The 140,922-nt window shown below is 42.5% G+C and overlaps 2 protein-coding genes and 1 pseudogene across 7 annotated transcripts; all 3 read right to left on the bottom strand.

The window, feature by feature from the left end:
- Positions 1–21,562: 21,562 nt before the first annotated feature.
- Positions 21,563–27,205, bottom strand: LOC147896878 (beta-glucosidase 12-like). Of its 4 annotated transcripts, XM_087381128.1 has the most exons (15): positions 26,442–27,205; positions 26,168–26,327; positions 25,827–25,889; positions 25,547–25,613; positions 25,318–25,376; positions 25,106–25,181; positions 24,791–24,862; positions 24,567–24,654; positions 23,718–23,970; positions 23,182–23,297; positions 22,635–22,855; positions 22,520–22,551; positions 22,280–22,382; positions 22,059–22,167; positions 21,563–21,893 (listed from the first exon to the last, which is right to left on the bottom strand). In XM_087381128.1, the coding sequence occupies exons 5-15, from the start codon at positions 25,318–25,320 to the stop codon at positions 21,725–21,727; spliced, it is 1,242 nt and encodes a 413-aa protein (XP_087237254.1). In that variant the 5' UTR covers positions 25,321–25,376; positions 25,547–25,613; positions 25,827–25,889; positions 26,168–26,327; positions 26,442–27,205; the 3' UTR covers positions 21,563–21,724. The 4 variants fall into 4 exon arrangements, with proteins under 4 accessions (XP_087237254.1, XP_087237251.1, XP_087237252.1 ...); XM_087381125.1 differs by lacking the exon at positions 26,168–26,327; XM_087381126.1 differs by lacking the exon at positions 26,442–27,205 and having other exon boundaries at positions 26,168–26,429.
- A 19,705-nt stretch (positions 27,206–46,910) lies between these two features.
- On the bottom strand, positions 46,911–81,064 carry LOC147896877 (uncharacterized). Of its 3 annotated transcripts, none has more exons than XR_015541783.1 (6): positions 79,355–81,064; positions 79,189–79,265; positions 78,953–79,064; positions 78,721–78,846; positions 47,474–47,877; positions 46,911–47,298 (listed from the first exon to the last, which is right to left on the bottom strand). XR_015541783.1 is itself a non-coding variant. In XM_087381744.1 (5 exons), the coding sequence occupies exons 1-5, from the start codon at positions 80,750–80,752 to the stop codon at positions 47,527–47,529; spliced, it is 2,064 nt and encodes a 687-aa protein (XP_087237870.1). In that variant the 5' UTR covers positions 80,753–81,064; the 3' UTR covers positions 46,911–47,526. The 3 variants fall into 3 exon arrangements, 1 of the variants encoding a protein (XP_087237870.1); XR_015541784.1 differs by having other exon boundaries at positions 46,911–47,209; XM_087381744.1 differs by having other exon boundaries at positions 46,911–47,877.
- A 53,715-nt stretch (positions 81,065–134,779) lies between these two features.
- LOC147896876 (putative TPR repeat-containing protein At2g32450 pseudogene) lies at positions 134,780–138,060 on the bottom strand (annotated as a pseudogene).
- Positions 138,061–140,922: the final 2,862 nt, after the last annotated feature.

Genomic DNA, 140,922 nt, shown 5'->3' with positions numbered 1-140,922 from the left:
CGTTTGTCCCTTTGACGTAGTCTCCATGTAGAGGGAAACTATGACATAGCTCCCATTGTTTCATAATTGCAATGTCCTCGCTATGACATAGCTCCCATTGTTCCATAATTGCAACGTCCTCACACTTGTCATAATCTCCCATGATGTATGCATGGCAAAAATAGGAAAGCTATCATGATTTGAGAGAAAGGTGGTTGCTTGAAAAGCTCCATATGCTATGCAAATTTCATGTCCCATCAATGGTTCACATTTAAATCTATTCCTCTTTTGTGCTTCATCCACTTTTTCCTCGTGGAACACTCCATGCACTAAATAATTGTTGAGGCTTTGCTTACTATATGTCAACTTTTTGCCCCTAAGGAGAGGTTAGATGCAAGCCATGTTACTTTATCATGGGCATTCTACAACCTATCTTGATGGCATGCTAATTGATGTTGATATAGAGATTGCTTCATAATGGACCCACATCCATCATGTTGCCCCATGCCATGGATGGAATTCCACATCATGTTTAGACTGGTTAGGGATTTAGATCTTGCAACACAATAGAATCTAAGGGAAGCACCATCTGACCACATCCAATATCATTTCATTGTTTCTTGTACTTTGGTTAACCAATCCCAGTGAGCATGCTGGACAAACAAGGTGTCATGTTCCTTGTCATCCACAATATAGAAATGGTATGTGCACTACACTTCGATTAGTATCGGTCATAGAATCAAGTAGATGGTTGTAAGTGATATGCACCATCTATGACCACATCCAATATCCAAGGGCTAATTTAAATTGAGAGGAAGCACCATCTGACCACATCCAATATCATTTCATTGCTTCTTGTACTTTGGTTAACCAATACCAGTGAGCATGCTTGATAAACAAGGTGTCATGTTCCTTGTCATCCACAATATAGAAATGGTATGTGCACTGCACTTCGATTAGTATCAGTCATAGAATCAAGCAGATGGTTGCAAGTGATATGTACCAAATTTGTGCTCTGTTGTCATACTATTGTGCACTTTGTATTTCATCTTGTTATTGAAAAGAGTAATTTTTAGCAAAGTCAATCATAGAGATAAATGTGTCCTTAGGGAATTGGCAAGGCGTCCTATGCTGCTTGTCTCACTAGCGTGCAATGAATTTGTGAAGCACATATTTTGGGAAGAATTTCCGTGGCCTTCAACCTTCTCCTCATAGCTTATTTTGTAGCCTCTATCTAGTTCTCTTGCAACCCATGACAATTTGCATTGCACCATGTGGTTGTTGGGTGTGGGGAGCAATAGAATGCTCGGGGGGGTCACTTTTCATAAACTCGAGATAGCACGTGCAAGCAAACATGTTTTAAAAATACCCCTATTCTTTTATTTTTACATTTTTTCATTTAATTTATTAACCCCTTCTTGCATGTATACATTTTTCAATCTTAAAATTTCAACACCCCTCTGTAAATCTAGGCTGCTATTTTATAAATGACCTCATGTATGTAAACGGCATGTAGGTCCTCCTATTAAAAAAATACCCCTCTGTGCACTAACGTGCTATGCTACATGTGAATGAGTGACCCCCTCAGGATGGAATGCAAGGGGAAAACAAGAGAGCAAACAATAGCTAAGGGTACTCAAAACGTTGCAAATGGACCCAAAGTCAACTAGTTGACCAAAGTCAATTTGTTGACTAAAGTTAACTAGTTGACCATGACTTGGACCAAATGTCCTAACGGGCCAAAAAGGCCATACCACGCCTAAGTGCTAACAAAGCCCCCTCCACGGTATGGCTGAAGTATCTTGGATACATCTCAGATATACTTGGAATTCGTCTTAAATGGATGTAGCAACCTATGATAGTCCAGGGAGATCAATATCACATAATAGGGTGCCAAGTGTAAGGTAGGTTGAAAAGCCTCAAACATGGGTTGTGGTAAGACCTTCATGAAAATGGCATATTGTAAATCAAGATGGGTATGACATAAGACAATAAGATAGTCCATAGCCTATTGATAAAGAGTGGCATCAAACGGGGCACTCCCATTTTTGGAGAAGAAAACAAAAGCTAGGTTTGGCTTACAATCCTTGAATTGGAAGTGCTATAAGGGTTGTCCAATGTGTTTGGATTGACTCATCATTATGCCCCCTTAATATAAGATGCTCAAATAGTAGTGTAACATGCCCATATCTAACATTACAAATGATTTTCTGCAAAGCTACCTTAAAATATGCAATTTTCTACGTGTCAGGCCCCATGATAAGCATGCCATCCACATAAAGAATTAAACTCACAAATTTTGATTCACTCTTTTGGACATAAAGAGTGGCCTCTATAGGGATGTTGTGAAACCCAAGGCATAGTAAAAAATAATGTATCTTAGCATGCCATACCTATTGGGAATTGTGTGATCAAGGGCTTGTCCTATGATCATGTGTGTGTGTGTGTAGCACACTAAATGCTATGATGTGTCTAGACCATGACATAAGTGATGATGTAATGCAAAGGCCCCCACATGGGAGGTGCCTTTCATTTAGGAGTCCCTATGATGTAGGGAATGATTTCCTTTAATGTAGGAGAACTGCCTATGATCTAAGTCACCCTCTCTCCCATTCTATAAAAGAGAGGACTTCCTCTCAAATCAATGGAACATTTTGCTCTTTGGTTCCCACACTCTCTTCCATGATGTACTCGTTCTCTCTCACTCCCCAACATGTGGTATCAGAGCCTTTCTACCCTGCTTGAGCCCCTAGCCCATTCTAGCTTCAAAATGCCACCTCATCATCTTCGTTTCCACCCTCCACCTTCTTCTTAATTTCTGCCCTCTTTCTCCATCAAAATTTTCTTAGCTCTATTCTCCGCCCTCACGCGATCATTTCCAGATCCCTCTTAACTAAAGTTTCCTTCCCTTGGGGTGCACCTCTGGCTCCAAGCTTTCCTCGACATTTTGCCTACATCACCCATGCTGACACTTCCTTCTAGCCATGGGTGAGCAATGCCACAAGATACCTTGTGTTGCAGTTTGAGCCCAAATTCTTGCTAGAGCAGATGCCATAAGTGATTATTGGAAATCACGGATTCAACAATGGCATCAGCTTCTATAATAGCCTGTTTTTCAAATATTTCAAGGTGATACTTCCCACTGTCAAGTGTCCTAGTGAGTACAATATAGTTATCATGCTGGTTATCTCACACATTGCAATGATGGTCGTCCAAAAGAACTCTAAATCCATGTATGGAGATGACTGAAATAGAAATCGAACTTTTTTATACTTGGAAAATACAAAACTTTCACAAGTCTCACTATATCACTTGATAGTGATGTGACTTGTGTTGAGCATTCATCTCAACATTATGTCTTGAAATTGTGCATAGCACTAGCACAAAGAGTGCTAAAAGGCATAAAGGTTGGAAACCCTAACCCTAACCCTAACCCTAAAGAGGTATGTTTATATTCATTCTTTTCAACTAATATAGTGTAGAGTTAGTCATTTGTTGTGTACTCTCTCTGCTCATCTCCTCTCTTCTGCTCTCCCTATTCTGGTGAACCTGATCCCCCATGCTTGGTCTCCCTCATGACATGTTGCAAGGCTATTTACCATATCATTAACCTCATGTCTAGTCAACAAGTTGACATATGTGATCCTTATCAGCCACATCATCAAACATGTATCATGTGCCACAACAACAATGGCCACCTCACCTGCCATGTCAGTAGTCCAATGTCACATTACCATGTCATCCTACCAGCTCATATGCTATGTCATCAAGGCCACATCATCCTTGCCACATCATCTACCATGACACATGGCATACTTTCACATGCACACTTTAACTCTGCATGTGCCGGTCACTTGACACATCATCACTGTGACACATCACCTTTTTTGCCCCTCCACCTTGGTCAAGTCATATCTCTTGATTCAGGAAGAATTGGAGTGCTCCAAAAAGGTAAATTGATCGGTCTTTTGAGCTCTACGTGCTCATCACCTCACACATAGGTTTTAACACTTGCATCATATAGTTTTTGGCCTCTATATCAAATCCATTTCTACTGCACATTAAAGCCTCTTCATCGATGCATTTGACGAAAACATTTCTTGCTTTTTTATTGCTATAACGGTTGGTGTAGCATAGATGAGCATAGATTAGTCTACCATAGTAAGGACGATTTTAATTTCTCAATCAAAGCCATGCCCAAGATTCACAACTAGTTCCTACTCTGAGTTAGTCGCTATGCTTGTATGTGGTTTCACAACATAACATGTGTAGATTTTAGAGGTATTGGTAGATCATTTTAGTGGGTAGATTGTACCTTGCACTTCACATCAATTGTAAAGCCTTATCAGTTATTTTTTGGCATTTTGGCACATTATTTGAGCCTCATAAAGCCTTCTTGGCTATTCACAACATCTATTGCCACACAAGCCTCACAACAAATGGGAGTATATTATAGTTCTATATTCACCAATAGTTTAGATTATAGTTGATACAGATAGTGTTGTACACAGGCACTTTGAGTACTAATTTGCTGTTACAGATTTGTATTTCTAATATTTCTTGCTATGGAAATTATTTTATTTTAGTCAAGTGTGACTATGGCAAAGTATTCCATAGGAGCGCACTGGATGCGGCGGGGGTCCTAGTGGATGCTTTGTTGGGTTTAGTTGGGGATGCCTAACCACCTGTGTTTTGCCAGGCTAGAGGGTTAGTATTGTGTGTGATTCCATGTTCATACTAATATCGCTAGTGTTACTAGTGTTATTGCAATTGGTCACAAGGTGTGTATTTTGACGTCTATATGTCAATCGTACAATTGTGTTGGGATTAGTTAGTGCGATGATTCATCAATTAACTGTAACACCTAACAAAATTGGCAACTTGAGTACAGATGATGAGTTGGATAACGAGGAATGGAGATGAAGGGGTGTATTAAGCCTTGTGATATTTTAAGCTCATGGAGCTATGTTGAGAAATCCCTCTAATTGTGGACAAGGGATGCTTTTGGATGTATGATTTTTGGCTCTTTGCTTTTTGGAATATGCAATTATAAATACTCTAGATGGGAAGCAAGAGCCACCATCTAGGGGGGGCAAATTGGACCCGATGCAGTGTCGCTCTCTCTCTCTCTCTTCTCTCCCCCACTTGTTTCCTTATTCTTGGTTTCTATGGTTTTAGTAAATCATGAATTTGTGATCATGTCTAATTCTAATTTTCGTTACATTTGCATCATGTCTACCACTACAACTTCAATTTGGAGGCATCCTACCAAGTTAGGCAACTCCAATTGTGGTACATGGAAGTATTGAACAGACACCATATGTACTTTAAGATAAATGGGAGTATCTAGATGGGTTTACACCTAGACCATCTGGCAACCCCACAGTGCATGGGTCCACACCTAGATAATCTAACTATGCCACAGTAGAAGGTTCTACACTTGCATTACCACTTGAACCCGTAATAGATCTAGCCATTGCCCGAGCACCGACCGACTGGCACAAGAAAGACAAGTATGCTTATCATTTGATCAAATAGAATGTTCAAGTTGTGGTGTTTGGACAACTTAACACATGCAAGACATCAAAAGAAGCATGGGATATGTTCGCAATTCTTTATGAGTCCAAAAACACTTCCAGCAATTTGACACTCAAAAACAAAATCAATCAGAGTTTTTCGAATAGCAATGAATCTGATCATGCTTATGTACATAAGATTAAGAATTACAACAATCAATTGTAGCAGTAGGAAATATTATGAAGCTCGTAGAGATGGTTCAAGTCATCCTAGGAGAGAATATGAGAATCTAGTCTAGAGTATTGCCATTCAAAGGCAAGCTCCAACACTATAAGAGATACAATCAATGCTACTTGGGGAGAAACTCAAGACTCAAGCCATTCAAGCAAGGAAATCTCAATCTAATGAGCAAGCATTCATAACTCTGAAGGCCTGCCCACCAACACTTTGGGATAGTTCCCTCAATCTCTGCCATCCTTGGTCCCATGCCTCAAAGATGTGAGAGGGTCTCTAATCATACCTCCACGTCAGCTGGGAGTCTCGCCGTCTTGAAAGATCGAGCTAGGCCGCTGTCCCACTGTGCCCAACCAATGTGTAACCTCTGTCCCAGCATGCAACCATCCTGCTGATCTCAGACCTCTAGGTGCCAGATCAGAGGCTGTCATGCAAACTCCTCCAAAAACTGAGGACTAGCTCAGATAAGATTCCTTGCCAATCACTGCTGCCAAACTCTGAAGAGACTCCACATCAAGGGAGAGCCCTTCCCCATAAGGGGGGCCTTTGAAAACAGCCATCTGTGTGACTGGTTTCCACTGACCACCCGTGTGGGGGGTGTTTCGAAGAAAACCGCACCGCAGAAGAAGCTTCCAGGGCTTTGTACCTGGAGTGAGGCCCCTCACTACCAACTTGCCCAACAAAGCTCTACTCTGCATCATCGGATCCATGATGCCCAACCTGGGGTAGGATCACTATCTCCCAAGCTACCTTGGCTCGGGTGTTACATGTGCCATTCGATCCTGCTGAGTGGAAATTGTGCACCAAGCACCTCAGTTGTCCCATGCATCCCCTATGAAAACACCAACACGAGGCTATGTACTAGGCAGTAGCAAGGAGGACCTAGTTAGCCACCAAGGCCCTTCCTGCAAGAGAGAGTTTAGTCAAGCTCCAATACAAAAGCTTGTGCCGAACACTCTCTAGGACCGGGGAGATCTACTGCTCTGCTGAAATATCAATGCCAACCTGGCAGCCAAGGTATCTCGCTGTCTACCCCCTCAAAATCCACCGAAAGCCTAGCGCTGAGCCCCAATCCTGGATCTCGTGTACCTCCTCTGTTGCTGATATGAGAAAGTTGACTGATTTGGTCTAGTTGATCCTGGAGCCTAAGGCTAGACAATACACTGCTAAGGCCTCCCCAACTGCATCCAAGCTCTGAGCTGAGCCCTCTACAAAAAGGATGCATCATTTGCAAACTCTGAGTCCAAAAGCTCCTCCTCTTGCCAAATTGGGAGCCTCATCCCTGTGAGTCCCACCTATTGAGACCTCAGAAAATACCCTAGGGCCTCGGCCACAAAGAGGAATAAGAAAGGGGCAAGGGGGCATCCCTGCCAATCCGAGTGGGAAAGTGAAAAGGCCTCCCCTGTGTAGCCACCAATAAGTATCTGGCTCAAACTACCTGCATAAAGGGCTGAGACACCCCTGATCCAGTGATTCAAAAATGCAAGCCTCTGCATGGTGCCCTCCAAGAAAGACCACTCCACTTTAGCAGCAATAGAGGAAATTTCCATGAAAGAGGAAATCGTCATGGTGGACATCAAAGTCATAGGCATTCTACAATGAATGCAACACAATGTATCTTTTGAGTAGGGACATGCAGAAGACTGACATAATGTATCTTGGAATTGATTGTGCTTCCAAGGGGGAATGCAATTATCAAGTTGACTATGCAAATCAAGATCCTTGGTACATTGATAGTGGTGCATCATTGCATATGACAAAGCATCAAGAATGGTTTACAAAGATGAAACCATTCCAAGGACCCAAGAAAGTTATCTATAGTGTAGATAACACACCAAATCTACTTTAGGGGAAAGGCATAGTCCCTATGAAGAATTTTAATGGTATGAAAGTATTTGTGAAGATGCACTTTAGGTTCCAATGCTTAGTAGTAACCTTTTTTTGGTCACAAAAATGATAGAACATAACTATAGAGGCACCTTTGATGGAGATGAATGCACAATTAGAGACAAATCTAGAGGATATTAGCTAGTAGGGAAAGTAGTCAAAGAAGGACTGCTTGTTCAAGATGCTAGCTTCAGTACCAGACTTGCATGCCATGTCAACTCAACATCAATTAATACCACATTTTGCAATGTGACACAAGGGCAATTTCAAAAGTTTAATGCAATTGAGAAATCAGAACATGGCACTTGGCATTCCTAGACTTTAGTTTCTTGGGAAAGTTTGCAATGCATGTTGTTTTAGAAAACAAAAAAGAGCCAACTTTGAGCGAAGCACCTCTCAAGCAAGGGGTATTCTTGATTTAATGACTTTCATTAATGACTATAGCAGATATTGATGGGTCTATGTTCTTAAAGAGAAATTTGAAGTCTTTTCTAGATTTCAAGAATTCAAAGCCATGGTAGAAAACTAGACAAGCCAAGAGATCAAAATCATCAGATCAAAGAGAGGAGGTGAACATATGTCTTTAGCATTCATGAAATTTTGCAAAAGTAATGGTATTCATAGACAGTCACATGTGCAGATACTCCTCAACAAAATGCAATAGTTGAAAGAAAGAATGGGGATTAGTGTAGAGCAATGCTTACACTGAGAAACATTTTTTTGAATTAGTATTCGACAAAGGCAATTCACACTACCAATTACTTGCTCCATCGGCTTCTGACCAAACCAATTCACACTACAAATTACTTGCTCAATCAGCTTCCGACCAAACCAATTCAAGGTATGACACCTTATGCCCATATACATGACAATCATCACAAAAAGTTGGATGTTAAGTCACGTAAAGACATCATGGTTGGCTACAGTGAAGAGAGCAAAGCATACAAGCTATATGATCCCATCAATCAAAAGGTCATAATCTCCAAAGATGTTGATGAAGAATCAGAATGGAGAATATATCAAATACACAGGGGATGGTCACACCAATTACTTAGTCACCTACAGAGATGGTTGATGAAGAAGAGTAAGAATTGCCAAAGGATCCTTGAGAAGAGCAACAACCCAAATGCTCTACAAGAGAAAGCAGACCATAGCCCGCCCACCAGGTTGATGTATGCTCAAAAAGGAAAAGAAATTCAAGTGGAGACCACCAATTATGTTCTCATGACTAGCATCATGGCTACAAAAGGGCTCTTGTACTTTGAGGTTGTAGTTGATAAGCCAAAATGGCAAAATGCTATGGATGAAGAGTGTACAAAAGCAATGCTTGGCATTTATGCAACCTTCTGCTAGGAAAGAAGGCAATTGCAAACAAATGGGTTTACAAAGTAAATTTTAATCCAAATGGTTGCATTGGAAAATACAAAGCCAACTAGTTGCAAATGGTTTTGCAGAGTAACATGGTCAAGATTATAATGAGACTTATGCTCCGGTAGAAAAGATGGATTTCATAAGATTTTTTATATCAGTATCCATACTTAATAAATGAAATGTATACTAGCTAGATGTAAAAAATGCTTTTCTCAATGATGGTCACGTAAACGAGGAGGTCTAAATGTAGCAACCAACAAGGTAGGTTGAGCAACGAAAAGAGAATCAAGTTTTCCATCTCAAGAATAGTCCCTATGGATTGACGAAAGCACCCTGAAGTTGGTACAACAAAATCGACAAGTATTTTGCTAATCTGGGATACATCAAGTCTAATGTAAATCATGTTGGTAAACTGAAAGGAAAGGAAAGAGTGGACACAAACTCAGAATACTTGCATTACTTGCTTGTAGAATGAAGAAGAGTGAGGTCCTTAAGTAGGCACCTCATACATGCTCACTGACATCACTGATGACTTCAGAGCTCCACAATCATCTCCTCAATTTGCTCCTAGATTCTCTCAATCATCCTATGTGGCTCTCCACCACCTAACTATGCTTGTGGGCACCTAACTGTGCCTCTAGCACTCACACATAGAAACATAAGGTGTGCCTGAGGCATACACCTTGAGATATCCCAACAAACCCCCCCTCAAGGGAATGCCTCAGGCTATCTCAAGGATACATCTAGTCTCATAGTTTCTCATGCCATCTCATGGTGGTCAAGGATTAATCTATGGCTAGGTTCTCATGCTAGCAAGGGTTCCCTTGGGTGTAAGGTAAACAAAAAGGGATACAAAAAGACCTTCCAATGGTTATCTCCCCTGCATGTACATGCACACAATGTCTGTAGGGGGTACCATGGAGCAAAACATACACATGGCCTACATCATAAGGTGACCAGAGGTGTTTATAAAACACACAAAAACACAATAGTTTATTTCATTCATTTTGGAGGACTATCTAGGCTGAGTACCTTGACATAAAAAGAGAGATCTGGAGCATACATAGAGATGTTTTAAAATGCATATTCTTCAAAGGATGCTTCATCTTGTGGAGGCTCATCAACTGAAAGTAGATTTGCATTTTCTGTCTTTGCTTTGGCTCTGCAAAACTTCTCATTATGGTTGTTCTTGCCACAGTGCTTGCATGGATTAATTTTGAAGCAGTCCTTTGAAAGGTGATTTGTCTTTCCACAGTGATTGCAAGGGGTATACTTGCCCTTCTGGACTTTTACAGCATAAACAGTGTCATTGCCTTTCCTGAGCTCCATATGCCTTTCTTCTTCTTGGAGAGCAGAGATAATACCTTCAAGATTAGGATTAGGAAGATTTTTCAAAGTGCTAACTATGTGATCATAATCTTCAGGCATACTCTTAAGTAACACTGCCATAGCATCATCTGGAGTAATAGGAGAGTTGATAGAAGCAAGCTGAGTCATAAGACTCCGCATATAGTTGACATGAGCTGCCAAAGTAGTACGACTAGCCATCTTCAATTCAAAGAAAGAGATTTTAAGTGATAGTTTAGAGATGTGAGAGCTAGCACCAAAAATCATGTCAAGCTTCTGCCAAGCTTTTGAAGGAGACTCCAAGTCAGAAATATGGTGAATATAATCATCTCCTAAAGCAAGAGCAATGATACCGTATGCTTTTTCTTCTCTAGCTGGATCCCTTGTCGGTCATGTCGGAGTTGAGGATTCTCCAGCATTGGAGGCCGTAGAAGAAGCGGTAGGAGTAGGTTTGACAAGTCCCCATAAGTTCTCCCTCATCAATGCAAATTTCACCTTCATCTACCATGTGTGGAAGCCCTTTCCATTGAACTTCTCTAGATTCAATAGGGTAGCCATGAGAGGGTCTAATCCAGATATTGGGCAGTGTCTATCTCTCTTACAAGGCAAAGAATAACTAAAAGACTTCCAAAATATGAGCACTTGATGTAGCAAAGACTAGTGACCAATATTTAATCAATGATGCTTCTTCTTACATGCTTCATAGAAGTGGCTAAAATGAATACTTTCCAATCAAAACCAGGTCTAGCAATTCAAAACAAAACTGAAGCCACACTTGTACTGAAGTTATTGACAGATTCAAAAAACCAAAAATGCTAGAGTAGCATTTTATGTAGCATCATCTTCAAAAACTTGTCCAAAACTGTCAAAACCAAAAGGCTAAACTTGGAGGGCTTGTAGCTCACTCTTCAAAGCAAGGAAAAGAGGGCTTTCTAAAGCAAAAGAAAGCTCATATACCAGAGAGGGTCCAGCACAGAGGTTGGATGAAATGGTGCACACTTTTGCCCGGGGGAGTTGCTACAGGCTGAACCTGAGTTTTGATGATTTCTCCCTCGTTACTGAACCAAATGAGCTGAAAAATGGCTCAAAATCTTTGTCTTGAGGTCGCCCATCTACTCCTAAGAGGGCTCAGGCAATGGCGGAGCAGGCAGGGAGTATTGAGCAATAGAAGAAATGGCGAAAAATGCGCTGTTTGGGGAATGGCAGCCACCACAGATGTTTTTTCTTCAATTGCTTACAGGTGGAAGTTTGCCCATACTAGAGGAGTTTCCAACTCAGAGGGTTTGGGCAATGGTCGTTTGTAGGTGGAGAACCAAGCTCTCAAAGATTTTGGGAAGAAAGAGGAAAATGGAGAAGAAGAAGATGAAGAAGAAGAAGATGATGTGGCAGAAATGGGCTCAAGGGGGATCAAAGGGCTCTGATACCATGTTGGTAAACTGAAAGGAAAGGAAAGAGTGGACACAAACTCAGAATACTTGCATTACTTGCTTGTAGAATGAAGAAGAGTGAGGTCCTTAAGTAGGCACCTCATACATGCTCACTGACATCACTGATGACTTCAGAGCTCCACAATCATCTCCTCAATTTGCTCCTAAATTCTCTCAATCATCCTATGTGGCTCTCCACCACCTAACTGTGCTTGTGGGCACCTAACTGTGCCTCTAGCACTCACACATAGAAACATAAGGTGTGCCTGAGGCATACACCTTGAGATATCCCAACAAATCATACTCTCTACTACAAGGTTCAAGGGGAAGACATTACTATCGTACTTTTGTATGTAGATGATCTGATTGCGATAGGAAGAAATGAGAGCTTCATCAACAAGTTGAAACAAGACTTATAATATGCAGAGTTTGACATGAAAGATCTTGGACTTATGCTAGTATTGAGTTTTGAAGAGACTCAAAAAGCACCTTCATGAGCCAATAGAAATATGTGGATAGTCTCCTAAGAAGTTTCACATGGCAGATCACAGGATTGCAGGTGGTCCCATGAAGCAAAGTTTGAAACCCTTATAAAATGAAAAAAAGCTATAGCCAATGACAAGTATTATTGATAGCTCATTGGATCTCTTATATGACTGACTATCACATGGCCAAATATTTGTTATATAGTAAGTTCACTTGCACATTTTATGGCAAACCCAAAACAATCTCACTAGAATGCAGCCAAGAGAGTATTGAGGTACATTAGAGGCACAAGAAAATTTGGAATAGAATATAGAGGAAGTCATCCAAGGTTGCATGGATATTGTGACAATGACTATGCAGAAGATCATTAGATTAGGAGATCCACACCAAGATATGCATTTTGCCTTGGTGCTTCTTCTTCTTTCTGTCAGATAGAGAAGAAGATGATGAGGTGCCAGATGAAGGTTTGGGCTTACTATAATTTCCCCCCCTTTCCCTTTGCCCCCATGGTTAGTGGCAAAGGCTTGATATGCATGAGTAGGAGCAACCTTGTTTTGATGACTTTGATCCTCTTGCAAGAATTGAAAGAGTAGTGGTTGGGATACCCATGGCCACTAGCCTCAATGTCATAGAAAATCCGTGGTCACTAGCCTCAATGTCATAGAAAATCCCTGGTATAAGTCAGGGAGCCCATCAAGTGTCGTGGACACTACTTGTGAATCTAGGACAATCTCATCAACATTGATGAGCTACTCTCTAAAATCCTTGACTTGTGTGAGATAGGCATCCATACTATCCCCTTTATTCATCTTAACACCATCTAGCTGCCTACTAGTAGGCAACCCTGGTGTCATCCCAAATCTAATACAGACTGGGCAAATTGTCCCATGCATTGTAGGCTATCTTGAAAGATCAAATGTAATCTATAACAACCCTCTTGCTATTCATAGTAATCAGTACATGGCTTGTGTATCTCTCGAATCCCAACATATTTGTTTAGGTGTGGGAGGCAAGGGACGATGGATCAGTGGTAGATGAAATATTAGTGGTAGCAACAATAGCACTATTTATAGTAGCTATGATGGTAGTAGGTGCATGTGCTGGAGAGACAGGTCTAGTCTCGGATCGAGATACAATACCCTAGAAATTCTTAGATACCAATAGGTGGCATACCAAGTACAACCACATGGGATAGTTTCTACCAGCAAGCTTTTCCTCAGTGGCAAGCATTCCAAATGTCTCATAATTTTCCCTTGGAAATGAAAATCCCCAAAAAGAAAGTGCCCTTCAAATGTCAAAGCTTCAAGGCTATAATGCAGTGATCTAGCTGCTCCAAAGTTGATTTCAAGCTACATATGCCAATCCCAAAATGATAGGAAAGTGTATGCAAGTGTAAATGCCAAAAGTAGGCTGCTCAAATATTGAGTAAAATCCTATCCTACAAATTCAAAATGCAAAAGGTTATCCTGCAAAGTATGATTGCAATTATTTGCAAATGTCAATGCATCAAAAGCATAAACTAGCCCTCAAATCTGCTCAAAAGTGACCAAAAATTCAAGCACAAGGCAAGGCGAATGGCTGCAAGTGTCAATTCTACAATTTATCCCCATATTTTTTACTAGTATCCCAAAAATAGGGCAAAGTGGAATTTTTGCTCAATGTCATTGTACTAGCATGCAATCTCTATAATAACATACCATTGGCCTCACAAAGCCCCAAATTCTACCAAATCAAATTTCTAAATTAGCAAATGTCTATAAACCTACTCACACTAAGTGGAAAAATGCCAGAAGATTTTCCAAATGCCAAACGTCACAAATTCTTAAGGAAAATTGTACCAAAAAGAGGTCAAAAAATAAGAAAACTTAAATTTTCAACATTACTAGACAATAGAATTGCAAACCTGTAGATTTGAGCCAACTTGGTGCAAAGTTGAATCAATGTCAACCAAAAACACCAAATTTGGGGACCACCTAAGTAAAAAAGGGGACATATAGAAAAAAGTTACCAAATCTTTCCGACAAACTTGAAATCCCAAATCTGTGTTAGATTTAGCAATTTCAAAAGCCCCAAAACATCAAAATGCACTGTTGTTCAATGGTATGAATGATTTGTGGACTGTATAGGTAGTGCTATGGAAGACTTTTCAGTCTATACGGGCAATTGCATATAATATTTTGCCGTTTGTAATGTGTAGTGTACATACAAATTTTGAATAGGTTTGCAGTCTGTATGGACAAGTTGAAGATGGACACGTGCCATACGCATCATTATGGTAGATTTGAGCAAGTCATACAAGTGATTACTAGATAGTTTGAATAGATTGTTGCATAGGTACTGTATAGAGATACTATTGAAGTTCTGTATGAAAAAATTGGAGATGTTGTATAACTAATCATATGGTTGTACGGACATTCAGCACTTATTATACAATGGGCGTTGATGGCTGCAAGTTGTACGACCAAAATGGCTAAGCTCTGAAACCAACACTGATGTGGCATTAATGGCTACAAGGTAAAGTAGATGTTTGCATGATTGGATGTACTTATAATAGTGCTTGCATGCTTAGTAGTCACGAGAGCAAACATAGAAAATGGCACTGAAGGCTAAAGATGTAAGTCCAATGGAAGCTAGCTAAAGGTGGAAGATAGTTGAAGGTGCATGCAAGGGGAGCAAGATGAATTTCAAACACTACTAGATCCCACTATTGGGTGTAGGAAGCAATGAGGTGCAAGTGGAATGCAAGCTGAGAGAATTCAAAGAACCTACACATGGATAATGAAGAACGTACAAGGGTGGCCACTACATGAACCTTCAACCAAGACTAGAACCAAATATCCTAACTAGCCTACAAGGCCATACCAAGGCTAAGTGTGGTAAGAGTCATATCTTATTTTAAATAGGTGCATATACAAATAGAATGTTGGAACACTGAAAGGAAAGATTAGAGTTGACACAAAATCAGAGTACTTGCTTATAGAATGAAGAAGAAAGAGGTCCTTAAGTAGGCACCTCATACAAGGTCACTGACATCACTGATGACCTCAAAGCTCCACAATCATCTCCTCAATCTGCTCCTAGATTCACTCAATCATCCTATGTGGCTTTTCCACCACCTAACTGTGCTTGTGGGCACCTAACTGTGCCTCTAGCACTCACACATAGAAACATAAGGTGTCCCTGAGGCATACACCTTGAGATATCCCAACAAACCCCCCCTCAAGGAAATGCCTCAAGCTATGTCAAGGATACATCTAGTCTCATAGTTTCTCATGCCATCTCATGGTGGTTAAGGATAAATCTATGGCTAGGTTCTCATGCTAGCAAGGGTTTCCTTGGGTGTAAGGTAAATAGAAAGGGATACAAAAAGACCTTCCAATGGTTATCTCCCCTGCATGTACATGCACACAATGTCTGCAGGAGGTACCATGGAGCAAAACATACACATGGCCTACATCATAAGGTGACCAGAGGCGTTTACAAAACACACAAAACACAATAGTTTATTTTCATTCATTTTGGAGGACTATCCAGGCTGAGTACCTTGACATAAAAAGAGAGATCTGGAGCATACATAGAGATGATTTAAAATGCATAATCTTCATGGGATGCCTCATCTTGTGGAGGCAAAATATCTATGTCAAGGCAAGGTCTTACCACATGGGCAGTGTCTAGTGCCTTATAAGATGGTACTATGATAGAACAAGTGGATCTGAAAGTCATATCCTTCAAGAGAACAATTATCTTGTCATCTCCATAGTTGTGTAGAGAAGCATATCTTAGGTATCTGACCTTCATCTTTTTCTTGTACTTGGAGTCAAATAAAAGTGCCATGAGAGGGTAGATCTCTGGCTTTGTAGTTGCTTCCTTTTTGGCAACCATTGTTTTGGCAATCTTCAACAAGGAAGTCAGGTTGACATTTTTATCCTTTGTAGCATAACAAGACATTGCTTTATGTTTTGGCTTTTCACATATTTTGCATAAGCAAGCCATGAGAGGCTCTAACCCAGGTATTGGGTAGTGTCTTCTCTCTTACAGGGCTTAGAATAACAACTGAAATGCTTCAAAATATAAGCATTTAATGTAGCAAAGTCTTGTGACCAAATTTCAATCAATGATGCTTCTTCTTACATGCTTCATAGAAGTGGCTAAAATGAATACTTTCCAGTCAAAACCAGGTCTAGCAATTCAAAACAAAACTGAAGCAACACTTGTAGTGAAGTTATTAAAAACTTCAAAAGACCAGAAATGCTAGAGTAGCATTTTATGTAGCATCATTTTCAAAAGTATGTCAAAACTGTCAAAACTAGAGAGCTGAACTTGGAGGGCTCATATCACACTCTTCAAAGCAAAAGAAAGGGGGCTTTTTGAGGCAAAAGAAAGCTGGTATACCACAGTAGATCCTCTGGGAAGAAGAGGCGAAAATATGCGTCAGGTCGCCTTCACCTTCTTGAACAAAGTCGACTGGTTTTTCTCTGTTTTCTCCTTCAATATGCAGCCATTGCTGCTCAGATTTCAGCACAAGGTAGCTCTAGGTATGGAGAAGCTTGCCCTGAAAGGAATTAGACAAAGACAGAGCAGGTGCAGAGAACTTGCAGGAAGAAGATTCGACGAAGTTCACGCAATGACGACCAGCAGAGCGGGTTATTCTCCAATTGCTTGCAGCCCGAAATTCGCCCTAACAAGAGGGATCTCCAGCTGGAAGGGCGTGGGAAATGGTGAGAATCAGAGGAGAACAAGCTCAAGCAAATTTTTGGAAGAAGAGGGAGAGATGGTGAAGAAGAAGAAGAGGAAGAAGATGATGATGTGGCAAAAATGGGCTCAAGGGGGATCAAATGGCTCTGATACCATGTTGGAACACTGAAAGGAAAGAGTAGAGTTGACACAAAATCAGAGTACTTGCTTATAGAATGAAGAAGAAAGAGGTCCTTAAGTAGGCACCTCATACAAGGTCACTGACATCACTGATGACCTCAAAGCTCCACAATCATCTCCTCAATCTGCTCCTAGATTCACTCAATCATCCTATGTGGCTTTTCCACCACCTAACTGTGCTTGTGGGCACCTAACTGTGCCTCTAGCACTCACACATAGAAACATAAGGTGTGCCTGAGGCATACACCTTGAGATATCCCAACATAGAAGTGCATGTTTGAAGAGAATTAGAGAACAACTAAGAAGCATGCTTATGGGCCTCATTGCAAGGAAGTGAGTGGAAAAGGAAACAAATTTGCAAAATGATAAATAATGTTGGATTTTTCAAAGAACATTACACATGTATGAATTGATTTTTTTTTAGTTCATCCATTTATGGGTGAATTAACCATCAACATCACCAAAGATCATTGATTTAAAACCAATATGTAGTAGCTCCATTAGTGTGGAGTGCATTTTTCAAAACAAAAATCCTTTTCAAGCAAATAAGAAAAAGTTATCGGGCGTGCCCTCAAGTGTAGGCACACAATTGTAGTGTAGTATTGGACACCCCCCAAACCATAGCATTTAGGTTCTCAATTGATTGCCTCCTTTGATTTGTGGAAGCTCAAGTGGTGAAATTTTAAATGAATAATTTCTTTTGTAAATATGTAGAGCAATTATTTGACTTTTTAAAGATATTTAGGATATCCTATACAGTCCAAGATGCATCCTTCATAGGCATACAACATTTTCAATAGTTTAATTATCTCATTTAAGATGCAAATTATGTAATGTTTTGATCTCATATTTAAGTTTAGAATGTGTAGATTAGTTTAGATACCAAATTTGTCAAATCCTATAGAGAAATACATAAGTTATGAATCGAGAAAGTTATCTGTATGTAATAAATCCTTGACAGTTACAAAGAATGGCTATATACCTCTCCTTCTCACCCTCTCTCCCTCTCTATCTCTTTCAGTTTTTAAGTTGAATGTCTACCTATCCCTTTCCCTTTCCCCATCTCAATTTCTCTCTTCCTCCCTGTCTACCTATCCCTTTCCCCTCTTCCTCCTTGTCTGCCTATCCCTCTCTATCTCCTTTGGTTTTTTAGTTGAATGTCTACCCACCCCTTTCCCCCTCTCGATTTCCCTCGTCCTCCCTTTCCCCTCTTTCTCTTTCTCTTTCCCGTCTTTATACCTCTCATTTTTCACCCCCTTCATTCTTTTCCCCTTTTAACCCTCTCCCTCAACCCCCCTATCCTCATCCCCCCCCCCCCCCTTCTCTCTCTCTCTCTCCTTTCCCCCCCTTTCAATTTTCCTCCCCCTCACCATTTCCACCTCTAAATCTCCCCTCTTCCTCTCCATCTCTCTTTATTCTCTCCATCTCCCTTTTCACCTCTCCATATTCCTTTTCTTCTCTCTCTCTCTCTCTCTCTCTCTCTCTCTCTCTCTCTCTCTCCTCCTTGTCTCCCTTTTTCTCTCCAAATTTTGAGAACATACACCTGCCCCCCCCCCTCTCTCTCTCAAACCCTTTAACTAGGTGAAGGATGGACCCTACTTGATTTGAATCATCTCAAGGTTTCAAGAGGTGCTCTAAAAGCATTGCTGTTATAGCAAGGAGGGAGGACAAGAGGCTCCTACAATGGGGTGAGGTCCATGAGATGGATGGCTCCATATGATAGTGGCCTACGCCTCAATGCAACATCTCATATTGAGGGGCGCTAAGTTGCATTAATTCGTTTGGATTTTTTTCTCAATTTAAAACAAACTAGACATTTTATGCTACTTTATTTGGACAAATACTTTATTTGTACGAATAAACTAGTATTCATACAAATAATCTTACCAGAAACGAAGATTTAACTTGGTGGTCTATCTGTTGTGAATGAAGTCACCTCACTAGCATTCGATGCCTGATTGATTAATTGAAGGATACTCATGATTAATTAGACATGTGAATGGTCTGGCATGTAATTAATTCCGCACAAATTTGGCAGAACAGCTTAGCTAAAAAAGAGCAATTAAAGGCAACTCATGATTATTTGAATAAGCACCCACATACATAGCTCCAAAGATTGGAAGGCCATGCGGAAGGAGCTGAAAAATCATTGGAATTTAATTAGTAGGAGATGACATGTGCCCTACTTGGGTTTTGGTGGGGCAAATCAATTGTATTCTTTGTTTGAATTTTCTGCCATTTCCTACCTTTGCAAGTAATGCACATGTACTTGCTAAATTGATTATGTTTGAGGATTACCAAAAAGTGAGCCAAAGTGAGCGAACCAAAAAAAGCGAACAAGAAAAAGTGAGCAAGCCAAAAAAAACAATCAAAACAAAACAATAATAGATTGACAAATCCCTTATTTTAGCAACTGTCTAAGCTCTCCAAAAGTCCATGAGAGAGTTGGACCTATGTCATTGCCAAGGCATCATTAGTAAAGACGCACCGTACCCTATCTTCACTCACTTTTACTCATTCAATTTGTTGTAATCCTCCATAGTCAAGTTCGCTCTCTCCACCAACATAAGTGAGATCACCAATGAAATCTTCCACATTACATGCATGTGCAAATGCTTGGTTTTTCAGAAACTCTATTCACTCTTGAAACGAAACCCCTTTTTTTTTTTTTGGCAAAAAAATCCTCCCTAATGAATCACTCTTACATCCCACCAATCCAACAAAATCTAAAGAGTAAGTACATCCCTTTCTTTAAAATGAATTAAATTCCAAAACAGATCAATCTTTGCTTATAGAAATCAATGGTAGAAGCCAAAATAGACAACATATTGACAAGGTGAACTTTCCTCTAGATCCGATGCAAGAAATCGGCTAATTGTTTATTAAATTTGCATTTTGATGCATGAAGTTTTACTAAATGGTGCAAAAGGTCATGATAATCATCTAAATCATAACATATCAAAACGAATGGCAAGGCATGATTTAGATGATTATCATGACCTTTTGCACCATTTAGTAAAAATTCATGCATCAAAATGTGAATTTAATGGAATTTTCACCAGTTTCTTGCACCAGATTTAGAGCAAGGCTGCTTGTAACAGGAGCATGTTAGAACTCTATCTATATATTGGGACAAAAACAATCAAATGTTTTCAATGCAAGTTCTTCTGATGAAAATATAAAGAATGCTTTTACAAAGGTAGACTTTCAATAACATGTTATGATCATGTTTGATCTTGAAGTTTTAATTGAATGATGCACTTCAACTATATACTACTTGTTGTTAGCCAAAGCATTTCTATGCAAGTTCATCTCATGAGAAGAAATAACACTATCACTAATGTAGACTTACAAGCTTATGTTATAATCATCTTCAAAATTATGGTGATACTATAAAGCTTTATTAAAGATCCATACATACATATAGTGAGGTTATGTTTTTCTCAATAGATGCACTTCAACTATAAAGTACATGTTGTTGATAGCCAAACTATTTTCATTTAATCTCATCTCATAGAATATAGAACACTATTACTAATGCGCACTTGCAATATTATGTTATAATCATGTTCAATGTTGAGGAAGCACTATTATAATCTTTATTAATAATGAGTACATACATACAATGAGATTATGTATTGGTAGCCTAACCATTTCTACTTTGCTCACTTTTTCTCACTTTCTTATTTGGTCCTGCTCACTCGACATCACTTGCTTGATCGACTGCCTCTGTTGGTTTTATGTTTGCTAAAGGGTGTTGATTTATGAACAAAAAATGACGGCCAAAGGGATTGCAAAGCCCATGCAATAATCTGAGTATGCTTACAAACATGGGATAGTTTAAGCTCTTTCATTTGCTAAAGGAGGAGAGGCGAGAATTTCAAAGACATCTTCATTGATGTAACTACTAGAAGGCAAGATCAATCCTCAAATGAAGTTTGGGGCACATGAAGCTAAGGGGAGAATTCAGTCATGGGATAAATTTTATAATTTGGAAATTCCTCTCTCGCAATAACTTTAGGTGACTTGACTACCTTGATGCATATAATCTATAACTCAACTTATACTTTATAGACATTAAGGGATATATTTGGTAGGAGGGTAATTTTTAATAGTATAAGTCCATCTAGCACATAGGAGTCTATTTCTCTTATTATAATAGGGAGATAATGTAGACAATCTTGTTGTTTCGTTAATAATATAACTACAATGCAAATATGTACTTATTTGCGGCATTTTGTTAATATCATGCTCTTGCCTACGTGGATTTTCCTCTAGAAGATAGTTACTTTCCAATGTGACATCATTTGGAGACGTGCATGCTTTTTTAAGGAACATAAATACTTGCAAAGTTTTCATGGAAAAGGTATAAGGAGCCAACTAACATTATCTATCCATTTTGAATGCATGTTTATTTGAGGGAAAATTAACTATATAGTGAACTTATGTCTCCTTTTAGTTTTTCCTCACTTTCCCATGGAAAAGGTCTAAGAAGACAACTTACATTATAGATCTAACCCTTTTCGAATGGATGCTTAATTTGAGGGAAGAAAAATATCTCAAACTTGTGTCTTTTTTTAGAATTGATGGCAAATTCTTGCTCAGTTTGTGGCTAAAAATTTCCTAAACCAATAAACTGAGCTCTTTGGATATCGATTCAATGTTTTGTAATCTACATAGTAAAGCCCAAATCTTACAGTGTAGCCATCCAACCACTCAAAGTTATCCAATAATGACCAGACAAAGTAACCTTGGACATTAGCTCCATCCCTGGATCATAGCCAAAAACAAATGAAAGCAATTGATAAAGTAACCAAGAAGGGCCAAGCAAAACAAAAGGAAAAAATCAATAAATTTTGACATTGATAAAATGAGAAATGATGATAAATTCACTCTCCTCTTTAATGTGCTCTCTCTCTCTCTCTCTCTCTCTACCTGATAACTTGAGCTAAATAGGAAAGGTGGTCTTTGTGGTATTGCACTCGAGTGTGATCACGCAATGCTTGCTTTAATGGCAATGACACATTGTTGAACTCATCCACTCCTGTAGTACAAGATTTGGCCACAAATCATTACATTTTGGCAAAGCAATATTGTTCATTCATCCCGACATGTATTTAAAGCACATAATATAGGAGAATTTGTACTATACATACCATTCTCTGTAATGTACATAAGTGGATTCTTGTATTTGTCTGTCAAGTATTTCAGAATGTTGTATATACCCGATGGAACTATGTATAGCCAACTTGATGCGCCCTACAATCCCATTTCATTTGTTTGCAATTGTATCACAAAATTGATTCTCATCTCAACATGGGCTAGTATGAAACATACTATTAAGGAATTGAGACAACTTGCAATGCCACAAATGAAAAATCCTAGGAAAGAATTACCCTTGGTCCGATTGAGACACCATTTCGCACACCTATAAAAAAACCAACCCTTAGAACTACACTTTATATTTCCAAAGTAAAGGATATGATTCATAAAAAAGGATATGCATCTTACCAGTCAAATAGCATTTCATATCAGAAAAGTAGTCTTGCTCATCATCATGAGGATGAGAATGTGCATCAGCAACATAATATGTCGAATAATAGTTAATACCAATGAAATCAATGGAAGACTGTGTCATGATTTTTTGTGTCTCTGTAAAAGAAGGTAGGCGGTCTCCCACTTGCATGCGCATGCTTGATGGATATTCTCCAAACATGATCGGGTCTAGGAACCTGTAAAGCATGCATCACAAGGTGCCCAATCTTCAAGCTTCTAATTTAAAAATCTTTAAATATTGCCCATATGGGAGGTTGTAAATAAAGGGCTAGTTCTATGTCATATCAACTTTAGCAAAGAGAAGCATAAGCTATAGTAATAAAGGTGCAACAATTAATATGGTATTACTAACAATTAAGAATAATACAATTACCAGCTCTATATAGACTACTATTTTTGAAAATAAGGAAAAGGGATGTGACTTATAAAGGTAGGGCCAATACACAAATTTACAATTTTTGACAATATATGAATTAGGTGAAGGAGCTAGATGCTTTCTTACCATCCTGCATAAAAATCCAAAGCTCTTTGTACTGCCTTTGCATCATCTGAGGAATTGTGGAATGGAATGAACCAAGCAACATTTATTGTAATACCTATAAAGCCCCCTTGTTTTCCCTACACAAGCAAATGAGAATTATGGAGCAATTGAGGTAGGGAATGACAAGAGAGATAAAAGATTGAATTTGCTAGGGTTAGAAGAGACCCAATATGGTATGTGAGCAAAAGAGCGAGTAGAGTCTCGGAAAGAATGGGAGCAGTGCTTACCAAAACAATGATTTTTGTAGTATTTACTGCTATGAATGGCCAAAAGGGGAGGAAATGATTTTTGTAGTCTTTACTGTTATGAAAGGCCAAAACAAGAAGAAAATCGCACAGCCTTGGGCTAACTTTTATGCATTTGAGTTTTAAGAACGGACAATGAGTTATGACATGCAAGGAATAAATGTTGTATTCTTTGCAAAGACAAAAGATTGGTGAAGTAACAATCGATTCACCAATAACAACAAAACATGTAGGGGGGGAGGAGCATTTAACCTGATATGTATTTCGGTAGATGTGCACAGCAGCTGCGTGGGACAAAAGAACATGGTGTGCACAGACGTAAGGTTCTGTGGCTGAATTCCCCGAGCTGCAATTGCCCACATATGCAGAGCATCTCTGAGGTGGGAACGTCCCATTGTTGTACCCATTCACGATGAATACATTGGGCTCGTTGAAAGTAATCCAATTCTTCACTCTATCTCCAAATGCCTCGAAGCATATCTTAGCAAACGTTGCAAAATCGTCCCTGCAGCACTTTCACACAATATTAATGTAATCCGGCACTGTAGCTATCTATCAGTGCCCACCCTCAATACCACACTCTTCCAGCACTCTGCTGAATTGTAAGGTGGTGAAGCAAAAGGGCTCGCCATCAAAACTACAAATCAATGGAAAAATCTTCCCCTTTCCCTATGAATTTCAAAATCAACGTTCTGTTTCAGCTTCATATCTTGAAGACAACACAGGACTTCAAAATTCTGTTTCAGCTTCATCATATCTTAATGTGGACAACACACGACTTCACATTCTGTCACATGCTCTGTTTCCACAGCGCAAACATTAACTTGCAACGGAAACCTTCAGGTTTTCCGTATGCAACATCGACATTCTGTTACTTCCTATGATGAAGGCAACAGAGGAAGTAGAATTCTGTTATTTCGGATTGGTTTTCAACAAAGGAACATCAAAATTCTGCTCTTTCGGACTGGTTTTCAACAGAAGCGCATCAAAATTCTGTTACTTCTTGTGTTGTGCAGAGACAAACTCGATCTGATTCCTAGAAAGTTTTTCGTTCTGTGCGATAATCATGGAGGGCGAACTCTTCGTCCCCCAATGACTTACACAATTCGCGGACTGAGCCAGCCTCCGTAAGCGTCTTGCAACGCTTGCGGCAGATCCCAATGGTATAACGTTACAAAAGGTTTTATGCCTGCAGTGCATGGCAATAGGCAGACCTTAGCATTTCGCAGCAGTTTTAGCAATCCGGTTTCTGAGAAAGCAAAACTTTGGCAACAGTTTATGAGATACGAAACATTCAAATTCGTCATCCAGTTGCTTTCGCGTACCTTTTTTGACGAGTCCATCGATCAGATCGTTGTAGTAGTCCACTCCAATTTGATTTATTCTCCCCCTGCCCTCTGTTGCACATTTATTCAAGCGGGGTAAATTTTAGTGCCGTTCACTGCGACAGAACAGATAACTTGAACTTGATATAAGAATTTCGAATTTCCCTCCTGTTTTAGTCGCTTCGATCCTCCTCGCAATCAATTTAGGAGGAGGACAATCATGTTGACCACCAACGGAGAGACATGATGATGGCCGAAACGACCCGAATTGCAGACGCACCACAAGTCCCTATCAGAGTTCAATACATAATATACCTGGAAGTATTCGTGACCAAGATATTGAGAATCTGTAAGAATCCATCCCCATCTCAGACATTAGCTCGATGTCTTCCTGCAAGCAACAAAGAACCTCTGTGACGATTGCTTCTGTCGACAGGGAGATGAACCAAAGCGCAAATCAATTTGAATGTAACTCAAATTTCCGTTCATGGACAAATGAATGCTCGTCGAAACATGGTGCTCTATACCATGTAGTGATGATACTGGTCGTTGGCTACGTTCCCGTTAGAATCATCAATGATGTTGTCTGTCGGCAATCGATGAAAAGTGTCATTGTTACAAGTTAATTTCCATAGCAGTACACAGACTAAAACATGCCATTGCTACAAGATTTCCGTAGCAATGACATTGTTTCTATCCGTGAGCAAACAGACGTATAAGCAAGCCATGAAGACAGCAAGAACCAGAGTTACTGACTTCTTTTCTCCGAAAACGTGTCCCATATGCTTGGACCTCTTCCACCCTCGCTTGCGGCACCTTCGTACTGCAACATCAACAGATCCAAGTGAGATTTACAATTACCAATGCATTGCCTTTAAACGTCTTTGATCTAGATATCGCTTCGCCGGCCGATCGATCTACGCAGTCCTCTTCGTGCCGTTTTGTATTTTGTATTACTCCTCTCGTAACCACCGGTAATTTGCAATTGGTGATTCCGAGAGCGTCAACGAAGATTAGACCATGAGCAAAATGCTACCTGATAAGCTGCCGAAGCAGTGCCAAAAATGAATCCCGGAGGGAAATCTGCTCTGCTACGAGCCTGCTGAGCAAACGCATATTCAACAGAAAAGAAGGCGAGTGCTAAGAGCATTAAGCTGGTGGCATTTCCTTTCAAACTCATCTCAGATATCTCAAGTTCAGATTCAAGCTACGAGTTCTGTACTAATTCTGTCTTTCTGAATGCCATCGTCGAAAAAAGGCTAAGGTAATGCTGTGTGGTATCGGCTGCATGCAGCCCAATATGTACACGCTAACAGGGGATCTTGTAGCGTATTATCAGAATGGTACTTTTTCAAAAAACGATGCCGACAAAATTACTTTAGAGTAGGCTCTGATCACGGAGGTGCAGGTAACAAATTTGTGTCGTTACGATGTCCGTCGTGACTCTACAAACGTATCCTGCACGAAATGCAGTCATTCGGCCAATATCTCTGATCAGATGACCTTGGGCCTTCTCCATTGCAATCATCAATGGCTTCTGCTTGAAACAGCTTGAGATCATGTAGAGCCATTTAACAAGAGTCCGCTTCATCGAAGAATTAATTCGATCAACAAAACTAGATTACAGAACTATGGGATGATTGATACGTACGAGAAATTGCGCAAGCACCGTAAGATGATCCAGCAGAATCAATACAGGGCGGCAATACATACGTCGGTGCGAAGTGTAATTCAGGCCTTTTTTCGTCCTTACAGCCTTTTGGTCCAAATGGACAGAAAGTAGAAAGCTGGAATCCCATCAATCTTTCTCCTTGCTCGTGCGCTTCTCTGTCATTTTCTGCTACAGCTTTACTTCCCTCACTCGCATGCATAAAAAGTTTGCCAATCTTCCTCCGAGTACGTGCAATGTTAGCTTTCGCACGGCTATCCCGCCACAAAAGTGAACGGAAAGCGTTGCGATCCAGATTGGATCAGCGGCGCCGGCTGCAAAAGATGCAAATTTTCCGCCATCCATCGTCCTCTGAGTTGTCCGTGCTGTCAAATCCAGCTTCCTTTCTGCAATTTTATCGTCCTCTGAGATGTCTTTGGTATCAAATCCAGCTTCCGTTCTGCAATTTGCGCAAATTGAGTTGTCTGGTGTCAAATCCCAGCTTCCGTTCTGCAATTTTTGCGCAATCCAATCGTTCTTGCGTATGCAAATTCGGGCAATTCATTCTGCAATTTCGCGCAATCCATCTCCAAATCCAGCAATTCTGAGCAATCCATCGGAGATGTCTTTGCCACTCTTTGGTATCAAATATTCCCAGCTTCCGTTCTGCGATTTGCGCGTCTGGTGTCAAATCCAGCTTGCGTTCTGCAATTTTTGCGCAATCCATCGCTCTCGCGGCTTCAAATGCAGCTTCCGGTATGCGAATTCGCGCAATCCATCTCCAAATCCAGCAATTTTGAGCAAAATCCAGCTCTCTTTTCATGACTCGACAATCACAACGGATAACAGCTTATCCACATTTAACAACTTAAAACAATAAAAAAGAAATTTAAAAAAAAAAACAAAACAAAACCTCGCATTTTTAAAAATTAAACAGCACAAAATAAATTTATTTTTTATTTTTATTTGTTTGTTCATAAAATGTTTTAAAATGAGGTCCATGGCACTTTTATATCAAGGGTCTCTGTTACTTCCTTTATATCATTGCCCCTCGTAGCCATATTCTAATAGGATACTCCTCATAATACTAAATTCCATCAACTTTGCACGTCACACACACATCACCAAGTCAAAATGGGGATGATATGGTTGAATAAGGGCTATGATAAGTGACATTCAAGTTATCCATGGTCACCTACACATCACTAAGTAGGCTTTGACAAGTGTTCAACCCCCTTAGGAGACAATAAGGGCTATGATAAGTGACATTCAAGTTATCCATGGTCACCTACACATCAGTAAGTAGGCTTTGACAAGTGTTCAACCCCCTTAGGAGACAAACAGACCTGTGCTTGAGTATTGGTAGATGAACACCACTTTAAAAAGATGAATTTTGTGCACGTTTAATATCCACTCATTCATTGCAAACATGAGAGCTAGGATCCTATCCTATGCGCTTAACTTTATTTGAAAGCTAGGATCCTATCCTGTGCGCTTAATTTTATTTGAAAGCAGAGAAAAAGGTTCAACTACTAATACTTCCCTACATTATAGCCCAGGCTCAGGTTGCATTTGCCATTCAAGTGTTGCAAACCTTGCCTTAACATTCACCATTCAAAATGGTTTCAACCTTCATAAAAGGTGAAAGGAAAAGTGGTAAGGATGCGCTTGGAAGAGGCTATCCTAAATCCCATGTGGGTAAGGTGGGATATGCCAAATTCTAATCATAGCATGCCTTCACCCATTATTATGATCACTCCATTTTTTAAAGAAGGGCATAATACATATAACGATAAGTATAGTTGATATAACTACAGAAGATACCATTAAAAAAGCATTGATGTTTTATGCACTCGCACAAATCCTTTTGTTCATTTCTTATAGTGGATATTCTATGTATAAATTCTCTCCCTTTAGTACTTGATATTGTACATTATAGGTGTTGTTAGAGTGGACTATGTGGTGATGTGAATCTCATGTGATTCTTTATGGTTTGGTTTAAGCGAAGAAAAATGGGAGAAATTTTGAGAGAAGCGTGACATCTTACGTATGTTTTTACATAGCAAAGTATGCAAGAGTTTGGAATCCAAAGTGGGGTATCCTAGTCTAATGCTTGGCCCTCTTTCTAGTCCATATTGTCCTCCCACATTCTCTTCTCTTTTTCATCATAGTATGAGAAAAAAGGGAGCTCATTTTGGGGCCTTTTAGAAGAGAGAGAAAATAGGCTCTCAACCAATTAGGAGTGGGCCAACGTAACGTTGAAAATTCAACAAAAGAAGATGAAAATAAGAAAAAGAAATAGTACTATATGTTCGTAGAAGCATGTCACATTAATGAGGTGATCTGATTTGAATCTTTAAAAAATTTATTTTCTGTGCAGAATTTGATGATTCTGACACCGCAGACGCGTCCGGAACGGCCCAAAACCCCAAGAACGGCACTGGAAACGCTGGAATCGGACATCCGGAGGCCCGAAAACGGCCAAAAAAGGAGCAAAATGCGATATGTGCCATATCGCATTTTGCTGCAAATCGCGTTTTTCGGCCTTTTTTGGCCGTATGTCCGATTCCAGCGTTTCCAGTGCCGTTTTTGGGGTTTTGGGCCGTTCCGGACGCGTCTGCGGTGTCAGAATCACCAAATTCTGCACAGAAAAGTGTTGCTCTTATATGAACATTGAATGTAAAGCATGTGAAAGAATATATTTATTCCTTTTCACACTGACATTTCTCACGCAAGTATCCATATTTTCTTGCTTTTATAGAGAGAGAAAAGAGAAAATAGTGAATTTCTTACAGGGCCCCAAAATGAGCTCCCTTTTTTCCTAATGGGATAAATCAATGCTTCACATTTCTCTATCAAACAATGGGTACTTACACTCAACAAGAATTTTGCACGATTACATTTACTTTTGGCATGCCCATAGTATTCGCATAGCACTCATACACATAGTTGTAAGCTATAGTGCCTATAACTAGTAAGAAATGTCCATAAGAAACAACCTACAACATTGGAAGGCAAAACATTATGGCAAGTTAGGTTTCTTTCAAGCTTGAGTAGCATTTGCTAAAAGACCTTGTATAATTTTGTTCACACCCACTTGCGAATCAAATCAAGTTCAAGTATGTACACATTATAATGTCATTGACCCAAGGGTGTATATTACATGCATTCTTTTATTTTCATTCTCAAAGTGAGTACTTACTAATGTCATTGACCTAAGGCCCGTACCCAACCATTCTAGCTGCTTGATGGTGGCATCATTGTACCCTGCCTCCACTCCAATGATGGCCTTGGAAGCTCAATGCAAAACCTTGGAAACTCTCTATCACTTGTATTTAACCACACAAAGCTCATCTCTTATGCCTGGAGCTCGAATCATGAACGATCATTATGGCCTTGGTAGCCTTTTACAGACATTTTACAAGGATAACTATAGGAAAGGGGAGGCAAATCAAGTAGACAATCATGGAATATGCAGTAGGAACAACCAAACAACTAGCCCTTTCAAAAAAGTCAGTGGAATATCTTTGCTGTGCATCAGCGACAAGTTACTCGAATACTTTCTGTTGAGCCTTGCTTGAAAGCCATTATTGTAGCCAAGGCAACTGATTGAATTAGAACGAATGAGTTTCTCCCATGCAAATCATTTCACTAGACAGCAAGTGGATGTGTACGATCACATCATTGCACTGAACAAAATTGTTGGCTCAAAATAGGTAAGGATGGCACTCATCCCCTGACGTCTTGAATTGGCTTGGTAGGAGATGACTTGCTTTTGCTCATAACTCTTTCCAATATGCTACACCTCACTCACTTTGGGACGAGCAGTGAAACATTGGAATCCGTTATTTCCAGGCTGCTCAATATGTCGCAAGCATTGAAATTGCAATGCATAGTGAACTTTTCATGAAAATTCTATTTGGCAAAGAAATGGGGAATGTTCTATATTATCATGGATTCCTATTCAAGTGACAAGGAGATCAATATAGGGAAGAACTATTGTGGCAGCATGAGATGTCCCCAAGTTTGAGATGGATTCCACATGTATTCATTGCCTTTCTACTAAAGAATCTATCCAACATTGCCTATGAGACAATAAAATAGGTGAGGATCATTTGGGAAGAGATCACTAGATTATTGAGCACCTTTACACGTTTTCCTGTCTTCATCACCTTGGGCTCCATAGCTTGGCTCTCTCTGTCTAGACCTCAGAGTTTTATGAGAGACATGAATCTTCTTGGGCTATTTCAATTCGATAATGTTTGGTTGAGTCATGGTCAGTGGACGACATTCTTGGCTATCCATATAGACCACCACATGCCCCTATACACACTTCTAGGGAGGCTCTTGCAAGCATAGCAGCATTGAATATTTGGAGATCTAGATGCACAAAGACTTTAGAAGGTTCCCAGGTCCATCCGTTCCGAGACACACACTCCACACACATTGGCCAGTATTGGATAGATACAATACCCACATTGATAGCAATTTGGGGAAGTATGTAGGGGTGTTCACGGGAAACTTCTACTAGGAGGACTGTCTTCTTCAAAGAATGGAGTGGGTCACCATTCTTCTCGAAATCCAACAAGGTGGCATTTTTAGCCCCGCAGCCTTGGATTTTATCTAGCTCTCTTATGAGAGTTTGATTTTGCCCTATTTGGGTTATGTTTTCTCATGATTGCATGATGTATTTTTCCTTGAGATTTTCTTTGGGAGTTTCTTTCATACTGAATCGAAGTCTTTTCTTTGCAAAAATAAGAGTTAAAAGAATCAAATGCAAGTATGGGAGATATCAAATTTCGAGGAAGCATGGCAATCCTATTTTTCACCTCTAGCTATACATGACACTAGCTTGTGCCCTCTATATGGATTAGTAGTGGATTCAATGCTATAGATTGAGAAATGGAACCACCTTCAACATGCCTATGGCTTCATTACTGTAAGAAAGTGAGTAGAAAAGGAACCAACACAAAATGTAAATAATGTTGGATTTATTCAAAGGGCACTACACCTATTTGAATTGATCTTTTTCTAGTACAATTATTCATGCTAACTAAATTAAGCTACAAGTATCATCAAAGATCAAAGTTTTAAGACCACCATGCAATAGCTCCATAAGTGTGGGTTGCATTTTTTCAAAAAGTTTTCCTTTCCAACCAAATTAGAAAAAGTTATTGAGAGTTTCCTCAAATGTATTCACACAATCGCAATGTAGTATTAGATACCCCTAAACCATGGCATAAGTTCTCAACTGGATGCCTCCTTTGGCTTGTGGGAAGCTTAAGTAGTGCATTTTCAAGTGGACAGTTGCTTCCATATATCTATATAGTAAGTATTTGATGTTTTTACCAAGTTTGAACATGATGACTCTGAGTGTTGGTATGGAAAAACTGCATTATGGATGTCCACCAGATGGTGGAAGATACCAAGCCCAAGGAAGGATGCCCATCAAGATCCCAGCAAGGCAAGGGAAAATATTAAAATGACAAAGGGACAAGCAAAAGACCACCACAAATTAGAATTTTATTTTGTAGAGAGCATGATCATTCCAAGGCCAAGGACAAATTATGGTTAGAGCACATCAAGCTACTCAAGAGTGATGTAGAGAGAAGGAAGTGTCAAGCTATTTTGTCAAAGGTAACAGACTTGGTCAAGGCCAATGCAGTCACTAGGCCCCAAGGACTAGTGGAGGGTATAGAGAAGAGCTCAACAAACCAAGGACATCAATTGGAAGGAGGAAAAACAGGTGGCCTCCAAGCTTACTAAAGACTCAAAAGGGAAGGCACCTGCAGTGGACTTGCTGCTAGAACTAAATTCAATCTTGTAGGGAAATCCTTGTCCAGCAAGTTGCAGACCAAGCCAAATACCACTGAGTGTCCAAGTTTAGCAATAAACCAAGCATGGGAGACCTTCCGCAACATGACGGGCAGCCTCATGATGGTGGCTGAGTTATTGCGACTTGGTCCATTTTATCGAGAGTTCTTCCTACAATAGCTCTAGGCTGAGGAGAAGCCATCCCAAGTTATAGATTCCCTTGTTACCATCCAATCAAAACACATGGGTGGTGGACGAGGAACTCCCAGCCATCACTACCGAAAAAGTAGAGTATAAATGGTGTGATCATGGATGGTAGCCATGGCTAAGTGGTTAAAACTCAAGAACTTGAAGCCCTCTCCTTTCTGAGTGCACATGGTGGATGAGCAAGTGATAGAGCCCAAAGTTATGTTGTCAATTCATCTCAATATCAGACGTGTGCATTTTACAATAAGTTTGATTGTCATCTCAACAAAAATTAATGTCTATCCAATCCTATCAGGTAGACTGTAATTGAAAAGTGCTGACTATTGCATGTTTGGGGTTCTAAGAACATGACAATCAAAATTGGGGATACTGCAGTGAAAATACCCATGAATCCAAGTAAATTTCTAAGTTTTTGACCCAAAGACTTAATTTCCATAGGATGTTGAAGTCTCGGCCAATGGACATGCAAATACTTCTTGCAGGAGAAATTAACATATTCTAGGTAGCTGCTGACCTTTAAGTAGAAGATGAAGGATGAGATGCTGATAGAACAACAACTATACCCTAGTCACTTCACTAGAAACGTACTAGTGAGCAAGAGCTAGACTAGCCAAAGAAAATTCTCACTCAGCTTAGTTCTAAACCCTAGTTTCAAAAACAATCCAAGGAGCCCAACTTGGGCAGGCGTAGGAGCTGCATACAATCCTGGTAAGTGCCCATTTTCTAGATGAAAAACTTCAAGAAATTAAAGTCTTTTCCTATAATATAATGCATGGTTTGTGGGGGCTCGTCCAAAGGTCTGCCAACATCGAATTTTGTTGATACTAGATGCTAAGCCAATTCATTATCAAAGATACAGGATGAACCCGAACTATGCAAAGTAATTCAAAGAGAAGTTGATATGAGCAACCTTCATCTATGCAATTGATTAGAGTGATTCATTATTCTCAAACATGGTGGTGTCCAACAAGAATGGCAAGCTCCAAGTTTATGTGGATTCTAGGAAGCTTAATGCTTAGATAGTGTTGGATCTATTGCCTCTGTGCTTACATGAACTTAGGTAGTACAGAATGTGTGTGTAGAGTAGCAGCAAAGCTTCGCTTGTACTTGCATAAGCTAGGAATAACCTCTCTTAGGAATCCTCAACATGCAAGTTCTACTTGCGATTCCTACATACGAGTTCTACATGCAACTCCTACATGCATGTTCTACTTGCAACTTCTACTTGCAACTTCTACTTGCAACTCCTACATGCAAGTCCTACATGCAAGTCCTACATGCATGTTCTACATGCGAGTTCTACATGCAACTCCTACATGCAAGTCCTACATGCAACTTGCAACTCCTACATGCAACTTCCATATGCAAGTTCTACATGTAGAGAGAGAACGTCTTACAATTCCTACATGCAGAGAGAGAAGCTCTCCAACTTGTATATTTAAATACCCCATAATGGAATGAAGACCACACTTTTTGGGGCATTGTGTTGAGTTATAATTTAATTGATGGAATACTACAACAAGTTGTAGGTCATGAGATGTACTCATTTATGGATGGCTACAATGGTTACAATCAGAGTTCTTTAGCACAAAGGATCAACACAAGGGTGCATTCATCACAAAATGGGGTGCGTATGCTTGTAAAGTGCCAATTAGTCTACTTAATGCATCGTCAACTTTTGAAAGGTTATGGTTGTGAGTTTCCACTGAGATTAGTTGACCAAGTTTATTTCCATTTACTTTGATGATTTTTGTGTATACCTAGTATCTATGCATTTGGCTTGTCTTAAAATTTTCTCTACAAGGCATGCAAGAATCTCCCTGAACTAGCTAAGTGGTTTTTGTGTAAAGATTAGTGTATTGCTCGGGCATGTAATTTCCAAGGAAGGCATTTGGACCAAGCCAAGTAAGATTTGAGCAATAGAGCAAATGCTTGAGGTAGAGAATCTGACATAATTTAAACCCTTTTGAATTCATCAGCTTTTACATAAGGTTTAAGAAGGATTTTCATAAACCCAAGAAAAAAGAAAAAAAGACACCAATTCTCAATTAACCCAGGTGGGATGTAATTATCCATGTCCATGTGGATGCTTTAGGCTATGCACTTGGCATTATTTTGGCATAGCTATGTGGCAAGCTAGACTACCTAGTCTATTGTGCCAGTCGGTTGATGATACCACCTAAGTGCTACTAAAACACTACCAAGCATGAAGCCCTTAGGATGGTCTATAGTGTCTAGAAATTTAGGCACTATCTACTTGGTAATCCATTTGTCTTCTATATTGACCACCAAGCTTTGTTGTATTTGATCAACAAGATAGTCATATAGGGATGCTTGATGAGGTGGATATTTTCTCCAGAAGTTCAATTTCAACATCATCCACAAGCCAAGTAAGTCTTATGTAGGCGTAGATGTCTGCCCTCCCAGATCAAAACCAAGAAGTCACAATAGTACATGTCACAAGGCACATTTCTTGAGCACATGCCTTGAGACAAAATGCAAACAACTGGCTTTGAAAGCCTTAAAATATAGCTTGATTAGTGGCCAATTGTATTATCACCTAGGAGCAGATGGAGTATTATAATGTTGGGTGCTACGACATGAATGAGAAACAATACTCATCGAGGGCCTACTATTAGAGGTGACTTCGGTGGCAAGCTAGTAGCTCAAAAAATTTTACAGGTAGGTTTATGGTAGAGTACTTTGTTTTGGGATGTAGATGCTCGGTGTCTTGAATGCGATGTTTGTCCAATTTATTACATGCTCAATTTCTTGAATGTGACAGCTATCAAAGAATAGGATGGTTGCTTCCACATCATTAGATGCCCTTATCATTAAGCTAGCCATGGGAAGCATTCTAGAGGTGGGGCTTAGATTACATTGGTCCTTCAAAATGTGGCTCAGTTGGACACAGAATAAACATATCATTGTGACCACAGATTATGCTACCAAGTGGAGCAAGCTAAGGCACTATGAGACAACTCGGCTTACTGAGTTCATTGTGATGCATCAAGGTTCCACATCTTACTATCCTTGGTGCAATGGCGAGGCTAAGTCTATCCTCACCAAGATGGTGAGCACACATCGAAGAGATTGGGACATAAAGCTCCATGCTGGGCATATAGGATGGCCTACAACGTAATCACGAACCTAACTCCTTTCAAAATGGCATTTGCTCTAGAGGTTGTGGTGCCTTTGAATTTTTGGTCCTGAATCTTCAAGTCGCAGCCAAGCATTAGCTTGGAAAACTTAAAACTTGGATGGAATAGGCCCAAAGAAATGTACACTTATCCTATTGTATTATGCAAAGCTAGGGACACTGAAGCCTAGCATTAAAGCTTGGATGGAATGGGCCCTATAAAGCTAGGGCCACTCAAGCCTAGCCTTAAAACATGGATGGAACGGGCCCTAAGAAATGTACACTTATCTTGTTGTATAATGCAAAGCTAGGGCCACTCAAGCCTAGCCTTAAAATTTGGATGGAACGGGCCCTACAAGCTCACTAAGGTCTTTGAAGCAATGGCACAATGCGACTCACAAATCTACAAGGCCATTTGATCCCTAAGCTCTGTAATGGAAGCCAAGTAAAGCCATACCAAGCACCCACCTTCTTGGTTGTTGCAATGAATACATGAGGAGTGCATGATTGATTACCATGTGGAGAATAGATTCTAAAGGAATCCCTAACTAGACATCATTTTGAGGACATGAGTTTCACTCTAATTGAGGCACCACATGCAATAATTAATCCGATAATGCATCTCTCCCAACCATTCGTTGATGCATGGGGACTAAAAGGAAACTTGAAGCTTTTGTGCCTCATAATTTTTAAGCGTATTTTCAAGCTCTTTACATCCTTACTACAACTTTGAGTAGCATGTCAATGTTTCATTGTTTGCAACATCAGTATTGCTATGGCTACCACTTCTCTTAAGCCTAAGATCACCCTACTCACATTGTAAGGCTGCACCTCATGTCTCCTTCCTCATCTAGTTGAGCTGAATGATATACGAAGCTGACAATGAAGCACAACAGGCTCTACCAATTTGCAAATTTACCACGGGAAGTAGCATGGGATGCAACAGTGGTAGAGGATCCACTCAAGTCCTACATTGTGATGGATCGCAGCATCCTTATCACAATGATCAGCATGTTTGACTTGGCAAACATTTGTTAAGAAGCATGTTGCCTCTTATGTCTTTGAACAATCCAAAGACAACACTAGTTTTGAGTATCATGTAGTGCGACCAATATTTTGAAGAAAAGAGTTATTCAACCTCCTAGATATACCTTATTAATAAGACCCTAGACCTAAAAGTATGGCTCTTCTTTAGACCCCTTTTTTAGTACATCAGGCTGCTAAAGCATTGTCAAGGTAGAGGACAAAGTCCTCGTTGATGGGTTAGGAGCCTTTCAAAAGATGCAGGAGGATAATGTGGACCTATCCAGGAGACCAAATCCACAATGATGCAAGCATATTTGGGCCTAGCAATCAAGGAGTGTCAGCACATTAGTAGCCTACCCCTAAAGTGTTGAGAACTCCTAGAAAGACTATCACTAAGTAGCCTAGCGAGAAAGAAACCAAGGGCAAGGTGGCAAAGAAGAAACCCAACATAGTGGCATTGATAGATCTTAAAGGCAAACAAGCATCCCAACATAGTGGTAGTCACATATCTCAAAGGCAAGAAAGTGGTCATTGAGCAACTTAATGAGAGAGAGAGCAAAAAAGTTGAGTAGCCTAAGACCACTAGGACTCTTGAGTCAAACGAAAGAAAATCATTTGGAAGCCATCTGATCCACCTATCAAAGGTATGTGCAAGCAACATGATTTGAGTAGCAAGCCAGATCATTAAGGTACTTGGAACACCTTTGAGCAGCCCGATGATGAAGATAAAGAGGTGGGTGATGACTCGTATCTTGAGCAACACTGATATGTAGAGCAATTACCACCAATTTAGAAGGTCATGATGCATGAGGGCATTAACGAGTTATTTTATTTAGGTGATAATGTCCATGTGGCTCAAATTGGGGATGATTGGTGCACATTGTAGTAAAAAGCCTTGACTACTACTTGGTACATTGCAAGGCAATGGGCACCACCTAGGCCTTAAGGTACAATAAGCGGCAACACTAGGCATCTGGGCAATAGCTCAAAAATTATTACCATGATGAGATCAATGCCCAGGATGAGGAGTATAACAAATTGAAAGCATAGCATAATTCCCTAAAGGAGGCCCATGCCATGGTACAAGAAGAATACCAAGTGATGGCCTAATACCTCCAAGATTTCTCAAGCAACGCTAAAAGCTATATGGACCAAGGAGAGATGTAGTGGCAAGTCATTCTATGCCATGAGCAACAACTAAAGTTGGTTGCCTCATCTGCTACTACTGACACCACCAAATTGAACCAGACTTTTCTCAAAAATTTTGACACTGTGAGGAAAGGACACCCTAGAACAAATCTAGTCATTGTTACAAAAGTTGTTTGCACTTGAGGAACATCCTAGTAAGCTTTATCAAGGAGGAACCCAAATGATGACAAACATGGATCTTTCAGGAAAGGTGGCCTAGGTCAACTATGCAGCCTCTTGTTACCAAGCCTTGCACATTGCCACATTTGTGATGAGTCTGATGATTATTGGTTGGAAGACCATTCCAACCACGGAGGGCTAGAACACCACCACCAAGTAGACCACAAGCCATGACTTAAATGAGTAAAGGATGACCCAAGCCCTTTTGTTATTGGACCCCAAGCCTTGCCTTGTGCCTTTCACTACTACTGGTTCTTTTTTCCTTGCTTGTTGGATTCAATTAGGTACAAAAACATCCCCTCCATGCCTTATAGAATAGCCAAATAGATATCCTTGGAGCACCTATCACTCACATCATCGAGTCCTTCCCTCTTACACAAGTCATCCTCCATGTTTTGCCTATGGCATTTTGTAACATGTACCTGGATGCTCCCATTTCCATTGTCCTACCATGCCATGGAGTTGTTGCTGGCAAAAGCAAGTGGTTCTAAAGAGTCCTCTTTAAGTTCTCATCAACCCCTACATTAGGTAGAGCCACTAGAAGACTTGTCCATAGAAATTTCTACCTGTGACAAGGCTTGCCAAGACTTTAACTTGGCAATAAAAGACCAGCTAGTGAGTGACATCCCGAGCCAAGTGCCAAGTGCTCATGGAGAAGATATGTGCATTACCACAAACAACTATGCACACCCTACTTGTGTATTACATAGAATTTCTACATTTAGTTAAGCAATTTATGGGCTCAGTAGTTACAGAGGCAAGCACACCTATAAATGTAAGGAGTGCAGAGGCAACAAGATGCAATGGAACACCCAAAACAAGTCCAATAGGGCTCAAGAATCTCACAATGAATATGCAAGGACTAGAGTAGGGGGAATAGGCTAAATGGTGGATCAAGAGGTGGATCAAGAGGTGTTAGAGCGGCGGGAATAGGTTGAGTGCTAGATCAAGAAGGGTTGGAGCAAGGGGGGCTATTAGACTATAAGGGTCCATTAGTAAACCTAGTAGTGGATATACTAATTAAGGTTATAGGATAGTGGCTCCATTATGACATGTGGTGGAATTTCGTGCAAAGGATTATGTAGTTAGCAGTGATTTAATAGGTCACTTTTCCCATTAGTATTAGCATTTTTAAAAAATCTTATGAAAGTAGATGAAAACCCTTCAACAAATATTGTATGTCTTTAAATTTTCTAGCTAAAGGTAAGAAGCTGGTGGTCTTATCCATGTTTTTGGTTGAAAAGTAGTCTATTCCATAAAGCAAAGTTGGCCACTGGTGGTTGTAGAGTAGAGGAGAATTTTGGAAAGAGTGAAGACCCTATCAATGTGACTTTGAAAGTGGTGAAGTTGAGGCAAGAATAAGATGAGATGGCTTACTAATATGTGGTTCAAGTATTTATAGTCCTTGATAGCTTCAAATCCATTCAACTAAGCAATGAAGGATTTTCTATCAGATGATAGAATATGTGTTGCATCACATGGTATCCACATGGTATTGGGAGTTGATGATGAGTTTGACTCAAGATCAATCAGAAAGGGCCAATGACCATGGAACAAGCACAATCAATTTTCCTAAAGTTTGATAGGATATAAGTGGACCCAACGGTGCAACTATGGCCATTTCCCTTTTGGAGCCTCCTCTAATGAATTCAAGGTTATTGGTTGGGCCCTTTTTAGATCTAAGACATCTTCAGCATCTTCAAGAACTTGAACCCTATCTCTAGATCAATGAACTACTCAAATACTTTGCACCCTCTAAATTAAGACCTAAGAGAAGAAATCCAAGTAGATATTTTCTTCCAAGTCTTTTTGACCCATGTAAATGATTGGGGAGCCTAGAGTATCAAGGGGTGTTAACACCACAAAAAATTAGTGTTGACATTGACTAACAAAGGCCAAAATGAGGAATGAGGAAGAGAAATGACGATGAAGGATGAGCATGAAGGAAAAAGGATCAATGGATAAGGTCTCGCCCAGACATGACATGCTTTAGACCTAAATGGGTAAACGATGGATTGAGGCAAATAGCCAAAAGTACTGAGAAAGGGACAATGGTGAGACACCGATGATAAAGGCAAAGATGACACACAAAGGTGAGGGATGAAATGCTAATAAACATAGCCAAAAGGCCAGGAGGGCAGGGATTTGGAGATGGTGGTGGACTGACACGCATTGCAAGGCGCTCAACAGTCAAGACCTATGGACATGATGGTGGTTGGTGGGGATGTCAGGATAAGGATGGCTGAGGGAATTTGGTCGAGTGCAAGTGGATTAGCAAACCCAGGCAGTCATCATAGTCAGAAATGCAACAATTGGGTTTTGAAAGGCAATCAATGTGCATTACTCAGCTCGGTGATTTGCTGCAAGTAGAATAGGATTCCCCTGCCAATCGAACAATGCAAGACACCTTCTCTCACTCTCTCTCCTTGAAATCTCTCTTTGTTTTGCTTCCTCTTCTATCTTAGCAACTACAACTCCCATTCGCAAACCTAGAATGATGTGGGAGAATGATACAGTCCACTCCATGCAAAGTAGGTCGCGTGACAGTCCCATGCTTCATGGTGATTCGAAGGCTACATCCTTTGAGAGTCATGTCTTTGTATGCCAGCATTTTTGTGCTTCACCCTTCTCCAATGATCTCATCTTCATGCCAACGGCCTCAACTTCCTTTCTTCGTTGAGGTTACATCCCTCCAATCTCATTGTTGTTGGCCTTCTTCTGGTCTCACATAGCCCAACACTCTTTCATGTTTGCTTGGCCTCTTGTTGCACCCCTCTAATATTTCTTCATGTTGTCTTCTTGCTTGCTTGTCCCCATCCTCCTTCATCTTTGTGGTTTTTCACCATTCGCCCTTTGCTCTGGCTCATTCGGCCTTGGATCTTCATCTTTTGATTTGACCTTCGACCTTCATTTGTTGTCTTTCATTTTTCAAGTCTTGCCTTTAGCATCTTGTTGTGTTGGGGTTCCTCCTCGTCCTATCTCTTGCTGAAATTCACACCTAAAGATTACAATATATACATGCCTCCTTGTCATGTCCTTGGTTCCTTGCTCCAGTCCCTTCAAATGCAGCTGTGTAGCATGCTCCTCCAACTTCTTTCCTTTTAACTCCCACCTTTGTAGGTATGACCTCCGAGATTGGGCCTTGAAGAGTGACAAACCTTGCATGTCTATCAGATCCAAGTCTTATAGGTGGCTATTAGATCTAGGGTATGGCATGATCTTGGCTCTATATAAATTTTTTGAATTTTGGATTGTGAAAGTTGGGGCCGGGTTTGGTCTTGCCAACACTCTACTTTACGCATGCATCAAAGGCCTCTTTGGAGTTGTCTTTGAGTATTCCTTTGGCCCTAGTTAGGTGTTTGTAAACATTTGGCATCTAGCCATAACTTGAATAATTGGTTTGTGCATGGAAAGTTTGTGCCAGTTGGTGACTCATAGTTAGCAAAGGAGCTTTGAACCCCAGAATGGCCTAAATCACTTGGCATAGGACAACTCATTCTTTGACTCAATCTTCAATCCCTACAAGGCAAGGTTAGTATATACTTGAAAACAAATGCAGCCTATATACATCTCATTATGAATGCAACAATTAATCTACTTCTATTGAGACTAGCATGCAAACTATCCTTTAGATCTCTCCTCGAAGTGTGACTAGTCTAGTCTAATGAAGGGAAAATTTTGAATTACAGAAGGATCCCAAGTTTTCAAGTGCATCATGGTGTTTCTCTTATCTACAAGACCCATATGGTGTCAATACTGCCCTTCTTGCTTTCAATCCTATGTAGATGGATGAGTATGACCATAATTAATTGGTGAGCAAATGATTTTTTGGGGGTGATGGCTTTAAAGAGGTCTTGTATTGTATTCAATCTATCTTACACTTCAAAGTATTGATGTCACTAGTAGGAGTAGAACATCAGATGTGCTTTTCGCTCAAAGATGGATCGTTCTTCAAATAAGCCATGCATTGCTTGAGGTTGAGCCTTTCAAAGTCATATAGTATCACTAGTTGAATGCCCTTCAAGAATGGGCCGACATCAAGTGGCCTGCCATGGCATTTCATTCCTAGTTCACATATAGCACGTCCACATAACAAAACCTACCAATGAGTTTTAAAGCCTAATGATGCTAGTACCTCATGATCTAGTGAAGCATTCTGGATCTACCAAATGACGTAGTGTCCCCTTGTATATTAAGGCTTGAGATTCCAATCTAGGATGTCAAACATCGTTTGTCTATGATGATATAGCATGGGCCTACATAGTACCAAACCATGATGTCTCCCTTGTCTGTGTGAGCAATATCATGCCTATTGATCTTGTGCTTTGAGGTCCTTGATATGTAAAGCACATAATAGTCACATAGAATTTTCATTGTCATTAGATTAGTACAAAATGACAGCTTTGCATTGAATCCATATCCCCTCATGTAAAAATGAAAAATATACACAATAAAACATCAAGAAATTCAGACTATACAACAAAATGAAGTCATTGTACTCAAACAATTACGGGGGATAAGTGTTGAACTTTGATATTGTGTAGGTGAGCAGATAAGTAAGGCTATCCAAATTAGTTCGGATCACGGAGAGTTATATGTTAAGCTCGATCACTTAAACCATCTGCTAATCAAGTTTGACTTCATTGCAATATCTAATTTGAAAAGGAAACTCCGCCCATCTAGCCTTTCATCTTCTCAAGTCACGCTAACAAAAATACTAAGGGGTTGATGATAAACTATAGCATCAAAAGTCAAGCCTTATAGATAATGTCTCCATACCTTCAAGGCATGTATTACCACATACAATTCTTACTTTTGCATATCAAAACTTAGTTGAGCATCATTCAACAACTTACTTGAAGGAAATAGGTGGACAAGAGCAGCACCTATTGCAAAATCTCTATCATTCATTTCAATTACAAATGGCTTGTTAGGACAACAATGCCTACCGTAGCTATAGTAGTAACCCGATGTTCCAAAGTCTAAAAATTATCATTCAACCTGTTACTCCAAATTACAAGCTTGTTGCTCTTCTTTGTCACCTAAATCTTCCAAAACTATCAATTCCTTAAGAGCTACTCAATTGTCTCTATCTTTCATTTCTTCTTGAGTCTACTCACATGAAAATCTAGATGAACCCCAACATTCGAAGGGAATTCTAACTTATATGTTGCATCCTTGATTTCTAAATGATGTGAAAAGGGCCATAATATTTGTGGGGAAATCTTTGTATACTTCCAAGTTCTCAAAGTCTTAGAATCTTTTGGAATTCTAAGATACACCCACATGCCTTCCTTAAGAATCCTAGGGGTAACTGTTTTATCTTGAGTATTTTTTATGGAATATTTAGCTTGTGCTAACATTTCATGCATGTTTGAACAGAAATCTTTAGTAATCTATACCTTCATATTGTTGAAGCCATAGCCTAAAGCAATCGGCGATCTATGTTGGTATCCAATACATAAGCATAAACAAGCTAGACCATGTAGTTGAATGGTTAGCACTATTATAGGTAAATTCCATCATTTTGAGTGTGAAGCATATCCTCCATAGACTGATTCACTCTTTTTGTTTGTCCATCCGATTGACTGATGATCAACCAAGCTTAGGCTAGTTTCCAATTTCTCAAAATTGCTTGCCAAACATGTCCAATAAGCTTCCAGCCTCGGTCATGAACTATGTGGTTGGTAAGTCGATCAACTATGACCCAAATTGCAGTATGTCCTCGACTTGTCTGAGGTAACCTTATAACAAATCCATAGAATTACTTTCCCATTTAACATTGTGGACATTTAATCACATAGTCCTAGACATACACTTTCAGTTTCATCCAATAAAAGTTCCACTTGACCAAATCATAGGTCCTTTGTATAGCAAGATGTGTTTGGTAGGTCAATCAACTATGACCTCCTCCACTTGTGAGGTAACCCTATGACAAAATCCATAGATTTACTTTCCCCTTTAGCAGTGTTGACATTTAATCACATAGTCCTAGACGTGCACTTTCATTTTCATCCAATATAAGTTGCACTTCACTAAGCAATAGGTCCTTTGTATAGCAAGATGGCTTGAACTAGGGCTATCATGACATTCATATAAGATCTCATCTTTATGTCATCCATGTCAAGTATACTTACCTTTCCCTTGCAGAATAACAAATCATTACAAATTGTGTACTACATGCTAAGGGTAACATTATCACTATCATGAGGATCCTTATCTGTTCTAGAGCTTCTATCCATTTTAATTAAATAATTAGATCTACAAAGAACCTAAATTTACAATCACAACACTCAATTCATCTTGAGATAGGGTTAATTGCTTAAATAAAAGCTTCCCTAGAATGGAATGGGGCTTGTATGCTAATTATAGCCATGGACTATGGCTATATATTGGCATAGGGGGATCAATGTTAGGAGAGTGATTAGTATCTAGACATTGATTCTTACTAGAGCTTTTCCAACACATAGGTATTGGGTCACAAGTTATTTTCTTCATGTCCTTTGGTGATCAATTGTTATCATATATTTTTCTTAGTGATAATGGCAAGGTAAAATATTCTTCTCCATCCTGTGGAGAAAAAGACTTTGTTACTTATTTCTTATAGTAAATTACATAAGATATAAGTTTGGAATGGTCGCTCTAACATAAGGAAATATCAACATTGCCTCTTCTAGATCTTCTTCCCTTGTCTCTAAGTGGCTCAACTACAAGTAGACCTGACGATATGAACTACAATTGGGTCGATGCAACATGTACTTAAATAGCTTTTTATAATAGATTTTATGAATGAAAATATGCTATGATGGGAGAGCAAAGGCCATCACTATTTGACTTGCTCCTAGCTTAGCACATTGATGATGGTAGGATTGTCAGATCATGTAGCCTATATTATGCAATTAATGTATTATATTTCTAACTAATTAGGTTAGAAATTTTTACTTAACATATATCTATTTTACTTCTAGCTTTTCAAGGATTTTTCAACTTTATAGGTATCTTTTACTTTCCCAATTACTTAGAAATAGATGTTTGTCTACTTTCATATTCATTCTTGCTTGTTGCATACTTGAGCTCCTACGTCTCCTTGCCTCCTCACACTTCCTTGTTTTCTTGCTCTCTTCAACTTGAATTTTAAAGTTGGGCATAAATCCACTCAAAAGCCATTTGCTCACATTAGTTGTAGAGTGATACATTGTTTTGTTTTGTTTTTGAGAGCCGATTTTGCTGTGTGAGGCACTTACACCCACCAAACATCTCATGGAAATACCAGTATCAAAGCATGGCAATACCAATAATTTTACAAGTTTGCGGAGTAGTACATTGTATATCTACATAAATGCTCCAAAGTGCTCATTTCATGTCAAACATGTTACTCTAATGCTTAATGATACCCTCGTCCATAATATTTGATCTCAAAGCGATCCAATTCTTTATGCTCCATTCTCTAGAGAGGGGGTTAGTTAGGCAAGTCTAACCGCACCACACAATTTGACACAATGTTCATCTGAGGAGTGAAACGGGAAAAGCTTCTTTAAGAAGTACAATTCAATGGGAACAATTTCCTTGTTTTTTCACACAAAAAAATCGCTTAAATTGATAGTGGTCCAAGGAGAGACAAATTTACAATCACACTAACATGCATGCGAGAGCTCTCTTTAAAGGATATGATGTTTTTCACATGGCTGCTTTCACAAGATACCACCATTGATGGTGTAATGTAAGCAGCTCTCTTTTTGGCCTGCCGTAGGTGCAAGTCTTAGTAAAGGCTTTGCAGTGGAAACGAAAAAAGGAGATTGTGTGTATTTTTTAAAATTTTTGATAATTTGTTGTCCAATTCTAGTTAGCATGATTCCTTTCTTGTTTCTCTCTCTCTCTCTCTCTACCCTGCCCTCTTCTCCTTGCTACACATCTTAATGTCTTCTTTTTCATTTTGGATAATTTGTCAACCACTTTTAGTTAGCATCATTCCTTTCTCGTCATTCAGTCCTCCTTGTTTCTCTCTCTCTCTCTCTTTAGCCCGCCCTCTTCTCCTTGCTATGCATCTTATTTTCTTTTTCATTTGGATGATTTATTGTCGACTTTTAGTTAGCATTATTCCTTTCTCGTCATTCAGTCCTCCTTGTTTCTCTCTCTCTACCCTGCCCTCTTCTCCCTGCTACACATCTTAGATCTCCAAGGCAGGCCACTTGAACTTTGTTCAACTTGTTTTACATTGTTACTATTTTGTATTGTTGTGTATTGACATTGCTTCAATAAATTCCTTTGTAGTGTTTTGTATTGACATTGATTGAAGACGATATCTGGGAATTTTTACATTTACACTCATTTGTCAGAAGCTGAGAAGAGGAGGGGGCTGAAAGCAGAGGCTGAGAAGAGGGGGCTGATGGGAGTAAGGGTGGGTTGAGAGAAGTGCAAGGTCCAAGCAGGTAGAGTGACGACAGACAGTGCCCATTCAGCACTGTTTTAGCATGAACACTAGGGAACACAATCCAGGAACGCTAGAACGGCATTCCTTGCAGCTCCAAACCCAGTAAACCTTCTAGGAACGTTCCTAGCATTCTAGGTCGCTACAATTCCGAGAACGGCATTCTAGACGTTCCAGAAGGGGGAATGGCATTCCTTGTGCTAACTATGCTAAATGATCAGATGAGTTGATGGATTTAAAAATGCAAAGACAAAGTCAAATGGAGAAACAAGTAACATTTGATATAAGTGACTACGATATGAAGATCGGCTCAGGTTTGAGAGCGCTTGACCTAACGTATTCATTCTACTTCCCATCCGGCATTGATACAATGTTCCACTTTCTAGAAAGCAAATTGCGTACCTAACCAATAGCTGGAATCAAGCATATCCAGCGCTTGGCGCACAGTAAAAATAAGCAAGGCATGCTGAAATTTAAAATGAGTGAGATATTCAACATAAAATCTTCTGTTAAAACCTTTAACAATGTTACAGGTAGCATGCAGCCTACTTTTTTGAAATAAAAGGATATTTTCAAAGTAATGGCTATGGCACAAAAGAAAATAACTTCACAGTTACACAGCAATGGATTGATAAAAGTAACATGAAGAGACCTTCTGCTTTGGGTTGCTATTTCACCTTTCCGATCAGCTCCAATTAGTGGAACAGAAATTCAACCCGTTCTAGACTTTCACATTCCTGTAGTAAGGATGCCATGGGTGACCTTGTCTCTCTTAGAACATGATGCAGCCTGAGAAAAACTACAAGTTCTTGAGAATCAGCATATATCCATCGCCTGTGTTTTCACACTCAATAATGATGCTTCACTCCCTCTGGATTCTGACAATAAAAACAAAGCATAATCACCCATTGGATGTATACCAGACCACATTGAAAATATCCCTATGAAAAATCATATTTGATTCATGCACAACAGTTTTAGTAGCTCAGGTAGAAAAACCATATCATGGAGCCCATTGAAGCATTGAACCTGGGTAAAGGAGGGTCATTGCACCTCAGCAATCATTTCTTCTTCATCATTTGAAACAAAAATCCTTCCATATAGATCTACACAAATGGCTCTAACAGCTCTCCCATCTCATCTCCTGCTCGTGGTGCCGTCCTACGCTGTGACTCTGGCAGCTTGCCCTTTAACCACTGGTATGGCCAACATGTACCAAACACGCCCATGGTCCCTCCCTCATCTTCCATTCCTTGTAGTGCCTCAAACTGCCTTGTCATTTCTTCAATCCTCTCCCTCAACTGTAAAGCATGCTCATCTGCAATTCGAAGTGATTGCTCAGCTGCATTCCGTGCAGTAATGGCAGCTGTCGCCATTTCCTCTTTCCAATGCATTTTGCTGTTGCACTCCTCCAATGACTGGCTTAGCTGTTGAATTTTCTCTTTCAAGCCAACGATCTGGTCACACAGCTCCATAAGTAACTATCAGCAGGAAAATACAAGTATATAAAACGATATTTAGATAAATCATCAAGTTGTGCTGTAAAGCAGAACATTTATGATCTGATCTTGCATGTCCTTCCATCATGCATTTTTGCAGTATAGATGACCATCTTCATCAAAAGTAACATGCACAATTATTGGAAACGCAATAATAATGACACAATTTGTCATTTCAAGGAAGCAGAAGCTGACTCCACTCTGAATTTTGCTTTAATAATTATTCCACAACATTTCAACTCATTCAAGAGACAGCTGAATATCAAAACATTAACAACCTCAAAGAGAGCGCCAAAGCATTATGGTAGTTCAGAAATATGCCCTGAGGAGCTGGGGTGTCACTTACGAATGAGTGCAAGAGCAACTTGTCCGACCTGTTAAACACAATCATCCAGTAAGCAAAAAGTAAAAAATCAATCCCAGATAGGTTCAAAATGTGGAGGAAGGCGGAGAACTATAAACCGAAAAATATAGGAAGAAATCTTCCCCAAAAGGTCAAGGGCAATTCAAGTAGCCAGAGTCACATTCTGTAGAAAAGGGGGTGGGGGCCGGATTAGAGAAGGGGGATAGAAGAGCGGAAGGGAGAGAGGATGAATGGGAGCAGGAAGGAGAAGGGGTAGGAGAGAGAGAGAGGAAGAGGTAGGAAGGGGAGAGAGAGAGAGAGAGAGAGAGAGAGAGAGAGAGAGAGATTGGGGGAGAGGGAGCGCATACTGCAGGTAGGAGGGAGGAAGGAGGAGAGTAGTTAGGATTAGATGTCACATAAAAAAGTACACAATGAGTGGTGGATGGGGACTTAGATAGTCCCCCCACATTTCCCACCTAAAGGGCCACTAAAATAGCCCTTTTTTCCCCTTCATTACAGCCATCCCTTCCCATAGAATTTTGCCCTCCAAATTATATGTACTGGCTGCTACGCAAGGGTGCTGGGACATCCAAGTGATGCTGATCAACCTGGTAAAAGATAGGGGTTCACCTAGATGATACTCTCTGGCTGCCATGACTGTTCATCCTCTGCAATCCCTTTCCATTTTATGAGGTACTCACTGTATACCCTGTTGCGGAGTACTCAATCTCTGAAACCCACAATGCGCTCAGGAACATAGGGGATATGACCCTTCTCATCCCATAGTTGGCAACTCAGGTAGGACATGCACATGCTGTCCCACATGTGGTTTCAACAAGGATACATGGATCTTGGAGAACTGGGTAGCTCCAATGATCTTGTAATCACCGTTATCCCTATGAGCAAGCTTTGTATTGGTATTTTCTTTTAGTGGGGCATAACGGTTCTTATGGAGACGCAAGTGCACATAATCCCCCACTTTGAAAGACATATATCTCCTACCACCCATTTGTTCAGCCTTTCCGACTGTCCATCAGTCTGAGGATGGTATGCAGTGCTAGGTGTGAGCAAAGTACCCACTACTGTAAATAACTCCTGCCAAAAGTGACCCATAAAATTTGCATCTTTGTCACTGCAATTACTTGAGGAAAGCCACGATGCTTAAAGACATGCTCAATGAATTGCCAAGCAACCTATGATGTTGAATAACGAGTCTTCATGGATATGAAGTGGGCATGTTTTGTCATTCTATCCCCCACAACATAATGCTGTCCCATCCCCTCTCAGTACAAGGAAATCCTGTTATGAAATCCATTGCTATGTACGTCCGTTTTCCCTCTGGAATGGGTAATGGCTGCAAGAGACCTGCGAGTAATTTGCTGTCCACTTTATTCTGTTGGCAAGGCAAACATTCAGCCACATAATTCCCGCCACATGCCTTTCCAGATAAAGCTCTGTTTGATTCTCTCATATGTCTTAGTGACACCCGCATGTCCAGCCATCGGAGAGGAGTGCATTTCTTGCAAAACCAAAGTCTCTGGCACTAGATAAATCATGTCCTTGAACCACAACAGCCCATTATGTAATTTGAATTCCGGATGACCTTGGCTAGAAGGCTTCTACAAATCTGAAAATATGGGAGCTACCTCAGAATTCTGCATATACTCTTCCTGAATGCCACGAGTCCACTCCTGATATATGGTAGAGACAGCAGACAAATTGCAAGCCCACATCCTCGACAAGGCATCTGCAACCACATTTGCCTTTCCCTTTCTGTTCTCAATGCCAAAATCATAGGATTGAACTGCAGCCATCCACCTCTTTTGCTTATATGACAAATTTGCCTGAGTGAGAAAGAATCTAAGTGTCCTATGATCTGTTTTCACCTTAATTTTTATCCCGTACAAATAGTGGTGCCATTTCTAGAAAGCATGCAAGAGAGCCAGCATCTCCTAATCATAAACACGGTAATTGAATTCCTCGGCATCAAACTTCTTGCTTTCAAAGACTATTACCCCATGTTCCTACCTAAAAACAGCCCCAATCCGTTGCCACTGGCATCTGCCTCCACAATGAAAGGATGTGAAAATCAGGGCACACCAAGACAGGTGCATGAGTGAGAGCAAATTTCAAATCTTCAAAACTGAGTTGTGCTTCCTTTGACCACATAAAAGCATCCTTCTTCAAGAGGTCAGTAAGAGGAGCTGCCCTCCTCGCAAATTTGTGAATAAAGCGCGTGTAGAAGGAAGCAACACCTAAAAGTCCTCTCAACTGGGTGGGGTTTTGTGGCTGTGGCTAATCTTTAATGCATTTCACCTTTGTGGGATCCACCCAAATGCCATGTCTATTCACAATATGCCCCAGATACTCAACCTCCTCTACCATTAAAGTGCATTTGCTGGCCTTAGCATTAAGCTGATGCATCTCTGAATTTCCAGCACCTACTTCACGTGCTTAATATGCCCCTCTACCTATCCTTGCTGTAAATGAGGATATCATCAAAGAAAACCAGCACACATCTAAAAAGAAGTGGCTGCAATATCTTGTTCATCAGCGCCTGGAAGATGGCCAGTGCATTAGTCAATCCAAAAGGCATCACCTAGAATGCATATAAGCCCCGTTCTATGTGGAAGGCCGTCTTGTGCTCATCTCTTTCTTTCACCCTAATTTGATGGTAGTCAAATCTCAAATCTATCTTCTTGAAAAATTGAGCACCCTTGAGTTCATCCAATAGACATCAATCCTAGGGACTGGAAACATGTTCTTGATAGTGGGCTTGTTAAGATCCCTGTGATCAATGCACGTGCGGTACGATCCATATTTCTTCTTCACTAGAAGCACTAGGGAGGCAAAAGGAGAAGTGTTATGAGAAATGAAGTTCTTCTCAAGCAATACCCGCAACTGTACTGCTCAACTTTAGAAAGACAGTATGGAGCTTTGTTTATGGGCTACTCCCAGGCTCCAGAACAATGGCATGTTCCACATCCCTCTTGGAAGGCAATTGGGATGGCATATCAACAAATAGATCAGCAAATTCAGAGAGCAACTTCTGCATATCCAAGTCATCCACATGGGGAATGCTTCCCTTCTGAACTACATAGACATTCAGGGCATAGATGGCATTCCAATTCTTGAGCTCTCTGGCCAACTGTCTTGCTGAAATGACCTCCATTTTCGAGGCTGTCATGCCCTGCAATACGACTTGCTTACCCCTGTGTGCAAAGCCGAGTGTCAAGGCATTCAAGTCCATGCCAAATTATCCCAGAGATTTCATCCAGTCGCAGCCCAAGACAACATCAATCGGACCCATGTCCAGTGCAAAAAGATCTCCTGCAAAGTCATATTCATCAGAGAGCCTGATCCTCACACCCTAGCAATATAGTCTACTGATCATATGCTGTCCATTGGCCACTTCCACTCTTAGACCGTGGTCTATCTCTTAGCAATCAGCCCCACCTTCTGCAAGGTCTTGGTGTTGATGAAGCTATGAGTGCTCTCACTATCCACAAGCATGTGAACAGTCCGGCCCTTGATCTCCCCCTTTAATCTAATAGTCTCAGCACTTCTGGTACCCATCAATGCATCAAGGGAGATAGCATATAGTGCTGGCTGAGCATCCCAAAAATCTGCTCCTCAGCCACAGGAGCATTCCTATCTGCATCATCCCATGAATGGAATGGCATGGCAACATGATGCTCCACAAAAGAGGCTCTAGGCATACAATGTCATCTACCACAGGAGGGCTGAATGTCAAATGTGTCACTAGCATGCATGTTAGACTCAATAGCACCACCTAGATCAAAATGAAATTGTGGCTCCAGTGTCTGGAGCTTCTTATGGCTCATGTGCTCCCTCCATCTCATCATGAGAGGCATCCAAGGAGTTCGTAGCATCTACCAATTCCTAAACATCTCGATGCTCAGGGGTCCATTTCTCACCACAATTAAAGCATAAATTTGCCTTCTTCCTGCTGTCCATAATTGCCCATGCATGCTGTTTGATCTCTAATTTTTCATTCCCTGGCCGGTGGTCAAGGTCAATGGCCGGTGGCTAAGGTCAATGGCCGGTGGCCAAGGTCAATGGTCGGTGGTCAATCCACCACCCCTTTGTGGCCTCTCCCCTCTATATATATAAAGCCCCCTTCCCCCTCACTATCATACAGCACTCAAGCCTTCAGCATCTCAACACTGAAGCTGATCCAGCAACGCGCACTTAGTAGGGAGAAGGCGACCACCGTTGGTGGAAGAAGATTGCAGCAACTGCTGCCCTTTGTAGCTGCTCCTCTTGCAGCCTTTTGCCCTTCATTCTAGAAGGAAGAACTTGTTCAGTTTTCCATCTCCTTTGTTGCTGCTTGTTGAGTTGTTTTCCAGCAAGTATTCATCTCTTTTGCTTCCGTTGTACCGTGATTTCTAACATGGTATCAGAGCCCATGTTCTAAGGCTCACCTGGGAGCTTGAAGGAAGGGACTTCCACGCAAGAATCTTCGCCAAAGACAGTCCCGGTTCAAGTATTACTTGCTGCCCTTGCTTTCCGAACAGTAAGGAAGAAGATTTCTGTTTCCAGACATGTCGACAAAAGCCTCATACACGACAGCCCCCTCTCCCTCTTCTTCTCATCTTCCTTCTTCCTTCATCCCCAACTTCGGAGAAAGCGGGAATGTCACGATCTGTGACGTTGAGACACTCCTATTGTAATGTACCCTCTCATCGAGGGTCACATCCTTCACAAGGGGTACACACCCCTTCATGCACATACACTTTGGAGTACACACCTTTTCATGTGTGACTCTTCACTCTCTATATAAGAGAGGTCCAACTGTATGGATGACACACTACAGACACTCAAGCAATACAAATATTCCTTGTTCTCTGCTATTTCAGTCTCCTTTCTGTTCCTTAGCACATTTCTAAATATAGTAAATCTAGGATTTCTTACAGTAATATCAGAGCAAATTTCGCTTCTGCTAGTAGGAAATGCCCCCCCCCCCTTCTAGCACCTATCTGATACATCTTTTTCTGCTAGAAGGATATCCACGCACGTTGTGCATGGAAGAGATGGAGAGAATGAGCGTAAAATTTTTTAGCGCCAACCCCACCTAAAGTCATCAGTGGCCTCTCCCTCACATCACGAGTTGATGTGAATGGACACGACAAAAATTGTGTCTTTTGATGTGCTTGGCCTGTCCCAAAACCAAGGGACGCACCTTTTTCACCATCAGACGTACCTTTTGATGAAGAGTTTTGACTCCTCACCCAAGGGACACACCCCATCGTGGAAAAAAGGACACACCTTTTCGTGTGGGGACACCCCTTTTTAAATAGGGTCACACCCCTTCATAAAAAGGTACACCTATTCCAAGGGTCACACCCCTTAGAATAGGCACACCCTTTGGCACCAAGCACCAACTTACAAAAGGGTACCTAGAGGGCCTAAAAAGGACAACCAGCCCTACACCTTGATTGTCCCAAGCAACCAAAGCAAAATTCCAATATGGAACCTAGCACTTCTGAAACAGAAGATGCTACCCCAGCACAAGATAAGAACGGCAAAGCTGTTCGAATGGCAAATACCATCCACATGAGCCTTGCCAGCAACCCCGAACCTTCCCTGGCCACTCAAGTACTTTGTGTCCAAGGATCAATTCGTGGAGGCGAAGGAATGCCGCAAGAAGAAGACAGACCTAAAGTGAAAGAAGCAGAACAAGGGCAAGGAGGAGTCAATCAGGGAGGCGGCAAATGTTACCACAAAGAAGCTCTTCATGATCTTAGAAACATGCTCTGCTCTCTTGGTAGGAGAGAACGACAATGGCTGGTCCGTGGACAGCGGTGCCTCAAAACACATGTCCTTCAAAAAGGATTGGTTCACCACCACGGAGTCTACTCATCCAAGCTCCAAAGTAATGTTGGGGGACAGCAGAACGTGCCCGGTCAAAGGTGTTAAAAGTATTCCTTTCATTATGAGCTCCGACGAAGAGAAGGTAATATCTAGTGTACTTTATGTTCCTGACTTATGCAAAACCTTCTCTCTGTGAGCCAGATGGACCAGCACCAAATGTCGGTTCTCTTCAACAAAGGTCAAGTCACAATATAGACGGAAAGGTAGTTGCTAGAGGAGTACACGACCATGGGTTGTAACGACTCAATGCCTTACTTGTTCATGGAGATCAGGGCCGGTCCAAACTCTGGCACGAACGGTTCGGGCATGTGAATTATGGCACTTTGACCGACATGCAGAAGACCAAAATGGTGGATGGACTTCCGCCAATCATAGGCAAAGATGGTGTCTGTCGAGCTTGCTTGGAGGGTAAGCAGCATCGAGACAAGTTCCCTCAAGAGGCTCCAGGGCTAAGGCCCCTCTAGAGTTGGTCCATTCCGACTTATGTGGACCGATGTCAACAAACTCCTTCGCACGTTCAAGGTATTCTCTTTTATTTGTCGATGACTTCAACAGGATGACTTGGGTTTACTGTATTGCCAAGAAATCTCAGTCCTTTAAAAAGTTTAAGGAATGGAAGGCAAAGGTGGAGAAAGAAAAAGGGAGGCAGGTCAAGGCTTTCCGTACCGATTGGGGAGGCGAGTTTACATCAACTGAATTCAACAGCTTCTACAAAACACATGGAATCAAGCGACAATTGACTACAGCCAGGACTTCTCAGCAAAATGGTGCAGCTGAGAGGAAACACAGGACCTCAGTTGAGATGGGATTATCTATGTTGCAAGGCAAGAATCTTACCAAGGCCTACTGGGGTAAAGCCCTTGCAACCGCAATTCATATTCTCAACCGGACGAAGCAAAAGGTTGTGGAACACATGACTCCATACGAGGCGTGCTATGGTAAGAAACCAACAATCTCTCACTTACAGATTTTTGGTTCTAAACCTTTGTTCATGTGCACAAGGATGAACGGAAGAAGCTTGATCCCAAAAGCCATCAGTGCATCTTTGTTGGCTACAGTGAAGAGTCTAAGGCATACAGACTCTTTGACCCCAAGAAGAAGCAGATCATTGTCAGACGAGATGTGGTGTTTGAGGAGACACTGCCAGAGGCTGTTGATGATGATCAGGAATTCAGAGCCCTTCCCCCTCCCCCACCCAAAGTTGTCATTGAGGAGGTTCCCCAGGAGGCCCCAGAAGCCAAAGACGAGGAGGAGGAGCAACCAGCTCTAGTACCCACTTCAAAGGATCCTCGGCCAATGAGGAAACTCACAAAGTGGTATCTCAGGACTTTACAGGAATCCCAAGTGACAGATATACCTGAGAGCAGTTCCGGCCTTCGAAGGTCCCAGCGGCATGCTTCAACTTCATCTACTCACTATGCGTTGGTGACTCACGTCATAGAACCCAGGTCCTTTGAGGAGGCCAAGGACATCCCAAAGTGGCAAGCGGCCATGCAAACAGAGATGGACGCCATCTAGAAGAACCACACATGGGACTTGGTGGATCAACCTCGCAAGAGGAAGGTCATCGGAACCAAGTGGGTCTACAAGCAGAAGTTCAAGTCCGACGGGAGCTATACAAAGCTAGATTGGTGGTGAAGGGATATGCTCAATCAGAGGGTCTTGACTTTGATGAGACCTTTGCCCCAACTACTCAAAGACGATCAATCCGGACAGTCATAGCTTTGGCTGCACATCACAGTTGGTCCATCTTTCATATGGATGTCAAATCTGTGTTCCTTAATGGGACCCTAGAGGAGGAGGTTTATGTTGAGCAACCCCCATGGTTTCATGTTCCAAGGTCCACATCACAGATTTGCAGATTGAGGAAGGCACTATACGGGCTGAAACAAGCCCCCAGAGCATGGTACCAGCAGATAGATGAGTCTTTGACAGGATTGGGCTTGAGAGTCGTCCTTCTGATCCCAACCTCTACTTCTTCATTGAGGGAGGGATGATGCTGGTTATCATTTTATATGTGGATGATCTCATGCTCACAGGGAATCGCAAGGATAGAATAGCTAAAGTCAAGAAGCTACTTATGACAGAGTTCAAGATGTCAGACTTCGGGCTGCTCCACTACTTTCTTGGTATTGACGTACGTCAGAGCAGTGACAGTATTTTCATGTCAGGAGAAATATTGTCATGAGCTGCTTAGGAGGTTCCAGATGAAGAACTACAAGCCTGCAGTTACACCGATGGAGGTTGGGCTGAAATTCAGCATCCATGATTCATCAACATTGGTGGATGCTGGACGTTACCAGTGGTTGGTAGGGAGTCTTCTGTACCTTACCAACACTCAGCCCGACATCTCTTTCTCCGTTGGAGTCTTATGCAAGTTCTCTGCCAAACCCAGGGAGGCACACTAGAGAGCATGATTAAGAGTACTATGGTACCTACAGGGTACTAGTACCTATGGCATTACCTACACCTCAGGCTTGGACCTTGGGGGTTTTTGTGATTCCGACTGGGCCGAGGACTTCGACACTTGGAGATCCACTACAGGCTACTGTTTTGTGCTTTCGTCAGAAGCTATCTCATGGCTCAACAAGAAGCAACCTTCTGTTGCCCTCATCGACGGAGGGGGAGTACAGGGCTGCATGCACCACAGCATGCGAATCTTTATGGCTCATATGGATCTTGGAGGATCTGGACCAGACACAGACAGAGGCGACCATGATCCTGTGTGACAGCCAGAGTTGCATGGCGATTGCGAAGAATCCGGTGTTTCACGCCAGAACCAAGCACATCGAGGTTAACTACCATTTTGTTCGAGAGCTCATCATCGATGGCATTGTTGAGTTGATGTACGTCCCCACCACCGACAACCTTGCTGATGTTTTCACGAAGGCTCTCCCTCGAGAGCAACTGGAGCATCTAATCACACGCATGGGTATCGGCCCACCATTGGGTCATTAAGAAGGGGTGTTAGAATTCGTGGTTAATGCCCCACATGTTTTGCCCCCCATTTATGAGGAGAAGGGCAAGGGGCTTAGGCGGTTAGAAGGGGGAGTGATTGAGAGGGGGTCGCCGACCGGTCAAAGTCAATGGCCGATGGTCAAGGTCAATGGTCGGTGGCCAATGTCGATGGTCGGTGGTCAAGGTTGATGGTCGATGGCCAAGGCCAATGGTCGGAAATCAATTCACCACCCCTTTGTGGCCTCTCCCCTCTATTATATAAAGCCCCCTTCCCCCTCACTATCATACAGCACTCAAGCCTTTAGCCTCTCAGCACTGAAGCTAATCCAGCAGCATGCACTTAGGAGGGAGAAGGCGACTTGTCTAGCCCACCGTTGGTGGAAGAAGATTGCAGCAACTGCTGCCCTTTGTAGCTACTCCTCTTGCAGCCTTTTGCCCTTCATTCTAGAAAGAAGAACTTGTTCAGTTTTGCCATCTCCTTTGTTACTTTGTTGCTGCACTTTTGTTGAGTTTTTTTCCAACAAGTATTCGTCTCTTTTGCTTCCGCTGCCCCCTTCCCCCTCACTATCATACAGCACTCAAGCCTTCAACCTCTCAGCATTGAAGCTAATCCAGTAGCACCCAATTAGTAGGGAGAAGGCGACTTGTCTAGCCCACCGTTGGTGAAAGAAGATTGCAGCAACTGCTGCCATTTGTAGCTACTCCTCTTGCAGCCTTTTGCCCTTCATTCTAGTAAGAAGAACTTGTTCAGTTTTGCCGTCTCCTTTGTTACTTTGTTGCTGCACTTTTGTTGAGTTGTTTTCCAGCAAGTATTCATCTCTTTTGCTTCCGTTGTACAATGATTTCTAACAAGCTCAGTGTCCTGAGGCATCGACTGTAGCTGATCTCTGGCTTGCCGCACAAGGGAATCTCTGTGTCTCCGCATCTCAATCAGGTAGAGCCCAATGCAAACCTGGTCAGGGAAATGTATCAACTGTGTGAGTGGTCCGAAGCTGAGCCCTTCCTGAAAGAGACAGTGGTATTGCCCTCGGATCTCATAGTAGGCCGGACAAACACATAAAAAATGCTCCTCTATCTCGACCTCCCCCATCATGCATAGTCTACAGACCCGCTGCTCTCTATGTATGCCGGCTGCTCTCCCAAGCCTCAATCCACAGCTGGTGGGACGAGACTCGTCCCACCAACAGGTCTATAGGAGACCAACAAGTCTATGGGACAGCAAGAAACCATCTAGTACATCTGCTTTAGGGAGGGCACATGGCAGCTCCCAGGGAGTGTGAAAGCAACCCCAATTTATTTACAGTACCTACATAATAGTCTGAAAGATTAATCAGCCATACATCAGTTTAAGACTGAGAGTCTTTTGGTTTGGATTTAAACTCTTTGATTAATGCTACGCCTTCACAGTAAACTGCCCATTTTCCATCCTTTCTGGCGGCCCTGACTTTAGCTAATTCAGTTGCCTTATGAGAGAGAGAGAGAGAGAGAGAGAGAGAGAGAGAGAGAGATTGGGGGAGAGGCAGAGCATAGGCTGCAAGTAGGAGAGATGTTGAGGGGTGACAAACCTATACATGAGGCTGGTTAGGTAGATGAGAGCAACATGTGGGACAAACCTATAAATGGGACTGGTTAGTAGATAAGAGCAACACGTGGCACCTTGATTGCATGCATGGAATCTAGGAGGGACGTCTTCTTTGAAGGTGGTGGCATCTACAGTGGGATAAGCTGGAGATGGAACTAGTTTGTGACTGGCTGGTTCAACGGACAGCTTGCTTCCGATTGGTTGGGCGTCGGGGAAGGACGAGGAAGGGGCAGTTTGTTTGGTTCCTGCTAGGCCTCCGTTGCTGAGGGTGTGGCGTTAGGATTCGCTGAGTTTTGGGCACTAGGATCTTCTATGTCCTTGGTCTTGCGCTGCTTGCTAAGTTCTGGATCACAGCTCAAGCTCATACGGTGGTTTGACTGCCCATTCTCCAACAATTTTGTCTGCTGCCTGGGTGAACCCAAAAAAAGGAAGCACTAATTCCATATTAGAAGAGCTGCTTGGCGAAGCACTTTCCCTCTCTACTTGTCACGTTGGGTTCACCAGCAGATTGTGTTGGAATGGTCACCTCCCCATCTGTAAGCCCCCAAATGAGGAGAGCGTGGGGGAGGGAGACCTAGGGCAGGATGTGCCCAAGAGGAAAAGAAGAGAGGGGGCTGCCACATGGGCAGCACCTCACATCAAAGAACATGGAAGGTACCCGGAGCTAGGATGGATCTGCATGGCGCTGACATCAGCAGTGTACGGAATTGTACGGCGCTGGAGAAGAGCCTGGCAGAGGGCAGAACCAGCAGGACAGAAAGGCGCTGACATGGCAGGTCAGAAGCGCAGGTGTACGGGGCTGTATGGGGCCTGGTGGAGCAGCAAATGGGGCTGCCAGTGGGCAGTGGCATGCCTTATATAGGCTGGGCCCCTGTCTTGATTGGAAAGCCAAAAGCCCTAGAAGTGTGGGCCAAAGGGCCCTAGTTTTGTGAGCCCTTAAAGGGCTGTTTTGGGGCAGACTGGTCGGCCCAAACAGACCAGCCAGTCGGCCCATTTAGGGCTGGCTGGTCGGTTATTTCAAGGGGCCCTTGGGGCCTATAAAAGCAGAGGCCACAGGCCTCCTTTCATTATCCAGCAGCCAGCAATCCAGGAGGCAGAAAGGAGCAGCAGGAAGCCACACTCTGGGCCTATATCCAGGAGGTGAGAGGGTGCTTGAAGGGCTGCAGACTTAGCCAGGAAGGGCTGGACCTTGGCTGTCTTCTAGGGCAGCAAGGTGCTGAGATCATCATACCTTCTGGAGCAGCCATTCACAAGCAGGTTGGAGCAGTGGAACAGGGACCTGTGTGCTGCAGACAAAGCTTGGCAGGGGCTGCCCACCTAGGCTGATTCACAGGCAGTAAGGTGGAGAAGAACACACTGGACGGAAAGTCTACAGACGCTCGAGGTGGAGCACGCGGACTCGAGTCTAGAGATAGCCGGCAGATAGGAGAAGGACCTTGTGGTTAGATCAAAGGACCACACCATTGGTGGGACTCTGGATCTATCTCTTTTGTATTGTGTCCATAGTTTTGGACAAAAATATATAAGTTTTGGTGTCTTCTATATCTAGCTGGTTCATTGTCTATTGATGAGTCTGCACATCTATGTGATGCACATTAAGTAAAGAAGTTTGTGATTCCACACCCACACCGCACACTGTGTGAGCTCCTGGGCATTACTATAAGTCTTCCGCTGCATGTACCCTCTGTTGGGTTACTTTTCTAACATGGTATCAGAGCCCAAGTAGGAGGCTCACAGGTGTGGGAGCCTAAAGGAAGGGACCTTGCTGAAGGACGACCCTGATTCAGAAGCTCTAGGGAATCAACTTCCACGACTGGAGGATTGTGCCCTTGCGAGAAGGAGGGTGACTCGGGTTCAGTCAGGTGCGTTTAAAGTTCACAGTCCAGGTTATCTGGAGATGTACTTTTGTTGCAGACCTTGCCAAAGGAAGGACGGGTTGAAACAGACCCTCAGAGCATAGTGCCTGGAAGACTCCAGGTTGTTCACTCATTATGAGGGCGACAACTGGAAGATCGTAGAGGCTGGGTTGCTCGAGTTCGAAGGCGGGAACGTGACTGAAGGAGGCGGTGCCAGGAGGTGGTACCAGAGATGGACCTATGTACCAGGATGGTGTGCGGAAGCGGAACTAGACCTGGTAGAGCAGGAGCCACTGGATGAAAAGCCACGAAAAGATTTCGACATCGACCAGGGAGTTACTGGAGCATCTTCATCGACGTGTTGGCATTGGGCCTGGATGTGTCGGTGAGAGGGGGTGTTGGAATGGTCACCTCCCCATCTGTAAGCCCCCAAATGAGGAATGCGTGGGCGAGGGAGACCTAGGGCAGGATGTGCCCAAGAGGAAAAGAAGAGAGGGGGCTGCCACATGGGCAGCACCTCACATCAAAGAACATGGAAGGTACCCGGAGCTAGGATGGATCTGCATGGCGCTGACATCAGCAGTGTACGGAATTGTACGGCGCTGGAGAAGAGCCTGGCAGAGGGCAGAACCAGCAGGACAGAAAGGCGCTGACATGGCAGGTCAGGAGCGCAGGTGTACGGGGCTGTATGGGGCCTGGTGGAGCAGCAAATGGGGCTGCCAGTGGGCAGTGGCATGCCTTATATAGGCTGGGCCCCTGTCTTGATTGGAAAGCCAAAAGCCCTAGAAGTGTGGGCCAAAGGGCCCTAGTTTTGTGAGCCCTTAAAGGGCTGTTTTGGGGCAGACTGGTCGGCCCAAACAGACCAGCCAGTCGGCCCATTTAGGGCTGGCTGGTCGGTTATTTCAAGGGGCCCTTGGGGCCTATAAAAGCAGAGGCCACAGGCCTCCTTTCATTATCCAGCAGCCAGCAATCCAGGAGGCAGAAAGGAGCAGCAGGAAGCCACACTCTGGACCTATATCCAGGAGGTGAGAGGGTGCTTGAAGGGCTGCAGACTTAGCCAGGAAGGGCTGGATCTTGGCTGTCTTCTAGGGCAGCAAGGTGCTGAGATCATCATACCTTCTGGAGCAGCCATTCACAAGCAGGTTGGAGCAGTGGAACAGGGACCTGTGTGCTGCAGACGAAGCTTGGCAGGGGCTGCCCACCTAGGCTGATTCACAGGCAGTAAGGTGGAGAAGAACACACTGGACGGAAAGTCTACAGACGCTCGAGGTGAAGCACGCGGACTCGAGTCTAGAGATAGCGGGCAAATAGGAGAAGGACCTTGTGGTTAGATTAGAGGACCACACCATTGGTGGGACTCTGGATCTATCTCTTTTGTATTGTGTCCATAGTTTTGGACAAAAATATATAAGTTTTGGTGTCTTCTATATCTAGCTGGTTCATTGTCTATTGATGAGTCTGCACATCTATGTGATGCACATTAAGTAAAGAAGTTTGTGATGCCACACCCGCACCGCACACTGTGTGAGCTCCTGGGCATTACTATAAGTCTTCCACTGCATGTACCCTCTGTTGGGTTATTTTCTAACAGATTGGTGTACTGCGTGAAAGGTAAAGCAAGGTGCCAGGGTCGGAGGCCAGGGTCGGAGGCTCTGATACCAATGCAGTAAAAGGGGATAGGGCTGAATTGGTGAAGGCCAGAGATGGCAGGAGAGGGTGAAGAGGAGAGGGGAGAAGCAGAGGAAGGGGTAGAGGGAGAGGAAGAGAGAGTGGTAGACTCAAGAATAGTCCTTGCTGGCCTGTTGGAGTCCTCACCATAAAAAACAAACTGAATAACATTGTTTGCACCCACATACTCAATGGTCTCCATCCAACCAACCTCATGGTCGACTTTCCCTCTGAATTGTTCAATAGCTTATTATGACACCATATCTCAGCCATATGTCTTTGATGGGACTCAAAGCCTGCTTTATGGCAAATTTCTCTGTCCCTAAACTTGTGGTGCATAGGACCTCACGATGAGGGAGGAGCCATTGAAAGAAAGGATGTCAGAGAGGGAGAGAGAGTAGTAGGGAGTTGCAAAGAAATGCAGCAAAAGATTTTGCAATGAACGGGAAAATGAGCTAATTTAGAGGTCCTTTGGGGGATTTTAGGTGGGACATGTGGAGGGACTATATAAGTCTCCATCCACCACATATTGTAGCACCTTTTTGATGTGACATCTAATCCTATCTACTCCCTCCTTTCCTCCTATGTGCTGCCTACTCTCAATCCACATGGCAGTGGATAAGTGTTGGTTGGGATTTTGGAGTTCTGACAAAAGAGAGATATTTGCAGATTTTCTTGCTGAGTCCGATTACGTAATGGCGTCCATGTTTTGAGGCATCTCAGGTTCTATTTTCAGTAGCGGTCATTACCGTGGGACTATGATTTCTTGAGCACACCTTATGCAGATCACTCTGGTTGTAGTTTGAGCAGTGTGCGCTCATTCGTGGTGTGCATTGGGTTGCAGTGGATGATTTATAGGCCATTTGGATGCATTGCGGTCCTTATTGGATGCGCTGATAGGCCCAAATTGCCTTGTGGGATGCTATTTTTATAGATGCTTTGCACATGGATGCTATTTTATGCTGAGGGACAGCTTTGACACATTGCAGGTGATGCACTGATAGTGCTATGCTCTCTTGGATGAGATATTATTAATGCATATGCCAGTGGACGGTGTTTATGCTTGAGTCATTTGGCACTTATTGGCATTTTGGATTGCCATCGCTGTTTGCATTTTCTTTTGGGCCAGATTTGCTCATATGGATGCATAATATATGCACATGAGTCAGATGCTTTGAGACATGAGTTTTGGTCATATTTCACTCTATTGTGGCATACACATTTGGGTGCACCTGGTATTTGGTGTGATTCTCTCTTGTAGGCACTAGCATTTGGGATTTTTGCTTCATTTGCATCATGGCATCCTCTTCCATGTCTAAAAAGGAGTTTTTTAGCATTAAAAAGTTTGATGGGACAAACTTTTCTTTGTGGAAAGAACAAATAAAGGATGTGCTTATTCAAAAGAAGCAGATTAAACCCTTGGCAGGGATTGAAGCTAAGCCTGCAAATATGTCTGAGGATGATTGAAATGAGTTGGATGCATTAGCAAAGTCTACTATTAGACTTCATCTTCCAGAGTCAGTTTATTTCACAGTAGTAAATGAGCAGACTACGGAAGATTTGTGAAAGAAACTGTATGCCACTTATGAAAAGGAAACTGCCTCTAATAAAGTTTACCTCATGAAGAGGTTGTTTGAGCTGCAGATGAAGGAAGGAGTCTCCATTGCTTCTCACTTGAATGAATTCAATATTATTTTCAGCCAACTTCAGGCTCAAAAGATGAATTTTGATGCGGAGACTAAGGCAATATTTCTCTTATGTTCATTGCCATCCTCATGGGATACCTTCCGTACAGCTGTCAGTAACTCTGCACCTGGTGAAGTACTGAAATTTGATGATGTTGTGGGTAGCTTGTTGGCCGAGGAGATTAGACGGAAGTCTATGGACGGCAACAAGCAGGATGCAGCCTTCAATGTGCAAAGGGGCAGATCACAGTTCAGGGGAAGTCCCAAGAAAGAGAGAAGTCTCGTAGCAAATCCAGGGCACGGAACATTGAGTGTTACCACTGTGGCAAGAAGTCTCGTAGCAAATCCAGGGCACGGAACATTGAGTGTTACCACTGTGGCAAGAAGGGCCATATGAAAAAGGATTGCTACAAGCTAAAAAGAGAGCAAAAGGATAAGAAAAAGAATGCAAATTGGGATGCAAATCAAAAGGAAGAGAGTCCAAGGGAGAACAAAGGAAAAGTGAAGATCGAGGAGATCAATGCAGTCACACATGATAATGACAATGATGTTCTCTTCATGTCTAGTTTGTCTGCAGAGTTGCTTACCACTTCAGATGATGCATATTCCCAGGATTGGATTTTGGATTCTAGTGCTTCATTCCATGTTACTCCCCATAGGGAATGGTTCTCCACTTATGACAGTGGAAAGACAGGTTGTGTGCATCTTGGAAATGACTATGCATGTGACATAGTGGGAGTAGGTGACATATCTCTGACCTCTAGGTGCCAAAGAATCAACGGTCTCTCGAACTCTTCCCTGCAAGAGGGGTCCTCATTTCCACATCCCTCATGGGTGCCTTATGCATCTTCTTCTCATTGAAGACTACATCATGGCTGCGTATGATCTTCTTTACTTCTGGATCCCAGAGACGATAGCCCATCTCTCCACTTTCATCATAACCCAGAAAGATGCATTTCCTAGACTTAGGATCTAGCTTCTTTCGAAGCTCTTTTGGCACATGTGCATATGCTTCACACCCAAATATACGCAAATGAGAGTAAGAGGGCTTCTTGCCACTCCATGCCTCTTCAGGAATACCACCATCCAAACTCTTACTAGGTGATCTATTGATCACATGCACTGCAGTCTTCATTGCCTCAGCCCAAAAACCACCAGAAAGACTTGCATTGGAAAGCATGCATTGTAACCTTTCTTGAATGGTACGGTTCATCTTTTCTGCAACTGGATTTTGCTCTGGAGTATGAGGGGATGTGAGCTCCCTCTTAATCTCACGTGTATCACAGAAATGCTGAAAGTCATGAGAGAGATACTCTCCACCATTGTCAGTCCGTAGGCATTTAAGCATTCTACCTGACTGATTCTCAACCAAGGCCAGCCATTTCTGAAATACCTGAAACACATCACTCTTCCGAGCTATAGCATAAGCCCACACTTTCCTAGTTGCATCATCAATGAATGTCACATAGTATTCAGCCCCGCTTAATGACCGTGTAGGCATGGGACCGCATACGTCTGAATGCACCAAATCAAGCTTTTCAAACTCTTTCTTTCCCCTTCTTTATGGGCTGATTTAGTCTGCTTCCCATAGAGACAGTGCTCACAAAATTCAAAATCAGAGAAACTCAAATGCGGTACATAACCCAAACGGCATAAGAGTTTCATTCCATTCTGGTTCATGTGCCCCAACCTGCAATGCCACAAAGAAGTGCTTGGCTGCTCGGTTATTGCAACAACATGATCAAATACCCCTGATACATGTAAGGGATACAAAGTCCCACACTTGGCACCCCTGACCAAAAGCATAGAGCCCTTCTGAATTTTCCAACTCTGAAAGCCAAAAGTGGTGTGAAAACCAGCATCATCTAGTTGACCCACTGAAATAAGACTCTTGGTCAACTTAGGCACATGTCTCACATGTTTCAAAATAAATGCAGACCCATTTGCAAAAGAATCACTTTACAAGATGTGAATCCACCTGCATATGTTGATAGACAGCAAGCTGTCCATGCACCAAATGTGCAAGAAATGGTACCACCAAGTACTCCCACAGGTATACAATCAAGGGTAGATGATGGATCATCTATTGGTGGAAATGATGAGCCAAATGTGGCTGATTATGCAGGTGGGACAGCAAGCTGAAATGCTCTCGAGAAGATCATGTAGAGTGTCTAGACCGCCTGATAGGTTTGTTCCAGGGGTAGACTATGTGATGCTTACTGATTGTAGGGAGCAGCCTTGCTACAGAGAGACTATGATGCGCGAGAATCAACGCAAGTGGGAGTATGCTATGCAATCAGAGATGAGTTCACTAATGAAGCATAAGACTTGGGACTTGGATTCTTTGCCACATGGAAAGAAATCATTGCCATGTAAATGGGTCTACAAAATGAAGGTCACAGGTGATGATGTGCCTAGGTACAAGGCCCGTTTGGTCGCTAAAGGGTTCAAGCAAGAGAAGGATGTGGACTTTGATGAGATATTCTCTCCGGTTGTGAAGATGCCCACACTTAGATGCATGCTTGGACTAGTGGCATCAGAGGATATGGAGCTTATGCAGATGGATGCCAAGACAGCTTTCTTGCATGGGGATTTGCATGAGGAAATTTACATGGTGCAGCCGGAAGGCTTTGAAGAAAAGGGCAAAGAGCATTTAGTTTGCAAGTTGAAGAAGAGTCTCTATGGTCTTAAGCAAGCGCCTAGAGAATGGTATCAGAAGTTTGATGCTTTCATTCGACGGTCCCAGGGTTTTAGAAGGAGTGAAATTAATCACTGCCTCTACACTAAAAGGGCTAAGGATAATAGCCTGATAATCTTGGCACTATATGTGGATGATATGCTATTGGCTAGCAAGAATACTTATGAGCTAGATGCATTAAAGGCCAAGTTGCATGAGGCCTTTGATATGAAGGATTTGGGACTTGCAGGTCATATTCTTGGTATGCGCATCATGCGTGATCGGAGTAGGAAACTCCTTTGGCTTTCACAAAAAGAGTATGTTACAAAAGTATTGCAGCGTTTCAATATGAAGGGGGGGAAGGCAGTGAGTACTCCATTGCCTCCATATGTGAAACTGAGTCATACAGATAGTCTCAAATCAGATGAGGAAAGGGCCATGATGGCCAAGGTTCCTTATGCATCAGCAGTTGGGAGTCTTATGTATGCTATGATAGCTACTAGAGCAGACATTGCATTTGCAGTGGGAGTTGTTAGCCGGTATATGGCTAATCCAGGAAAGAGGCATTGGGAGGCAGTTAAGTGCATCATGAGGTACATGAAGGGTACCAAGGAGATGTGCATCTGCTTTGGTAGAGGAGACATGCGTGTACTTGGGTACACAGATTCAGACTATGCAGGGCATGTGGATAGTAGGAGATCCACTTCTGGTTATGTGTTCATCTTTGCAGGTGGTGCAGTGTCGTGGATGTCTCGCGCATAGAAGTGTGTTGCTTTGTCTACCACATAGGCTGAGTATGTTGCAGCCACAGAGGGTTGCAAGGAGGCTATATGGCTTGATCGGCTAGTGGGAGATTTGGGGATTCGTATAGGTGTACCAACATTGCATAGTGATTCCATGAGTGCTATTCAGCTAGCATGGAATCCGGTCTTTCATGCAAAGACCAAACACATTGAGGTCAAGTACCATTTCACCAGGGAGGTACTTGAGGACAAGCGCATAGAGCTTGTCAAGGTTCATACAGATGATAACCCTGCAGATATGCTGACGAAGAGTCTACCTAGTCAGCGGTTTGAGTATTGTCGTGTATTGATGGGCATTGGATAGTATGCTCACTGGTTGTTCTCCTTAAAGGCACGTTGTCCTTTAAGTGGGAGGTTGTGGGGGTTAAAGGTCACTGTGCCTTTACCCCGGTTATGTACAATACTCAAACACATATATAAATGAATGAAAAAGAAGATTAGGGTGGTTCTGCACCCACCAAAACTTGTGTGGCTCTTTGTTTCTCTCTCTCCCTGTTCTGTTCTTACTTCCGTTGAGAGCACTCTCATGTGGGATGTGGAATCACAAACTTCTTTACTTAATGTGCGTCACATAGATGTGCAGACTCATCAATAGACAATGAACCAGCCAGATAGAGAAACCACCAAAACTTATATATTTCCGTCCAAAACTATGGACACAATACAAAAGAGATATAGATCCAGAGTCCCACCAATGGTGTGGTCCTCTGATCTTACCACAAGGTCCTTCTCCTATCAGCTGGCTATCTCTAGACTTGAGCCTGCGTGCTCCACCTCGAGCGTCTGTAGACTTTCCGTCCAGTGTGTTCTTCTCCACCTTACTGCCTGTGAATCAGCCTAGGTGGGCAGCCCCTGCCAAGCTTCGTCTGCAGCACACAGGTCCCTGTTCCACTACTCCAACCTGCTTGTGAATGGCTGCTCCAAAAGGTATGATGATCTCAGCACCTTGCTGCCCTAGAAGACAGCCAAGGTCCCAGCCCATAGGGAACTCAGTCTACAGCACTCCTTCAACTCTCCTTTACCTCCAAGATGAGGCCAAAGGGAATGCCTTCAGGCTGCTCCTGTCTGCTCCACTTTCTACAGGATGTTGGATGAGAAATGAGGCCACAATCCTCTCCTTTTATAGGCCCTAAGGCCTGCTGTAGAAAACCGACCAGCCAGCTTCATACTGGCCGACCAGACTGGCCGACTAGTCTGCTGCTGGTCCAGCCCTTTAAGGGCTCACAAAACTAGGCCTTTATGGCCCACACTTTTAGGGCTTTTGGCCCTCCAATCTAGGCAAGGTGTTATGCTCTAGCCGAGATAGCATGACCTCGGAAAGATCGGTGAGCATTTTCTCTTAGATGACCAACTTTTGTAATAGTTAATGTGCGTAAATGAAACGGTCAAGAGAAGTAGCTGCCAAGGTCCTAGGTGAGGGTGAAATGGCATTGACTAGGTGGTTCTGAGTGCTAAGGCCTAGGTGCACCTAAATGTGCAATAATGCCAAGGGGCAAGTGGTTTTAAATGTGCCCCAAGAGAGGGGTAAATGGTGCACCAAGTGGAAAGGCTAAAATGATGACATTTGGCAAGGGGAACCATCTGGGGAAATGAGGGTCTCGTGGATATGCATGAAGAAGAAAAATGACGTATGATCTATGAGAGTAGGCTGGGAGGAAAGATAGATGCCATCACCCGTGATCTGTGTGTGTATAAGGGAATAGAGTTTCTATCAGTTGGTATCAGAGCCGAGGCTACGAAGTGGAGAGGAGAGAGCTGGATCGTTGAACAATCTGAGCATCAAATTGACAGCCCGTGATTGATCGCAGATCAACGGGAAGCCCAGGCAGGTGACGAAAGGAAGGTTCGGAGCACAGAGGTGACGCTATCACCTGTTCGTGACGTGCGAGGGACGTGTGGATCGTTGGCGGTGACAAAGGCTGTACGTGACGGGACCAGGTGGATGAGCATCTTCGGTGGATGTTCTGCGGGGACGACGTGGCGTGGTGTTGACGAGCACTTACGCTCAATTATGCAGGCCATCGCCATCGTCTGCCAAGATTCCATGGCTATACATCTACGTCCTGCCCCTTCGCATTCGTCAAGTCAACTGTGACCCCAGGCCTTCGCCCGTTCCGCCTCCTATTTTCTCCACGCAGTAACCCGTCGATGCTGGCCGTGTGATCTACCAGATAACTCTGAGCACAGTTGGCTGTGGATGCTGCTACAAACATTGTGCCCGTAAATCCCACGCACGTGCCTAGGTCTGGGTACTACGTTCAGGTGGAGGGAAATGCGAACCAGAGATAAATACGACAGGGGGTCAATCAACATTTCGAGAAGAAAATCCGGAAGCACCTTCTTTCGATACAGCTTTTACAGTTTTATATATAGTCCTGTTATTCCTGCACCATAAAAGGAACGTTCGGAGTATTATATAATTGGGAGTTTAGTGCGCGGGAGAAAGAAAAACAAGAAAGCAAAATAGAAAAGAGGTGTATATATATTTTATTTGGGTTCTAGAAAAGACTTTTAAAAAAAAAAAACCATTTTCCATTGTGAAACTATGGAGGCAGAAGGACAGAATTCTAGGGTGAATCCTAGTGAGTCTCGAGCACGGTCTACACAACAAATGTCACATCACACAGCACCTACTTTGATCGGTAGGATTTCGATATTAGAAGATGCTTTACAGCAGATTATGAACCAGCAGCTTCAAGTGAACGCTGGTCAGAATGAGATCAGGGAGATGGTGCAAGCCTTGTCGGCTAGACCGTCTAGAATTGATAAGGGCAAAGCTCCAGCAGAGCCAGAGCCCAGTATACATTCATTAGAGCGCGCAAGGGTCAAAGTGCCTAATATCGCTAATTATAGACCGGAGAAGTACGCTGGTCGAATGACCGAGCGCAGTTCTGATGTGATCGAGGTTTGGTTACACAAGTGGGAAGAAGCCTTCGCCATTTGTGAAATTAGATCTGATCTAAAGAAAATCCGTGAGGCCACACACCTGTTTATTGAGGCAGCGGATAGATGGTGGATAAAGCAACAGAAGGATCAAGTTGCTCCTACCACCTGGGAAGGGTTTAAAGCTGAATTTAAGAAACACTTTCTCCCACCTGATGAAGAATCCCGAGCTTGGGATGCTTATAGAAATCTTCGTTAGAGGAGTCTGTCAGTGGCAGAGTACACTGACAAATTCAAGGAATGTGTCATGAAAATAACAGACCCTCTCCCTATGTCGGTTCAGTTAAAAGACTATATCTATGGACTGAACGACAAGATCAAAATGGAAGTTCGGGCTAAGTATGTGACTACATTAGATGAATCTATTACAGTAGCCTGAACTATGAGGATGCTTGAGGCAGATCTGGTCGATTTGTGCAAGCAGGGACTCAGTATGAGTGCCCGAAAAAAGGGGGATTTCAGAGGAAATGGACTTCAAAGACAAGTGTCTCGCAACCAAGTGGCCAAACCAAGCAGGTGAAGCCGGTTGAGGGACCAGTAAAAACAAGTACCACCGTTGGGGTGAAAAGGAAAATAACTCCAATGGCAGCCCGGGCTTGGTCAAAGTCCTCATTGACCCCTGAACAAAAAGAGAAAGCTAGAAAAGAAGGATTGTGCTTCGGCTGCCTTCAGCGACATCAGTGGAAGGATTGTCCACTGAATAAAGACCGTCGCACGGCTAATATGATAATATCTAAATGCGACATGGAAATGCAGGAGAGTCCCAGTGTGGAACATATGCAGATGCAATTGGCGGGACCTTCTCAGAGGTTAGTACCTTGTTTGTTATGTGTGTCTGTTGCTAAGTTAGTGACGAGTGCACCTGATAACATCCTATCTAAGCCCGCAACAACGGGGTATACAGCCTTTAATGATACGGAGTTAATTAAAATGAAAGGGCAAGTGGCCAATCATGATGTCATTGTGTTGTTTGACTCGGCGTCAACTCACAATGTGATTAACTCCAAGCTCGTGAAGAGGCTGAAATTAAAAACAAGCCCATCTGACTATGCGTATACAGTCAGAATGGCAGATGGAAGTTCGACTGAAGTATGGTACCAAAGGGTTACCCAGTTGGAGCTTCGGATTCAGGACTATGCTGAGAAGCTTGATTTTGAAATGACCAAGCTTGCTCATGCAGATATAGCCCTCGGTATGGCGTGGCATTCTAGGAAGAATCCAGCCATTGATTGGAAAAAGCACGTATATCAATTCAAGATGAATGATGTGCCTTATGTCTTGCGAGGTGAAAAAGATATACCTCAGGAACTGTTGGTTTCCGTGATGGAAATCAGAAAAGCTCAAGTAGAGTTTTTATTCCTTTGCACAACGTCGGTAGAGCCGGTTGATGATTCTTCGACTAGCACTGATGTTACGCAAAGTGGTGAGATGGCCAAGCTGGCTAATCTTATAACAGAGGAGTTCTCTGAATGTTTTAGGGATGAACTGCCTTATGGGTTACCTCCAGAGCGGAAAGTTCAACATAAGATTAAACTGATCCCGAGGACAGAACCTGTAAATAGACCTCCCTATAGAATGAGTTTTATTGAAGAGGCGGAGGTGCGCAGACAACTGGAAGAATACCTCAAGTTGGGGCAGATTCAACCAAGTTTCTCACCTTTTGCTTCGCCAGTGATATTAAATAAGAAAAAGGATGATACGTTTTGCCTCTGTATAGATTACGGAGCATTGAATAATATCACTGTTAAGCACAGGTATCCGATGGCTCGGATTGATGATTTGCTAGATGCATTACATGGAGCCGTGATTTTCAGTAAGATAGATCTTAAGTGCGGCTACCATCAAATCTGGATTAGAGCCGAGGATGTGCATAAAACCGCTTTCAGAAGCAGGTTTGGTCATTATGAGTTTTTGGTAATGCCCTTCGGACTTACCAATGCTCCAGCGACCTTCGTCATGCTTATGAACGATTTACTACGTCCGTATATCGGAAAGTTCGTAGTACATTTTATTAACGATATCATGATATTCAGTAAAAGTATTACTGAGCATCGTGAACACTTAAGAGTAGTGTTCAGTACTTTGAGGAAAGCCAGTCTTTATGTAAATAAAAAGAAAACTATAATGTGTATGGTTAGGCTTGAATATTTAGGGTTCATAATTACTCCACAGGGGGTAGAAATGGATTCGAAGAAAGTGGCTGCGATACTAACTTGGCCAATCCCTCAGAGTCTGACCGCGTTGCGATCATTCTTGGGATTTGTCCAGTTTTATAGAAGGCATATCAAAGGATATTCCGGAATAGTATCGCCATTGACTGATCTGACCTCAGATAAAGTACCTTTTATTTGGGGACAGAATCAACAAGAAAGTTTTAACACCATAAAACAAGCTGTGGTCATAGGACCGGTGTTAAAAATAGTTGATCCCCAGAAACCGTTGTTCCTAGAAACCGATGCAAGTGGCATTGCGGTAGGAGCAGTTCTCCTTCAAGAGGGAAGGCCAGTAGCCTTTGAAAGCAAGAAGCTTTCTCCCTCTCAAAGGAATTGGCCAACTCATGAATTGGAGTTGTATGCTGTTATCCATGCTTTTAAAAACATGGAGGCATTATTTGTATGGTTCAGAGTTTTATGTGAATGTGGATCATGATACTCTGAAACATTTTTGTAAACAGCCTGACTTGAGGGGCCGCCAAGCTAGGTGGGCAGAGCTCATACAGGAGTTTAATTTAACGATTCGGTACCGAAGAGGAAAAGACAATAAGGTTGCTGATGCATTGTCTCGCATTATGCACAACCTGAGTTTCACGGTATTAGAGAGTGCTCTAATGACCGAGACTAGAGAAACTCAAAAGGTGGACGAGTTTGTCCAGAGCTTATGGCCTAAAGCTCATGGGTTAAAACCCGGGGAAAATGAGAAGAATGACCTGGCATCCAGAAAAGGCCAAACTTATGCAAGATATACCATAAGGGATGGTATGCTAGAAAGAAATGGCAAGGTTGTAGTACCTAGTCAGAATGATCTCAGGCAGAGAGTCATTCGATAGTGCCATGATAGCCCGTGTGCGGGACATCCAGGAGTCGAGAAGACATATGATCTCGTGAAGCGAGATTTCTTTTGGCCAAAGATGAAAAAGCATATTCATGAATATGTGACACGGTGTTTCTCGTGTCAGGTAAGTAAGGCCGAGCGGGTGAAGCCACCCAGACTTTTACAGCCCTTGGAAATACCACTAAGTAAGTGGGAGAGCATTTCCATGGACTTTATTGTAGGGTTGCCTACGACGCAAGGAGGGTATGATTCTATCCTTGTAGTGGTTGATCGTCTAACCAAGATGGCTCACTTCATTCCAACTAAAGAATCTGTTAGTGCCCCGCAAGTAGCGGATTTGTTCATTAGACATATATTTCGTCTACATGGATTGCCTAGATCCATAGTGTCAGACAGAGATGTCAAATTTACCGGTTATTTTTGGACAGCGGTATTTGAGACACTAAGGACTGAGTTGGGAATGAGTAGTGGGGATCATCCTGAGACGGATGGTTAGACGGAGAGAGTCAACCAGACTTTAGAGGATATGTTGAGGGCATATGTGTCATTGAGGCAACATACATGGGACAAGTGGTTGCCATTGTTGGAGTTTGCCTACAATGATAGAAAACATTCATCTACCGGGTTCAGTCCGTTTGAGCTGAACTATGGTTATAGACCAGTCAATCCAACTATACTTGGAGTACCTCAGAGAGTGCCTAGTGCCGCGAACTTTGTAGTTCAGATGCGGGAGATGCTAGCACTTGCAAGAGCTAATATCCACCAGGCTATGGATAGAGCCAAGGTGTATGCGGATGAAAACCGGTCTATAAGAGTATTTAAGGAAGGAGAAAAAGTTTTTCTCAGAGTTCCTTCGCACTCGAAGTCGTTGACTTCAGGAGAGTGTGCTAAGTTATCACCTCGATACTGTGGGCCGTGGTTAATTCTAAAGAGAATAGGCAGTGTAGCCTATAAATTAGAATTGCCACATGGGTGTAAGGTGCACCCGGTTTTTCATGTTTCGCGCTTAAAGAAATTTTTGCATACAGGTGACTCACTAATCGAAGGTGTGGTTTTGTTTCAGGAGATAGAGGATATTGCAAGGCCCAAGCCAATAAGAATCCTGGACCGAGGAACACTGCAAATACGAAATCGGAAGATACCCACGGTGTTGGTTGCATGGCATGGTCAACCTCTATCGGAAGCTACCTAGGAATCCGTGTACCAGTTACGGAGAGTGTTCCCAGATTTCATCATCGAGGACGCTAATGCTTGAAGAGGGAAGGAATGTTATGCTCTAGCCGAGATAGCATGACCTCGGAAAGATCGGTGGGCATTTTCTCTTAGATGACCAACTTTTGTAATAGTTAATATGCGTAAATGAAACGGTCAAGAGAAGTAGCTGCCAAGGTCCTAGGTGAGGGTGAAATGGCATTGACTAGGTGGTTCTGAGTGCTAAGGCCTAGGTGCACCTAAATGTGTAATAATGCCAAGGGGCAAGTGGTTTTAAATGTGCCCCAAGAGAGGGGTAAATGGTGCACCAAAAGGCTAAAATGATGACATTTGGCAAGGGGAACCATCTAGGAAAATGAGGGTCTCGTGGATATGCATGAAGAAGAAAAATGACGTATGATCTTTTAAAAAAACATGCGATCTATGAGAGTAGGCTGGGAGGAAAGATAGATGCCATCGCCCGTGATCTGTGTGTGTATAAGGGAATAGAGTTTCTATCACAAGGGCCCAGCCTATATAAGGCATGCCTCTGCCCACTGGCAGCCCCATACACCTGCGCTCCTGACCTGCCATGTCAGCGCTTGTTTATCCTGTTCTCCTGATCTGCCACGTGTACGTCTCAGCTCTGTACTATTCCGTACTGTTGCTGACGTCATCCGTGGTCTCTTCTCTTGGGTCCCTACTGCTGTCCTCTGCTCCGCCTTATGCTCCTACAGATCAGCCAGGTACCCGCCTCTCTTCTTTTGGGGCACATCCTACCCTAGGTCTCCCTCCCCCACGCTCTCCTCATTTGCGGGCTTACAGATGGGGAGGTGACCTTTCCAACACCCCCTCTCACCGACACATCTCGGCCCAATGCCAACACGTCGATGAAGATGCTCCAGTAACTCCCTGGTCGTAGTCCTCTGGAACTTTGCGGTGTCAAAATATTTTCCTAGCTTTTCATCCAGTGGCTCCTGCTCCACCAAGTCCGGTTCCGCTTCCGCACACCATCCTGGTACACAGGTCCATCTCTGGTAGCACCTCCTGGCACCACCCCCTTCCGTCACATTCCTGCCTTCGAACTCGAGCAACCCAGCCTCCACGATCTTCCAGTTGTCCCCCTCATAATGAGTGAACAACCTGGAGTCTTCCAAGCACCATGCTCTGAGGGTCTGTTTCAACCCGTCCTTCCTTTGGCAAGGTCTGCAACAAAAGTACATCTCCAGATCAGGATGATGCTTGGAGTCATTTACGCAAAGGCAACTCTCCTAGTTGGGATGGATTGACTGTTGAATTTTTCCGTGCATTTTGGGGTGATCTCAAAAATACTCTTCTTCTTATGATCAATCATGCTTGGGCAGAATAATCTCTTCCTCCTTCTTGGAAACATGGCCTTGTCAAATTGATCCCCAAAAAAAGGTTGTGTGAGACAATGGCTGATTGGCGGCCCATATCTCTTATGCCAGTCATTTACAAACTCATTGCCAGAATGATTGTCCTCAGGGTTCGATTTATCTTGCAAGCAGGACTTCATCCCAAGCAGTATGGGTTTGTTCCCAGAAGGCAGATTACTGACAATATCTCCAATGCTTTGCTTGCCATTGAGTATGCCAAATATTCTAAACAAGATGTTCTCATTCTGCAAGTGGACATTGCGAAAGCATTTGATACTGTCCATTGGGATTTTATTTCTCAGACTATGCATAAATTGGGATTTGGCCCTCGGCTGGTCCATATTATTTACTGGTTCTATTCTCATGCCACTGCACAGTGTTTGCTTGGTGGTGGGTTGTCAAGAACCTGGACTATGACCCGCTCAGTGAGACAGGGTTGCCCTCTTAGTTCGCTACTGTATGCCATTGCTACTCATCCGTTATTGTTGCATATGGACCATCTTGCAGATACAGGACAGCTTCATGGCTTGCAAATTCCAGGGGCACAGCCATTTCTTGCACAGGCATATGCTGATGATTCATATTTCATGCCCAGGAATTCTTAAAGTGACCTCTCTCATTTGATGCATATTCTGAATGATTTTAGCATAGTTGCTGGACTGCATATTAACTTTCAGAAATCGAATCTTCTAGCATTGAAAGAAGCTGATTGGCATGCACTTCTCTGGCCAAGCAACATTATTTCTTCCCATACTATTGTGAGGCATTTAAGGTATCCCATTGGCTGGAATATTACCCCTCAACCACAGCTCAAATGGGTGCTTCAAAAGATTAACAAGAAGCTGGAATACTGGCATTTGTCCACTTGGCCTCTACATGTTCGACTTCGGATAGTACAGTCTATCATTATGGCATATGTGCAATTTTATTTGCCTCTTCTTCCCTGGTCTTTTAAGCATTTGGCTTCCTATATGTCCCAGGCTATGGAGATGTTTTGGAAAAGCAAATCTCACAAAAAGGCTTTGCGACTACTTCCCATGCAGTCTGTTTGTTCTCCTAAGACTCATGGGGGACTGAATATTCTCAATCTTCAGTTTCATATGTTGGCAAGAAAGAGCACTATGATTGCTGATTTTTTTCAGCAAAAACAGCCATGGGCTATTATGTTAGCAGCTATGTGTGGAAACATGACGTCCCATGCATATGGGCATTGGATTACAGATCACTGGGAAGCAGTCATGACCACATTTCAGGGGAAAATTCCTGGTTGTCCTGTTTCTACTGCTTTTATTCATGATTGGAAGAGAATTCTCTCTTATGCTAAATGGTAAGGTGCTTCTTCCCATCATGGTAATTCTCTTCGCTTGGAAAGCATCCATTGGAGCAAGGTGTTTGAATCGCCTCTTGCTTTACAGGCACCTATTAAAGCATATAATCTTATGAAATTGGGCATAAAATTTGTCGGAGATGTTGTGGATCAACATGGTTATGTGCTTTCATTTCCACAAGCTTGCAGGACATTCCCCTTGGGTCTGCATCATAGGCCCATTTGGAAAATACTTACAATTATGTTGCAGCCATTTGTTCCTGTTCCTCCACTGTTTGTACACGACAGATTACTGGACTGGAATCTGACTTCCTTATCTCCCGCTACCTGTTCACTTTCAATGCATAATCTGGCCTCCTCGATGGTCTATAGATTTCTTCTTCCACCGCCATGGATTGATAAGCATGCCAACACTCTTTGGAATTTGGATAGGCCTTTATCTTGGTGGCAATCACAACTCAAGAAAATTTGGAAAGCTAAATTGCCATTGAAACAGAGGCTTTTCTTTTGGAGATGTATAGTGGGAGCTTTTTCCATTGGGATGAAATTGGCAGCACATTGTATTGCTTCCTCTTCCTGCCCCCGTTGCTCTCATCACCGTGAGACACTTCCCCATTTGTTATGGTCTTGCCCGCACTCTCGGATATTGATCACTCATGTCTCTCATTTGCTGCCGCTTCAGTTTCCCTCTATCAGATTCGAGAAACTCTTCTGGATGTTTGGATGCTTCTCATCTCAGATGTCTCCATTCCTCCTTTTCTTTCACTGGGCTCGTTTCTGGGTACTATGGACTATTTGGACACAGAGATTGCATTCTAGGATGGGACAACAGTTTCCTCAAGCATATGCTTTCTTCAGAATGTCCCTCAAGCAATCTTTACATGATAGTTATGCTGCGAGGGACTTGGATGCTACTAGTCTTGAAGTGTTTTCTGACTGTTTTTGAGTTCTTCCATTAGGCTCCTTTTTGGAGTCTAATGTCATGTACATTGATTTCATGTTAATAATATAGTTACTGGTTTCACAAAAAAAAAAAAGTGTGTGTGTGTGTACTTGTCTTGATCCATCTCTGGCTATCAGTTCTTCCGGGCATCCTTAACGGCAATCATACATGTGCGGGATATAGATGATCGGACCTTCTTGTCATATAATGATATCATTTGAGAGCTTGTAATTGGATGTCCCTTTTCATGGGACTGTTCTTTGTAATATAAGGACAACTCTGTTTCACCAAAACAAAAAAATTTGTGTCTACTTGTCTTACAATGAAATTTTCTAGTCTTGTATTTGATGATCTCCACTTTGGGGACAGCCTCTTGTGATATAAGAATACATCCATTTTACCCAAAAATGTGTGTACGTACATGTGTGTGTGTGTGTGTGTGTGTGAGAGAGAGAGAGAGAGAGAAACTATTCAGCACCTACCTCCTCTTGACATCTTTCCACCTCCTCAAGCACAGTAGCTCCAGCTTCAGCTTCTTTTGTAGCAGCTTGTTTCCAGCGAAGAATTTCCTCGTCTGCTGCAGCCAGGTCCATCTTGAGGCCCTCAACCTTTCAAAATAACACAAACAGGAAAAACTAAGAGATTCCTCTCATATGCAACACACCCAGCTACTGATAGGATCAAAACAAAGCCATAATGAATGGGGTAATCTACATTCTCTTGAGCAAGAGATTGCTGTTCTTCGAGTTCGTGTATTTTAGCTTCTTGTTCAGTAAGTTCCTTTGCTTGACGTTCTGATGTGACTCTTAGCCACTCCACATCCCCCCTGATAATAACCAGAACCACGATATGAGACCGATCGGAGATGAAGCTCGCAAAGACATGACTAAGAAAAACATATTCGTGAATCTGAGATTATCGGGGTACTGGCTTCACAATTGAAGAGATACCTTGCCACCGCTAAAAACTGTTGCAGCTCGAAGATCTCTTGCCTCAAATTCTTCAATTCATTCTCTAACGCAGAGGCCTGTTCACGAGCAAGCAATTCAAATGTCTGAGCAGCTGAGAAAAAAACGAATCTTTGGAATGAGAAGTCATGAGGGCTGAATGGCGCACCATGCTGATAGTCTCCCCTGTCTTAAACTCATCACCGAGAGAACCCTCCATTCGGTTCTGCACAGAGTTGCCAGAAGGAAACCTGCTTCTCTCCAAATCAGACTCATTTTTCATTTCCCAATTCTTCGTAGCTGTATTTAAGTTATGATTACTGTCCGAATTTGCCTTGGACACTGCCTCCAACATTCCTTGCTTGTTGGCAAGAGCACCTTTGAGGAAATTAGTGATTTCTTTTTTCTCGGTTATGAGTCTAGTTATGGTGCCCTCTAGATCATCCATTTCCTTCTTCCTGAGATCTCGATGCTCTTTCCAAGTCACCCGTAGTTTCAAGCAAAGGTCAACAACCTCCTTCAACCTACTCGTACACTCTTGAAGGCCTTCCTCTGGTTCACCACGAATGGAAGAAGAGGCTTTGTTGGTAATTTGCGTTTGTGAGGCAGACGATGAATCTAAAATCTTGGCAAGGGTTTCATTTGCCTTGAAAATGAGATTCGATAATTCCGAAATAGGTGCTTTCAATTTTTCTATCTTGTACTCGGCTGCCTGTGCTACAGTCTTTAAGGCCTTAGTTTTCTTTTCAGCTTCTGCTACTTTGTGCGACATCTCTTGTTCCATCTCAGAAATTCTACCTTCTTTGTCATTAGCCACCTTTTGCCATTTCTCCAGCTCCAAAGACTTTTGTGATAATCCATCTTTCAATCGCTGGATGGATGCTTCCAATTCAGATATTTCTATAGCAGTTTGATAGTTGCGCTGCTCCATCTGCTCCCGCATTTCAGACCTATTCTTTAGAGCAGTTTCCTGATGTTTTACTAATTCATCCACTATCTCTTCTGCTCGCTTAGTATAACTGTACGCGATCGCTGCAACACCGTTGTGCGATGAGGATTGTGGAAGGCTCACTTGAAAGCTCTTAACAGAACTAGCCCTAGCTGTAATATTTTCAGCCCCTGCAACAAGCAAGCGTACGGCAGCTTCGACTTCAGACCTTGAGGACTCCCTGACTTTACTTGCATCCTCCACCTGCCTACAAAACTGTTCTACAGCGTCGTCTCTTGCTTGAGCAAACCCGTCTCGCTGTCTGATCGCATCGTCTCGGCTCAGCAAAGCTTCGTAAAGTTGTTTCCCGAGCTCCGAGCTCGTTTTTTGTGCTTCTTCCTTGTATTTAACTGCCTCGTCTCTCTGCCTCACGGCCTCCTGAGTAAAGGTTTTCAAACGCGTAAAAGCAGATTGCAGTTCAGCTTTCGCTGTTTCTGCCGCTTTCCTCGCCTGCCTTTCCGCTTCAAGCTCCGCACGGACTGCCTGTAAGCTATCCTCGGTAGGGGAGGGTGAAAGTACGGGAGGTGCATCCTCCTCCAAATCACTGAGAGCTTCCGCCTCGTCTGCCCCACTCCCCATGATACGAATCGCTAAAGGTAGGACAGAGGAGCCGAAGAGCTTCCACGTCGGACGATGAGTGTAGTTGAGATGCTACTCGCGGAGCGGAGCATTGCGAAAGGAAGAAGTCGACTGCGAGCAAAACCGATGGAGAAAAGATCGGGCGGCAAGCTATATGGAGAGGAAACGATTGGGAAAATGGTTGCGAGGGAAGGAAAATGGAGAGGATGGATTGAAAGCAGAAAGATTGAAACGGATAAAAGGATGGAGATGGAGAGATGGAGATGGAGAAGAGCTCTTGATGGGTGTAGAAATCGAAATGAAGCATCGGAGACGATGCCCCTGAGCCCTTTTTGTCCACCACTTGGCACCTCATTGCTGCCACGCTGTACAACCCAGCATAGCTCCGCAGCCGGAAATCCGCCTGCTTCCCCATGCCAACCTGGCAAGGGGAATAGTAGGGGATTTTGGCAATTCCAAACTAGCACCCGAATGCTGGACTAGCTAACCCGGCTTAGAAGGCGGTTTTCGCTATCGATGATGGTGTAGGCACCCCTCGTCGTTGCCAAGCTTTCGATGCGAAAACTATTGGTTTCGAAGGTGACTGTCTGCATGTAGCTAGTGGTTGGTGGATGACCCAACAAACACGTGGGGACACTATCCCTAGCCGTGTCCACTGCTAGCTTAACACACTCCCTAGTGCCAATGCTAGTATCGGCGCGGGGAGGTGCTCTTATGAGGCCATACGTCTCGGCAATACACTACGACACAAGATGAACGGGTCTGGAAAACGTCTCAAGGATGACGAGCAACTTGCTTGGTAGAAGATGGTGGGCATCTCAAGCTCAACTCGCGCGACGCAACCCCAAGCGCAAGCTTGGATTGACCAAAACAGTGTAGATTCAAATGGCGAACCATGTGGCTCACTGCGCACTCGCACCGTCATTGTTTATGAACTCGTGAGGGGGCGAAATATGCACCTTGGGTGTGCGCATTTCGTCCACAAGGCTAAGTTCACACACCAAGCAACAGCCAAGCATGCAAAAGGGGCGTTGGCTGAGTGGTCGCACCCTGATTTGATGCAAAGTTTGTCCGACACCATTCCCCTGCCCAAGCTTGATATGGCATGCTACTTTGTTGCAAGCAAGGTCATTGCAAGAGAGGATGCTGATTGTGGGAGAAACAATTTGACATACTACAAAAATCATGTAATCAAGATGACCGTGCACCAATTGCAAGAGTACTGCTAGCAGAAGTAGATTCATAAGTGGTCATAAGATCAAAAGATCAGGCGCAAGCAAGTCCAAAGTGAAGGAAGGAAGAGAAGAAGATGGTGAAGGACCTCAACCATGCCGTCAAACAAAAAGAATCCCTTATCAAGATGAGGGAACCATCAAGTCCTTGAATGAATGGGTGGAGGAATCAAAATGCAACCAAAGAATCAATCAGGTTGAGGAGACAAGGCAAAAGCAATCCTAGTAGTGTGTATCAAATCAACATGGATGGGGAGAAATTATGGGAGCTCAATGTGATGATTTCAATCAAGTAGCTACTAGGAACTCACTCCCCACTATCCGAAGTTCTTTCAAAAATCTACAATCAACAAATGATCTATCATGAAGCCATTGAACACAAGGGTGGAGGTGACCGAAATGGCAATTTGGGATGAAGAGGTTCCCATGATTGATGTCAAAATTCAAGATCATGTGGTGAAGGGAATACTCCTTGAAAGAGGCTTTGTGTAAATGTCCTCTTTGAGGAAGTCTAAAAGAGGGTCAAGATAAAATATTTGAAGCCCTATCCATTCAAAATTCAAATGGTAGATTAGAGGTTGGTGATGCCAAGGGTATGCTCAGGGACATATGCATCCACATCAGTGGAGCATACTTCACAATCACTTTCATTATGGTTAAGATGGACATGATCAGGGATACCCAATGCTCTTAGGATGCCCATGCCTAAAAGGAGTTAAGATGTGACATGACTAAGGAGGTGGCATGCTCACTATCACACACGATAGCCAAGATTTGTGAATACCAATGAGCAAAAGCACAATCTAGAAATAATGCAAGCCTAGATGCTTGAAATTGGAAGAGGCATACACCTTAGACATAGAAGGTAAGCTACTTGCATTCAACATTATGCCCATTACAAAAATTAATCAATGTAAGTAGCATGGAGATGTTAATGGATGAAAAGCCAAAATATGGCCTTCCTAAAGGGCTTCAAAAAGGATGAAGAAGGACAAAGAGTAATCCAAGAAGAATTAGCCTACTAGAAGAGTTGAATATGTGGGTTAGTGGCCAAATGAGGAAAGTCGAGCCATCAAAGAAATCAATATGGTTTCATGGGAAGAACAAAAGTTGATCCAAATCCTTGAAGAACTTCCCATCAGATTTCTTGATTGAGCCCAAGAACTCTCTCTAGAGTACAAGGATGTATTCGAATGGGAATACACAAACCTAAAAGGGTACCACCAATACCGATTCAGTGCCCACATGAAGACAATTTGAAAGGCGAGGCATCAAATGAAACTGAACTATGCCAAAGTTGGTGAAGATTGAGATCAATCAATTGTTGAGGGCAAGATTCGTCTACCAAGTAGATCCAAGTGATTGATATTTTCCAATCATGATTGTGCCAAAGAATAATGGCAAGTTGAGAGTCTATGTTGACTAGTAGAAAGGAGAGGCATCAAATGAACCCCAACTATGCCAAGTTGGTGAAGGTAGACATCAACCAATTGCTAAGGGAAAGATTCGTCTACCAAGTAGATCAACGCGATTGGTAATAAGGTTTTGCCTAGTATATGTTGTAGATTCACTTGAGAAAACCTAGGCTATGCCATTAAGGTTATAAAATATATTACATATATGGTAAGAGCTTGAGACACAAATATTACCAATGTTGGCAACATGTCTTGGTGATGACATGAATAGAGCCATGTTGCAAGGATAGTATGCAGTGTCTCCTTGTAATACGAAAAGACAACAGCTATTGCACTGTCATTATTTATAGCAATGGGAGAGGGCAGATGATCATGTTCTTTGTCTAGAATGATGGATTATGGGAGTAGATTTTGTGCCCAAAATCATTGAAAAATTAAATAAGATGTGCAATCATATTATCACAACCGGACAAACTTTTCCAGACTGTGAATGCAATTGGAAAGTATAGATGCAAGGAGGATTACTTGGCCAGGTCTCGATGTGTAGGCATTCACAAAAGAACAATTAGCATGAAAACTTTGGATGATCAATGGAGCAAGTTGTGCCTTGCTATGACCTATGAAAATATTGGATAGACTAACATCAAACTCTAAAGGCAAAAGAAAGAAGATAAGTATAAGTATATTCTTAGCACATTACATAATATATCATTATTTGATTGCGTTGAAAATATGTATATCCTTGTATCAACAACAAATTGCCCGTGTTTGGAAGATTAGGACTAATTTAGAAAATTAAAGATGATCCTATACAAGAACCATCAAGTATCTAATTCAAGAATAGAGAGTGATGTGATCATGCACTAACATGATGATGATGTGAATCAATTGGTTCATCTAAATGAGAATGATGACCCAAATGATAATTGAGGTTCCATTCATGTTACACATATTTTGATGAGGACCTATTGGCATCCATAGTTCAAATAAAAGTACATTGTTTGACACTATGTCACAAGCCACATGAGAGGAGAAGATTAAAAGTACATTATCTGACACTATGTCAAATAAAAGCACATCCATAGTTCGAATTAAAGGACATTGTCCGACACTATGTCACAAGCCACATGAGAGGAGAAGATTAAAATTTAAGACAAAGACATAAGCTCGACACAAGCCATATGAGAGGAGAATTAATGTTCGATGCCTGGTGATTGATTGGATCTAAAATTTACAGACTTAGGTATTATTTTGTGTTTAATTCTTGCTGATGTGCAATGCTTCTCTCTCTCTCTCTCTCTCTCTATATATATATATATATATATATATATATATGTACGTATATATATATATATATATATATATATATATATATATATATATGTATATATATAAATATAAATTTAAAAATAAATAAATTAAAAAGTAAATACAAATATAAATAAAAATATATAAATATACATGTGTGTGTGTGAGAATACAAATCAAATTCTAAGCATTACTTTGTAGAATAATATAATGCTTCAATTGTCATGTGATAATTCAATAATTCGGTAAATTTATTTTTCTAGTGTTGTCTTTATAGAAATTTCAAAAAATCTAATATCAACCAAAATAATGATGTTGATATAAAAACTCTAGTATAATCTTTGAACCTTGTGAAAATTTTCATCATTAATTGAAGGCGAGATACTAACCTGCCACCATCCAACATAACATTTTGTTAGAACAACATATGCTACATTGGGAAGGAAGGTTTAGAATGCATCTCCCTAGTTGTTATCCATGTCATAATTAAGTAAAACATAAATCACAATTAGTGATGCTATGTCTAGTGGTATATGATGGAGGGCAAAGGGGAGTGGTATATGATGACAAAATATAGGGGGGAGGGGGGGGCAATAATCATTCTCATGTGGGGGAGGGAGAGAGCTTGAATTAAATAAAAGGTGGGCCATTAAAGAGGGAGGGACGTGTGAGATTGGGCATGGGGGGACCACTTATGAAGGGTATTAAAGAGGAAAGGACATCCCAAAGGGGGAGGGGGAAGAGGGAGAATTTATAATACTATTATAAGGAAAGAGGTATATAATTTTACTCAATAGCCTAGTGGTAGGGCTCATGCTTGGGAAAAACAAGGTTTTGGGTTTGAATCTTGGTTTTGGATTCTTGAACGTTTGGGGAAGTCCCCCCTTAGACATAGTCTATGCATAAATTAAATTAAGCTATGGAGAGACATAGCTTCATTAATGCACGAATAAATGAATCCATAGAGAAACATAGGTTAATAAAAGTATAAATAAATTAAGCCATGGATAAACATAGCTTAATTAAGCCTCCATGCACCAAAATGAATTAATTAATTGAATTTGGTAGGAGAGGTGAATATGGCAAAAAAGTAGAAAACACAAGGAAGAAAATGAAAAATTATAGCTTCATAAGGTGGTAGTCCTTAAGCTTCATTTCTAGTAGTATATAAAAGCATCCAAGCCATGAAGTAAATAGCATTGAAAGATTTTACTTTAAGCCTTATGGTTATATATATAGAGAGAGAGAGACACACACACATAGATAAATATAAATAAATTATATATATATATATATATATATATATATATATGTATGTATGTATGTATGTATGTATGTATGTATCAATCTATATATACATATATATAAATACACCTCTTTAAATGTCTAAATGCCACTAACCCTGGGGCACCAACTCCCTTTAGGAAGAAAACCCATCAAAATCTTGAGTATGAGATGAATTTAACAATATGCCACGAATAGAAATTATTCAAATTAACATGGTTGTGTTCTACACTAAAAGAGCTTCAAATATGTCTTTACACCTTGAAATTTGGGTAGCACATGAAAAAGTTGCATTAATTTGAAAGGAGATAGGTTTTCACATTTTAGTGTATTTTTTGTTTTACCCCCCCTCATCCAAAAGACCCCCCCTTGGGCCTCACATATTATGAAAAATGTGTACAAATCTTAAAATCGTGCATTTTTTTCAAGGTATATAACTTATATATTGTGGGAGGGGGGACATGAAAATTTCATATTTTTCCCTTGCATATTTAAAATTTTAAAAGGAAATCCATGCATATTATATATGGACCTTGTCCCCCCATACCCTATATTTTGGACAAGGGTAGTAACATATTACATATTGAGTTGGTGCCTGATGGCATATAGCACCTTATGCAGAAAGTTAAATATAGTATATATGAATAAACATAGATAGTTTGTGAAGTACAAAAGACCATCAATGGAGCTCAAATGACCTCCAACGTGCATGCGCTAGATGAACATTCACCCACATCAAGCGTAGTTGCGAGCAAATGGAAATGAATGAACCTTTGATTTGAGCGCAAGAAGATGAACAAGCCCATCAAAACGCACAGCCTTTGAATATCCACGATCCTTTATGGATCAATAGCCACACAAAGAGAGCTCGATACCCCAAAGTGACAACTCGAATAGAGGACCTAGCAAAAAGAGATGAGCTCTCTGATCACTTCAGTAAAGAACCCACCACCCTCAAAGCAGTAGTGATTGAAGTAAGTAGAACCTCCCAAATCGACCTGTCCCGCCACATGCTTAAGTTTGTATAATCTGCGAATAGATTGATGAGGCAACTAGGAGAGACCATGAACTGGTTAACCATCAACTGAGCACCCAGAGAGAGAATGCACTCAAATCAACCAGAAAGAAATGTTGTCTTCAACTACAACGAACCTCAAAACATGAGTCTAACAAGCTAAAATGGAGCACCCTTACTGCAGAGTATGGCACATCTAAACACTCATCTCCAAAAGCAAGAACGAGAATGGACTATGAGTAACCCAATGTTGACTCACTTAAACCAAGAGCTCAGAGTGAGATCCTCCTCCCCTGGGGCTAGAAACAGATGCTAGGAAGAGTCTGTAGCACCATAGAGGGCTGCTATGAACAAGGAAATGAGAGCTTTGAAGTAGATCGGGCTCCTGCTAACATTCAAGATGAGCAAATGAAGCATAAATCTATCGAGCATTTCCATGAATAGAGGCACGATGCTAGAGCAAGCACTAAATGGCCAGACACAGAATAAAGAAAAAAGGTCATAGAGTCATTCAAACCAAGCTAGTCGAGACCCCGTGAGACCCTCTAATAGCCAGATGCCATCACAAATCACCAAGAAGACTCATGAAAATGAGCATCCACATAAGTTGTAAAATGATAAGGAAGGCAAGAAGGTAACCAAACATTTCATTCCTAAAGGAGGGGAAATAAAATGAGAGGTGTCATTGGAGAACACGCACCAAGGAGGCAGATGACACTAAGCGGCTCATCAAAACTAGACTGATGCCATTATTGACCACTAACCACTAATCTAAACATCAGATTTCACTAACTCAACAAATTTCTATAAGCTTTTTTTAAAATAAATATAATAACCATTCTTTCACCACACCAAAGAATCAAGTTTTTTAATATTTAGACCACTAAGATCAGCACCTTAGTGATTTAATGGAGCCACTTAACCCCAACAAGTAGCACTCAAGAAGAAACAAATGATAGTCACATACTCGATAATTAACGAGGTAATCATTATCATGAACTAGGACTTATATATTATATATATAAATTTATATCTATATTAGAGGTTCACATAATAATGCACGAGAGCAACTGCAAGATGATTTTACCTTTGCTTAGAGAAAGACAAACCAGAAAAACTTAGAAGCTTCTAACTTTATCTAGCATGAGGTTCTAAACCAAAACCAATCATAAACCATAAAAATTTAAAAACCTATAACTGAAGACAAAAATGGATGATAATCAATCAGCCAGCTCAGATTTTTAACAATCAGAATACGAAGAGAGGACTATATCAAGCGGAAAAATAATAAAAAATATAAAGGAATCCAACTCTTTGGTAGAACAAGACCCCAAAAATCGTGAGGGTATGCCAATGAACCACCCAAGCACTAGCCAACATTAAACAACTTGCACACTTACTCTTCAAGACATCTAAACATTCTTTCTTTTACCAATGGATTACTAGGCCATGGTTTCTTTTAATCAATTGATAAAATTAAAAATTCCTAATCATGAGAATACATAACTCAATCAAATAGCATTCCTCTCTTAAAAGCAATCCAATAGTCATATTCACAAAGTTATATAAATAAGTATGTAAATAAATAAATAAATATAGATATATGTCATTTACTTTATTTTTTAGATTAGTAGTTAGTTATATAATAAAGAATACTAAAAATGCTTCTAAAGAAAACTATAGATAAAAGACAAATTTAAGAAGTCAAACACAAGGAACTCAGTCTAAACCAATACAACATGTGAATATATATATATATATATATCAATATAAAAAATATATATATAATATATATATATATATATATGTATGTATGTATGTGTTGGCTCTTTCCCACAGCTTTCAAAGGAAGAGCAGGGTATTCTTAATATGCAGGGTTCCGAGGCTTTTTGTCACCTACAAATATTTTGGTGTTGTCGTTTGTTGTGTATAAGTGTAGCTTAGGACCTCAGGTCGTATTCCCGTGAGAGACATAGGCTTAAGTGTAGCAAGCAAACATAGTGCATGCATGTGTGAAAGGGACGTGCATAATCATGATTGGGGTAATGAAGGCTTTCGCCTTCATTGGGGGTTAAAGGGTTTAGGAGGAGTTTGAGGGTTAGAGGGAGGTTCAGGGTTTAGGAGGAGGATCCAAGGTTTAGAATAGAGTACATGGTGGAGAACTTGTCTCCCTCATAGATCATGGAGGTCAAGGGTTGAGGGACTAAGGGTTTAGGGGGAGCATAGGAGTGGGAGAGGAAGAAGGTGTAAGAGCAAAAGTGGGAAGGAGGAGGGAGGAGGAGGAGGAGGAGGAGAGGGTGGAGAAGGGAGGAGAAGGAAGGAGGAGGAGGGAGGAGAAGGGAGGAGGAGGAGGGAGGAGAGATGAGGAGGAGGAGGAGGAGGGAGGAGGAGGAGGAGGAGGAGAAGAAGGGAGGAGGAGGAGGGATGAGGAGGAGGAGAAGGAGGGAGGAGGAGAGGGAGAGGATGGGTTGCAAGGTTGGAGGAGAGGGGAGGAGGAGGTGCAAGGTTAGGACATGCTTTTGCTTTGTTTCCAAGTAGCTTGCATCCACCATTTGTTCGAACAGAGATATGTGGTGTGCTTCTAAGAAGATGACTCTTTGATAGAGTGGGTTGTAATTTGAGCATCGATTCGCTCATTGGGATTGAAACTGATTGGAGGCAAATGGCGGTCGATGTGGTTGGGGACCTCCAGAATGTATTCCAATGTTTTGCAGAAGATAGCACTTTGGCGAAGGATGCAGTCAATGTTGACGCGCATTATTTGCTCATCCTATTGAAGTGCTCGGAGCAGTGTGCCTTGGATATTCCATTCTACATGAGAGTATGGCTCGATCATTGGCCAATTAATGGTATGATATTCCCGAGTTGGAGTTGCTTCCATTGGATAAGCACTCATGCTTTGAGGCGATCTTTCACTTGTAGAGCGGCCACAAGCTCTTGGTACAACACCGTTGTGCATTGTAGTGAGACTTCATTGGTGTTTTCTTCCATTGCCTCATTATTGTGCAGTAGCAATTGGAGTTCAAGCTTGGAGATAACTATCTTTTGAGATTGCATCTCATCCATTTTTGCTTTATATTTTTGGTAGATGGTTGTATATGCCTCATTAAGCTTTTTCATTTGCAAGGTGACCTGCGCTTGTTGAGGATAACTTAAGTGGTATTGGACCATTGGTCCAAGACTTGTATTTGAGAAGTGCTAGCCTCTTTAGAGGTAGCAAGTTGGTCTTTTAAGATTCGGCAATGCATTGTAAGCTCTTCAATACTAAATGTGCATATTGCCAAAGACTTTTGCATGTCTTCAAGCTTTTCTTGGCAATCCTGGAGCTCATCTTCTTTGTGGATTAGAGTGAGTCGAGTTTGTGCCAGTTCCTTCATCCATTGAGCGTGTGCGGAGGTCAAGTAGTCATAGGAGGTCTTTAGGATTGCCGTAGCTTGTATTGTTGCTGCTGCTGTTAGCTGTATTTGGCTTTGGTGGAGGTTGGAGGTCACATCCCTCACTGCCTTCTCTTGAGCTTGGAGAGCTTGGTTCATGCGCACTTCTTCAACCTCTTTCTCATCTATTTGTGCCCGAAGTGCTGTGACCTCTATGGCGATTCCATGGAATTGGTCTTCAATTGCTGCTACAGTCTGTCTTTCCAATTCTCGTGCCTGTTCCAAGCTAGTGAATAGTTTTGACATTGAAGCATTTGGCTAGCTTGATGATGGAGAATGACAGACAGTGATGAGGATTGGTGATACTGCTGATATAGTTGGTGCCCATGTAGCCAACCTAATGATTCCATAGTACTTATTGGGGGTTGCTCCAATGGTAAGTCAATCACTTGGGTGCAGTAGTCATATTGTTGATTTGGCACTAGATCCCCTTGTGGCTCATGGACTGGCATGGTGTTGATGGGTGGCGATGCTGGTGTTGATGTAGCCTCAGGCTCTGGCTGCTACTGTTGTTGGAGATATATTGGTTGTAGTTGTGCATCGAGTTGTAGTATCCCGTGGGGCAATTCCTCAATTTCGACCTACAGTATAGGCTTTTCTCTCAAGGTATCCACATTTACCAATGTGATAGTAGGAGAAGTTGGTGACAGCTCCCATGCTGGTGAGAAGGAAATGTTCAACTCCTCAAAAGGTTTTGGTGGCTCGGGTAGAGTCATTTCTTGTTCCTGTAGCTCTTTATTGATGATTATAGCCAATAAGTGTGGAATTTTACATTTTTGGCCTGATGAACCGTCTAGTTTTTTTGTGAAGAAGATGACTAAGTGCTGGATCCAAACTTGCTTTAGCTTCCTACTCAGCAAAACAAATGTGCAGAGTGGAAGGGATGGATTCTTGCCACACTTAACCCCTAGGATTGTGGAGAGGAATTGTGCTGCTTCCTTGAGGAAAGGGTTAATGATGGTGTGAAGTAATATCCCGTCCCTATGGAACTTTGTGCCCTTGGGTAGGAGAGGCTGTATTTTGAGAAATTTAGCATCGGCATGCCTTGTAGGGTATTTTGCACCTTGAGTTGGGAGTGATAAGGCCCTTTGAATTACTGTACTATCGAGGATAATGTTGAGTGGGCTTTGGTGTACAGTGATGGTGCCATACTTGCCAACCTATGCATTGCTGGAGTGGTAAGAATGGACAAAGTCCCTGATGTACATGGTCATTGTAGGATTGTCCTCCAAGGATTTTAGGTTCTCATACAAACTGCCCAGAATCCTTTGCTCTAAGAAAGATGTTGTTGTGTTAGAAAGAGCGTAAATCGATGTAGGTGGCCACACAAGCTCCAAGAGCTGGGCCCCGTCAATGGTTGTGTAGGCCAGTGGTGACTAGGTGGTATTCATTCTTCTTGGGTTTCCATGTCATGCACATAATCTCCTCAGAGCTATCGCTCTGAACGACAAATGCCTGTGGTCGCCTTGGTTGAGAGGAGGTAGATGGGTGCGAACTTTGGAGGAGGTCTCGTGGCTGAGGCGGTGGGATCTTTCTTCGCATCCTCTTTAGTGGCGGCATTGTTTTTGAACCTGCATCCATGTTCATATGGTGTACCATTGATCATTAGATTAGTTGGCATGCAGGTATGACATTTGTGTGTGTATTGTGAGATATCTTATTTTTACACATACTTTGAGAATGTGGAATGAAAGTGTGTGGCACAATTATTCATGCAATTGACGATGTGTCTAAGCGGAAGCATGTGAGTGCACGTGACCTAGTAACTAGGTAAGGACTAACTATATGCTTTTTTTGTAGTTGCTGGGATTTCATAGGGCAGCTAGGACTAAGGCATCACTTCTGAGCCCTAGGTTGAAATCGATTGATGCTACCTATATGTCCAAAGACATACATATGTAAGTGAGTGCTCGTGATACAATCTTATACTAACTAAGGAAGACTTGGGCTTCCCAAATCTTCATTTTTGTTGGGGATGGCTTGTGTGTTGAAGTAGTAGCACTTCAGTCGACTCCCATTTATGGTTGTGTTGAATGGGACTCCATCCAATGTTTTTAGCACCACAGTTCCAATGGGATTCATTTTTCTTACTCGATAGGATCCTTGACCTAGATACTTGAATTTTCCCTTGTGTACTTTGGCATTGTATAACAAGGCCAGGTCACCTTCCTTGATGTCTTTGGCTTTAATATTTCAGTCAAACCATGCATTTCTTTTGCGTTTTTCAGTTGTCATGGAATGGTAGGCAACTAATCTAGTCTCTGTATGCTTCTCCAATTGATAGAGTCTTTCTTTCAAGGATGCATGATCGCCCATGCATTCCTGTACTGCTATGCACAGGCTTGGTATTACAAATTCTAGTGGGACCACAACTTCAAGGCCGTACACCAATTGAAAAGGTGTATTCCTAGTATTGACCTTGACTATTTGGTTTGGTATGCCCATAAGGCTGTATTTAGTTTCTTTGCCCAATTAGAACGCTATGGTTCTACTACCTTGGCAAGGATAATGCATAATATTTTGTTGGTGGATTCGGCTTACTGTCCATTCCCTTGAGGGTAGTAGGGTGTGCTTTTTCTATGGATTACCATAAAGCCAGACAAGAGTTCTTGGATTGCCTCATTGACAAAATACGTGCCTCTATCCGACACAATTTCAATGGGGCATCCAAATCGGGTGATCACATTCTCGTATAAGAATCTTGTTGTGCTTCTAGCATCTGCCTTTCTGATTGCTTTAGCTTCAATCCATTTGGTAAAGTAATCAGTGGCTACAATGATGTAGCGTGCTTATGTTCCCTTTGTTGCTGGATGGATGGGACCCACATAGTCAATCCCCCATTTTTCAAATGGTTTTTGTGCAACAATTATTGTTAGGGGATTGAAGTCTTTGTGTTGTGATTTAGTAGTTCGTTGTTGGCATTTATCACAGGCTTTGACATATTCATAGGCATCTGCCCAAAGTGTAGCCTACAAGGAGGACTTTTCTTACTGTGGCTTACCCTTAGAAGTGTCCTCCTACAATGCCTTCATGGGCTTCAGGCACGATCTCATGAGGCATTACACATCTTCTTAAAACCCGGTCCTTGCCCATCTTGTATAGTTGTCCAGCAATGAGTTGATAGGGTGCAACTTTTAAAATTAGTTTTACGACATCCACTGCTTTCATTTCAAGGGGTGGTATTCTTGCCATTAAGTATCCAATGATATCTGCACACCAATCTGGAACATCATCTGTCTAAAATATTGTGGCATCTAGCAAGTCATCTTCTACTCCAGTGGCTTCTTCTCCCGACTTGACACGAGACATGTGATCGGCAATGTAGTGTTGGGCACCTTTGCGGACCACTATTTTGAACTTGAATTCTTGAAGCAAGAGGATCCATTTGGTTATTCTTCCTATTGTACACAAATGGTTCACAAGATAAAGCAATGCTTGATGGTCGGTGTAGAAGACAAAATCATTTGCCAATAGATAGTGCCAGAATTTCTTAACACTATATACCATTGCTAGGGATTCTCAATTTGTGATGGTATAGTTGATCTCCGCATCATTGAGCCGTCGATTGGCAAAGGAGAATGGGTAGTCTTTCTTATGATCACTAGGTTGACAAAGCTTCCTCCCAATTGCATACTTGGATCCATCAGTATGAACATGAAAATCAATATCCCAATTGGGAGATATAAGGATGGGTGCTATGATTAGGCATTGCATACTTGGATCCATTAGTATGAACATGGAAATCAATATCCCAATTGGGAGAGATAAGGATGGGTGCTATGATTAGGTGCCACTTTAAAAGCTCAAAGGCTTGGTTGCACTCTTCTATCCATAAGAATTCCACTAATAATTTGTAAAGTGGTCTGGCTATCATGGCATACTGCAAGATAAATCTTCTATAATAGCCGGCATGTCCCATAAAGACCTGTACGCCTTTGGAATTTGTAGGAGGAGGCAATGATTTTGATTTTGTCCATGTCAATTGCAATTCCATGTTGAGAAACGACGTGTCCCAAAACAACTTCGTGGGTGACCATGAATTGGCATTTTGTTGGGTTTAGGGAGATGCCATACTCCCTACATTTGATAAGAACTGCTTCAAGACATTTGAAGTGGTGTTTTTTGTTTGAGTGGATGCACAAATCATCGAAGAACACATATAGAAACTTATTCAGAAATGACTTGAAAGCTGTGAACATGAGTTGTGAACATGGCTCTCTAGAATGTGGCTGGGGTATTACAAAGGCCAAATGGCATGACTCTATAGGCAATATACCCTATTCTGTAGCAAATGTTGTTTTTGATTGGTCAGTAGGAGCAATTTGTACTTGGTTGTTATAGCCACTGAAGCCATCCAAGAAGCTATATATCTCATATCCTGCAACCTTTTCCAACACTATTTTTGTTAAAAGTACGGGATAGTGATCCATGATTGTGGCGGCATTCACACTCTTTAAGTTAATGCATATTCTTAGCTTCTTGTTGTGTTTAGGAATAAAAAAAATAATGTAGGGTACAAACCCCAACCAAAATTTTTGATTTTAATAGGCTATCCTGCATGCATACTAGGCATGAACATGGATTTTCAGCCCAAAATATGCCCTGGAAGCATGATATCTGACATCTTGCGACCAGGGCCTTGTTTTTGAAATATAATGTAGGGTACAAACCCCAACCAAATTATTTGATTTTAAACCCAGGCTATCTTGCATGCATACCAGGCATGAACATGGAAGCATGATATGCAACATCATGTGACCACTGCATGTAGGATAGCCTAGGTTAAAAATAAAAAAATTTGGTTGGGGTTTGTACCCTAAACCCTAAACCCTATTTTTTATTCCCTACTAGTTGAAGACAAAGCAATGATTTTTGTTGCTAAAATGGAACCTAGAATTATACTGATGATTTTGAATCAAATGATGAAGCTGGCAAAGCTACATACCTTTTTTGCCTCATTGTGGACTACGTTATCTACTATAGTGTCTAACTAGACTCCCTTTTATGGTTGGTCTTGAACTTCATGTTGGCTTGGGGTGCCAGCTTCTTCATCTCTCTGCCCAAACAATTCCCTCTCCAAATTTATAAACTCCTCATCGGACATGTCGTACTCTAGTGCGGCATCCTCGATTGCCTTTTGTGTTTGTTGGATTGCCTCTAGATCGGTGAGGGCTCGAGTCATCGAAGCATGCAATCTCGTCGATTGCTAGATTCACTGTAGCATCAAAGTCAATGACATCATCAAAGGTGTTATTCAAGGGCTGACATAGCACCTCATCCTCTCGAAGACCAGTTTCTTCCATTAATTCCAATAGGGTAACGTATTCCTCATCCTCAATCATGATTGGATCAACCGAAGCAAGGTGTGGCTTCGTTACTACCACATTTGGATTATAGGTGGAGGATGAATATGAACGAGTCAGATATGATGATAAGATGACCTCGCTTTCAACTTGCTCCTCAGCTAGGTTAATAATATGCTCCTTAGGCTCTAGGTCTAGGTCTATGTCATCTCCTCCACCACTTGTTGATGGACCTGCTCCACCACTTGTGGATGCAGAAGGACCCTCAGGCTGCTCGCCAACATCCTCATCAAACTTGCTAGTTGTTGCAAGGAGAATGGTAAGGGCTGCATCTCTCTCGATCAAATGAATTGGGGAAGATGAATCATCCCCGATGGGAATAGTGTACTCATGGAGAGAGATAGGAACATTATCCATGGCCCTACCTAGTGTCTTCTTGAAGTTAGCACTCTTTTTTTTTTGCCGAAAAAACAGTTCTAATTATATTACTTCGAGAACAAGATACAAGAGGTCAGCTTATAGCTGACGGGCTGCGTTCACAAACCGGACGCAGCCCAAAAGGTAGCATAATAAATCATACTCTCACGGAGGAATATGCTGAGTGTGAATGAACAGCCATCGGGGTGGTGAGTAGTGCCACCGAAGGCCCTGCGTAGTCTGCTCGAAGAAGAGGCTCTGTGAATCCCAAGCCTGGAGGAAGCGTCTCCGCTTCTCCTGACCAGCCCGGGAGTCTCCCTGAATCTGGTCCCACTGGCCTCTGAGGGTATGAATAATCTCACTCCAAATCTCCGCCATGATCTGGGCAGTCGATAAGGAGGTGCCACCGAGGATCTGCGCGCAGCGCGAGGTCCAGATGTGCCAACCTGTAATGCTGCTGATAATCTCCCAGACTGGCTGCCTCTCCCGAACTCCTGTATCAGCCTCTGCTAGGTGCTGTGGGATACCCTCGAGCGGCCCCCACGTCCCCTGTGTGATAAGGAAAGTGGGGTCCTGCCGGCATGCCTCGAACAAGTGATGGAGACCAGGTGCGGTGCTGCACCAACAGAACGCGCCCCAAGTGATCACTCCTAGCTCTGGTGCTGCACGAGTAAGAAGCCCGAAAGTCCACCTCCACACTTCCTGGGCGCGCATGCAGCTCCACAGGCAGTGTTTTGGTGACTCCTCATCCGCGTGGCAAATCTGACAGCAACCGTCCTGGCCTATCTGCCTCAACCAGCTCCCCACTGGAAGACCTTTGTGGGTAAGAAGCCACAGGAAGTATGAGATCTTCCGCGGCCGCCAGCTCTCCCACAAGGCCTTCCAGAAAGCCTGCAAAAAGAACCTGGAAATACCCTGTGCGTACCAGCTAGGACGCTGGGTGGGGGGGCGGCTCTGCATCCTCCCGAGAACTCGCCTGCCCAGAGTCGTGCTGTAAGCGAAGAAGGAAGTCTGCCCCTGTCCTGTCACAATCTCTGGCCACCACCACTCTCCTGGGTCCCACTCAAGCTCTGACAAGGCCCGCCCCTCCCAGAGCCAAAGACGCCAAAGCTGCAACTGGTCCTGCTCGAAACTAGGGTCGGTATGCCAGACCTTCCCCAGAAGGCCTACGACCCTAACCCTCTGCCACGGGAGTAGGGGGTCAATGAGCGCATCCTCTCTCCTGAGGCGTCCGTCACCTGAAACCGCGAAGAAGGCGATAGAGGAGTCATCCAAACGTCCTGCGACCACCAGTGGGATGCCACGGGGGGTGAACTGTCCCAGCCAGTGGGTGTCTCCAGGCATGAGGACCTGAGGCTCAGGTGGAGCCAACCAAGCGGCTGGGATCGCACCGTCGATCTCTGTGCGTCTCGCCTGGACTCCGCGTGCACCGCCCGCTGCGTCTGCCAGATCGGCCATCTCCAGATGTCTGTACGTGTCCCTCCAAACTCGAAGGGACCGGGCTGGCCCCCTCATCCAGCCGTCCCACCTAATATGTGATCTCTCCCCCAGCTGAAGGCCCTCGGCGTCTCTGACCTGCCCATTCCAGACGAGCGGCTGGCGATCGATCTCCTCCTGACAGCTGGGCTGGGACTGAATGAGACTGAGCCGGAGCCGCCTCCAAACCATGAGGAGGCTACGAACGAGTGGGGAGCGGGGCTGCGTGAGCGGGGCGGAAGTGAAGATCCACCTGAAGGACGGTAGCCACTCTCCACCTCGGCGCGGGACACAAGAGCCGACTCCCTGCTGAAGTAACATCTTCCACGTCTGCCCCCCTGGGGTCAAACCGCGGATGATAAGCTTGCCTAACAAGGCCTGACTCTGAAGCTCTGGATCAATGATCCCCAGACCCCCCTCCGCCTGCGGAAGAATGACTGTCTGCCAAGCAACCCTGGCTCTGGTATCTCTCTGCCCATCCTCCCCAGACCAAAGAAAGTTCCGAACCAACCTCCTGAGCTGTGCCACGCTGGATCTCGAGAAGCACCAGCAGGAAGCCACATACCAAGCCGTGGCTAGAAGGACCTGGTTAACTACTAAAGCACGACCTGCAAGGGACAGCTTAGCAGTGCTCCAGAAAGCCAGCTTCCGTCGGATGGAATCTAGCACCGGGAGAAACTGCTGAGCTGGCGTAATGTCTAGGCCAACCTGGAAGCCAAGGTATCTAGCTGTCTGTCCACGTGGAATCCATCTGAAGCCCAGGAATCGCCCCCACTGAGAACACGCCCCCGGGTCTGTGAGAAAACCAACTGATTTGTTCCAGTTGATTTTCGCACCAGCGGCCGAGCAGAAAACCTCCAGGGCCATCCGCACCCTCTCTAGCATCCTCTCATCGTCCTGGACATAAAGGGCTGTATCATCTGCGTACTCTGAGTCCAGAAGCTCCGTGTCCTCCCGGAGTGGAAGGCGAACACCCCTGAGCCCTGTGGACCTCGCCCGAAGGTAGTAAGTCATGGCCTCGGCGAAGAAGAGAAACAGATAAGGAGCCAGGGGACAGCCCTGACGTACTGATCTCTCCAAGCTGAAACGCTCACCCATCCTGCCTCCAATGATGACTCTGCTAGACGCTGTCCTGTACAAAGCTGAGATACCCTGAATCCAGCCTGCCGGGAAACCTAGTCGCTCCAGAGTCCCCTCCAAAAAGGACCAATCCACGCGATCGTAGGCCTTCTCGAAGTCGAGAAGTAAAATGGCAAGGTGTGAACCGCTGTACTGAGCCCACTCCGCCACCTCTGAAAAGGTAAAGACATTATCCAGGATACTGCGATCCTGGACAAAGCCTGTCTGAGTGTCATGGACGAGGTCTGGGAGTAGAGGTCGAACTCTGGCACTGATCATCTTGGCGAGGATTTTGTAGGCAGTGGTAAGGAGAGTGATCGGACGCCACTGGCGGATCTCCTGTCTATCTCCTCCCTTCGGGATGAGGCAAATCAGTCCCGAGGAAAGGCTCTCTGGCATCTGACCGCTGCTGAAAATCCCCTGCAGAGCTGCAAGGAGGGGCTGATGGATCTGGTCCCAGAAGGAGGTGAAGAAAGCTCGGGATAGCCCATCCTCACCTGGGCATTTCTGCCCATCAATAGCCATCAAGGCCTCCAACATCTCATCCGCGGTGAACGGCGCCAACAACGTCGCCTGCATGCTGGGCTGGACCAGGGATGGAATGTGCCTCCACACCTCCTCACGGTCACGACTAGCGCGAGGGGCAAGTGGCTCCTGCTGGAAGAGGGTCCTGTAGAAGTCAGTGGCCAAACCCAGGACCTCCCCCGGGTCCGTAACAATGTGACCATCCGCTGTCCTGAGACTCCGTAGCTGATCACCTGCAGCTCTCTGGCCGTGAGTCCTGAAGAACTCCCTGCACATCCGGTCACCCTTCCGGGCCCAGAAGGAGAGAGAGGCGTGAAAGGAGAACTCGGAGCGACGCTGGAGGGTCTCCTCTAAGAGGGCTCTGGCTCGAAGGGCCTGGATCCGAAGCTCCTCCGAGCCCGGGGAAGACTGCTGAAGTCGCTGAATGGAGGCGAGGTCCCTCCGAAGAGCTCTCTCTCTGCCCCACCAATCCTGTCGAACCTGTAGGGCTGCGAGCTGGCAGATCTGGCTGGACTCCTGCAGAGCCTGCGCGACCGAGTCTACCAGATCCATGCCCTCCCCCCAGTCTCTGTCCCAAAGACTGCAAATGCTGCTACGGACGTCCACCCTCGAGAAGATGGAGTCGGGAATCCTGCATGATCGGGGGGGAAGAGTCTGGGCTGCCGAATCTAATGAGAGGAGCACAGGCGCATGGTCGGATAGTGTCGTCCCTGGAACAATGCCCGCCTGGCCACCTCTGCTGATGGCCCAATCGCTGACATAAAACCTATCAAGCCGCTCCAGGAGTCTGCCTCCTTCCCTGCGGAAGCCCCAAGAGAAATCCAGGCTCCCGTGCCAACGCCGGAAGGACGGGTCTCTCCAACTGTCCCTCCCTCCTGTCGCGAAGATGAAAGAGTCCCAAGCTGACTGCTCTGCCTGAGCCATACCTGTGAACTCCGGATCTCTACCCTGCTGGTCCTCCAAGGTCTCCAGGTTGTTGAAGTCTCCTCCAACAATCCAGGAATCCATGTCTGGAAGAATCCCTGTAAGTGTCCTCCAGAAGGTGGCTCTGCATCTGAGGTCTGTGGGAGCATAAATGTTGAGGATTCCTATCTTGGAACCCTCCAAAATCAGGCCTACCCAAAGGGCTCGTCCTGGGATCAACGTGCCGTGACCGAAAACTGACTGAGCTAGCTGCTCGCACACGGAGGTACAGACCCCCCCGCTCCTCCCCTGTGCGCCGATCGAAGGTTCCCAATAAGTGTAGGAGCGTCCAGGGAGAACCTTCCCGCAGCTCCGGGCATGAGCCGCAGAAAGCTTGTGCTCCTGGAGCAGCAGTACATCCAATCGACCAATCACTGCAGGCTGAAGTTCCTGACGCAAAATGAGCTTCCTGGGACCACGGGTACTCGAAGAGTGAAACCCGTTCACATTCCAGGATATGAGGTGTAGGCTCATGGAGAGGGATGGGGGGCTGCGAACAGCTGTCTGCTCGCAGAAGAAGTCGAAGAAGAATCAGACAGATCGGAATGGAGGCGCTGCCGCTTGTGAGAAGGTTTGGAGGGGGAGACGGGGTCGTCCTGCCCGTTCTTCAACACCTTCAGCAAAGGCGAGAGGCCTCTAGTGCCATGAACAAATGCTTTCTCGAGCCAGCTCGAGATCTCTGAAGCAGTCATCCGGTAGAAGGATCGGAGTTTCTGTTGGGACCAGGCTCTGACATCCTGGGGAAGAGGCCATGCCAGGGGGGGTCTGAGGATCACGATCAATCGGAAACGTTTGGCAACGCAACGCCACCGCAAGCGCACATCGCCCTCGGACCACTGAGTCTCGAGGAGCTGCCCACCGGACGGGCCTATCCAGGAGCAAATCTGGGCGTGTGTCTGCTCTCTGAGAGCCTCCCACACCGAGTCGTCTGTCCAGGTCTCGGTGCCATCGCTGAGGAACGTGAAGGCGAAGCTAGGGCCATCCCTGGGAGCCAAGGCACCAATCCTCCCATCCGCCCCTTTGCGGAGCATGAAGATACTAATGTCGAGACAAGCCGGGAAGGTCCCAAGGTCGGCCACATCCAGGTAGTCCCAGGGGCCAGATCTGTAAAAGTCTCGAGGGAGCTCTCTCTCCTGTAGCTGAGACCCAGCTGAGTCTGCCACTGAGGGGCTAGCGGGAAGGGAAACCTGCTCCACTGGTGGTACAGACACCGGGTGTCCTGCAAGCGGGGGAGGAGGGGGAGGAGGCTGCGGGATAGGCGACTCGGGCTCCACGGAGGCGACTGGCGGAGAAGGTGGAGGAGGTGGAGCGGAGGCTGCACTCGGCTGGGAAGGCGACGGTGCAGCTAACTCTGTAGGAGGGGCGAGGGGAGCAGGGGGGGGAGGGGGATGGGGATGCATCTGGAACTGGGGCTGAGAGGGAGGGGGAGGGGGAGGGGACTGAGGAAAAGGAGGCGGGGGCTGAAACTGCGGGGCGGACGAAGGGGGGGGAAACTGGGGAAACCGGGGAGAAGGCGGGGGGGTGGGAGAGAGGAGGATCTGAGGCTGTGGAGGGCGGGCTGCCGTCGAAGAAGAGGCTCTCCCAGGTCCCTGGGGCATCTGCCTGTCAGGCCTGTGGAGTGCTGCTGCAGGAGTGGTGACCTCTGCCTCCTTGCCTTTATCCGAAATCTTCTTGTTCTTTCCTCTTTTCCTTCGAACCTCGGTCCAACCGCCCACTACCTCTGGCCCAGGCTCCGACTGCCTCGGCTCCTCCTGACGTGGCTGTCCGGGGGGGGGAGGTGGGGGCGGAGGGGGCGGGGGCGGGGAGGGTCGAGACGAGCTGGCAAAGCGTGGACAAGCAGCCGCCAAGTGCCCAAAGCCATGGCACCGCAGGCACTGACCTGGCTGTCCGGTGACTATCATGCTCTGGGTGATACTGCCGGCACCTGTAACGATCTCGATCACTGCAGGGAGAGTCGCAGGATCCGCCACAGCCACGCGGACTCGGGGAGCTCCTGCCGTGGTCACCGCGTCGGCAAAGGTGTCGTGCATAACCCAGCCAAAATGGGAGCCCAAGTCCCTGACAATCGGCCGCAGCTCAGTAGCAAGCCCTGGAAAAACGAGTGTCACTGGGTGGCGAGGTATACGGAACCGAGTGTCGAAATCCGCTGCGCTGAAGCCACGGTACCACGGGACTATCATGATGATCTTCCCATCCACCGATGTGGGGGAACCGGCAATCAGATTGCTCGCAGCTTTCTCACTGGAGAGTTTGAGCCAGAAGATGCCCCTTCCCATAAGGGCCACCTCCTCGATGTGGCCATCCTCTAGCAAGAGAGTGGACTGGAGCCAGTCCCTGATGGTAGACCTGGAGGGGGAGTGTCCAATGACTCTACCGTAAACAGAGGTACGAGCAAAGTCACTGGCTACCTCCTGAACACGAGATGATTGATGCTCTATCAGGATAACGCGGTAGGCAACTGGAGAGGGAGGGTCCGACTGGGCCTCCGGATCCGGGCTGGGGGCCGCCATACCGCCAAGACTAACTGCAAGCTTCCGATGAAGAAAAACAGGCTGCCACCCAAGAAGAGATGAAGCGGCGGTGGAGCCTGGGGGGCGGGATGGAGCGGAGGGGTCGGCTGGAGCGGAGGGGGCGGAGCGGCGGCGAGGCGAGGATGGAGCGGAGGCGGGCGAGGCGAGGCGGGCGAGGCGAGGCGAGGCGGAGGGGGCGAGGCGAGGCGGGATGGAGCGGAGGCGGGCGAGGATGGAGCAGAGGCGGGCGAGGCGAGGCGGGATGGAGCGGAGGCGGGCGAGGTGAGGCGAGGCGGGCTGGAGCGGAGGCGGGGGAAGCGAGGCGGGATGGAGCGGAGGGGGCGGCTGGAGCGGCGGCGAGGGGGGGGGGGAGGGGGTTGGGGCGGGGGCGAGGGGCGGGTTGGAGCGGGGGGGCGGGATGGAGCGGAGGTAATGAAGTTAGCACTCTGGTCAAAAGAGCTCAAAATATCCAATGAAACCCATTGGTAGGGGGAGTTAGCAATTGCGACATATTGCCCATGGATAAGTCTATCAAAAAACTAAAGAGAGGGATTATCAGTAGGAAGGAGAGCTCTCAAGTGAGACTCAAGATGGAATGCTTTGCAGAAGAAGATAGGATAAACCTGATCTGCAAAGGCATGGAAATGAGATCCATTGGTCAAAAGCCTCTCTAGGGGAAGCCATGAGTGTAGGAGGATGCTCGGGAAGACGAAAGAGGAGGCTGTGGAATGCAAGGTTACTCATGAGCAGGAAACTAAAAATGTGAAAATGACCTTAGAAGTGTACTTGATAAAATGGGCATTGCCCTTAAAAATGCCTTTAAGTACAATATTTTTATATTTATTGTTTTTACTTTGGAAAGTCTCTCTCTCTCTCTATCTATCTCTCTCTCTCTCTCTCTCTCTCCCCCTCTCTCGTTGGCCTTAGCTCTCTCTCTCTCTCTCTCTCTCTCTCCCTCTCTTTGTCTCTCTCTCATTGCCCTTAGCTATCTCCCTCCCTCCCTCTCTCTCTCTCTCTCTCTCTCTCTCTCTCTCTCTCTCTCATAGACCTGCAAGGTCTTCCAAGGACATTAATATATATTTCTTTCTTTCCCTCCCTTTGTGTCCCTCATTGCTCTCTCTCTCTCTCTCTCTCTCTCTCTCTCTCTGTGGCACCTGATGATCATCTTGTTGCCTTGTTGCCCTTAGCTATCTATCTCCACCCTTTGGATCAGTTGTTTGTATCTGGTTTTTTTTTCAATCCCATAGTCTCTCGAAGACCTTAATTAACTTTCTTATTTTTCTCTTTCTCAACTTAGAGGTGCAAATGAATAAATGCAATCTCTCTCTCTCTCCCATTCTCTACCTCTCTCTCACTCTTTCTATCCCTGTCTCCATCTCCATCTTTCCCTCCCCCTCCCTCTATCTCTTTCCCTCCCTTTGTGTACTTGATTGCTCTCTCTCTCTCTCTCTCTCTCATAGTCTCTCTCTCTCTCTCTCTCTCTATTCATACATCTAACAATGTCTCATGGCTAGGTGCATTATTTGTGTCCCTTATTGCACTCTCAACTTCTCTCTCTCTCTCTCTCTCACACACACACACACACACACACATACACACACACACACACACACACACACACACACACACACACAGAGTCTCTCTTGCACACTCTAATTGGTATCTATCTCTCTCTCATACACTCTCTCTCTTGCACAATACAAATATACAAATATCCACACAGATTTAAAATTACAAATATTTATTGCTTAGAGAGCCATTAATCTAGAGGTGCAAACTTAATAAATAAAATCTTAACAATAAACGAAACAACACTTTGTATTATTTATGATTTATGTTCATACATGTAACAATGCCTCATTGCCAAGTGCATTGTTAAAGCACAAAGGATCCAAGAAACTGGATATTATGAAATACCTGTCCCATCATGTCTCTACTATCTCTAGAGTATGGGGGGGCAACAATTCTTACAAAGGATACTTGTCTCATCCCTAAAATCTAACTTTGCAATTATCAAGTCTAAAATAATAGTCTTGGGGAGGACTTACTATTGCCAACTACAATGCTTCCCTGATAAATCGCATGGTCCACTCCTCTTCCAATTCCAACATTAGATCAGGATGTCCTTGCCAATAAATTAATAGCTCGACAACAGGACTGTGATTCCCATTGTGATCATCATCCATTACTTCCCATTACATGTTCTTCCATCTAAACCTTGTATATGTGAAAGTCATGCAGAGATTTTGCCTTCCAATGAAATACCTGCAAAATTTGGGATCTGTTAATACATACTATCCTGATCATTTTTTATACAAATAAGAATTGTAAGATGTGCTCACTGAAATATCACATATGAAGTGTTCAATCGACATTGTACTAAATCTTTAGGAATCAGCATGACATGTTCTTGTTGTCCATTTATTGTCAAATAGCTTGGACAACCAGTCCAATTCTAAGCTCTTGCAAATGTAAGTAATCTTTGTTTTTCTTAATTGCCTACAACTTGCAAAGAGATCAACAAAGCATGAAAATGGAAGAAACTAGCTCAACCTAGCATTTCTTCCACCAGTAGTTGGCTTCGTAGCCTTTCTCACATCATTAAACATTCTATTTCTATATGATTCACTTATCTCCATGCTTGGAAGCGGCCATTCTAGACTATTAAAAGAAGACAAGGGAAGAGATTCTAATCTACCATACTGTCCTTCATCTGGCACAATGAACATTGAGTCATAGAAGAAGATCCTGTCCTTTTTTAATTTAGATGATGTGCGACCTTCATACTAAAGACTCCTGATCTCAATATGGAGGACATGCAGCACCCCAGTTACACATGTTGCAGGCTCCCACTCTTTGTAAGTAGATGGTGGATATAAACATGTAAAACAAATACAAGGCCTATGATATGGAAGTCCTACATTCGGATGCACGTATATGTTTACATGGGTATAGACATGCTGAATATATAACTGTGTCATTGTGTTACTACCAAGAGAAATTTCAAAATCTAAGATTCTTCCCTTCCAATGTTTGGAGATGTCCATTGCATCCTTCTGACCCACTTTGTAGCACCCATGATCATTGTGATCCAAGAATATTTCCTGTAGAGCTGAGGAATACATTCCATTCTTCAAACAACAGACTGTAAACTACTTCTATATCTATCATTTTCTACTTCCATAGTTTTTGCCCCTATACCATATGATTAAAATTAGCTCTTTCTACCTCTTTCTACTTCCATAGACCCTCAAAATTTATGTCTTCTCTTCTCTCTTTCTCAATCCCTCTCTTTCTCTTTCTCTGTAAGTCTCTCCCCCCCCCCCCCCCTCTCTCTCTCTCTCTCTCTCTCTCTCTCTCTCGCTCCTTCCCTCTCTCCCTTTAACTAAACCTCTCACAAAAACAAACAAAAAATTATTTTAAAAAACATAGAATACTTCTTTGTCTCTCAGTCTGTCTTCCAAGGTACCCCTCACACAAACAAACATCAAATTATTTTGAAATACTTAGTTTAAGAAATGCACTCTTCCTGCTCAGTTTCTCCACAAACAAAGAAAACATTATCAATATCATATCGCTCTCTCTCTCTCCCTCCTAAAACTCTTTGATTAGGATCTCTTTTTCTTCCTTCTTTCTCAAATACTTCTAAAACCTAGCAATTTGAAATACAATCTCTATCTCTCTCCCTCAATCATCCCCTCAAATGGAAGAAAACTTAGCAGTTCAAAATATAATCTCTCTCTCTCTCTCTCTCTCTCTCTCCTCTTTTCTCGTCCTCTATCTACCCCTCCTATAGTAGCAAAGAAACAAATGACTATTTTCTAGCTCTCTCCCTCACTTACCCGCTCAAACAGATTAAAAGACATAGCATTTTCAAATATAATCTCTCTCTCTCTCTCTCTCTCTCTCTCTCTCCCCCTTCCTCTATCTATCCCTCCTATACTAATGAAGAAACAAACCACTATTTTCCATCTCTCTCCCTCAGTCATCCCCTCAAATAGAAAAAAACATAGCAGTTCAAAATAATCTCTCTCTCTCTCTCTCTCTCTCTCTCTCTCTCTCTCTCTCTCTCTTTCTCTTTCCCTTCCTCTATTTATCCCTCCTATACCAGTGAAGACAAAAAATATTCAAAATAGTATTGTAGTTTTAAATATCATCTTACCACAGTCTCTCCCTCTTCCCTGTCTTTTGTAATTAATACACATATAGAAAAAGTGTGATACAAAAACGTATCTACTTAATGCATACAAAACTTTCAAGGCAAAATGACTTCATTACCTAGAAAGTATGTGTTCCTTCTTTTGGAGTTGACTCTCTATACTCTAAAAAGATAGAAAAAGAGCAAAAAATGATAGAACACCCATTTTTCTCACTCCTTCTAAGCAGATTTAGGTCGCAACTTTAGGAGTTGACTCTCTATACTCCAAAAAGGTAGGGAAAGAATTGAAAAATGAGAGAACACCCGTTTTTCTCACTCCTTCCAAGCAGATTTAGGTCCCAACTTTGGTTTCTAAGAGAGAGTAAAATAAGCAAAGAATGAATGGAAGAGAAGAGGGATGGACAGAGCTTAGGAAGAAGTTTCTCTGAGAGATTTTTGAATGTGGAAGAAAAACGTGAGCAAAGAGGAGAGATAATGATTAATCAAGAGTGGAATGAAGATATTTTGAAACCAGCAGCTAGAAAGTGGCATGAATGAATGTTTGAAACGTTTTGGAAGAGAGAGAATAGAGAGAGACTTGGTTAGGAAGTCAAAGTTTGGGCCAAATGGTAAACCAAATGGAATACAAGAGCATAGTTCTAGGTAGGGGATAGTTTTCCATGGGAGAAAAACAAGGAGACGTGACATGGTTGTGGGGTTTAAAGGCCACTGTACCTTAACCCCATTTATGTACAATACTCAAATACATATATATATATATATGGATGACATAGAAGATTAAGGTGTTCTACACCCACCCAAACTTGTGTGGCTCTCTCTTTCTCTCACCCTCTTCCATTCAGCTTCCATTGTTGAGATCTCTCAATTGGTATTAGAGCGCAGGTGTTCTAACTAAGCCCGGGTGTGAACTTGGAGCGTGAAGTCTCTGCTACAGCTCTGTGGGAGGAAGGAGAAGCTCTGTTGGTGACTTTACTTGAATTACGGTGTGCAAAGACCTTGTAGAAACCTACCTTGTAGAAGCCTTTAAGAAAATCTCTGAGTGGTTTTTGGCAAGCCAATAGGTGGTTTTGAAAGCAAAAGACAGTCTATTTTAGACCTGAGAGTCTTGTGATGAAGACATCTTTCTCTAGAAGATGAATCTTGCCCTGATATCAAAAGCAAATTTGTAGAAGACTTTGAGTACTTCATTTTTTGTTTTTACATCTCTGTCATCCGAGTTTTTAGTGAAAAGTTACAGCTCTTGCAAAAAGTGACGAAATTTAAGTTTCTGCGCAGATTTCATGTGTTGGATCTCCATATCTAGGCCACCATCAGACACTCCCACTAGATTTAGAAGAGTCCAAAACTTCTACCTGTGAAGCTGCTTCCGATTCTGTGAAGTTTTGAAGCTGTGGTGAAGCTCTGTCTACTCTGACATCTTCATTCCGTCATTTCCCGTGTGAGTGGAAACTCAACATCCGGGCCTCCATTTGCAAAGCTGTCTATCCCATTGGATCCACGACTGCCGAAAACATATGTCTACAAAGCTACTTGGCATTTCATGAAGAATTGAGAGAGTTGTGATTCTTTGCGTTTTTCCATCGTCTCTTTACAAGAAATTTCTCAAAGTTTCCAAGACCTTCTCATTGATCGCCATGTGGCTTTTTGGCTAAGCATAAGTTTCCTAAGGTTCATTTTTGCAAGTAAATGCAAAGGTTGATTGGCTCTCACTCCATCGTTGGATGAGATTTTAGAGTTGTGGCAGAAGAGAGATATTTGCAGATTTTCATGCTGAGTCTGATTATACAGTGACGCCCATGTTTTGAGGCATCTCATGTTCTATTTTCACTAGCGATCATTGTCGTTGGATCGTATTTTTTGGATATACCTTATGCAAATCACTTTGGTTGTAGTCTGAGTTGTGTGCGCTCATTTGTGGTTTGCATTGGGTTGTAGTGGATGCTTTACAGGCCATTTGGATACATTGCGATCCTTGTTGGATGCTCTTATAGGCGCAGATGGCCTTGTGGGATGCTTTATTGATGGATGTTTAGCACACAGATCCTATTTTATGCTAAGGGACAGCTTTGACATATTACAATGGATGCACATGTTGTGCTATGATCTCTTAGATGAGATTTTGTTGATGCAAATGCTCATGGAAAACAATTATGCTTGAGGCATTTTGCCACTTATTGGCATTGGGATTGCCAATGTTTTACCATTGCAGTTGGCATTTTCTTTTGGGCCAGATTTGCTCATATAGATGCATAGTATATGCACATGAGTCAGATGCATTTTGATGCTTTGAGCCTTCAAGGTTTGGTGATATTAGCTTTATTTTGGCATACATATTTGGGTGCACTTGGTATTTGGTGTGATTTCTCTCTTGCAAGTACTAGCATTTGGGATTTTGTTTCATTTCCATCATGGCATCCTCTTCCATGTCTGAAAAGGAGTTTTTCAGCATTAAAAAGCTTGATGGGACAAACTTTTCTTTATGGAAAGAATAGATAAGGGATTGCTTATTCAAAAGGAGATTAAACCCTTGGTAGGGATTGGAGCTAAGCCTGTAGATATGTTTGAGGATGATTGGAATGAGTTGGATGCATTAGCAAAGTCTACCATTAGACTTCATCTTACAGAGTCAGTTTATTTCACATTAGTAAACGAGCATACTACAGAAGATTTGTGGAAGAAATTATGTGCCACTTATGAGAAGGAAACTGCCTCTAATAAAGTGTACCTCATGAAGAGGTTGTTTGAGCTACAGATGAAGGAAGGGGTCTCCATTGCTTCTCACTTGAATGAATTCAATATTATTTTCAGCTAGCTTTAAGCTCAGAAGATGAATTTTGATGTGGAGACTACTGAAGCTTGATGATGTTGTGGGTAACTTGTTGGCCGAGGAGATTAGACGGGAGCGTATGGAAGGCAACAAGCAGGATGCAGCCTTAAATGTGCAAAGGGGCATATCAAAGTTCAGGGAAGTCCCAAGAAAGAGAGAAATCTCATAGCAAATCAAGGGCACGGAACATTGAGTGTTACCACTGTGCCAAGAAGGGCCACATGAAAAAGGATTGCTACAAGTAGAAAAGAGAGCAAAAGGATAAGAAAAAGAATGCAAATTGGGGTGCAAATAAGAAGGAAGAGAGTACAAGCAAGGACAAAGGAAAAGTGAAGGTCGAGGAGATCAATGCAGTCACTAATGATAGTGAAAATGACATTCTCTTCATGTCTAATCTACTTGCAGACTTGCGTACCACTTTAGATGATGCATATTCCTAGGATTGGATTTCGGATGTGCTTCATTCCATGTTACTCCCCATAGGGAATGGTTCTCCACTTATGACAGTGGAAAGATAGGTTGTGTGCATCTTGGAAATAACTACGCATGTGACATAGTGGGAGCAGGTGACATAAAGTTTTCTTTTGCAAATGGATTTGCATTTGTTTTGAAAAATGTGAGACATGTGCCTAAGCTGACCAAGAGTCTTATTTCAATGGGTAAGCTAGATGATGCTGATTTTTGAACCACGTTTGGCTTTCAGAGTTGGAAAATTCAAAAGGGCTCTATGGTTTTGGCAAGGGGTGCCAAGTGTGGGACATTGTATCCCTTTCATGTATTAGGGGTGTCTGATCATGTTGTTGCAATAACTGAGCAGCCAAGTACTTCTTTGTGGCATTGCTGGTTGGGACACATGAGCTAGAATGTGATGAAACTCTTATGCCTTTTGGGTTATGTACTACATTTGAGTTTTTTTGACTTTGAATTTTGTGAGCATTGTCTCTATGGGAAGTAGAATAAATCAGCCCATAAAAGAAGGGGAAAGAAAGAGCTTGAAAAGCTTGATTGGTGCATTCAGATGCATGTGGTCCCATGCCTACACGGTCATTAGTTGGGGCTGAATACTATGTGACTAGGAAAGTGTGGGCTTATGCTATAGATTGGAAAAGCGATGTGTTCCAGGTATTTCAAAAATGGTTGGCTTTGGTTGAAATCCCAGAGTAAAATCCACTTGTAGAACAAATGAATTATACCATTTAGGAAAAGTTGCAATATATGCTTTCCAATGCAAGCCTTTTTGGTGGTTTTTGGGCTAAGGCAATGAAGAATGTAGTGCATGTTATCAATAGATCACCTAGTAAGAGTTTGGATGGTGGTATTCCTGAAGAGACATGGAGTGGCAAGAAGCCCTCTTACTCTCATTTGCATATATTTGGGTGTGAGGCATATGCACATGTGCCAAAAGAGCTTCGAAAGAAGCTAGATCCTAAGTCTAGGAAATGGATCTTTTTGGGTTATGGTGAAAGTGGAGAGATGGGGTATCGTCTCTAGGATCCAGAAGCAAAGAAGATCATGCAAAGCCATGATGTGGTCTTCAATGAGAAGAAGATGCATAAGACACTCATGAGGGATGTGGAAATGAGGAGAATCACTTTCGAGGATGGGAATCCACCCGCATATATTAATAGACAACAAGCTATCCATGCACCAAATGTGCAAGAAATGGTGTCCCCAGCCACTACCAGAGGTACACAATCGAGGGTAGATGATGGATCATTGGTGGAAATGATGAGCCAAATGTGGCTGATATGCAGGTGGGACAGCAAGCTGAAGTGCCCTTGAGGAGTTCAGCTAGAGTGTCTAGACCACCAGATAGATTTGTTTTAGGGGCAGACTATGTGATGCTTTTTGATTGCAGGGAGCCTTCTTACTATAGGGAGGCTATGATGCACGAGGATCACTGCAAGTGGGAGTATGCTATGCACTCAGAGATGAATTCACTCATGAAAAATAAGACTTAGGACTTGGTTTTTTTGCCACATGGAAAGAAAGCATTGCCATGTAAATGGGTCTACAAGATGAAGGTAACAGGTGATGATGTGCCTAAGTACAAGGCCCGTTTCGTTGTTGCTAAAGGGTTCAAGCAAGAGAAGGGTGTAGACTTTGATGAGATCTTCTCTTTGGTTGTGAAGATGACCACACTTAGATGTGTACTTGGACTTGTGGCAGCAGAGGATATGGAGCTTATGCAGATGGATATCAAGATAGCTTTCTTGCATGGGGATTTGCATGAAGAAAATTACATGATACAACTGAAAGGCTTTGAAGAAAAGGGCAAAAGAGAATTTGGTTTGCAAGCTAAAAAAGAGTCTCTATGGTCTTGAGCAAGGTCTTAAACAAGAGCCTAGAGAATGGTATCAGGAGTTTGATGCTTTCATTCGGTCCCAGGGTTTTAGAAGAAGTGAGAGTGATCACTGCCTTTACACTAAAAGGGCTAAGGATAATAGCCTGATGCTCCTGGCACTTTATGTGGATGACATGCTATTGGCTAGCAAGAACACTTATGAGCTAGATGCATTGAAGAACAAGTTGCATGAGGCCTTTGACATGAAGGATTTGGGACTTGCAGGTCATATTCTTGGTATGCGCATCACGCGTGACCGGAGTAGGAAACTCCTTTGGCTTTCATAGAAGGATTATGTTACAAAAGTGTTGTAGCATTTCAATATGGAGGGGAGGAAGGAAGTAAGTACTCCATTGCCTCCATATGTGAAATTGAGTCAGGCAGATAGTCCCAAGTTAGATGAGGAGAGGGCCATGATGGCCAAGGTTCCTTATGCATCAGTGGTTGTTAGTCTTATGTATGCTATGATAGCTACTAGACCAAACATTGCATTTGCAGTGGGAGTTGTTAGCTGGTATATGGCTAATCCAGGAAAGAGGCATTGGGAGGTAGTTAAGTGCATCATGAGGTACATGAAGAGTACCAAGGAGATGTGTATTTGCTTTGGCAGCATGTACTTGGGCACAAAGATTCAGACTATGCAGGGCATGTGGATAGTAGGGGATCAACTTTTCGTTATGTGTTCACCTTTGCAGATGGTGCAGTGTCATGGATATGTCATGCACAAAAGTGCATTGCTTTATCTACCATAGAGGCGAGTATGTTGCAGCCACAGAGGGTTGCAAGGAGGCTATATGGCTTGGTTGGCTAGTGGGAGATTTGGGGATTCATACATGTGTACCAACATTGCATAGTGATTCCATGAGTGCTATTCAGCTAGCACGAAATCCGGTCTTTCACGCAAAGACCAAACACATTAAGGTTAGGTACCATTTCATCAAGGAGGTACTTGAGGACATGTGCATGGAGCTTTTCAAGGTCCATACAGATGATAATGGTGTAGATATGCTGATGAAGAGTCTACCTAGTCAGCAATTTGAGTATTGTCGTGTATTCATGGGCATTGGACAGTATGTCCACTGGTTTTTCTCCCTTAAAGGCACATTGGCCTTTAAGTGGGAGGTTGTGGGGGTTAAAGGCCACTGTATCTTGACCTTAGTTATGTACAATACTCAAATACATACATACATACATACATACATACATACATACATACATACATACATACATACATACATACATACATACATATATATATATATATATATATATATATATATATATATATATATATATATATATGACATAGAAGATTAGGGTGTTCTACAGCCACCAAAACTTGTGTTGCTCTCTCTTCTAGCTCTCCCTTTCTCTCACCCTCTTCCATTCCCCTTCCATTGTTGAGATCTCTCAATGTTCAAGGCAGGCTTGTCAAAGATAATTTTTTATTGTGAAGTACCAATGATGCTTTTTGGGGTATTTTGAGAAAAAACTAAAATTTTCCCTAGATTTGGGGAGCCTTTGTTATTACAGAGAAGTCCACATGGCATAATCTCCTTCATGGATACCATATTCCCTTATCCAAATCTCTGATATTTTAGTCATTCTCCAAAGGGCCCCTTTTTGAGTCCAAATTTTTTGTAACGTGAGCAAATGAACAAGCCCATCAAAAAGCCCAGCCTCTGAATATCCACGATCCTTTATGGATTAACACCCACATGAAGAGAGCTCGATACCCCGAAGAGACAACTTGAATAGAGGACCCAGTGAAAATAGACGAGCTCTCTTGGCACCTGCAACACTTGAACTAGTAGCGATTGAAGGAAGTAGAACCTCAAATTGACCTATCCTACCAGCTACTCAAGTCTGCATAATTTTTTAGCAGACTACCGAGGCAGCAAGGAGAGATCGTGATGAATTAGTTAACCATCAATTGGTACCCAGAGAGAGAATGCGCTCAGACCAAATCAACCAAGAAGACATGATGTATTCAAGCTTGATGAACCTTAGAACAAAAGTCTAGCAAGCTAAATCGAAGCACCCTTACCATGAGAATACGTCAAGTATGGCACCTCCAAATGCTCATCTCCAGAAGCAAGAACTAGAATGGACAATGAGTAACCCAATACTGATTCACTTAAACCAAGAGCTCAAAGTGAGATGTTCCTTCACTAGGGCTAGAAATAGATGCTAAGAAGAGCCTCAAGTGCCATAGAAGGTCGCTATGAACAAGAGCTTTGAGCTATGAAGCATTCGTACCAACAGATTACTAGGCCAGGGTTTCTTTTAATCAATAGGTAAATTAAAAAATACCTAATCACGAGAATACATAAGTCAATCAAACAACATTCCTCCCTTAGAAGCAATCCAATAATCATATTCATAAAGTTATATAAATAAGCACATATATAAATATATCTATATCTATATATATGAATATATCTTTAAAAAAATTTAGATTATTAGTTAGTTATATAATAAAAGAAAATTGAAAATGCTTATAAAGAAAACTATGGATAAAAGACAAATTTAAGAAGTTAAACACAAGGAACATAATCTAAATCAATATAACATAGTGAACACACACACACACACACACACACACACACACACACACACACACACACACACACACACACACACACACACACACACACACACACACACACACACACACACACACACACACACACACACACACACACACATACACACACACACACACACACACACACAAAAGATCAAAATTATATACCTACCTAACCATATAAATATAACCACCTATAAATATATAAATAAATAAATAAATAAATTATATCTATCTATCTATCTATATATATGTATATATATATATGTATATATATACATACATATATATATATATACATACATACATATATATATACATACATATATATATATATACATACATATATATATATATACATACATATATATATATATATACATACATATATATATATATATACATACATATATATATATATACATACATATATATATATATATACATACATATATATATATATATACATATATATATATATATATATATAAAACTTAAACCAACTTTAGCTTAATAAGCAAAACATTGAGAAAAGACTAACTTTATAAAGAAAGCACTAGGACTCTAAAGATGAATTAAGTTAATAGTCCATCAAAGACCATCTAGTCAGCTAATATTAATCCATAGCTCCTTTTACTAAACCATGAAGACTTAGAAGCCAGAAATGAAGGAGCTAAAGCATGGAACTTAACATCAAAGAGATCAAAACAAGATTAAGGACAAGGTACTCCAAACATATGCAACATTACAGAATTGTAACCATATCCCAGCCATATAATGTGTATTAGTACTATGGATAATGAATATAATGTGTATTAGTACTATGGATAATGAATATGATTTGTAGATGTATGTTCATCGAATTCGTATTCGATATTTGATCCACGTTGATTGTTTAGTGGAATACCTACTATGAGAACGTGTTTTTAGTGGAAGACCTTTAGTACAGCTTGATGTAGCCTTTTCAGGTTATCACCTACCTATATCATGTGAGCTTCTAGAGTGAAGCTCAGCTTCTACAGGGATCATTGTTTACATATCACAGAAGAGGGTTTTATCGACCCACCAGGAAATATGTAGATCCACCTACCCCCCTAACTGAGGATCTCTTTTGGGAACTTTCAGGTCTCTTCACATAGACTTTGCATAGAGAGTGGCAGGGCTGAGTGTTTCCCTAGGGAGAGGCGCATATGCACATTATGTGACATACAGGAGATTGAGTCGGAGGGGCATTTCATTTTCAGATGCCTAATATACAATGAGATTCGAGGATGCTTCTATTGCCTCTTTAGAGACAGTTCTAGGATATTGTCCAGCTTTCTCTCCTTTCTAGACCAGAGATGCTTAGCTGCCTTCATTCACGAGACACCGCGAGTGTCTACTTTGATCACGGAGATAGGAGGAAGCCTTCTTGATAGACTCTTCTCAAAGCTCGATCCACTAAGTTCTTCCAGCCAGACCATGTGGACTCCTACACGACAAGACCCCACCATGATCCGACACAAAGCCAGCAACACAACATCTCAGACAGAGGGTTGGCACACAAATTACACTTGGGGATATTCCTTCCTATTTAAAGTTGGGGCTCCACTGACAGGGGTCATCGTAGCCCTTATCAGACGCAGAGTTATGACCAAGAGTTGACACGGGACCACATCCATAGGCAACTGCCAACACTCTATCTTTGACTTTATGCCCTCACTACCTCATCCCCCTCGATGCTGTAATGATGAGGATGTTAGTGTTGTGTAGACGATCATCATTCTGACATGATTGTGTAGCACTCAACACTTATCATTTGCATTCTACATTGGAGTGGATGCTCATTTAGTAGCTCCACCCACATAGCTTGTTTGTATCAAGATTTTTCATAGTCTCATAGATCCATTGGTCTTTCAAAGACTTTAATAAACTTTATTTCTTTATATTCTACATTTCTTTGAAAGTAGTGCCAACCCCCCCTCTCTTTCTCTCTCTCTCTCTCTCTCTCTCTCTCTCTCAACCAAGACCAGCCATTTCTGAAATATTTGGAACACATCACTCTTCCGAGCTATAGCATAAGCCCACACTTTGTAGTTAAAAGTTAAAGCAATAGAGTTTATATATTTTTGTTTTATAGAACATTTCATGAACTTGAAATTTGTAGCTCTCTATTCTATATTGCTTTGAAAGTAGCCCTCTCTCTCTCTCTCTCTCTCTCTCTCTCTCTCTCTCTCTCTTCCCTTGCATCTTAGTGGGTGGCAAAGGAGCCCATCCACTCTTTTTCCTAATGCAAATCAAGCAAGGTGGTTAAAAGTGAAAGTAGTAGAGTTTATATATTTTTGTTTTGTAGAACATTTCATGAACTTGAAATTTGTAGCTCTCTATTCTATATTTCTTTAAAAGTAGCCCTCTCTCTCTCTCTCTCTCTCTCTCTCTCTCTCCACCCTCCCCCCCCCCTTTGCATCTTAGTGGGCCACAAAGTGGCCCTTTACTCTTTGTCCTAATGCAAAGCATGCAAGGTGTTTGAAAGTGAAAATAGTAGTAGACTGGAGTCTTTCTTTTTCTACATCGATTTGGTATGAGAGCCTCATTCAAATTCAAAATTTCAAATATTGTCGAAGGGCTTGTGGTTTGCCTATCAAGCTAAGCATAGCTCTAAAAAAGGCTAAAAAACATTGGCAAATAGATAAGTTCAAGGACTGAATGAGCTCTACTATGTTAAAGGAAGAAGAGATGCTCCCACACTTTGATGAACCAAGGTAGGAGGTGAATCCACTACCAATAGACTTGATGAATGTTTGCAACATGAAAAGGAAGCTACAAAAATGGGAAAAAAGAAGGCTGCATGTGGAAGCTAGCAAAGCAAAGGTCTTTGGTGCAGGAGCTTGCCCAAGATGTGATTGACGCATGTCAAGGCCTTCCTCTATTATGATGGGCTGATATCTTGATAGATTGGTTGCTCAAGCTAGAGAAATACTTGAAAGCCAAGGATTCAATGATTTGGATGGAATTCAACTCACAACTCTTAAAAAAATGGCATGCTACCATTTGGTGAAAGTATACACAACCAGAAAGAAGGTTCTCTTTTGAGCTAGCAATATCTCAATGGAGAGAGCTTGTGGAAGTAGTAATTCCTTTCATTTGACTATGTGATGAAAATTTATAACTCTTATCAAAATTCAAGTCAAGGATAGGATCAAACTATCAATGAAAACCTTCTACAAGCTATTAATCAAGTTCACGTTCAAGAAGCTGAGAATATGCAAGTTATGATGTTTAAAAAATGGCCACATTAACACTCTATAATACCACACTGAGACAACTTCCCTAAGTCTACTTGTTACATCAGCCATAATCCCGGGAGTGTGGATATGGTGAAGTGGGAACCTAGAGGGCTTGATAGTGCAACGGTGGACATGCGAGATTAATGCCTAGCATTATAGAAGGATGCCAAGAGGGGTCAAAAGATTAAGGTCCTTTGAAAGAACACTTGGCATAAAAGGGGGTCCACATGTCATGCACTGGGTTCAGGGGAGATTTCTAGAGACAGCAGGCTCCATAAAGGAAAAAAACTAAGGGAGCTCTCAAAAAATCACAGCTGGGAGGAATGAGCAGTGGAGAGCCCTCTTGTTCAGGAATTGTTACATTGGTATCAGAGCGAAGGGACGAACACATCACATATGGAATCTCAGTGGCCCGTTTTTGAAATCCGTATGGCACTGAGTTAAAAGTTGTCTAATTATCTGGTGAATAGCCTGTAGCCCTATCACCCATCAGCTCAACTATTGCAGATGCTGAGCAACGAAGTGGGAGTTGACACGGAGTCCCATACCATAATATGCAAAAGAATCAGTTATTGTGCTGCTAGATCCAAGCTATAGAGATTTGGAGAAGCTGTCGCGCCGTTTTGAAAGTTGGAACACTGTCTTACCCACCCAAACGTTCTGATCTCCATTATATCATGTACGCAATCAGACTTGCACAGCAGAATTGCAAAAGATCTAGAAGAAGGACTCGTTCATGAGGAGGATTGACGGGGAGAAGTAAATCCTGCAACATCTCTTTGCTCCCTTGTGCGCCACCAATTCTACGTGAGATCAAACAATTGCCATGCACTAAATCAGGAGCAAATGATCTGATAGTTGAGGTGATCATGTGAAGGATGGATGAGGCGATTAAGAGTGGGATTTGAGGTTCGCCACCAGCTATTCATCTGTTTGCGTATTGCAACCAGCGGATAAGAGAAGCAAATAAACTTTTAGCAAAGCTTCTATTGGATTATTTGAATAAGGTGCTTGAGGAGAGCAAGACAAGAAGAAAGTTGCACGTGACATTGCGTCACCAATTTTTGTTTCATCGTCCCTACTTATTGCCTAGGATTTTAAAAAAAAATAAAAAATATCACGTCATTCAAAGGTTCAACAACCTTTGAAGAAAAGCCACCTCACTTCTCTTCTTTCTAACCCCTCTCATCCTCTATATGTCTAAAGAAAATCCCAAGGCCCATATCGTTCCCTTAGCCTCACCAAAATTAAAGAAGAAGATCGAAGCGAGGGTTTTGAGATCGAAGAAAGCACAAGAGGCTAGAGTTAAAAGAAGATTTTGGGGATCGAGTTCAAGGAAAGCAAAGGCGAGATCAACAATCAAAGAAAGCGAGACGACTTTCAAGATGAATCTAACACCTCGAACAAATACCAAGAAAGTGAGCATCACATTTTTCTCTCTGATATAAAGCGCGTTGCTTTATAATTTTTGGAAAATATACGTCTTTATAATGACCACTCCAGAAAGGGATGGTATGATTAGGGAGGCCGAGGAAAGGGCTAGAAAGGGAAAAGAAATAGTTGGAGAGGAAACACGAGGAGGTACAAATTGAAACACAAGAGGATAAAGTGGAAATAGAGGATATTGATTACGAAAATTATGGAATTCCATATGTGGAATTCACTAAACTTGAAACTCGAACGCAAAATATAAAAACACAGTTAGGGGTTATCAGTGAAACATTAAAAACCCTAGCTGAAACTATAACTAAGATAGCCGATTCTGAATCGGTATCTATTACTGAAAAACCACCGATGTCTCTTTATGTTCCATGGATTAAGAAGAATTCACTATCTACTTTTGGGAAAAGAGGCTTTGTTGACACTTCTCAAGATGATAAGTTCATTATCTAGGATAGAGAAAAGGACTATCACATAGTCACTACATGCACTTTACATCAGGGTTCATACTAGCTGGACAAATAGGAGCAGAGAGGAGAGAGCTGCTTCAGAGGAAGCTAGAACAATCCCCAAATGGCTGCAACATAATCTGCACGACAGCAATTTCTATCCTTCCATCCAGTAGAACAAGGGCTGGTTTAAGAGGAATAGGAGGAACAAACTTTGCTAGGATGAGTTCAATGTATGATACAGATGAACCTAATAGTTTTGAGGACGCTCAAGACAATGAGTATTGGATGAGAGCCATGAAGTTAGAATGGATTCTATCCTAAAGAGCAAATACATAGGAATTGGTGGATTCTCCCATAGGTAAGAAACCACAGTCTGCACCAAATCAGGAGCAAATGATTTGATAGTTGAGGTGATCATGTGAAGGATGGATGAGACGATTAAGAGTGGGATTTGAAGGTTTACCACCAGCTATTCATCTATTTGCGTATTGCAACCAGCGGACAAGAGAGGCAAACAAACTTTTAGCAAAGCTTCTATTGGATTATTTGAATAAGGTGCTTGAGGAGAGCAAGACAAGAGGAAAGTTGCGCGTGACATTGCATCACCAATTTTTGTTTCATCGTCCCTACTTATTGCCTAGGATTTCAAAAAAAAAAAAAAAAAAGCCATGTCATTAAAAGGTTCAACAACCTTTGAAGAAAAGCCACCTCACTTCTCTTCTTTCTAACCCCTCTCATCCTCTATATCTCTAAAGAAAATTCCAAGGCCCAATCGTTCCCTTAGCCTCACCAAAATTAAAGAAGAAGATCGAAGCGAGGGTTTTGAGATCGAAGAAAGCACAAGAGGCCGGAGTTAAAAGAAGATTTTGGGGATCGAGTTCAAGGAAAGCGAAGGCAGGATCAACAATCAAAGAAAGCGAGACGACTTTCAAGATGAATCTAATGCCTCGAACAAATACCAGGAAAGTGGGCATCACATTTTCCTCTCTGATATAAAGTGCGTTGCTTTATAATTTTTGGAAAATATACGTCTTTATAATGACCACTCCAAAAAGGGATGGTATGATTAGGGAGGCCGAGGAAAGGGCTAGAAAGGGAAAAGAAATAGTTAGAGAGGAAACACATGAGGAGGTATAAATTGAAACACAAGAGGATAAAGTGGAAATGGAGGATATTGATAACAGCAATTATGGAATTCCATATGTGGAATTCACTAAACTTGAAACTCGAACGCAAAATATAGAAACACAGTTAGGGGTTATCAGTGAAACATTAAAAACCCTAGCTGAAGTTATAACTAAGATAGCCGATTCTCAATTGGTATCTATTACTGAAAAACCACCGATGTCTCTTTATGTTCCATGGATTAAGCAGAAGTCACTATCTGCTTTTGGGAAAAGAGGCTTTGCTGACACTTCTCAAGATGATAAGTTCATTATCTAGGATAGACAAAAGGACTATCACATAGTCACTACAGGCACTTTAAATCAGGGTTCGTACTAGCTGGACAAATATGAGCGGAGAGGAGAGAGCTGCTTCAGAGGAAGCTAGAACAATCCCCAAATGGCTGCAACATAATCTGCACGACAGTAATTTCTATCCTTCCATCCAGTAGAACAAGGGCTGGTTTAAGAGGAATAGGAGGAACAAACTTTGCTAGGATGAGTTCAATGTATGATACAGATGAACCTAATAGTTTTGAGGATGCTCAAGACAATGAGTATTGGATGAGAGCCATGAAGTTAGAATGGATTCTAACCTTAAGAGCAAATACATAGGAATTGGTGAATTCTCCCATAGGGAAGAAACCACAGTCTAGCCTTGTGGCCTCATGGCATCCTTGGAGGAGGGCATAGGTAAATGCAGCCACCCATGGTGAAAGCCCACAATCCTTCATTAATATGGTGAAGGACATTGCACCCTTTGGCCACAATTTTGGCAACAAGGAAGACCCCATAGAGCAAGCTTCGACTCCCATCAAAGACATATGGCTGAAATGTGGTGTAACATTGATGGGAGATGGATGGATTGACACTAGGAGCTGCTCTATTCAGGGCATCATCGCATACTGTAGAGCTGCCAACGTTTTCATTAAGGCTATTGATAATTTAAGGCAGCCTAGATATTGGCTAGCATTTGGATGGAGGCCATTCAATATGTGGGGGCTGATAATGTTATTCAGTTTGTTTCTGATGGTGAGAACTCTAATAGGGCAGCAGGGAAGATCTTGGAGAGAAGTACCCTCACCTTACCTTCACTCTAGCATGGCACATGGGCTGAATAATTTATTGAAGGACATTGGTAAGTTGGATTGTATGGATCTTACCATTGATATGGGTAATTATGTTGTCTCTTTGATCACTGTCCACGACTAAATTTTGGTTGTTCTTGCAAGATATCCCCAAAGAAGAATCTCTTGATGTATTCTGACAAAGTGGCAAGAATTCCACCGACTCAGGAATACACCTCCTGAAAATCAAGTCGTGGAAGCAAGTCTTTCCCTTGGAAATAAAGCCTATAAATGGTGGATGAGCCTCAGGGAGAGTGATAGAATTCCTAGATATTGGATTGAGTTTGAACAAGCCTTCCTAAAAGAGTTTTTACTGGAAAATGAATTAGAAAGAGCGTGGGAGGCTTGGGACAATTGCACTATGGGTAAAAACACTCTAGTCTAGTACATAGCGAATTATAGGGAGGCCGTCCTTAAGTTGAAAGGAATTGATGAATTCCAAAAGATAAGGGGTTTTGTGAGAGGTCTCAAAGACACTTATAAGGTTGAGGTGAAAGGAAATTCTCCTAAAACCTTTGAGGAAGCCATTAAGTATGCCCAAATATACGACGATACGACGGGGAAATTCAGAGTTGGAACTTCAGAGCAAACAGGTTTTGTTCCAAAGTTCAATAAATTTTCCAATTTGAAAAGGAAGGGGCACTTGAAGAAGGAGGTTCCTTAGGCACCACCTAAGAAACCTCAAACACAAAATAGTCCTCTCTTGAAGAAAGAGGATTATGAAAGAGCCAGGCAAGAAAATATTTGCTTCAAATGTTTGGGCAAAGACCATGCTGCCTGGAACTGCCCTAAAAATAAACCAGCAGGAGCTAAAGCCCCAAATAGACCTCCACAAAGACAAGTGCATGTAGTGCAAGTGTTGCCACTTAATGGTACTGAAAAGTACACTAAGGTAGAGGTCTATCATGAGGATAGCACCCACATGTGCTGTCTATCATTGGCAATGTGGCAGCTCACCTTTGGTCCACATGATTTAATGAGGATGCATGGAAAAATTAAGGGGCAAAGAGTAAGAGTGATGGTCGATGATAGTGCAACACATAATTTCTTAAACTACTTGTTAGTTAAGAAATTAAAATTGCCTGAGAGTCCCAGTGCCCATAAATATGTGGTTTCTTTGGCAAAGGGCAATGATAAAAAAGTTTGGGACACCATGATACATCGTGTAGAAGTGGATATTCAAGGTTATTAGGATGCCTTGGATTTCCAAATCATGCATCTCGACCAAACAAATGTAGTGCTTAGTCGAGAATGGCTATATAGTCTTGGGCATAGCTTATACAGGAGTTATCTTAATAACTCCATTATGTTTGAAAAATAGGGTAGAGTCTTCCAGATTCAAGGAGAACATGATGTGCCTAACTCTCCTCTTATTTGTTCGATGGAATTGGAATGACTACTACACCAAGAAGAATGCGAGGTATATTTTTGTGAACTTTACTTTTATTGGTGACTTTATGTCTTCTGCATCGGAAATAAGTAATGTTGTTTTTGATAATGTTAAAAAGTATAAATCTTCTTTCAATGATTTAATGTTTGAATTTAAAGATGTTTTCCCGTTTGATTTACCTGATGGTTTACCTCCTGAGAGAGAAGTAGATCATAAAATAGGTTTAATTCCTAGATCTACCCTTGTTTCTAAACCCCCATATAGGCTTAGTCAAACGGAGGGACGTGAGGTCCAAAGAGAGTTAACGGAATATCTTAGGAAGGGACAAATCCAACCAAGTATCTCACCTTGGTCTGCACCAGTTTTACTGGTAAAGAAAAAGGATGGTACTATGCATTTATGCATAGATTACTGAGCACTAAATAAAATCACCATAAAAAATAAGTTATCATATGCCTCGCATTGATGAGCTCTTTGATCAATTGCAAGGGGCAAAATACTTTACTAGATTTAAGATCAGGATATCACCAAGTACGAATTAGGGAAGAGGATGTCCCTAAGACATCATTTCATACTAGGTATGGGCATTATCAATTTAAAGTAATGCCATTTGGATTAACAAATGCTCTAGCAACTTTCATGACACTTATGAATAGTGTCTTAAGGCCATATTTAGGAAAATTTGCTGTAGTATTTTTAGATGATATCCTTATTTATAGTAAAACCAGGAAAAAGCATTTGGAACATTTGTGAAAAGTATTCCAACTACTTAGGGATAATTCACTCTTTGCTAAAGAATTCAAATGTGAATTCTTTGCAAAAGAAGTGAAATACTTGGGACATATAATATCCCAAGAAGGGGTTCATATGGACCCTGACAAAGTAAGGGCCATATTGGAATGGCCACATCCTACAAATCTAGAAGAATTACGAATATTCTTAGGTTTGTTAGGATTCTATAGGAGATTCATCCAAGATTATGCTAAGATTGCTGTTCTGATGACGGACCAGCTTAAGGGGAAGGGAAGCACCTTCATATGGGATGAACCTCAAAAGAGAAGTTTTGAAAAATTAAAGGTAGCTATAGCAGTAGCTCCTGTCTTAAAGGTAGTGGATCCCAATGAACCATTCGTGGTTGAGACAGATGCCAGTGATTTCGGTTGTTGGGGCAGTACTTATACAAAAAGGTCGACCAGTGGCTTTTGAAAGTAAAAAGCTATATCATGCCCAACGGAATTACTCGTCTAATGAGAACATTCCTCACCTCTTCATGAATTGCATCCAATTTGTCAAAGTGTGGGACTTGGTGAGAAGTCAAATTGTGTATTTTCCTTTTCATTATGCTTATTTTCTCGTGGGTGATATGCCTACATGTATGTAGGGTGATCGGAATGTCATTCAAAGCAATGTTTTGTGAAATATTTGGGCTCAAAGATGCAGTATTGTTTTATAGGTGGGAATGTGGATATAGGTTACTCTATTTAACATGGTGGTTGACCTCAAGTTTGCATTAAAATTCTAAAGCAAGTGGATATATTAGTTCAGTAGTAGGTCCGCAAATGATTACATGAAGATGTGGCCATTGTTAAGTTTGCAGTCAAGACTTGGCACTAGGTCGCTGAAGCTTTGACCTTAGTGAAAGTTGCACAAGGTGATCCTTCTATGTTGTAGGAGAATGAAGGGAAAGATGTGTTGGGACCAGCTGTAGGTACTAACACCCAATGCCAACAACCTCAGTGAACCCCTTCTCTATACTTGGATTACCTACTACTTTCTCCAATACTTTTCTGACTTTTCCCACTAGAGGCATGTACTGAGTGCCACCGCGTATGGATTCAAATCTCCTTCTTCTCCAAGCATATTGTTACAGAAGACCCCAATGGCCGCACCTATGATCCCACCACAATCTTCTCAGTTCCTCACTGATTACTCATGATGACAAGATTCTACAGCAAGTCACTTACAAAAGGCCTGCCTTACAACAATCGTCTTCCTAAACTCAGGCAATGGAGGGTGGTCAAAACACATACCCACCTTGGGAGAGAACCCTAGTGTTTCACCACTAGCTCACCACGCTTATCGCTTTTCGATATATTTCACATCGAAGGAGGAGGCTATCGCTAACCACTTGGATTAACACACCGTGGACAAAAAGAATGAACAGCCAAACGGGGAGGTAGTGTGACAAAAAACTGGGGGTTTGGTTTTGGTCACGTCTCAACCCACAAATTGAAGAAGAGAGAAGAGATTTGGGCATTAGATGAAGCTTCAAGAGACACTCACTCTCTATCTTCTCAAATCAAAACAAAGATATAGACGTCAAAGGTGAGATTGTACTCTAGCATTGGAAATAAGAAAGGTAGACGGGAAGCATTGAATTGAGCTAATCGGTCAGCCCCAAAAGTAAGGGCGAGCTGTTGTTGGAAGAACATCTTTTGACTCAACACAATGTGAACTGATGTGAAAGGCGTGAATTGATAGGGATGATTTGGCTGAATGAGACGGTTGGGACTAAACATAGATCTCAAAAAGGCGAAGATTCTGATATCAGTTTCATTCAAAACGGAGCTTGGAACAGAGAGTTATAATGGTTTTACGAAAGGTTCTCAAAACTACTCCAAACAATAGACCCGACCACTCAAACAACAATAACTTTTGTTCTACTAAATGGAACAAATATCTGAATACATTAGTTAATAGATCTTGAAAAGACAAATATTCTGATATAAGTTTCATTTAAAACGGAGCTCGAAGTAGAAATTTATGACCATTTTATGGAAAACTGTCAAAACTATCTATACCTGACTGCAGTGATGGAAAGGGCAATGATCTCCTTCAATAGAGAAGTAGCTTCCAAGATACATGGCAAATTGAGGTCACACAGGGAAGTAAAGAATACCCTTAAAACAGATCTAAAAATGACTCACTCATGTGGGTACACTAAGCTTTAGAGTGAGGAGAGAGGAGATGGAAGAAGGATGAGGAAAAAGAAGCATGAACTTTATTCAAAACATCAGAAGCAAGAAGAGGGAGCCTAATGCTCTAGGGAGAAGGGAAGAGATAGGCAAAGCTAGATACAAGTGATGGCATAACTACAATGAGAAGAACCAGATGCTGGAGAGGGAGGAAAGAGGTCTCTTTTATAGAGCAATTCTCACCCTCCTTCACCTTGTTACATTTTCAGCTAGTAGATTCCTTCACCCCCTGGTGACATAAGGACATGGGTCACCATCAAATGTCCTTTTGGGCACATTTTGACAAGTGTCCCATCACAAGATCCTCATGACTCTTTAAAATTTGAGAAAGTCAAGAGTCTTTCCCCTTGGAGCCCATAGGGACCCTCTCTTTTCCATTTGTCAACATCCTCCATATACCACCTTGGAATTCTAGAAGGATTCCTCTTGACTTTACACTCTTCCACACTCCTCCACATGCCCTCCATGTGCTTGGCATGTGATCTCCATATTATTTTAGTACATTATGGAGGCCATGCAATCATCTTGCCCACTCAAAATACATGACTCATTTCTATTTTCCCAATTACAAAGCAAATAATATATCTCCCAAACCATTCTATCCCTATACCAAGGTATTTATAATTCATACCCGTGGTATTTACAATGATGCACTCCACTCATAATCACATTTGCAATCATGTTTCTATAACTGCAGTCAGGTATGGACAATTTGGACAGTCTTCCGTAAAATGGTCATAACTTTCTACTTCGAGCTCCGTTTTGAATGAAACTTATATCAGAATCTTCGTCTTTTCAAGATCTATCTACTGATGTATTCAGATATTTGTTCAATTTAGTAGAACAAATGTTATTGTTGTCTGAGTGGTCGGGTCTGTTGTTTGGAGCAGTTTTGAGAACCTTTCGTAAAACCATCATAACTTTCTGTTCCAAGCTCCGTTTTGAATGAAACTGATATCATAATCTTTGTCTTTTCGAGATCTATGTTTCGTCCCAACTGTCTTGTTCAGCCAAATCAGCCCTATCAATTCACGCCTTTCACATCAATTCACATTGTGTTGAGTCAAAAGATGTTCTTCCAACAATGGCTCGCCCTTACTTTTGGGGCTGACCGATTAGCTCAAATCAATGCTTCCCCTCAGCCTTTCTTATTTCCCAATGCTAGAATACAACCTCACCTTTGACGTCTATATCTTTGTTTTGATCTAAGAAGATAGAGAGTGAGTGTCTCTTTAAGCTTCATCTAATGCCCAAATCTCTTCTCTCTTCTTCAATTTGTGGGTTGAGACGTGACCAAAACCAAACCCCCAATTTTGTGTCACATCTTTTGGTGGAGATGCCAGGTAGGTTTTGCCTAGGATTTTCCTATCATAACCTCACGATCTCATCTTGTTTACAAGCAAAGATTTTCCTCTTTGTGCTCATTTTCTGTGTAAGATGTATAACATTCCAGTGTTCGGTGGATCAGAAGGAGGAGAGCCGAGGAGTTACCTTCGGGAATTCAATCGAGCATGTTGCTTGACTGGTTGGTCTATGAAGGAACGTGCTGAGATACTTCCAGATTTCTTGGAGGGTGTGGCCTTAACTTGGTACGAGGCCTTGCCAAAAGATACCAAGGATGATTGGGAAAGCTTGGTCGAGGCAATGAAGGAGAGATTTGGGACATTGGAGTCATCAAATTCCTTGTTATTGCAGCTAGAGAAGATTTCCCAAATGGAAGGAGAGTCAATTTCGACCTTCGCTATGAGGTATGAGGATTTATTCATCAAGTACCAACAAGATGCTTTGCATGTGGTTGAGTCTTCTTCATCTTCTACGGGAGATTCTAAAGGTTCATTGGCAATGGAACATCTCAAGATTTCCCAAACGGAAGGAGAGTCAGTTTCGACCTTCGCTATGAGGTATGAGGATTTATTCATCAAGTACCAACAAGATGCTTTGCATGTGGTTGAGTCTTCTTCATCTTCTACGGGAGATTCTAAAGGTTCATTGGCAATGGAACATCTCAAGATGAGCAAATTTGTTTATGGTTTGGATTCTACCTTGCGTGGAAAGGTTCTAAGCAAAAATCCCAGGAATTTCAAAGAGGCTCTTCACATTGCTTTGAAGGAGGAGACCCATCAAATTGAGTCCGCATTTCAACCATCTACAAGTGTCATGACTCCGGCACACTGGGTAGAGGTAGCCTCAACATCCTTGGTATCTGCTCCCTCACTGGATCATAATATTGCACAATTGATGGCAGAATTCACTAACTTGAAGTTGCACTTTGTGAATGCGAAGCCATCTAGGGCTCCACGAACTGAGAATAAGCCTAGTGATAAAAGCAATGTTACCTGTTATGAATGTCAAGAGAAGGGACACTATCATCCCGAATGTCCAAAATTGAAAAAAAGAGAAGACAAGAGTGTAGTACTCTTAGAAAGAACATGTTCAGAGGAGGAAGATGAGGAAGAAACTTTGATGCCATTGATGACAAGAAGTCGTAAAACTAGGAGTGACGAGGAAGAGGAGGAAGAGAAAGAATGGAAACATAAGAAGAAAAAATCATCCCAAAGAAAGATTGGACAATCTGATTTCCTCTTGGACAAGGGACTCTTAGTTATGATCTATTGACAGACCTTAGAGAGAAGACTGCACAAATCACATTTGGGTAGCTTTTGGCACTCTCTCCAAAACTTAGGAAGGAATGGAGTAAATTGGCCAGCACTAGGGAGTCTAAGAAAAAGAAGAAAAAGGATAATGGGACACCTATGGCACAAAAGGTAGACATAGATGTGGGAGATGATGTACCTGTTGTTGATGTCATCATAGATGGCCAGACGATTTCTAATGCATTCATTGATGGGAGTGCATTGATAAATGTCATGAGTGAAAAGACAATGAAAGATGCTGATTTGAAGTTATCTTCTCTTAACTCTCCTTATCGCATTAAGTTGGTTGATAATACTAGAGTGAAAACTCTAGGAGTTGTGAAGAATTTGGCAGTAGAGGTGTGTGGAATTTCTGTACCTACAACATTTTAGGTTATTCCTACAAAACCAGATGCTAGGGCTTACCCATTGATCCTGGGAAGGCCTTGGCTCCGTCAAGTGAAGGCAGTACAGAAGTAGGAAACAGGTGATCTTATTCTCCAAGGAGGGAATAGGAAGGTCCGCTACAACATCAAGAGTCGCCACAAGAAGATGGTAAAGGAGGAAACTTCAACTTCCGAGAGCTCAAAGTCCGAGTCATCCGATCACAAGACAAGTAGCACCTCCAAGGAGTCCATCTCAAAAAGAGAGGTGGAAGGAGTGGTGTTTGGTCTTGGCCTTGGTGATATGACTCATTTCTATTTTCCCAATTACAAAGCAAATAATATATCTCCCAAACCATTCTATCCCTACACCAAGGTATTTATAATTCATACCCGTGGTATTCACAATGATGCACTTCACTCATAATCACATTTGCAATCATTTTCACTAATTAGTCTAATTAGTGTCAAATCCACATTAATGATTACATGAAATAAAGTAGTCGACATCAAAAGATTGACAAGCTGCAACAAGAGTAGCCGCAAAGAGCCGTCTCCCACCACCAACTTCTCCGTCACGCTTCTTGGTTCTTTGTCTCCATGGCTAGCTTTTATCACCTTACGGGCCCCACAAATCCTCCCACAGGTTCAAAACAAAATATCATTTTTTGTTGTCACAGTAGGCCCCAAAAAAATCTTGTTGGTGTCATTATTGTTTTCTATAATACCAGGCTTCGTTTCAAAGAAGAACAAGAGTGATGCCGGTTATGTTCTTAAATGTTCTCCACATGGGCCCCTAGGAGTTTTGTCAGTCAAGGAGGTCCCCTAGTTCCTGCTATGTTTATGTCCTATTGTATCTCCCAATTTTACTTTTTGTGGGACATAGTTTTATGCTTGTAAGAAGATTTTGGATATAATATAACAAAACCCTCTATCCTTTAAAAAAAAGATCCTAGGAGCTGGTTTCTAATATGCAAAAAACTTTGCTCTATCTTGAGCACTTTGTTTTGGAATACTTAGCTTCTTGTGATAACATCTAAGGCAATAGGGTCCCCTAGTTGATAAAAAGCACCTATTAATTAATTTGTCTCACGTGGTAGGGGGGGAGTGCTATATGGCAAAATATTAGGGATAGAGGGGGGAGAGGGCGAGCTTGAATTAAATAAAGGAGGAGGGGAAGGGGCATTAAAGAGGGTGGCACTTGAGATTGGGGAGGGGGAAGGGCATGAAAGAGAAAATGGGATGAGGGTGATACTATTACAACAAAAGGGAGCACTTATAACCCCATTTTAAGTTTGTAACTCACAAAGTCCAAAAAATATACCCAAGGGAAGATGGAACTATGTCAAGGGAAGATGGAACTATGCTGCACTTTGTCAAGAATGAACTAATGTTGAAATGTCCTCATGATGAGGATTGATCTACTGATCACAATCAGTGGCGAAAACTAAATGCAAGAATGATGTAATATGGCATGATTGAACTAATGCTAAATGTCCTCATGTCAAGGACTAATCTACAGATCACATGCACGATTGAACTGATGCTATAAATTTCCTCATGATTGAACTATAGTATGGCGTCATTGAAATGCCCTCATGTTGAGGACTAATCTATTGATCACAAGTGAATCCAAGAATGATGCACTATGGCATAGATCTCTAAAATATGATGGGGATTCCCTATAAATCTAATGATTAGAAAGTGGATTCTGATCCATACAAGCATGTGATGGTTGGACATCACTACAACATTAGACTTTGCTAATGAAGAGATAGTTGTAGTAGGTATTGAGGCAAGTTTGAGTCAATACTTGCATAGTGGACGATTATGTAGCCTCTAACTTGCATTTTTTGCCACTACTACGCTTTCCATTCAGTGGGTTTATGATCGGAATATCCTGAATCTCCTCAAGGAGTGATGATCTTGACAATGAGCAAAGGACATTACCTCTCATTGGTCCATCCGACCTAACACAACAACACACCTAATGTCATCTTGCAAGTTACAATTATGTACATGTTCCTTGGCAATTTCATATACCATGTCAAATACATTGCGATGTACATTATATTGCACATATTCCAAATTGTTCACAAGTTACCAATAATTGTAGGTTGCTCAAGAGTTTGATTGAGAAAGCACTCTTCAATCAACAACACACCTAATGTCATCTTGCAAGCTACAATTATGTACATGTTCCCTGGCAATTTCATATACCATGTCAAATACATTGTGATGTACATTATATTGCGCATATTCCAGATTGTTTGTTCACAAGTTACAAACTATTGTAGGTTGTCCACGAGTTTGATTGAGCAAGCACTCTTCAATCACAATTAAGAAACTTGGGTGTAGGAGTTAAAAGTCTCACTAGATTGTTGACATTGGCATCATGAGTACCACCATTCTCTTTGGGAATATGTCTTCTACAATTCTTTGGCGAATTCCCAGTTATTTTTACAGTTTTTTGTTGTTTTCATTGCATTTTAATCTGATTGCATTGTGATCTACATTTTATATATTATAGAAATTACATTCATATTGTATGCTTTGTTATGAGAGAACATAAATCATTTTTGGATAAATCTAGCCAAAGAGGCCATGTAAAAGCCAAAGAGGAAGGAATCATGACTAAGGGGAAATTAGTTGTGCTTTTGCTTCCTTTGAATTGGTGCTCTCTCTCATAGAATTCCATTTTCTGAGAGCTTGGCTATGCTTAGGCCTATTGGAAGCGAGAAGGAGATTGCGCAACCTATTCCCAGAAGGACTAGTGGGTGAATCCGAAGGAATATCTTGGTCAAGGATCAAAGTTCCCATGTGCAAGTCGCACTTGGGTCATGCACAACGGGCTGAATACTCCAAATACAAACAAGAAAGGAGAATCAGGCTATGCGAAGGACTCAGTCATCTCCAAGCTCAAACCGCATGGCACAGCGCGACTCTATTTTTTGCTACTGAGCTGCCGTCAGGAGCAACCCCTAAAGAAACTCTGGCAAAGTTAGGCTGTGAGACACTGTGTTAGACCAGCCTTTGAACTACTCCAGTCTTTTGGGGTTTGCACGTGTCAGGCTACAACAACTCCAGTTCATAGCCTCCTGACAACCACAATCCTTCAGAGCGGAACACAATGCAACAACAGATGGCTATGTCAGCCGTCAACTGCATTAGAGATTGAAGACTTCTACGACAGAGAGAGTTGACTCGTAAAACTGAACCTACGTCAGAGAGAGAGAGAGAGAGAGAGAGAGAGACAGAGAGAGAGAAATCTGCTCAGCATACTCGGACAGCAGCATATTCATACATAAGGAGCTCGAGCTGAGATCTCTGGTAGCCAAAAAATTTGAGAGCTGCAAGGTTATATATACATACATAAGAAGATGGGATCCCTACTAGAGATAAGATCTCTAGTAGCCAAGAATTTGTGAGTTGCAAGGTTATATATATATGAATAATTAAGATCATTGACATAGTCCAAAAGGCTCTAAAAATGGATTTCTTTCACACAACAAAAAAAAGAGATTTTACAAAGGTTTTTGCTTGATTAAAGCTTTGAAGGAGGTCCCAGTATCCAATTATTGATCAAGCAGAAGCATAGAGGTATTCTAAAATCTCTTCACAAAAGGGTGGAAATCACAGCTCAGTCTGAAGTCCTATTAGAATCAAGAAAGCAATTTGGAGCGGCAAAGAAACCAAGCGACAAATTGAAAGTGTTTGGTGTAAAGGTGATTGGATGCGACACAATCTAAAAGCAAGAATCTCCCTCTAGTGCATCTGTCATCCTTTCACGAGCGAGATACGTGTTTTTCTTTAATTCCATTATAGTTTTCATACACTTAGTAACCTTCATTATTCACCTCCATATCGACATAAATTTTTTATTTGTGAATATCCTCATACACCTAAATATTGTTCGTTGCTTTTTTTCCACTCTATTTGAATTTGTGATGCCCAAAACTTCAAAAATATAATTATCCTTTTACTGTAGAAGGTAAAGCAACATTAGTTGATGAAACCAAATGAACTTATTCTACTTGTGGGCTGCACAATATTCTGAAACCATATACCAATGTTGAACATACCGCTGTAAAAAGATTTACTCTCTCTCTCTTCTTCTAACGTGCTATCAGAGCTTGTTTTGTGAGATTGTGGAGTTTCCAAAGTCCTCACAAGGCAAGGCATTTCAACATTGAGCACGGTGAGTGTGAGCTGAGCTATCAGCTATAGTGAGTGTCAGTGTGAAAGTGAGTGCGACATCTTGTTTTTTGAGATTGTGTGTGTTTTCAAGAGATTGAGTTAAAGAGAGTCGAGATCTTGTAGAATATACCAATGTTGTTTTGGGGCAACTACTTGGCGTTTGGAGAATTTGGTACAAACTACAATAGCTGAGATATGAGAGAGAGAGAGAGACAGAGAGAGGTATCTTTAACTTCATAGCAACAATGCCAAGGAGCCAAATTGACTCGTCCGAAGTGATTCCTAGGAATTGAACACACACACCACGACTGAACCAGAGCCTCAACCACCAAGACCCACCAAGAACAGGAGAGAGAGAGAGAGAGAGAGAGAGAGAGAGAGAGAGAGAGCATGGAGGGACCTAAGGTCCTAATCTCACAAAAGAAGAAAACATGAATGACAAATGGCAATGCTCACACTCTGAAAGATTCAAGCAATAATGTGGTGCCTTTGTGACCTCACAAGGTTGGCATTACCTAGATTCAAGCAATGGTACTATTGCCATTGTGACCCTAAGAACTCTCACGTAAGGCAAACTGTTCTCAGCTATCTGTCAGCCTATGTACTGAGCAACTTCATACAAATCCGGTGACCCTAAGAACTCTCATGTAAGGCAAAATGTTATCAGCTATCTGTCAGCCTATGTACTGAGCAACTTCATACAAATCAGGAGACACACACACACTTTTTTTTTTGGGGAGAAAATTGAGTTGCTTTATATTACAAATCATATCCCAGAATAGGACGATGAGAAATACATCAAGAGAAAACCTCAATATAAGACAGATATACATCATGATCTATGCACTTAGTCTGCAAGCAATCATAGAAAGATTGCTGCAGAGAGCGCCTAAAGAAAGTAAAAATGGACACACACACACACACACACACACACACACACACACACCCACATATATATAGAGAGAGAGAGAGGGGGGGGGATCCTGCTTTAGAAACAATTGACTAGACCAAACTCAAGTCAAAGGCACCCACGAATCCCGCATGATAATGAACTTCTTTTCAGTAGCTCTCCCAAGTATGCCTTTCAAAATTATTTATTAGAAATTGCAAATTGAAATTTACAATTCTGAACAAGGGGGAAAATGTGGTTTAAAGAACCATAACCTGTCCCTGACAGCTTCTATTTCACTGTTGTACTCTTTAAAGCAATATTCTTCCTGTTTTGAAGTTGAAGGCACCTTGCCAGAACTGTAACAGGAACAACAGAGGCTAAAATTGGCTTTCACCTCCTTGAACCGAGGGCCAATTATAGGATAAGAACAGGCAGAACACATCTGCCTCCCATGCCGCACAGAATCCTCCATCTCCAGTTTTGCTAGTATGCTCATAATTCCAAAGCCCCACTCAGGATCATCAAACATTTCAACAAACTCTGGGAAGGATATGCTTGCCTGATCATCTTCTCCATTAATTTCCATCAGATCGCTTGCCCCTTGTGAGGGTAGATAAGCAGCTCGCAGAATCTTCATGTATTGATTAGCATCTTTCCTTGATATTTCTCCGTCCACAACCTTGGAGGAACGCCAGACAAGAGCATCAAAAGCTGTACGTTTCCTTTTGTCTAATGATCCTCCACAAACAGGTGAAATAACAGCAAAAACCATGCCCAGGTCTACTCGCCCTGACCCACCCATATCCAATACAGTCAGAACTTTCTCATTGATCAACTTCATAGCTCCTTGGAATGCTTCAGGCTTCAAGAAGTGCAGAAAACGCCTTAAAATCTTCTCTAATGCCTCCTTTCGAATGTACTTTTCTGAAATGCCAACATGTGAGGAGGACACAGGTAGAACAGTTTGGTTAAGTTCTTTCTTCACAGTTGCTATGTCACATCGGTTTAGCCTGGTACATCTCTGAAATAGTCTGATGTCAAGTGCACATGCAAGCCACTGACGAGGAGTGGTCCTTGAATTTGCCCTTCTAAACTGTGAAGCCTCTACTGTAATCAAGTCATCTTCAGCTCTGAAGCTATCCCCTATAATGCCTGAATTCTCCTCTCCCTTTCTCAGAAAACTTAAGAGTCCATTAGGCCGCCTTTCCATTTGTCTGAGATGCACAAGGGCATCATATAATTCAGATCTTTTGGTCATCTTGTAGGCTTCCTTGAAAGCTTTCTTTGCTTCATCGACCTCCCCTGCCCCGAGTAAAGACACTGCTCTGTTGAGCTGAGCACGCCAATGAAAAGGCTGCAGGGCCAGCACTTTGGAATATGTATCCTCTGCCCTCTGAAACCTTCCAATGTCCTTGTATAAGGTTCCTAGATTGTAGAGCGCTTCAATGTGATTTGGCTTCAGATCTATAGCCTTCTCAAACTCTTGGATTGCTTGCTCGTGATTTCCCAGCGCATGCAAGGCTGAGCCCAGATCACAGTGAGCATCAGCATATGCTGCATTCAAGGAAATAGCCTCGAGCAATGCCTCCTTTGCTGCCCTATACTCGCCCACGCCATACAATGCACTTCCCAAAAGCTTCAAAGCCCGGTAATGTTTAGGCTCTCGAATAGCTGCCTCCTTGTAGTGCTCGCTTGCACCCAGGAGCATCCCTTCTGCCTCCAAAGCTATGCCTAAATTCACATGGATCTGCGGAAGAAGACTCACCCATTGGCTACCACTCATCTGTCCTGCATCCAGTGCTAAGGAATAAGCTTCTTTGGCCTCTGAAAATTTATCTAAGGCATAAAGCGCGTTACCATGCTGGAAGTGTGGTCGAACATCTGTGGGTTTAAGCTCAGTAGCTCTCTTGAAGCTCACCAGAGCCTCCTTGTATAATCTATGATCAAACAGAGTTCTGCCAATAGCCATGTGAGCATCAAAAGCCTCTTCCCGTGTCCCTGGTTCTCCGGCCTTGTTCCTAATCTCAGCCAACCCTCTCTGAAAATTTGTGTAATCTTGCCCGAGCTCCTCCCAAGATATTCTACCAATCACCCCCTCGCCATCTACACTGCTAACATCCCTGGACCAGCCTATGGTAGCACAGGCAGAATCTGTGCTACCAGCATCACCTCTCCCCTTCTTGCTGCGGGCATCCATCTTACCTTCAAGGCGCCTTATGATGATCTCCAGATCCTCCACCAAACGCCAAGTATCATCATAGGCAATTCCGTTTTTGGGCGAATCTGCCCACGATCCAACACTTCTCTTTCTTCTACCGGGAGGTGTTTTATCCTCTACTGACGAAATACCGCCAGACCTCTTACTCGCAGCGCTAGAAGACGCCGCCCCTTCTCGACTGGCCACTTCAATCTCACTGTCCTCAACCTCTTCCTCGATATCTAGCTCCAGACCCAGCGAATTGAAATCTCTGTCTACATCTCCAGCGCCATCATCATACGTTTGTAGCAAGCCATCGAAACTCAGGCCTTTGGCTTCATCGATGTAGTCACCGTATGTGCGGAAGACCTCATTGAGAATAGCTGCTATCTGACTTTCATTGAACTTCACACGGGGATTAACTGCAACCACAAGCGCAGACATCTCGTCTCTATCGAGGTGATCATCTCGATTGCCATCGAATAGCCTGAAAATTTTACTAACTTTCTGTACACGGAGGCTGGAGAACTGCCCTCCGGACGCCATTTGTGGTTCTTCGATTTCTGCTCCAAAGCCGCGCAAGGCAGAGAACATGCGCAATTCCTGCAAAAGTGTTGTAGCGAGGCAGATAGACAGAAGCACAACAGAAAACTGTGCTCATGCGTTTGGAAATTTTGCACCTGCACGTGCCCTGGGAACTCCGAGACGATAGGAGGCTCGATTCAAACTGATGCGCTGAGGGCAAGCGAACTTAGCCGTACACCCAGAGAAGTAGCCAGCACGAGAAGCTTGTGGCACGCTCCGAATCTTACTGGACGCTTGTTCACGGAGGCTGCAGGTCTGTACTCCCTGTACTCCACACGCCATCCTGAGGGATTGCACTCCAAATTTGAGCAGTGAGCACTCAGATCTCGCCTTCCCTTCATTAAAAGCACGAGGTGAACTGAAAGCGATTGTGCACACGTCCTGCAAGAATGATGTAGAGAGGAACCGAGACAGAATGAGGACGAAGATCTGTCGTCATGTACATAAAAAGCATTGTCCAGGAGCGAGCAGGAAACTGCGTCGGCAGTGGGCACCAAATCTGAAGTGCAGGTGAGCTTTGGCGGAAACAGATGAGAGCGTACAGATGACTACATGATAACAAATGTTTCAATTTTTCAAAATTGGAGCTCTGTTGAGAGTCCCGATATCCGCCAAGCGCCGTGAAGGGGAGCCCAATTCCCCAGAAACAGTTAAGGTGGCACAAACGAACGAGCTGAATGATCCATGGGAGCTAAAAGAGTGCCCAACGCAGACATTGCAATTTGCAGCTTAATCAAATTCACGAATATAAACAAGATGAACACTCTCCACAACAGCTCTGCTCAGTAAGCATTCAACACGTGCTTCTCCCTTTTCCAGTTTTCATATTTTTTTCACCATCAACAGCTCCTGAATCATTAGCAATTGCCCAATGATTTTCAGCGCACTATCCCCCAAGAATATTATTAAGTACCTTGAGTGGCGTCTCAGCAATGGCTACTTTATGTGCAGCTTGGCCATTCTTTCCATAATCCATTCTCTGATTATTGATTTTTGATAGCAGCTTCTCATTTCATTCAATGTGTGCTCGGATCTTCAATGCAGAGTTATGGACTTGCAAACACAAAATCGATGTGCCTGCATGCTTCCATCATCCATGCCGGGGCCGCATGCGTGTGGTTCCGATTGCAGCCCGTCTCGAGAAGTTTGCCAGACCTTGTCGGAGTTAGAGGCACATGTTCATATTGAAATCTGAGAAGCATTGTTCTTCGTTGTTCTTCATTTCTATTGGATACCCCCCTCTCGCCGACCCTTGCCTGCCTGTGCATATCATTTGCATCCATCAGGCATCTAATTTGTCTTCCTTGTCTCAACTTTGCCAAAAATGTTGCATGTGCCCAGGGTAAGACGTATCTGTTGGAGAAAAATTCAACATCTGGTGAGCTGAACCATGAGTCTCGATCCAAGCATAACATGTAGGCTTGAGGCACCGCCCCCTACCCACGTGAGAGAAAGGACTTGCATTGTGTGGTTACGCATTACGCACCAGGCTCCCCAATAGATAAATAAAAAGGGGGATGTGCAATGACAAGGGCACAAACATGGTCCATGTGGTCAGAGGCTCAATTTTCTTATTGGCTGGCAAGGGTTCAAATCCCATGAGCGAGCGATAGAGGCTGCCTAGGTGCATGGGCACTCCACTTGTGCAACAAATCAACAGCTAACGCATGGCGACCACAGCAACACATGGTTGTAGTGTGGCACTTGGTGTAAATACCAAGGTCATTGTGTAATGAACATATTGTTAAGGGCTCTTCTTTTCTAGTAATTCATAAGCAAGGTATGAGTGCCAACAAAAATCATACCATTACATCAAACCATATTAAAAAGAAACCAAGAGCAATATGCCATAGAGCCAAGTGACTCAGCGCACTCTATAATGACCAGTCCCTTCAATTTGCAAGAGCATTGAGAGAGACAATAAAGGTAGATCGACTATAATGGAGAGGGAGGGGGGTAGCGTACACTTGAAGAGGGACCGTACAGTAGGATCTTGAGAGACAAAGAGCAAGGAGGTCTAAGAGAGGGAGGTAGGAGGTCTGAGAGAGAGACAGGAAGGGAGAGAGGGAGAAAGAGACAAGAATTCTTTAAATTTCACATTTTCACACACTTCCTTACAATAATTTAGGTAAGGCCAGCCAGTTCCCATTTCCCCAACACAAATTCCAATGGAAAACGGTAAGGAGGGGCTTGGTTACCCAACGTGAAGTGAAGGCAATCCACTAATGAATTGCTAGCTAAGTATTTTCATTGTGAATAGTCATTGGGACATGCATCCAATCTCAGCTTGTGAAGTACAACGAGCTCCCATCCATGCACAAAGTCTCATTACTAGATTGTAGACCTATTACATACATCTCCTAGCACGATTGCCATTGTTTGTCAACCTTAGGTTTTGGCACACACCTTCCTTATATGGTTTTCGTTGATGTGAGCACATGCATTGCATCCCAAAGATTTTACAAGTTATCTTTATGGCTTTTGAGGGGAGCTAGATTTGAATGTAACCATCCTCTTTCTGGACAAAAGTTCACTTTCCCAACCTTGGTGTTAGGATGGATAGGCACTTTTCCTCCCATATTTCATAAACCCACACTCTACCTTGGGGTCTAAAGGCCTTGGTTAAAGACAAAGGAAATATCGTCTTGAGATCATGCACACAGGTATGGGCACTTAAGAGAGAGGCTCTTAGGGCCTTAACACAGTACTAAGCGGTATAGGATGGGAATAACATGGTTTTGTTAACCCGTTCTCAACCCATTGGTATATAATGAAATAAAGTGGGATAACCCGCACTCCCACTGGTAGCTTGTGCTTACTCACATTGTAGTTACATTACAATATGAAAAGTAGAAAATCAACAAGATTGATTACTTATGCCAAATCTTTTGCATGCTTGTACACTTTTACAAGCAAAGGATGATCTTACTCATGAAGAATGGTGCTTTTTTCACTTATAAAAGGCTCAGCCTATTCAAGAACTTGCTCATAATGATGAGTTAACTAATGCTTTCAAATTTCATTTGGAAATAGCCAAAAACACTTTTAATAGTTTGTATTAATAACTCTTGCACCTCATTGTGATGGAACACCCATGGGAAAGGAATTGCTTTGTCAAGGTAAACTTTAACATATTAAGTGAACTTGCATGGTAAGCTCATTAGCATATATAATAATGAATCAATTGCTTTGTGAAGGTTAATGACAGGGTAACATAAGTGAACCAGCATGGTTACCTCTTTAACATAATTAAATCATGAATGGAAACACATCATGGATCAGGAGGTTGGGAGGTAAATTGAAAAATAAGATGTGCCCGCATAGCCATGTGTACATCACGCGCACGCATGCACGTGTGTGTGCGCGCGCGCGTGTGTGTGTGTGTGTGTGTGTGAGAGAGAGAGAGAGAGAGAGAGAGAGAGAGAGAGAGTTGGGGGCAAGAGGTTTAAAGTACATCACTAGCACATATACCCACATGCATATGCGCAAGCACGAAGTGTAATGTGGGTGTAAGGCACATTGGCACAAGTGCCCACATACATACGTGTAGCA

Source organism: Dipteris shenzhenensis, chromosome 11 (genome assembly GCF_047967505.1).
Source record: "Dipteris shenzhenensis isolate YYH24624 ecotype China chromosome 11, Dip_SZ_1.0, whole genome shotgun sequence".
Taxonomy (NCBI): domain Eukaryota; kingdom Viridiplantae; phylum Streptophyta; class Polypodiopsida; order Gleicheniales; family Dipteridaceae; genus Dipteris; species Dipteris shenzhenensis.
This window is presented reverse-complemented; position numbering and strand designations above follow the sequence as displayed.

What these genes read in the sequence shown, in the direction of transcription:
- LOC147896877 (XM_087381744.1), bottom strand. Translation starts at nt 80,752, where the DNA reads ATGGGGAGTGGGGCAGACGAGGCGGAAGCTCTCAGTGATTTGGAGGAG. An exon ending in CAGTTTTTAGCGGTGGCAAG is followed by an intron (nt 79,065 to 79,188) that starts GTATCTCTTCAA and finishes GGTTATTATCAG; the next exon opens with GGGGGATGTGGAGTGGCTAA. An exon ending in AATCTCTTGCTCAAGAGAAT is followed by an intron (nt 78,847 to 78,952) that starts GTAGATTACCCC and finishes TTATTTTGAAAG; the next exon opens with GTTGAGGGCCTCAAGATGGA.
- LOC147896878 (XM_087381124.1), bottom strand. Translation starts at nt 25,970, where the DNA reads ATGAGTTTGAAAGGAAATGCCACCAGCTTAATGCTCTTAGCACTCGCC. An exon ending in TCTACCGAAATACATATCAG is followed by an intron (nt 23,298 to 23,717) that starts GTTAAATGCTCC and finishes TTGCTTGTGTAG; the next exon opens with GGAAAACAAGGGGGCTTTAT. An exon ending in TATGTACATTACAGAGAATG is followed by an intron (nt 22,168 to 22,279) that starts GTATGTATAGTA and finishes CTTGTACTACAG; the next exon opens with GAGTGGATGAGTTCAACAAT.